At 35.5% G+C, this 144,179-nt stretch overlaps 1 long non-coding RNA gene across 1 annotated transcript; it reads left to right on the top strand.

The window, feature by feature from the left end:
* Nucleotides 1-8,572: 8,572 nt before the first annotated feature.
* Nucleotides 8,573-109,321, top strand: LOC110468235 (uncharacterized). Its single transcript, XR_002465051.3, has 5 exons — nucleotides 8,573-8,637; nucleotides 87,120-87,167; nucleotides 106,125-106,182; nucleotides 107,129-107,289; nucleotides 107,940-109,321. It is a non-coding gene; the product is annotated as an uncharacterized LOC110468235 (long non-coding RNA).
* Nucleotides 109,322-144,179: the final 34,858 nt, after the last annotated feature.

Consider the following 144,179-nt stretch of genomic DNA (forward strand, 5'->3'; position numbering starts at 1 on the left):
TGCTTATTTAGCAGAATAGAATGAATATTTAAAAAGGCCTTTCAGAGTATTGTAGAATAAATGCATATATCTGTAAGTTATTATGGCTTAAGGGCTAGCTATTAAGTGAAGGGATCAATGCATCAAACAGTCAATGCAGAACTTTTTGGGACTAGAGCTATGTGAATCATGATCTCCTAGTCTGCTAATGAAACACACAAAGTCAGGGTTCAAACTTTGCATCAGACTAAGCTGCAGGATTGGAGATCTCTTCCTTCTGCCCCCAAATAAGAATGACCTGCACTGCTGGAAAAGATATGTTTAATTATTAATGGAAGCTAACTCCCTCCTCAGCCAGCCCCTGCAGGAGCAGCTGGCCCTCAGCACACCCTGAAAACCATGATCAGAATGAGGTGTTTTGATCAGGATTCAGGTAGATCATTTAGAGCAGAACTTGGCCAAAAAAAGTCACTTTAGGGCTCTCTCCTGGGTATGCATTTGCTGAAGGATTCTGGTTCCTTCATGGATTGTAGCTCTATTCAGATCAAATGAGATAAAAATCCCATTTTAAGCCCCATGTGTGAGTTGGTGGCCCTGCTGGATCCAATAAAGATGCTTCTCTGTAAGAGTCAAGAAGTAATACTGTTCAAACATATTCTTTAATTACCAGAAACTAATAGTATGCAAAAAATGCACAAATGTTGACCTCATCATTTCCTCACATGTGGATATTTTTCCTGCAGGGCCAGGAAACTTGTTCTGCTTCTTTATGTGAGGAAGGAGTCGCTAGGGTGAGTTTGCAATAACTGACGACATCTCCTTGTAGACTTCCAGGCTATTGCCCCTGCTGACAGGAGGATCCCACCACTGCATTTCCCATTAAAACCCAGAACTGGTCTGCTAAACTGCTGATAGATCATCTCTCTTGCAGTGAGAGCTAATCCCTACCATCTCCACTAAAAAAAAAAAAACATCTGTGGGCTTATAAGGCTTCAAATACAAAAAGGAAGGGAATTGGAGATATCAGAAGTGACATTTACGATGCCTTTCTTAAGATCAACAGCTCCTACCTCTACTGAAAAAAAATATTTTGAATGATCCCCCTGTTCTCTCAGCCATTGTTTTTACAGGTTCTGTGCTGGGACTGCATGTGAGAATTATGAAAGAGGAATGCAATGAATTAAGGAAAGAATTGATTCTAAATTAATGTATTGTCTCCTCGCACTCTTAGGAGTCTCTGGGTGCTAATAGAGTTTCATTATATCTATTAGTTTACTATAGCAGTTTGATTGCTATTACTTTATTAAATATATTTCAGGAGGGAAAAAAGTATTCCCCACCAGTGTCAAATCAAAGAATAATATTAAACCCCAACTCTATAGTTCTCTTGTGTCTCTGATTATTAAGAATCATGTTTCATCTGAACTTTTTTAGTGGAGTTATGGAAGTGAAAATGTTGAACTGCCATCGACAATGAGTACATTTAATTAGAACGTCCCTCTCTCCCTTTTCCTTCCAAAAATGTCTGAAAGACTAGTATCATTTAAGATTTTATTTCAAGATAATATAATAGAGAAAGTAGAGGGCACTGCAAAGGATTTACTGGCTGGAAAAAGGACTTCATATCAGGCAAGATTTCATGACAAATGCACATGGTGTAAGATGATATTTGGCATTTCGGTAGATTATGTGGTACTTTTGTCTTTATTAAATATTTTTGTTAGGAAAGAAGAAAACAATACTGTCTTTACATGAAATATACCATAGTCTTGAATATTCATACTGAATGCATGCCAGCAATATGAAAGGAATTATGTCATATCAACTGTCATATCAACATATATATAATCTATATATCTATATATATGAATCTCAATCTCTCTCTCTCTCTCTCTCTCTCTCTCTCTCTTTATATACATGTTTCTACACATATATTATAATGAAGGATTTTAAAAATAATTGCAACTAGCAAATGACATGCTGGGAAGCTTTGTGATAAGTTCTCAGAGCTTATGGGGTAAACCACTTATAATGTGAACTTTTGATTGACTCCCTGGCATTCTCTCATCTAATCCATCTCTCCTGAGACTTAATTTCATGCTCCAAACACTGAGCAGCTTCAGACAGCTGCCATTTAAAAATAAATGAACATAAATAAGCCATCCATAACAAAGTCCTTCCCCTCTCCTGACCACCACATATAAGCTCACCCCAATGAGAAATGGCTGGTTTTTCCTTCCTAGACAGAATTTCTTCCCAAATGTAAGCAAAATTCAAGCACGTAATATCTTCTGCTCATCTCATGCCTTTGGTCTGTCGCTTAAAATTGTGCAAATTTCTCTGTTGCATACTGAATTTATGTAGGGGATGCATATTGGTGAGATTCACTCCTAGGAAAGGAAGGTACTGATGAAAGGAGCACGAGTGATCCCTGTTCTCTCTCAGATTGCTTAGATCTTCAGAAGGTCTCAATTCATTGTTCAACTCATCAATATTCTGATATTCACCTGCAGCTTCTTTTTACCCATCTTTTTCTCCTATTTTTTTTTTTTAATGTAAACATGTACAGATTGTGAACCATAAAATATTGTCCTACAGAGAAAACCCCTACAGAGAAAAACTAAATCATCAGAGGTTTCTTTCATGAGTGTGACACCATTGTAGAGCTGGTTTATGTTTCACTGCAAACACAGAGAAATGCTGGGTCAAGGATAGCCATGCAAATCATAGTTGCAATGATCTTTTGGAATTTCTGCCAAAATGGCTTGGATGGAAAGAGGGTCATTGCCAGTTATACTGGATTCCCTGTAAAAATCTGAAATATTTGATGGTTAATAAAATGCTACTCGCACATCATGCCCCATGGCAGGTCTGTGTATCCACTCATTTCAGAATGGACTTTTAGAAATATGCAGCAATATAAATGTTTCTATCAGCACTAAATAAAGACAATAAGTATCTTTGATTTTTTTTTTCCTGGAATAAAATTGGAATGTCATAAAACATTCACATTTATACATATAAACATTAGACACCTGAAATCCTGTTCTCTGTACAGGCATGGGGTGCTTCACATCTTTGAAATTCCTGTGATCAAGTGTATAGGCACAACACAGTTCTACTGTACTTATGCTGAAAATTTAAATTATATATGGTTCACATGCTGTATGAAATCTGCTTATATCCAGGAAAAAATCAGCTTCTAATTCCAAGATTATTGTATTCAGCAGAAATTTCTTCTCCATCCTTTTCCCAGGTAAATATGGCATTGTTTTAAAGGATGTTTGGAAATTGCCATCTTCCTTTTCTCACCTATCTTACACAATTAGTCCAATTCAAACTGTCCATTCATGTTCATCAAAAAAACAGATTTGTTTTTGCCTGTACTAAGTATATGTAGTTAGGGTGGCTCATAGGAGATGCAATCCTTAAATTCCTGGCCTTAGCACTAAACCAGATGAAGTAATTTTATCCATTCCTTCTTTGCATTTTTATAGACCAAATAAAAAGTACATAAATTTTGTTTTGCTGATGATATAATCATAGCTATAAAAAAACTATCACTAGACTCAGTAGCATAGTGCAAAGTGCTGGGACTAGAGAAAGCAATAATATGCAAGCAATACTTCTTTACTTTTACTATTTTTTGGTATTGTTGCTTAAGTACTCATGGTAATTTTACTAGAAATAGAGCTATAAGAGTAGCAGAATATAAAAATGAAAGAAAGCAGAAGTTTATACTTGCAGGTATAATCTTGGGCATGTAGTGGCATCAGGTTATGGAAATAATAATAAAAACCATACATCTCAAATGTTTTTTAATTGAGGGTTTAAGTTTACAACTAAGAAATAACATTTTTTAGAAAAACTAATGATATGTACAAACCTTTTCATCTGACTTTTAAAAAAGAAGTTTACCTACTCAGGAGTTGAGCAAGAAATAAAATAATTAGAGCTGAGCTCTAATGAAAGATGTCTTAAGTGGTGCAAATGCAGATGTTGCAGAGAATGCTGACTCCTGGTATTTTGTAAGGAATTTTTTGCTGATGGTTGAAATAATTTTTATAAGAGGCTAATGTGTAATGCCACTAAGTGTTATTGTTTCTGTTAATGATCAATCTCTGAACAATATTTACTGGGTTATTTACTATTATTTATATTACTGCAGTGAGAAAAATATCAGAAAATGAAGAATCCTTTGTTACATGATCTGACTTACAAAAATATTAGAAAGGTTTAGACCTTTCATGTCTATGTGTCATTTTTATGAAAATAAGGTGATTTGGGGGAGTACCAGAAAAGGTATGTGTGTTAAAGCACCAAAATTCCCTGAAAATGGAAATTGCTGTTCTTATTCACCTGATGTTAAGCATGAAATTAAGGGTGAGATGTTATTATGTGCTTGCTGCTGCCCAAGGGCAGACCAAGCAGAGGCTTTGCTGCAAGTTTGGGAACATTCTATTTCAGGGCTAAAAAACTCTGTGTGTACATATTTATGAGTGGTGCCCAAAATCCAGAGATTTCAGCATGTGCTGTAATATTTAAATGATAATAGAGAGATGCTTGTAACACCTTTTTATGCTCTAAGCATTGGTTTAAGCTTTTCATATCCACAAGTAAGAAAATAGACACATTTGCCATTTACATCTAAGCAGTAAATATTTGTTATGATTATTTAAAGTTATTTTGTGTCTGTATTTAGATAATATATTTTTTCCTTCAACTTTTTAATCACTTTGTGCTCCTTCTTCCACCCTTGTTTTAGTACTGCATGTGTAAAATTCACACGTGGATAAAAGAAGAAGAAACATGAAGGAAAATATAAATGACACAAGAGAAAAAATTTCCTTAATCTAAAACATGCATAACAGAAATCCATACAGTTTTTCTGAATGTGTGCCTTCATTTTCATGAATTCTGGCTTATTCTCACATAGCAATCAAAAATGCTTGGTGACAGACAAGCAGAGTGCACAGAGGCCATTACCATGTCTCACTTGAAAGGTGTGTAATTATAGGGCAATAGTTTGTAGCTGAAGGGGGTCTGCTTGAAGAGGAATAAAAATAAGCTTCTCACCATATTTATCAGATAAAGCAACACCTGATGATATTTTACCTTTTCTATACCTTACCAACTACAAATCACTGCAGGTATCGTGGTGGTGAGCTGGTAGAAAGTTTCTGACTAAATGAAATATCCTTTTTAGGAATTATGTTGTAAATTGTAACAATTTAGTTCCAAATTTAGTATGATCGTGATTTGTTCTTCTTTTAAAACAGCTGATTTGTAACAGATTACATCCTCTGAACAGTCACATGGAGATTTAAGTATTTTCGCTGCCTGGATCAGATGCAGGAGAAAAAAAAGGGACAGGGGCACTCATGCATATGCTACTAACTACATGTTCTAACTTATTCTAGAACAAAATCAATAATCTTTGTAGGCACTGGTTTTGTTGGTTGTGGATAAAAAATTGACTGGATCATGGTGGTGGATGCTCCTCTTTAATCTCAGAAATATTGCCATTTAATTTTCTTCAAATCAAGTCTAGTTTCAGTGTCACTTTCTAGTTTCAATAAATCTTCTTTTTTTTTTTTTTTTAACCCCCAAGAATAAACTCTATTATATGTGCTCCAACAATTTTAGAACAAAATCTGACTATCAGAATTATACAACAAGGATAAGGGCAATATTTTCAATTTAAATATCCTTAACTTTGAAAGAGGACAGAAGACATTTCACTTCATAATTAACTATTATTTCTAATAAAATATGACATTTTGAGATTTTAATTGTAGAAGTTTTATATATACACACATGTGTGGACAAAAGATATATTCCTAAAGCAGTTTTTTATCTTTCTTTTTATAATGAGAAAACAGTCTCATCAGTTTTCACTTTTATTCCAGAAGTAATAGCTAAAATTTGTAGCACTATTTTCTCTTCTTAATTACTAAACTGGAAAACTGAACACATCCTTTTGATCCATGTTATATTACTGGTGGAAATGCCTATTGATTATTAGAATCCAATTTAAGACTTTCCACCAACAATTGTTTTTTTTTTTATCCTTGGAGTTGATGGAGGATTTCTTTATTTTGTGCGTTTTATTTTTTCTTCTGTTTTCAATATTTCACAGTCTCCAGAGAGAAACAATAGGCACCATCATAAGTGTGAATACATCCTCTTGTCTAAGGAAAGGTAGAAATAGGATAGGCAAACAGATATAAATAAGACAAGGCAAATATTTCCCTGGTACCATTGCCACCAAATCATTAACAGCATGTAGTGCAGTGTTAAAAAAGATAGTTTTACTTGAACTATTGAGGCTTTTGTGTTAGAAGATGTAAGAGATGGAAATTATATATATGAAAATGTATAGGATTTCCCAGTGAATTCCCCTCTGAATGAAAACAAGCTTTACCCTTGATGAATATCTGAAATTTAATTTTGGAAAAGCCATTCAGAGTTTTGTTTCTGCTCTAAGGATTTAAAATGGAGAAATATGGCTCAATAAAGTTTTAAATTCCGTGACAGCAGATTGATAGTCCTTTATGAATTATCAAATAGATCTGATAGCTCAGTTATGTCTTATTGTTGTTTTTGTACTGCCTAATTATTCTCAGCTCTATGAGTCAGCAGCAATATTTATTGGGGTGTAAGGGAGAGAACTCCACAGTAGTGTCCCAAGGCAAAAGTGGGATGTCTTGATAATGACCACTGTAGCATTCCACATTATGCTTATCGCTGTGCTGACCATTTTTATACATTAAAATTGCCATTGCAGTTGCCATCTTGTCTCAGAACTCAACTGCTTTCTCCTCTCCTCTGCACAGCCAGTTTTGTGTTTTAATGAAGTACTGTGATTTGTATGGAAAAACAGTTTTAGAAATCATTTCGTCTTCCTTGTTTTAATGCATTTAAAGAGTACATCAGGAAAGTTCCGGATTTAACCTTGATAAGTGTGAAGAAGAGGAAATAAAGGTAGCTTGTGCTTCAGAGAAAACTTGTTCCTTTGACTATTTGTCAGTAAAAAGTTGTATTAGTGTCACAGCTTGATGGAGGAAAAGGAGACACACAACAGCTGAAACACTGTTGTGTTTTCTGGACTCGGGCTGCATTTGTGCTAACAAGCCCAGGATCCCCTCCCAGGTATTGGAACTAACGTGGCACGGAGCTCCTGAGCTGCCAAACACAAATGACTTGGTGCAGACTGACATTGGGTGTGCACCTTGCATTTTCAGGCCCTGAAACAGGGCCAGGACGTGTTTGGGAGAATTTTGGTTGACAGGAGCCAATTCTCCACCAGGGGCTTTCTCACAGTTCCAGTGGTACTTGTTTTCCAGTGCTCAACTACAGTCTGTGTCCTAGGAGTGATCACTGGCTAGGATGGCAGCATCTTCATGCAATATCCACCACACATCTGCTCAGGGTGGGATCCTGAAACTATTTCTGCATAAAAATCTTGTGATTGTGCCAGTCAAACTCATGCATCACTCTTATGCTATCCATCTAGTCCTTATTTAACAACAGTCTTTTAGAAAAATATCAACCACTTTTTTCATGCTTGTTCTTATTAGATTTACTCTTTTTTTACGTCTCCTTTTTAGGGTGATAGCCTAAAATACATTATGGTGCCAATGAATAAATTCTAAAAGAGAATGAGTGTAAAAGAAAAAGATTCCATTTGAAGTTAAATTTAGCAGATCGTTGGCTGGGCTGATTATTTTGTTCCATTTAAGTTCATTTGTCCATCATTCCATAAATATTCCATTTCCCTTTCCTGCTCTGTTCTCCCCTTTTCTCCCAGATATACTCTGATCCTCACCCACTGCAGATTTGTCTTACGAATTTCTAACACTTTGGCTTCTAATCTTCTTCTATAGACATAATGATTCCATTTCAGTTCTTGTCCTCTGTTCTCTTCCTTAATACTTCTTTTAGTTAATGCTGTTAATTAAAAGTCAAACTTTCTATTTCTTCCAGAAGAAAATGAATTATTTTCCTTACAAAACTGACTGATGCCTTTAAGAAGAGATTGCTTTTTTGAGGTTGCATTTATTAATATCTCTAAACAGAATTGTCTTATTCAGCTAGTTTTTATTTATAGGGAAAGTGTTCAGGATTTTCATACTATTTCAACATAAACAGAAATATGTTGAAATTATACCACTGCTATTTTTTAAAAAAATTAACAGATATATTAGGGCAAAAATATCCCATCTCTTGCCCAGCAACTGCCAAGCTTCTCCTACTGTTTAACAGTAGTCAGGAAGCATCATGCTGACACCAGTAACATTCTTTGTTCTCTCTGTCAGTCTCAGACTTAATTTTTTTGGTGTTCTTTTGTCAGTGTCAAAGCTGGCAGCCACAGCAGAGTGGTGTGATAACCCTGGAAGTCAGGGTTTAGGAGAGCACTACCTTGAGGTGCCTTCACATTTCATACTGCTGCTTTAAGATATGAGAGAATTTGTTAATTTAAGATTTTCTTGTACTGTAAGCTTGTCTCAACCCTCCAGCAGCAAGTGAAATCCCCTCTAGAAGTTGTAATGTGTAATGAACAATTATGCTTACCTGTCTTTATTAGGCTGTTTCTCCTTTTCCTGCTGTGATGAAAACAGAGAGAGATCTGCCGAATCGGTGCTGAAAATCTCAAAGGTAATTAAAACTTAGATTTTGTAAACAATTTTTACTGCTCATAAAATAACACAGTGAAGTTTTCTTCCCACACTGTTCTGTATTGAATGCTCTTGCCCAGAAAATCTGGATAGACAAAAAGCTCTTTAACATTTACCAGTAACATTTAGATGGCAATTGGAAGTGTATCCATATATCTGGCAGAAAGTGTCAGTACTTTGAATATGTATCACTTGCTATTGTTTTCTTCTTCTGTCAGAAAAGTTCATTTTTAACTCTGAAGGAGCCACAGATGCTTCACTGGTAGCTATGAAATATCCCAACAGTGACCAAAAGCAGAAAGTGTTATATTTACTAGGGATGTGGGCCTGAAAACAACCCAATGAGAAGATGGTAAATAAATAACAGGCATTGCTGGAGAAATGAAATGGGGACTGCAATAACCATGTAATTGTCCCTCCTGGCATTTATATCAAATTACAGTGAAATAAGGGAATATTATTGGAATCCAACAAGTCGCTCTAGTAAGTTTTATTTTGCTTTTGGTGTCCATGTTCTAGTACAAATAAAAAGACATCTCTGCCACAAGAAACACCAAACTCCTACAATTTTTTTATAGCAAAGTGTGTACAAAATATTTAATGAACTTATATAATGCCTGTATAAAGGATGCAGCTGTCCATGTTTCTGCTTTCTTCAGTATATTAAGTTTATTTATATATATATATATATATATGTGTGTGTATGTTTTGGTTTCTCTCTTTTATATTGATTGTCTTCTTCCATTTTAGGTTTTGTTATAGTTCAACACATTTTCTCAAATCAAGGTTATTGATATATAGGGAGACAGTCAATCCTGATAATACCCAACACTGCTACAGCCCTCAAATGAAACCATTTCCATTCAGGATCAGCCTCTGCAAGCCAAGCCTTTACTTCATCAACTGAGGTTATGACCCTGATTCAATTTTTACACATCCATGGGACAAAAGCAAATATGTGGCCTTGTTTTGATTTTTTTTTGTTGTTTGGTTTTCTTAAGATCTTGGGCAATATTTATTATAAATAGAAACTTTTCTTTGCAGCCAGGGAAACTCATTTTCTGTGGCAAATGTACACTTTTCTGCCAGGTTTACCAATAAATACCATGTACTGGTCTGGAGCTACAGAGAAAGCAAAGCAGTAAAAGAGCCAATATTTAGTGATCTAGTGCCATGTAAATATCCTGCTTCCCTGTGGAAACAAATTTTATCATACAGACCTTTTTGGATATGTATAAGCTGTTACTCTAAAATATTTTGTTATTTCCATGGAAGGAAGCAGGGATAAGGAAAAAACCTGATCTGTGCACTTGCAAAGGCATTTTACTATATGCAAAATGCATACTGCTAATTTATCCTAAGTATAAACAAACTCATCCCTTAAGAAACCAGGACCTCTCTGTAGGAAAGTGAAATGGATGTAATCCACATCAACCTGTCAGATATATATATATATATAGATATAGATATAGATATAGATATAGATATAGATATAGATATAGATATAGATATAGATATAGATATAGATATAGATATATATACAAATAATACCCAGCAAGCCACAGGAGAAAATATTTCTATTCAATTATTTTTGAGTTCAGCTGGCATCCAATTAAAATGTCCACTTCTGAGACTTCTGAGAAATACACAGAAAAGTGTGACTTCCCCTAACAATCCATTTCTTTACAAACTCTTTGGATTGACTAAGAACTTTTTACTTCAGGAGGTCTGAGCACCACACTCAAAATTTATTAAGTATATGGTAGCAGTAGTATACTGCATCTTTGGAAGGGGAACAGTCTGAGGAGGATAAGAGAATTCCTTAAGGTCAAGCTTACTAAACTAAAAATCTTCAGTATATTCTTCTCACAGAAATTCCTCCTGCCCCCTCCTGATTTCAAGACAGATTTTAGCCTCTTACCTAATGTTAATTTTAATAACATTTCCTAGAGCACATAAAAAAACCCCTGAAGAGAGAACATTGGCAATAGAAAATATTTGGCATTGTTTGCACATAAGAACAAAGGTTTCCTACCATTTTCCCAGTTAAATTTTACCCAGTTCAGATTTCTACAATTTCTTCTTTACTCTTTATTTCTCCTCACTATTTGTAGACACCCTTCTCAAGAACATTGCCAGTTGGCATTGGATAATTGGGATTATGACAATTTTGCAACAGCTCTGTATCTCATGAAGTGGCCTGTAAGCACTACCTGACCCAGTCACTTGATGTCCAGTTCGTGCATTTGTAGCTGCTTTTCAGTGGCCACAAATCCTTTATTAGATAGTCATTCATATAGAGTTATAAAAATAAATAACAAATAAAATCCCGTAAATGGAAAAATAACACAATCTTGGTTTTATTTCTCTTTAAAAAAAAAACCATAAATATTTATAATAGATTGTTTTATATAACTTTACATTAAATTAGTTTTCATTTTTATATGACATTGCAAAATAAAAAAATATAATTCTTGTATTTTGATTTAGCATTTAGTTTTTACTTTTAGAAAAGTGCTTTTTAAAATCAAGATCTGGCAAATTTTTTTCTCAGCTCCACTATGACCTTATGACTTTTGGTTACTTATTTCTTGTCTTTACATAATTTGTCCTTCTGTGCCTGATTTTCTTATCTAAAAAGCAAAATCATAAAGGAAAAAAAAAAAAAAAAAAAAAAAAAGGAGCTGTAATTCTGCAGTTTGCCCTGATAGACAGCTGAAATTCTTCTCAGAGGTTTGCATTGAGAGCCAATGCCTGGAATAGTTTCTACTTTCTGGATACCAGTATTGTCAGTATATCACCCAAAGGCTCAATTAATAAGAAAAGGCATTGTCTAGGGAGCATATGGTTTTATTAATGCTAATAGTGAAAAAAAAATACTTAGAAAGAGTCTTTATTGTTTGCTTGTGTATTTTTGCATCCAAGTGTTATTTTATGAGAAGAGAAAGTACTGCTGCACTGTGGTCACTTGGGAACCTTTGGTTTCTTTCAGATCCAGTCTTCTGGAGTGGCTTTAAAACATAAAAGTCTAGACTTGTTTCTGAGTTTAGAATAAATGCAGAAACAGCTGATGTGCTTTGGCTATTCTCAGTTTTACTGGTGGCAAACACAGTAGCTGTGATTGTGTTAATGTTTATAGTAGGGGGTTACATTACAATGAAAAAAAAGTATTGATTTGTAATCAATGTTTGTGGCAAAAAGGACTATATCAATAAAAAATATGTATTTATAGAAATAATAAGATTTCTAATATGAGCGTTTTAAAAAAATAAATCCACACATTTTAATATTCTCTGATTTTATATTGCTTATGGCATCTGAAGAAACTGGAATGGGAGTCGTCATGACACGTTATTGTGTTATTCCAAACAGATTTTGACAGTCTTGATAACACTTCTAATAGAGCCTAGCAGGTTTTCTGTTTTTGACAAAACATGCAACATTTTCTATTCCTGGCTTTGACTCCTATTTATTAGGATAGTCCAATTCTTATTTAACACAAAATTAATTTTCAGCCCGTGATTTTCTCATTTCCAGATATTCAAAAATATATTTCTTTTATGTCTGGTACATTTTGAGAAAGTCAGATTTCAATTTCAGCTTCATTCATCCTTATAATGAGTAGGACTCTATGGAGAGAAGTTCTTCCCATCCCTTCTAGTTACAGTGCAGGGAAACTAGAAAAGGGGACCAAAATAATTTGTTCAAACTGAGGAAAATCTGTAGGCACTGTAAGAAGGCAACTGTCATTATCCATCCTTATTACTCCCAATGTCTGGAAATACTGAGGGAAGGACTTTAATTTTCTCAATGAAATACAAGATATCTACTCATCCTTGTGACAGAAATAAATATTCCAAGGAAGATGTGTTATGCATTTTCAGAACTGTGGCTGTAAAGGTTTCTTTACAGGTAAGAGATTCTTTCAAATGCTAATAAGTGAATTCTTTGGAGAGTCAGGATTAAAAAACAGGGTGATGTGTTTCAAACTCCTACAGAAAAGTTTAGTGGAAAATGCCAGAGATGATTTAGACAGAGTTTTCTGAAACCAGGGAGTTTTCTGACAACTCTTTTAACAGGCAGATGCATCTGAATGAAAATCAAATGCCAAGAATGTCAATGAGTTTTCTGTGCCACACCTTTTTGTTTAGATGTTGGATTTTACTATTTAAAAACATAGAAGGAGTTATTTCTCTCTGTAGGACTCTGTGAGATGGGAGAATGATGCAGGTGAGAATTGGGATGATGAAAAAATAACATGCAAACAGTATAATGGGGCCCTTTTAATGCACATAGCATGAAATCTGGCAGTTAATAAAGAATATGGGGTTTTCTCCATAGTAGAAAATAACTCAGACAAACCACAAATTGCTTGGTTGCTTCTTGCTTGGGGTTTTTCTATCAGAAGAGAAAAACACATCTCATTTTTTCTTTTCTTTTTTTTTTTCTAGTCAAGGTTTGTTTTGTTTTTTGGGGCATTTTTGGTACAGATCCTACTCCAAGGATCAGTATATACTGATTACTTTCCAGTGCCATATGTTATATTTGAGTTTTCAGGAGGGAAATAAAAGATTCCTCTCATTCTTTTAGTCTTTTAGAACCACATAGTAGAGGAAATAAATTTAATAATAACAGCAATTTAATGATGATTTTCACTATATTTTCAAAATGTTTTGTAACATGAGGGTACTTGAGGCTTTGTAGCTGAGGTCCGGTGAGATTACCCAGCATCACACAGGGTCAATGCCAAACAAAGAGATGTTTTGGCTCTTATTTAGCTGTTTGATTTCCAGAAAAAGGAATTTCATTGTCTCCTTCGCTATTTTGCCTTTTGTGTCTTAGAATTCCTGCAGAATTCTTGTCCTGTACCGAGTTCCTTTGTTTAATTGCTCATTTGCTTTGTTACAGCTTTAATTTTTATATGGCACCTGTGCTTTTTCAGGTATGATGAGACAGGTGCAATGCCACAGTAGTTGGGAAAATTTAAAAAAAAAAGGAAAAAAAAACTAAGAAGGCAAGGGAGTTTCCAGCTTATCAGAATATACATAATTTATCAGGAAATGAAAGAAATATATAAAACCTTGTTTAGTGCTATCAGTATAAACAGGATGTTCAAGGAAACAAGAATGTATTTACATGTCATTCTCTAAGTCAAAAAAAAAAAAAAAAAAAAAAAATCCCCTCAAAGCACCTGCAGAATTTCAGCCAAGCTGAAGATAAGTATTTATGCTAAATCTATAAGGAATGAACCTTAATCTTGATACTCTGTGGGAAATAAGCAGCAAAGTACCTGGGTTCTGTATCCTGACCTGGAAGAGCTCCAGATTTTGGGGCTTTGTTTGTGCAAAAGTTCCCCAAAGAGCTGCTGGCATTTCATTTCTCACAGGCAATGACTCACCTACTCACAATCACCATTTCTCAGCCCTGAGCTTTGGGTACCCCTCCCAGTCTGTGTCATTGCTCTAAAAACTTATTCAAACCATCTTGCATCAATTTCTTCCATTTTTAAAGGCCACTGGTAAGACTATCAACAGTTTGTAGCAGAGAAAGAAGAGAAAAGAGATATAGCAAGTTGATGAGATATGAAGAAAATTAAGAATAGTTGCTTAGAACTTGAGCTTAATTGCTTAAAGCAATCTCTGTGTAAAATCTCTGATATTCTGTGTAAAATATATTTCAAGTATGCTTTGTTCTGCTTTTCATGATGAGAATCAATTTTATATTTTTTTTAACAGCCATCTATGTGTGTGGAAATATTGCTCTTCTAGGGGTTCAAGAACAAAATGGGAAATTTTTCTTTGCCTGGGATAAAATTATTTCTTTGTGCTTGCACATCATTTGCCTACAAATAATTTTTTATTTCCCAAAACTTATTATGTACCTTATAATAATTTTTTTCCTTTCTTTTTCCTTTTTTTAACTAATTCTCTAATGCAGATGATGCAGCTGTTTCAAATAGTAAAAGCAGACCACGGGATGGTTATCTATCAAAAGATAGACTCATTTATTTTAATAGATAAATGTGTATTTCTAGACCAAATTTTTTTAATAGCCCTTTATTTTTATGTAATTTTCATAGAGTAAGAAGGATATCTCCTCTCTGATTAAACTCTCGGCATCAAATAAATTTAAATACAGATTGTTTTCCCCGTCCTGTTTTAATGAACAGCTTTCCCAAAGGATCTTCAAAATGCCTTATAACTAGTTTTAATCAGTTGCTTGTTAAAATGCTTGTCTATTTTTGAGTAATATTTACACATTTTTATTTTATTTAGATATGGTTTAGGACTGTTTTCTGTGACTCATGTCACCTACCAAAAAGTAGAAAATGTATCTACCAAATAACTGTCCAGCAAAAGGTACTGATGCCTTTATGTCCAATCACAAATATGTAAGTAGTTAAAAAGGAAAAAAAAGTAAAAAAAGAAAGTAAAAAAAAAGAAGTCTGCATTTCTTTCAGAGCACTGTAAAAGAGCACTTGACTATTTAGTATACTATCTCCAGTCTGGGTGAAATTAAAGATGACTCCAATTATTTCTAGGGGGAAAGTCAAAATGTCAAGTTATTTTTTCAAGGCTATTTTTTTCTTTGCTGCATTCTGTGCTCCTATTTCTGCGAGCTAAGCAGCTAGACTCAATCTAATAATAATGTCTGGAAGAATGAAAAGAGCAGAGCACAAAGTATCCTAAATTGGGTGATTTGGAGAGCAGCTCATCGTGCTGTGTTTGGTGGGAATTCTGCAGCTCCTGCCTGTGAGCAGGTGGGTCCAGTAAGGGCTGATTGATTCATAGGGAAAGGAGGAAATCAGCCTTTTTTTCAGTCTGGAATTTGAATTTCACACCTACTGTGTGAAATGCTGTGTCCTAGGACCCCCCCATTCCACAGACTTGGTCCTCTGGGTGATGCGAGCATGAGATCCCACCATAGTGCGATGTCTGACAAAATGGGATTTGAATGAAGTTTCTGTGAAACTTGAAAGCCAGTCACAAATTTCTGATGCAAGTTCTGCTTTAACAAAGCAGAATTTTTCTTTTCTAACAGATAAAAATATTTGCCTTCCCAAGCCTCGCCTTAAGTAACACACACACATCTATCTATACTTAAGTATATATAGATATATGTGTAAGAGAAAGCTATGATTGGAATTATGTAAGTTATGGTTTTAATGGCTCCCTAAGGAATTTGGTGGGGTTTTTTTCTGACTTTAAACAAGTATTTTTCAGGTCAGCTTAAAATAAAATAAATCAGGTATGCCATATGTCTTAAAATATTGACAAGACATTAAATATCCAGAATTCTTCCTTTAATAACTCTCAGTGGATCCTGGAGTTTTTGTTCATAAGTATTAGTGGGAATGACCTATAATATTAAGGTTAATATTATAGAGTTTCTACATATTTTTGGATTTTTTAGGAAATTTGAGACCCTTTATCAATAATAGGGGTGTTTTCATGTATTTGATTTATTATGGGATTTATATGGTTTCAGTTTACAAGTTTCCCAAAAGAAATTCAGATTTTAGTATGTGTACTTCCCTATAACCAGGGTGTGAACTTTCCATTATGGTTACATTGCAAACCTCTTTTCGTGATGCATAATCATATGCCAAATTTAGAAACTCCTTATTGAAAATATCCTGTTATTCTTCTCTTTAATGGAATTTTTTCATCCTTTTCTCGGTAATCTGGTATGAAGAGGGAACAGATTTATCAGAGCAACTCCTCTGCTAAATTAAGCTCTTGGGTATTTAACACTGTGTGAACTAACATCATTTGGCTTTTTGACAGACTTTTGTCTCCTTAAAGTCATATTTCACTTGCAGAGTCTGATCCTGATGCAAAACTTTGCTGTCCCTGCTCAGTGCTGGGATGTTTGCCCTGCTCCATGTTACTTGCTTTTTCATCTAATAAATCTGGGAAAAGGAACTGATACCACCACTTTGAATCCAATCTTATACAATCTACTACCCAATTTCAGCTGCAATTATTAATGACACCACATTTTCAGTGACATCCTCATGCCTGGGGCCTCTGAGCTACAAGAAACCCCCATAAAAGCAGGGCTGCACGCAGGGTTCTGCTTTGTGTATTGTGTTTTGAAACCAGCCTTACTTTTTCTCCTGCTGAATGTAAAAATAGCCAGTGTGTTTCTAGGAAAATTGAAAACACGACACTCCTTCTATCCTGAAAGACTTTATACCACACAGCAACCCACAGCAAGCTAATTGTTCAGAAATACAGTTTTGAAAAACAGGACTAAATTTAACATATCCCTCCTTGGCTATTAAGGCACAGACAAGATGAGAGCTAAAGGTTAGTGATTTTCCTGAAAGGTGGTGGGCAGCAGAGTTAAAAAGCTTCTCTAAATGTGCTGTGTGGGAACTTGATTTTTGAAATAAAACTTATAGGAGCTCTACAAGCTGTTTTCCCCTCGGGAATCTGTGGAGCATTTCATTAGAAATGAAAGGTTATAGGCAAGGCAGTGTTTGCACCATTGACCTTTCACTAGATGCCTTTCTAAAGCAGTGTTGAATGTCTCTAAAGGATGCAAATGTATTTTCTTCAAAACACAGCAACTGTGAGCCTTCCATGAAAGCAGTCTAATTTAGAGAATTACAGGATTGTTGAGCTCAACCCGCTGTATTGAAGAGCTCTGTAAAAAGAAGTTTACCTTTTCTAACTCTGACATGGCTTTTTTCATCCCTCGCTCTGCCCTTTACATCAATAGTGTTCCTCTTTCTTACTTTAACTTCTCAGTGTGGGTTAAGGAGACTGAAGCTCAGAAAGCAAGAGAAGTTTTCATCAAACATCTGCTTTTGGTATCGATTGCTGGTTTGAGTTATAGATGATGCTTTGGTGGGTGAAAGACTCCAGCTGGCCCCCCTGTTCAGGGGGAAAAGAGAATTACAAATAAAAGGCTTCTGCAGAGTTTCTATCTCTCCATGTATTGACACCTCAGGATTTGTTAATGCTTTCAGAGAAAACCACCTTGCTTTTTTAGGTAAGCACTGATAATGTTTAATGAGGAACAGCATCATTTCCTTCACAGGGGCTGAGAGAGTTCGGAGAGGATTTTATGTTTTTCCGTGGATATTAACACTTAGAGATACTGGAAGGGAATGTGAGATAAAATTATAAAAGTTCTAATCTTTCCTGTATCTCTTGTCTGCAATTGTACCATTTCGAGAAATCACAGGTTAAATATTTATTGTGTTACAAAAAGAATAACTGCATAGTTTTGCAGCTCAGAGGAAACAGATATCCAGAGCTCCCAGGTAAATGTGTTCATCACAAAATGAAAAATCATCTGGGTTGGAAAAGAGCTTTGAGATCTTCGAGCCCAACCCAGTTACTGAACGATGGGCCTCCCATATGATCAGAGTTTCAACTTTATTCATATAAAGTTGGATTTTCTGTGTGAACTTGAGTGTCAACATGATGCTTACATCAGGCTTTAGGGAGTCTGAAAACTTAGATCAAATGAAACACAAACTACCAATTAAAATATTTTTGTGTAGTAATCATAAATCTTAATTAGTTTGTTTGGCTTTATGTACTTGTGTAGAGTTTTTAAAAGAATTAAGTACTTTAAAACCACAGATTTACTCTATGTGTAAGTTTAACTTGTCTCCAAAATTGATACAACTATGTATTAGACTTTGGCAATGGTGCCTTCTTGATTTTGCAGCAGAAATACCAACATGATATTTGGAATCACAACTGTCTCTTATGAAGCAAGCCTTTCAAAAAAAAAAAAAAAAGAAAGAAAAAAAAAAGCCATCAAATCAATATTTATTTTTATTTTATAATTGAAGACTATTGAATGTATCACAAAATGTCTATATTCATTTACATTTGTCTTCAACAATGCTTTTTATAAAATTATATTCTGTATTAATTAAGATAAAACATTATCAATTTACTGGACTAAACCAGTCTAAGAGGCAGAACTCTGATTAAATTGAATGTTGGAAGTCTAATGCTTTGCTACTTAGCCTTAGGTAAAATTTTTTGAAAATACTTGGCCTTTGGAAAATTATTTAAAGAAAGAACTTTGGTCTGTGTCACACTAAACTTGTCATCTGACCTTAACACATGTCACTTATTTATTTAAAAATGTCTCTGAAATAAGATTTTTGTTTTCTCATCTTTTACTCACCTTGCTCTTTTTCATTATGGCTTTTTTCTAAGAACAGTTGTGAGGAAAAACGTCCAAAATAGGATATTTTCTTTAGACTTTCTCAGGGTACACCTTTAGTTGGAATTTCATGAATCTGATTTACTATTAATTTTATAATTTTTGAAGGCACTGGATGTCTAAGAATGTTAGCAGTTCTTCTTCAAGTGTGATACCTAACTTGCCAGGTGATTATTCAATGATTAAAAATTGATTTTCCAAGCTCTGGAAGAATTTCTCCGTTTTAAAATAAGATACAAGTAGAGATACAGAGATCTAATGCATGGCAAGCCCTTTCAAAACCTCTAAGCCTTGTGTTTGTTTATGATCTGTTTGCTAGGCTCAGTGACTACTGTATTGGCTCAATTTATTTAATTTAGCAAATTATGTAGCTGTTCAACATGGTTTAGTTTAATATCGATGTGCTCTTTGGATGGTACGTTTCATTCAATCTGTGATGTATTTGATGTAGCAGGTGCAGTGATTTTGATTCAATATATTAAGTATCTGATTAGATAAGTTATGTATCTGATTTGGAATATGGCTTATTTAATAGCCTGTGCATTTTTTTCCTGTGTAAGCTGCAGTAAATTCTAAATGTATTTAGTCCAGTATATGATATATCTACAATATATGTATGTGTAGTTAATGTTTTTATGGGCGTCTGTAATTCATCTGCAATATTTCTGAATTTTGAATAAATTGTATCTCATATCTATCCTCAGAGGCTAGAAGGGGGCTTTAAATCATAATGTGAAGAACACTGAGCGAGCTCATTTGTGGTGAATATCACTGGATGCAATCACACTTTATAAATGTTGCCATTTGCGAAGCATCTTGAATTCCAAATAGCCTTCACTGTGCCACAGCACTGAACCTCAGATTGCACGCTGCCCAGATAAAAACAACCTATTAGAGACACTTGACAGCAATACTGTAACACTCTTGGAAGACACATTTGCAGCACTTCTTTTAGAACCTTAAGAAATTATGGTGAAGAGAAAAAAAACACAATAAAACTCAGAAGATCCAGGCCAAGATCTAAGCATGTTGCTTGCTGTGCATCCTCAATTCTGTTAATTATCTGTCAATTATTAACTGAATTCTGGAATTGTATCTCGTGTCAGTACCTTCATGTGGTTTGTAAGGTAAGCCCTAAATGAATGTTTGACCTCTTCAGTGTGTAGGAAGCTAAAAAAAAGGTATTTCAGATTTCAGATTTCACAGCTCAAATATTAACATCTATTTTTCAGCTGAAAGTACAAAGAAAATATAGAAAGATCAAAACAAAACAAACCATCCAAAAGCCCTGTTTAAGACATTGCACTTGTGAAGAAACATTTATGTTTAAAAAAAAGTCTTTGTCTCTCAGACTTGTTAATCTGTTAATGACAAAATTCTGGGTCAGATATTTAACAGAAGAGCCAGCTATAAAAATAATGGATAATTTCTTTAAGAATTTAACTCTTATTTAGGGTTCAATAGTTATAGAATAAGGAAAGAAAACAGATCATCTGAAACCTAGTGAGACAGTAAGGCAAACCCACAATATTTGGTGCTGAAATTGGATCATCTTTTGGATTCCATCTTATATATATTAATCAGGGGAATTTCTGGAATTCTTTTCTTAAATGCAAGACTGTTTTTAAATATCCAAACGGATTTAGACAATTGTAATATTTCCATAAAGAAGAAATTTGCATATTCTCAATTAGATGTGAAGTTAGAAAATTATATAAATGGCTCCTTTTTTTCAATTAAATTTTTAAAAAATCCTAAGGGAAATGGGTAAAATCATTGCAATGACTCAAAACCAGAATTCCAGTTTCCTTTTATAGTTCTAGAATATTTTATATCTTACCATTTCTTACCGTGTAGGAGGCAAAAAAAGGAAAACCACCCTCAATTTTACTTTTTTTTTGGTCTTTTGGGAGGAAATATTTAATCAGTTACAGATTTGGTCTTTTTCTCCCCTTAAAACATCCAGTCCTCTCTGTCACTTGCTGTGAATCACACTACATGTCTACTTGATGTAACTTCTGAAAGTAAGAAATGCAATTCTAGCTCTTGAAGTGTAAAAGTCCCTACCTACTCCTCCAGTCAGTTGATAGGATACTGAAGTGGTTTTCGTGTGTCAAGTACATAAATTTATCTCCATCTACATTTCATGCCAAATATAAAAACCAGATAGTTAGCAGATAATTAATTCTACTTCTCAACTAATAGATGCATTCTAAACAGAACACTGACAGATGAGTACTACTTTCCATTTGACTTTGCAATCCTAAAATAGTGGTAAAATGCTGACATGTTTGCAATGAAAAAAAATGTGTAAAATTATTTAGATATTGGCTGGCTCGTAGTGAAGAGACTTAATACTTTCTAGTGCTTTAAAACAAAAAGCTAGGTGTGGAGGGAGGCAGGAGGGAAAACAAAATATAATTCCTGGAAACTATTGGTGAAAAAAGTGCAGGAACTTTTCGAAGACTTCATCCAAACCTACACAACTGCTGCAAGAAAATTATTCATTGTACCTTTGTCACCAAAACTGATAAAATTTCTCTTCACTAGAACTACATTTTAAGACTGTCCTGGCCCATATTTTTGTGTCTTGCTCAGAATGGGGTGGGGCAGTCAGATGCAGGTATTGATTCATTATTGATTGATTGATTGATTGATTGGCATTCATTGATTCACATCCGAGTCTCACTGTGCTGCCTTGCATGGCACTGTCACTGCTTTAGCCCCGTCCCGGTGTGTCAAAGACCACCCTAGGTCAGGGTGGCTCCGTGTGGTGGAAAAGTCTCTCCTCCAACCCGAGCTTCCAAGAAAGGCTCATCAGTCTCTGTTGTTGGGTCTCAAGGCAGTTTATTGCAAGTTGTCTAAAAGATTTTCTCCTTGGGCTGCTGTGGTTTGCTCACAGCTCAGGCAGAGGCACACACACACCCTGACATCCTCTCTGACCCCGACTGCTTCTTCTCTCCCACCCAGGGCTGCTGCTCTCTTTTATATGGTACATTACGTGTTACATGTTTACAGTTTTCCCCAATGCCCATTACCTATATTAAATGGTGCTTTTCTATCTTTTATATGGCACATTACGTGTTACATGGTTACAGTTTTTCCCAATGCCTATTACCTATATTAAATGGTGCTTTTCTATCTTTTATATGGGACATTACCTGTTACATGGTTACAGTTTTTCCCAATGCCTATTACCTATATTAAATGGTGCTTTTCTATCTTTTATATGGTACATTACGTGTTACATGTTTACAGTTTTTCCCCAATGCCTATTACCTATATTAAATGGTGTCTTTCTACTCTAAACCAATCTGTGAGTGCCAACATCACCAAGAACATGGAGGTGAGGAAGGAGAAAGAGGGAGGACAGGGCAGGCCCAAATCCCAAATCCATCTTAAAACCTCTGACCCCCATGTACAAAACCAAAACCTCCCTGTACACCACTCAAAAATTCTTCCCTTTACTTTGTGACTACTTCTACTATAATATCTAAACTTTTGTGACTTCTTGTTCTTCCTGCAAGGTTGGTAAATCATTCCATGGTTCAAACCCAAAATCACAGCTGTTTGCAGCTGCCTGCCAGGGTCTCAAATGCTTCTGACCTGGGCCCAGAACATCCAAAAATGTCTGAGGGACATTTTGAGTTCCAACACCAGTGCACGGTGCACTGTTCCTACAAAAGCCTTTCACAGAGAAAAGTTTAAATTGTCCCCCTTCTCCTCCAGGTATTTCTGCAGAGTGGAATGTGAAAGACACAGCAGCTGTACTTTTAACAATGAATACCTCAGGTAATCCCAATTTTGTCAATCAGCCTCGAGGGAGCCGTGACTGCTGATGCAATTTAAGTCAGTGTTAAGGCTAATCTAAAGACGGGTGAAACCTGCCAGCATGGCTCTGTCAGAGGTCTGATGAGTTATCTCTGACCAACGTGGAGCTGCTGGCAGAAGTTAAATTTAGATGTAGTTAAAGAAGACAACTGAAGAACCCAGACTAACTTTCTCTGGTAAGAATTTATATGCCCCAGGAGGACTAGAATAACTATTTATAAAATAATAATTCTGCTGATGGATGTTAGGTGCATAAGAAGGGTGGCAGTTCTCTTGTCTGGTGATTGACATCCAAAAATTGCTGTCAAATTCTGAGATACTTGCTCAAGATTCTCTTAGAGTCAACAGGGAGGAATAGGCACTATCAGGCACTATTCTAGATATTTGGGATTATTAACTAACTGTTAAAACTTTAGCCTTACATGAGAAGAAATAATCTTAGTAACATTTTGCTAACAGAGCATTTCACAATTGAAGTATTGATAATAAATTAAAAGTGTATGTAAGGCCTAACTTCAATTAATTCAAAACACAGCTGACATTTTTATTGTTATACATCATACAAAATAATTCCAATCATCCTCCATTTTGTAGTTTGAGGATTTTACTATGAAGATTGCAACAAGTCTTGTTTTGTATTTTGTTTGGGTAGTTTCTGCCATGGGTACAGTCCTATAATTTTTTTCAAGTTCTAAGAAATACTTCAAGCAACAAGACAGTTTACTATAATATGAGTTTACACAAGATTCTGGAAGAGATTTTTTTTTTTGTTCTGTGTTTTTGAAAATATATATTTTTATTAAATTCTTATTTGCACTGTAAAAGTGCTCTGCCTCCACTGCTCCTTCCTGGAAACTTGAGTAGGATGAGACTTCTTGGCTGGCAGACACTAAATGCAAAGAGATAACTTCTTGTTACTGTTTGTATCATTATTAGATGATGCTTCCTTATCTGATTCAAAATTAACATAATGTAAAATTAATGCTAAATTAAAAACAGATTTCATATAAAGCTTATGTAAATATATCAAGTAAAACTTTGATTTATTTTTTTTTAAATATTACTTTGTGATTTTTCATAAGAGGTGATTTGACAACTAAAAGTTTTGTTAAATTAACAGATATAGCTGAAATTCAGTTAAAATGCATTTGCTCAGCTAAAGTTTACTTGAGGTCATTTCTCCTCAGTCTCTTGGGATCTAACATGAAGCCTATTTAAACTCTTAAAAATACCAAGGGTTGCTCTATTGGTTCACTTATAATTTTCAACAGCTATCCTGAAAGTTCACACAAAAACCCATACTACAATAAATCAAACATTACCTCTTGACAACTTAGCAAAGTCTAAAGTGGATTCTACAGACCTATTCACATAAATGGTAAATTAGTAACTTTCAAAGAATTAGTAGAGCGTGCTTAAGATTATAATCAGATTAATTCAAAATTCTGTCAGCTAGTTTTATTTTAAGAGCCTGGTAAATTAGGCAAGCGTATTTCGTTAGTATTTTTTCAAATTTATGTGGTGCTATATTTCAACAATGGTGCAGATACAGATTTTAGTTATTACCTGCCACCAGTAATGACAGTGTTTAATGTTTATCCTCTCCAGGCTGTGATGCCTTCTGACTTTGTAGAGCCACGGGTATAATGTCATTGAAAATCCAAGTACTTACACAGATGACTGCAATTAATGTTAAAGGGAACTGGAGATTTATATGTGCCACTGCCATTATCACTAATGGAAATTTCACATGTAAATTGCCATGCATGGAAATAATATGCTTCTTAGTAGGCTTTATCTAAAAGTCATCTGTGCAAGCAGTCAATTTAAATCATTAATTCAGTCCTCTTACACCATGGCAAATATTTCTTTTTTAAAAAATCAGGTTACTGATTTTAATGTTAAGAATTGTCTTTATGATATTTAAAATATTGAAAATTAAAGGCTAGTGTATGCATGACTGTGGCATCAGCTTTCATTGATTTCTTGAGATCATTCTCAAACACAGCCTTAAACAACAATGAGAATTCACCACTTCCACAGCTTCTTTGGTGTACCTTCTCCCAGGAAACTAGTTTCCTGAGAGATGGACATCAAGAATGGCTGAGCTTCCAAAGATAATTGCTAGACCATTAGCACCAAAAATGATTCCTTGAAGGAGCACAAAGATAGGGCATCACTGAAAGCCAGTCATGAGGAAAAAGCCAACCCCATCGATCTGAGGGCATGAGGGTAAGATCTTACCTGGGGATGTTATTCTTTATTCTTTCCTCTGGAAATAATGTAGGCAATGAAAGGTAAAGAAGTCAAATTGCAATAAGCAATGCTCTCTGTTGTCTGGGAAAAATGCAAATGTCCTTGCAACTGTGAAGGGCACATAATCCCATGACAAGAGGGATAAAGTTGGATCACAAAACTCTCATCATATAGAAATGCAAGTCAGCTGATTTAGGCTACTCTTTGCCACAGTTGCTTTGACAAGATAAAAAGAGATGTTAATGCAGAGTTCAGAAAGTCATCTGAGATACACATAATGGGGTTTGCATGGCAAGGTAAAAGGAGAGTGAAATATTTGCAGAGATCAGGTCCAAGACTGCCAAACTGCAGGGCAGGAACAACTGGACTGATCAAAAAAACAAAGCAGCCACTTGCATCGGTGAATTTATGGCTGAACTGACCATGATTATCAAATTTACTACAGATTGACATAGCTAATGAGAAGAAAGATCTAGTACAATGAAACTGGGAGCCAGCTGTCTGAAAGGTCTGAAAAGGAAGGTTTCAATATTAATGGAGAGTCCTGGTTTTCAGCCTTTCTCCAAACTTCCTGGTATTCTCTGCAGTTAATCTTTTCCACATTTATGCATTACTTATCCAATTCTGTTATTTACCCACTTGTCTCCCAGGAGCTCCTCTTATTTGTGATTTCCTCTTGCATTTCTCTGTGGTACAGCTTTTGAAAGCGTGAATTAACTTCTTCAGGTGTATTTAAATAGTCTTAGAATTCTGCATATGAAAACAGTACAACCATATATAGTTACTTATGTAATTTTTCTTCATCTCTAAGTGCTGACACATGGATGAGCAGTGCTGACAGAGATGAGCATATTAAAATTCTTGCTCTGCCCAGGATTCTTATGTGACATTTGACTGTTTTAGTGCCTCATTTCCCTTTTGTTCTTGCAGTGGTGAGGTCTGTGACTTGCAACTTTTTATTGTTATTTTATTAGGGATTTCATGGACTGCAGTTTTCTTTGATTGCATTATATAGCACCACATATCACTTTAAAATGTAAACCATTATGAGAGTCTAAACTAAATGTTCATTTAATTTCCCAGGCTAAAATGATGTGATATAAGACTAAGAATCGTGTATTAAAGAACACATTTTCAGTGTTTCAGTGTATAGTGTAAACATAATGATGTATTTTCACATCCTGAAGTGCTACAGGTAAAATTTAATGGAGAGAGTAGTTTGTACTTAATTCACTAAGCATATTTATGAAGCTATTATCTTTGATCTACAGTGGATGTAAGTAGCTCAAACGAGATTTTTTAAAGTTAAATAATTCCATAGATAGGAATAGTTAGAAGTTTCAGACATACCCATACCCTTTTCCTTTCTGCCTTTCAGGAGTTTGTGCTTTTTGATGTCCAGAAACTGCTTAAAATTCTGACATTGCTGTATCAGGATTAGATGATATAGTTAATTGTTGTTCTGTGTACTTGCTCCAGGTCAATATGCTGAGAGGAGTAGTAAAGCAAAATGTTCTGGTCAAGTTATTCTGTTTCTTTAATGATATAAAAATTATGTTTATTTGATTTTGACATAATTATTACAAAAAAATCAATTGCCTTTCTGAATTATATTTTACATAACTCTTTAATTGGCATAGAATTTTTAATGTATCTCACTCATAAAGTAGATAAGGCTTAGAAAAGTGTTCTTAGAAAAGTTCTTTTGGAATCTAAAATGACATTTCTTTTGTCCTAATCAGTTTTCTGTTTAACCAAGATTTATTTCAGCCTAGCGAAACATTTTAATTAGGCAAATGGTATCTTCATATATGGTTATCAGCTGATATGTTCTACTTATCATTTATTCCAAGTGTTTCATGTGCAGTCTTTCCTGGATGCTGTATGATGAAGCTTTGTAATTTTTGGAGACAATGATACTATACTAAGTTACTGCTTAAGAGGTATGAAGATAATGTCATTTATAAATCTTGCCTTTCTTTTAGCCTCCTGTGTCAAAGGTGCAGTGAAAGAACATAAACCTCATGAGATGACGATGATGAAAGCAAGACATAAAAAATAATAAAATGCCATGAATTGCATTCCTAAATCTCTCCTACTGTCAAAATCTAAGAGATTAGGTAGAAAAATACTGTTATTTACTAAATTTCCTTCTCAGGAAAAAGATCTATATCGCATGGTTTGAGTTTGTTTTACACTGTTTTGAATCTTCCTTCATGCCCATTATATCAAAGGTTATGATGAAAATGAAATGTTTGTGTTTTGTTTTTATTTCCCTTGGGATAGAAAAATATATATTTGTGTTTCCTGTGCATTTCCACAGTAACATTAAATTATTTTCACAGCAAACCTTCTCTTTCAAGCGTATAAAGGAACAGATGACTGAACACAACAAAAAACCTTCCAGTAAGAGAAGCCATTTGGAATTTTGAGGGCCCAAAGTGTTTCTTGCCCAATGGACTTATCTTTTATTGAGGACAGTCATAAATAACTTTAAAATATTCCAGTGTGATAGGATGGAGCTGCAGATTAGGTCATCGTGGAATTATAGTTCCCTTGCTTAATGATTTTACAAAATTGCCTGGCAATCCAACAAAGAGAAGGAGCACAACGTGGTGAATGCAGGCTAATTAAACCAATAATTGCTTCTTCTTGTGTTCCCAGATAATTTGCCCCTGATAATTTTAAATGAAGTTCTGAAGCTGACTTCTTGAATGAAACGCTGTGCTAGTTTAAAGCTCCGCTAACTCTCCGCGTGCACAGAAATTGCCCTACTTCTCAAGGAGCCTGGCACTGCTCAGGCAAGGATTGCCACAGCAAACAGAGAGTACAGGAATAGAATATTCATAGGAGAAATTTTAATTTTTGTATATTATATCTATATAATTGTTGCATGACTAAAATGCATTTGTATTAAGATCTTAAAATAATAGCATACCTGTACATCTGATAACAGGCCCCTGAAATCCTGTGTTTTCCCTCTTTGCACTATTGTGACTAGATCATCTGATTTCCCTGAGCAATTCCCAAATTAGAGGCTGCAAATTGAGTCTTTGATGTTTTTAAGACTTAGGAAAAGATGCAAACTTCTGTGTATCTCAGGAATGCTGGTGTAAATCTAGAGTAACTCCATTGAGACGTAGGAGGACTTTTTTTAGTTATATCTGTGTCAAATGCAAGGATGTGACTGTTGACTGGCAGCTATGTTTAGAAATTGGGGAATATTTCACAAAATCCCCAAGACTTTCAAGGTGATCTTCAAAGAGTTATAATGAATGATTTTGAAAGTTTTAATGTTAAACTTAGAGGAAGACTCTTTATCAGTTACCCAGGTAAAAGGACTTCTGCAGATGAATTGTAAGTACAAGCTCTGCTATGATATATATGCTCATTATGCTATCTCACATCCATGTGAGATACTATCTCACATACATGTTGTTAAACAATACGTGTTTTATGTCACTTATAGTCTTACAGAACATCCTTTCTAACATGAGTTACAATTTTACAAAACCATAGAAGTGAAGGATCTATTTCTTTATTCAGCGCTATTTGATTCTAAAAAATCTGGGGTAAATATGTTTCTTTCCTCCATTGGTGCTTAAGGATTTTTACTAAAATATTGAACTAATGTGTTTAATTTTTAAATTTTTTTCCCTGAAATATCTTATTTTTTATTTTTTATTTTTTTTCTTTAAGATTCTAAATATCTAATTATCTAAATTCTAATTTAACCTTTCATTATTTGGGTGGAAAGACATAAAACACTAGACAGAGTTTTAAAACAGTTGCTCAACTATTATCATCTGGACAGTCAAAGTTAGGCAAAGTATCTTACTGTGAATTGATTATATTTCAGTGTAAGAGGATTGTGTGACATATTGGATTAAGCTGAGAAGTACAATGTGTGTTTTTGGATGTATATTACATTTTAATCATTACCCAAAACTATTTCTTTAGGGAACTAAATCAACAAAATAAAAACATATTCATAATTATTTTGTAGCCCTGATAAGAGACTTAAAACCATGGCTTCTGGAACTATGAATAGAGAGAGAATTATCCATCATTACTGGTATCTACCATATCACAGAATGCACATATGATGTGTGCATGTTAAATTTGCTGTAATAGCCTAAAATAAAAGTCAGGGTCTGTTAGATCTCATGAGCTGAAATTTCCATTGGTATTCACAAAATAGCAGAAGTCAAATCTGGCTGCAGATCATGCCAATAGTCACTTTCCCATTAATTCTTACAGTAAATATTCATGACTGAAATCTACACAGTTCACAAGCTCACTCCCAGAATTTTTACTCTTGTAAATTGATAAGTATACACTCAGGAATTGTGAAACTGCATCTTTTTGTTGGCTTTTTAGATAGAAATGGGTCCAATATATCTTAGTTGGCAGCAACTGGGCAATGAAAGCAATATTGGTAGTGAGGGTTTTATTTTTGTTTGCTCTGTGTCTTGTTAAGCTTTACTGATATAAAACCATCTGTTTAAAAAGCTGTAAAAAATAGACTGCCAACATAAAAAAGCTAAACACAACAAAATAGTCTTAATATCCACTGGCTGGTAGCTCAATACAATGTTAAAATTACTGAAGATGGTGGCATGGATGGATAGGGAGACAATAAGTTTTATAAAAGTTGGTTTCCAAATAAAGGACTTCACTATTTATATTGGTGATATTTCTCCTTTTTAGTGACTATTTATTTGCACTCTGATATTGTACTCTTATATTAAATTTTCTGGAAATAGTTTAAATATTACTTGGAAATATGGGGTTTAGTTTGTGGGACTATACAAGACCAAATGTAATGCAAGCAAGAAACAAACTGATAATACAAGCATTGTAAGGAGGTACATATAAGAGCAATAATATCAACCATACCAGGGCAATGAAATATCTCAAGAATTATATGGTGAACCATCATTTGATTGACTCTTAACGCTACCTCAGAAACAAGATGGAAAAATTTTCTCTCATCAATTTCACATTAAAAATATTTTTCAATATCTTTATGCCCAATACATTTTGAAGTAATATTGGCAAAATTCATGAGGTACTCTGAAGATATACTCATAACTTTTTGTGAGTTCTTTATTTAAATCACATTGTAAATTGAAAAATTATTGGTAGTGGCTGGTAAATTTTTTCATATGACATAGATCTGTTTCGAAAAAATCATAGACAAGAAAGTGCTCTACTATTATTTTATGATCTTAATATAAATGCATTTTAGTCATGCAACAGTTATATAGATCTAATATACAAAAATTAAAATTTCTCCTATGAATATTCTAAATATATTAAAGAATTTTTTTCCATGAGAGGATGGTTTACTAATCTACTGAATTTTTTACAGTGATTGCTAAATCGCAAGATAATCCATAAGAAATAAAGTTTCCAAAATTGGCAAAGTACAAATTTAGATTCATCTCTCTTCACTTGGAGCTCACCAACATGTAATAAGTAACTTATTTAAGACTAGGGTAAAATATATATTTGGATTTTTACTAAATACTATGATATATTATTTTGCATAAGATATTATCTGTTAGGAAATATGATGACTGTAATTAAAATACCAAGAATACTTGTGTACAAAGCTGTGTGAGAAAATATAGATACCCTTTATCAATAAAACCACTAATTGATCAATAATGATGGAATTTTAAATATGATCTCCCCAAACATTCCATTGTTGTTATTTAAAAGAGGATGATATACCAATTAAGAGAGGAAACAAGAAAAACATTATAATAAAATAAGGGAAATCATGATACAAATAATTGTCAGAAATTGCAGAGAAATAATTTTCAAATTATGATCTTATGAAGTGGGAAATTGTAATTTTGATAGATTCTGATGATTAAAAGAGTTTAAAATTAAGCTAAGATACCAAATAAAGGACACATTTTCAATGCAGGAAGAAATTAACAGCAAAAATAATGTATAAGTGGTGGTAGGAAATAAAAATATGTCTGAGCACAGCTTTGAGACATAATTATTAGAGTATTGTAACTACTGGTGGCAATACATCATGAACAACAGAGGTTTTCAGATAAAAAGAGCTACATGAATGATTCAATCTGTAAAATATGTTTTGTACTAAAAAGATCAATCTAATTCATTTTGTTCTGAGAGAAAATGAACTGACTTGACAACCTATAACTACCTTTCTCTACTTCTGAGAGTAGCTTTCCCAAAATTCAGATAAAAAAGACAGACCTGGAGTTGAGGTAATTAAGAAGTAACCATTTGTATTATCTTATAGGTAATAGGATTTAGAGGTTTGTATGATTCTTTATGTGTACTAACTTTAATCTTGTGTTTAATTTTAAATTGAAACTCTATTGAATTTAAATACATTTTAAAAAATATTTCATATGAGATTTAATACCATGAAAATAAGGCTGAGTGAAGTTTTATTCATTCCATTTACTTAGTATCTCTTCTTTAAAAATATACACTTAAAATCAGTGAATATACACACACTTGCTTTCCAGCCAGGCTTTAATATTTACTTGTATTCATTTTTAATGGCTGAGTAGCAGATGGTAAGACTTAAAGCATCAATCCCCTGGGGATTTAAAATAGGCAAAGATATGAGAAGAAATCAAAGGGAAAAGAGCAAAACAGATGTTGTGAAGCTGCTGCTGATGGTGAGACATGGGAGGATAAGCAGATGCCTTCCAACTTCACCAATCAGTTCTGCAAAGGTGTTGACCACTTGTGAGAGATTAGAAGATGGCTTTTTTTTTTTTTTTTTTTTGTCTGAACATGGATGAAATATTTTTCTAGGCTTTGAATGTAAATTGAAAGGAAAGTGGCTCACTGGCCCTTTTTCATTCCATCTTGAAACTACATTTGAAAGATTCCCACCTATAGTTCCAAATATATTTTATATCCACAAACCCACCATCTTGCAGGCTTGTTTGGAAATTGTTTCTTTTCAAAACTGATAGTAATTCTTTGGACTTTTAAGAGAATTTTTAACAGACCATGACTGATAATTAGCACATAAGAAATAGTTATGACAGTTTTAGAGTACTAGATGAGGATATTTGATATGCAGCACAGATTAATGCATTGGCTCCTATGAATTCATACTTAGAGTAAGAATGTATTGTTAGTTTTGAGCAGTTGCTTGTTTACATCAATGACATGTTATGTGTGGTGTTGTTTAAGCCAAATCTTGAATTTATTTGAAGAATTTATTGTACTAAATGAAACCAAAACATCAATGGACTTTCCAGTGAGGGCACAATTTCAGTTTTGCAGTTCTAGGAAGGCAAATGACCTCTTCCACCTAATAGGAAGGTGACATCATCATATAAGAGAATGGTCAATTTATCATATTTATGATGAAACTGATAAAAAACCACTTATCATTTAGGCTTTGCAATATTCACAGGTAAATTCCAGGAGTTCCAGGAGGAACTCTTCTGATTCCAGTCTTTTCTATGAGTTCCCTTTCAAACTAATGCTACATGTATATATGTAGATGGTTGGCAGTTTTGGAAAGTCTTCCATGAGAAATATTGAATTTGCAAGGATGGTGATTAGTTTTGCAGTAGTCATCATCATTTCAGTGGGAGTATTTCTCTCAAAATCTTAAATTGTGTTTTGCTCTTCAAAGCATTAAATTTTCATCTTTCCATTGCTTGTTGTAAAATAGACTTTCCGTGTGGTCTGTTGCAGTTCATGTGATTTAAAGGTGAATATATTTTAAAAAAACTAAACCACAGAAAATGCTTTTCAGCCAAGTGCTTTGCACAGTTATTGGTAGAATAATTTCTACTTTCTATTGGTAGAAAGTTAGAAGTATAAGCAGGTTAAGGTGAATGTATTCACCATTGCTTATGACTTGTTAATTTTTTTTATCCATTATGTATTCTGAATAAATTCTGATCAACCTACACTTTTCTTGCAACATCCATTCATAAGTATCTTTCCTAACTGCTGAAGAACTGCAATCTGTTCTGTGTAGCTCACAGATTAGTGAACTTTGCTCAATAATGTATTTTTGCTAGGAAAGCTTTAGGTCAGATCTGAACATGGCCCATTGAGTTATGTCCTTTCTGGACTCTTTACATGTCAAATTTAGGACACATTCTAAGGCAATGTCATTCAGTCATACACTTTGCATACAGAACAAAACTATAATACTTTTTTTACAACTTCTATGAACTGCTATTGAACGTAAATTCTGGCTTCTGGCCTTTACTGCTCCACGTTTCTGCAGTTAAAGCAACTTCTGCAGCAGTATTTGCATTTTTCAAATCCATTAGCTTCAAGGATCTAGTGTCACTTCACTTCGTACTCAACAAAGAGACATTAAAGCTAAACAGTAGATACTTTGAGAAACATTATCACCCTGCTATAATTATTAATTTACAATTATCTCTACCAATGTTACAAAACAAAAGGTACATCAGAGACACTCTTAGGCAGCTCCAGTTTTTTGGAGGAGGAGCAATTATCTTTGCAATTTACCTGCTGGATGATTGTTCAGACTCCTTTGCCCTACATGAGTTCAGTCTAAAATTGTTCTGGTGATAATTATTAAGTCAATAAAAAATCCATAGATGGCAGCTTTGCTTTAAAGCTTTTGAACTTTGAGGTAACATCAAAAGTATTGTCTCTTACAATGCATCTTAATATAAAGAAAAAACAACTGCAAAAAAACACCCTCAAAATCCAGCAGAAAATGGTAAACCAAAAAAACAAACAAAAAAGCAAAGATATACAAATATTTACCATGTACTGTGACAATGGATCGCCATAGTTCTATTGAATAGGGGATGGATGTTAAAGTTAGCAATAGAGTTTCCTCCAAAGTGAGTGTGTATGCATTGCCATGGGACTGGTGGCAGCAAAATAGGACAAAAATTCTACAAAGCACAGTAAATGGAAACAATCATATACTTTAGAGGTTGTTTTTCATGAATATGTGGATGTTTCTATGAAGATGGGGCATTGAATACCTGAACATAGATTCAGAAAAATCCAGAATGGAATTGTAGTATTTGTCCTCCAACAAATAGCAACACAATGGCTGCCAAGAAAAATCGAAACACAGTGGTTGCCATTCCTCTATCAATAGACCTTCTAGTTGATTTTTCTCTTCTTACTTAATTCTTCATCTTCTGAATTGAGAACTTGCAGCATGGGTTTGCTTAGGTCTGACATATATTATCCTGGAGGTGTCTCTTTCATTTTATTGATGGTGGGACTCTTTCAGCAGCAAAAGAACTTTTTTATCAGTTCTTTCATTAAACCTGGAAACATTTACACAAATATTTTCCTTTCTGATGATTTCTGGAAAGCAGTTTTCAATTCTTATCCACTTGATTACAGTGTTAGTGAGCACAATAACTCTGCTTTTTGACATAGAAGTTGTCTGACACCACATACATTTTTTCCCTCCACAGTAAATTTTCAAAATCTCTCAGGCCTCTTCATTCAATATTTTGATGACTTGGATGGTCAAAGCCAACCAAGGCTGACCTGACCTGCAGTTGATCAGAGCACAGGTTAATATTTCCAATCCCTGTTTCTGTATTCAACAAATTATATAAATCTAGCATGGTAATTTCTGTCAGGAATCTTAATAAAGTTGTATATTTTAGAAATAAAAATATTTATTGGTTTTTAGTACATGAAAGCTTTTTAAATTTTATATTCATGAGTCCAAAATTAAATACCATCCATCTGTGAACTTTTGCTACCATAGAATAAAAAAAAAAACAAAACAAAGAAAAAAAACCCAAACAACCAAAACCAAAACAAAACCCAAAAAAATCCCACCAAAACCCCAAAGCAAAGCTTTTTATTTCTGAAAGAAACTGGTCTTCTAAGATTCTGACAGCTAATTTTTTTTTGGCCATTTCTACAAGATTACAATCTTGTGCCAAAATTATTATATTCTCTGCAGAAAGACATGGATATACTTAGCTTTGTATTTATTACATAACAAAAAAAGCTAAGTAGAAAATAGGTCCAGGGTGGTTCTTTCATTATTTTCAGTTTTTATAACTTGTGCCACTGATGCTTATATTTTCAGGAATTTTTTAAAACTTTGTGTGTCATTTTTGGGGAGAATTGAAAGTAATATAGAAAGTAATAAGATGTGGTTACATCTTCCCTAAGCCAAACTCCTCCAGGAAAAAAGCTTCTGAACATTTATGTATCCCCACCTCCCCCACTTCCTTTTTTTTTTCTGGTATCACTATGAAAAGCTGATTCTGTTTTGACTTTATGGGCACAAAAAGTTGGGTGACTCACCATCTAATAATACACATTCATGCTCAGCAAAATGTTACAAGTGTATATTTTTGAAAATTATTCAAATTATTTTCCAACTTTCCGATCCATTTTTCTCCCCAAATGGCTAATTTTAATTTATTTTTATTAATATTGAGCAGTATATGCATCCTTTAGAACTCATCTTCTTCTGGATTGCAGAAGCTGAGGCTGTAAATCTGACACTTGCTCATAGTTGCTGTGTCAACTCTGTTAAAATAAGTTCACGAGTAGATTTAATCAGTTGAATGTAGTGCAAAAAGGGGAAATTCATGTTGATTTATAGTTAGCAGGAAAAGAACATAATCCACACAGAGAATAAGAAAAAAAGAATCCAGATTAAAGAGAACTGTGAGGGATAGCAATTTGCTGATGTCTTGTGCTGTAATTTTGTATATGAGCAGAGAGAAAACAAGAGAACAATAATTATTTTCCCTCATGGTGTTGTGAAAGACATCAACACTGTTTGGCTGAGGCTCTGTTATGAAGTCAAATTTTTATTTCTAGAACAAGAAGGAAAGGTGGGAAAAGCCAAGTAAGACAAATCCTAGAACAGATTCACTTGCCATACATCCTTTCCTATGGAGCCTTATGGAAGATTAAGTAAAGTTCTGGCAGCCTGAGTTGAGATTTCTGAGAACAGAATTACGAGGTAAAACTGAAGCTTTCATGGAGACCATAATTAATCTTCATATTGTCTGAAGAGATTTTATTTTGACAGAATCATTCATTCTAGAAGCATGTTTTTCCCCATAGCTGAGGACAAGGATAGAAGTATACTTGGCTTCTCCCTCTTCTTAATCTCCAAGTTTAGATGTAAACTTTTGTTGACTTTACTTCACTTTTCTCTCCTTTTGTGGGCAAAAATAGAGATGCTTTCAGTGTAAGGTCATTTCTCTAGAGGCCCCCAGCATCACACTGCTTTCTTATTTCCTGCTTTATCCCTTCACAAGGGAGGGCTCCCCCCAAAAAATACCTTTTCTTTCCTAACAATTGTGCTTTTGAAATATCTCAATTTTAACACAGTAGTAATATTTGCATTTTGATGATTTTTAGGATGGTGAATATTGACAATTGGTTGTAGCACATCTTATTAAAAACTTTATTGCAGAAACTTCTCTAGGATATTCTTCACACCTTACACTGAGGCACATAAGTATTTCTCATCTCTAAAAATAATACAGTTTTGCATATATCTAATCTAATATATTACTCCATTAATATTCTCTTGTGATTTTGTTCCCCATTTATATGTATTTCAATCAGTTGAAGTGGGACACTGGGGCATGGTATTGAGGCTGTGGGTCTGACCAGGACCACTCACTGGTAGGATGTGCGTTCACCTTTTCAGTTTCTGCTGTGAGTATTTGTGGAAATCCAGGGCACCCCTCTGGCTGCCCTGGCAGGTCTGGGACCCTGGCAGGGGTCAGGAACCCCCTGGACAGAGCCCCCAGAGACACTGGCTGTGATCTCTGCCCATGGAAAAGAGTTTTCAATCTTACAGCATGAATTACCAGCTCTGAGTGTTTGATAGAATGAATAATTAAGTGTGGCAAGGGTGCAAAAGTAAAATTTTAGGATTCTAGATGAGGGGTCCAAAGGGGACAAGATGGAGGAAATTGGGTGTGCCTACACTTCAAGAAATGACCAACTAGTTTAGCTCTGTCATTCCTTTTCTATTACCTTCAACACAGCTACAAAAGTTGGAATAGTTTCTTAAGATTTATTTAGGAAATAAGTTCATAATTAAAAAAAAAAATGTTATGATTGGCACACACTCTTTGAAAGCTTATTTTGCATTTTTTATTACTCCTTGTACTCTGCAAAAGTCCTAAACTTCTATACAATCTATTATTTGGTATTCAATTCTACATAGTTAAATCAGTAGTATTGTGTAAACAAAATACAGTCTGACACCAATTTTTACAATCTCTTGATCTCCTAAAAATTTCTTTTTAGTCCCACCTAGTTAGGAAACAAAATCATAAATATAAATTCAATTTATTGGCAAATTGATGATTTTTATAGGAGGTGGAGAAACAGAAATCTGATTATTTGTGTAATTATAGAACTAATTCTTATATAATAACTTGCTTCTGTTTTATTAGAGAAATCAGTTTAAGATTATTCACTTCATCAATCATCATTCAGGCCCACTTTTTTAAGAAACTGCAGTGTACTATTTTTCCAGTCCTACTTTGAATGGTCATATTATTGTAAATTGCAAAGAAAAGTTTCATATATATGCCACCAAGTATGGAGACCTTTCTTGCTTTTGTTAAACAATAAAAAGTTGTGGTAGGTTTTATAGGCAAGAATGAGATTTAGTTTCTACAGGAAAAAAAAAAAAAAAGATATTTGCTGATTTATATTATGCATGGTTGTTGCCTATACAAAGGTTAAATAAATATCTCTGTCCTTTTATTTAGTCTTTAAATGTCCAAGCTAAGATTTAATCTACTTAGTTGATAAATAGATAACTGCAATGCCAGTCACAAGTTCTGGGAAAAAAAATTATTTCACAAGATTGTTAGCTTCTTTTTTTCCCCTTCCTCTCATTCCATAGTAACATTAGGGAAAATAAGAAATTCCCATTCTGGAGTTTTTAAGTGTTTGCTTTTCTTCTGCACGGGAATATAAGTGTAAAAAACTTTAGAGGGAGGAAAATTTTAAAAAAAATTTAAATAAAAGGAAAAAGGTCCAGCCTCTCACAATTTAGTAGACTGATGGCACATCTTTTGAAGGAAATTGGGAAATTACTTTCTGGTACTGTATAGAAATGGTATTAGAAAGGCAAAAATAGCCTAAGTTTCTAAGAAAGCCCTTTATTATGCCAGAGACAAACACAACAAAGACTATGGTGGGAAGATGATACAAAAAAAACCCCAAAAAATAAAATAAAATAAAAAAAAAACCCACGAAAAAACCCAAACAAACAAAAAAAAACCAAAACAAACCAACAAAAAAAAAAAAACCAAACCGAAACAAAACAAATCAAAACAAAAAAACCAAACCAAACCAACAAACAAAGGAAGAGGGAAATGCACAAGCAGTCTGCCATTTCATAGGACACTCTTTGCAACTTATATGAAAGAAAGTGATGTCCTGATCAGAGATGGACTTTGGAGATTAAGTGGAAAAACTGCTTGAAAGTAGTTTTGTGTGGGATCTAAGGATTCCTAACACAAAGATGGAAAAATTAAATAGTATTTTGTGAATGTTAATTAAAAATTGAGGGAAATATAACCTCACTTCTCATTTTTATTCAAAAGTACATATAATACTGCAAAAAACTGTTTGAATAAATTATGAGATATTTATGCCAGTACACATGAGCAAGAATTTAAAGGATGTCATCATTCTTTCAGACCTAATAATGTTGTCTAATTGGAGGAAATCCGAAAGAGAACAAAACTGATCAGAACTCCAGTTAACATGACTTACAGAAATCAATTATTTCAGGACTATTTTCTATAAAGAAAATATTGGAAAGAGGGTTAGTAGAGAAGTATGGAGTACTCTTAGAAGTAGATGATATCACTTAGTAAAGGTGGAAAGCTAGACTTTAAAGAGAAGAAAACCCAAAACCAAACCCACAATGTAATTTAAAAAGAAAAACAGAAAAAAAAAACCCTCTCATCTCTCCACTGTCATGGGCAGTGAAATTTAGAGAGTTTGGTGGAGCCTTGACTTTAATGCAGCTGCTGTTATGAATGACACAGACATAGGAGAGTCTCCCTTTGGACAGAAGATGCAATTCTGATAAAGGAGAAAAAGCAGAAATAAGCATAGGCTATTCAGTCTTACCAAGAAAAGGGCTGTGTGTCTGTGAGTCTTTTCCAACCTAATTGATCCTGTATGATTTTGTGAGAAAAAAAACACTACTGAATTATTCCAAAGTAATAATGTTAAAAAATAATAGTTTTCTGGAAATCTTTTGTTTCATCTGACCTTTCAACTCATAGCCTTATAATGCCAATATCACCCTTATCTTCTAAAGAGAAAAAGACTGAGAAGGTAAAAGGTGAAGCTCTGGTTTTAAGGGAGGAGAAATTCAGCCAGTTATCCTTTTCATTAAATTTCTTTCTTACTTCATCCTTTACAATGACAATAAACCAATTTTTTATTCAGTTATACCAAGTAGAGTTTTCCAAATTTAATGATCCTATTAACTCTCAGATGAAATCCACGATGTATTCCTCATTATTAGTTTGCCAAAGTAAATGGAAATAGTACTTTAAAATTTAATGCTGGGTATGTTTAATGATCTGCACCATTCTTACATACTGGTTAATTCTGAAATAGTAGCATGTATAACATATAAAATATTCAGAAGGTAAACCACTAGCATTAACAACAACAAAAATTCAATAAATCAGAATCTTTGATTTAATAAAAACAGCTAGCAGCTTTGTTTAATTACAGTTGGGTTGGGTTTACTGGGCTGGGAATGCAATTATGTGTCTCAGTGAAGCATTAGTAGGTCAGAATAAAAGGCCTCTCTTTTTTGTATCATTTCCTTAAATAATAAATGTTCTTAATTTCTTAAATTTTCTTTAAATAATAAATATTCTTAATTTCTTAAATCATGAGAAAATATTTGACCATGGTCTGTTGCAGTTGGCTTATCCTGGGAAAGAACATTCATTTACCATGTGAATGTTGTGACTGAAAGAAAAATCAAAAGGCCATGGGCACATATTTCTTCACAGAGATTCCTGAATGTGGTCTGGATTGTTTGATGGATTTAGTAATATTTGTCATCTTTAACATACCGTAGAGCATTTTATCAGTTATTCTTTATATAGTATTTCCACTGAATCTTACCAAAGAGGTAACACAGAATCACTCTGCTGATGCTGGACACCACAGAGATGAATCCCTGTTTACTTAATTGTTCAAGGGCTCCATTTAATCTTATTTTTCAAAAGCTATCTGATTGAATTGCATACATTTTTGGTTATTTGCTGAATTTAGGAGTCTTTTAATGCAGATTTAAAGGTTTAAAGTTATTATAACACTTGTATGTTATACTCGTGAAGATTTGCTGATGCCTGGTACAGCCAAGGATTAATAAAGTTGATTATTGGTAATATTCATATGCCAGTGTTTTCATTGGATTGTCAATGTGAGGTGATAATTGCATACTTTAAATACATGTAAATTAAGCTTGCTTTATTTAAACTTTATATACTTTAAACAAAATCAGATAAAAGTAACTGTGAAAGAAGACACTTGATATGTCTTAGCTTTTCTTGAAACTTCTACAATTGCCTTAAAATAGTTGTGGATTCTTTGCTAGGGAGGGAGAATTTATTTAATGAACAATAGTTTAATGGTTTACTAATACTAAAGTACTAGTAAACCATAAAGGGATGGCTGTGAAGGCAAAAAACAAATTACCTTCTTTCATTGTGCATGTTAAAAGCCAATTTAAGGAAGTGTCAAGAAATTGATGTATTGTCTTCTGTGCTGAAAATTTTGCAATTATCTAAGTGAAAACAAATTTTTTTTGGTGTCTTTACGTTTGAGATGGGGTAGCTATTTTGATTTCTAGCCAAATGTGTTGAATTGTAATTATGCTCTGTCTCACTACAGAAAATGTGCTTTGAATATTCTGTATTTAATGTGACATCCAAGTAAGAAAAGGAACTGTGTCATATTTCCCTTTGAAGAAATTTCATAGAAAATATGATGGCTCTCCCACAAATTAAAATATACTCTGCTAGCTGCAACTGTGTATGGCAAATTGATGTAAAAGTGACTGATAGATATTGGTAATGCATATTCTTACACATAACCCTCTTTTCATGTCATGGCAATGTGACCTAAAATATATAGCATTTTGGCTGTTTCCTGATGCCAGCTATGTCTAGTGCCTAAAAGTCTGTATCCTAAAGGGCAATGTTAAAATTGTGAGTGGGTAATGTAGAGGAGGGGAAACAAGTCAGATAGAATCATATGAATAAGAAGAATTGGCAGAAAATTATTTATTATTATTATTATTATTATTATTATTATTATTATTATTATTAATTATTACTATTAGTTGTGGACAATGGGCAATTTTTTAATGTTTAGAATTTTTTAATCTAGAAATTCAATATAATTTGGGCTAGGGTTATAGCTTTATTACCATTAAAATTACCTGCAACATTTAGACACATACCTTCATAATTTTGATATGACTTGAGATAGAATTAATAAAAATAATACTACCAATAAATACTAGCAGTACGTACCAACCTAAAATTGGTAGTTTCTGATTCTAGAAATGTACAAAATAGACAAGTAATTCCTAGCATTAACATCAGTGCTTTGCTAATGCATTATTTCCCTTGTATCTTCTCCACATCTCCATTTGGGGAAAAATATGGCCATTGGTCTAGCGAGGTGTTTCAACCCAAAAATATTTATTGTTTTACAGTATGATCTTCTCATAAAATCAATTTAAGCTTATTAACCATGAAAAGAAAGACCCCAGCATCCCAATGTAAGTAGGCATTTTGCCTTTCTAAAGCTATTTTAATTTTACTTATATTAATTTATTTTGCCTTTCTAAGCTATTTTAATTTTAAACATATTCCATCCTACTTACAGAATCACTGCATCTTTTCAGAAAGCTCTGGTCTATCAGTATGCAGCAGGACAAGAAGGAAAGATGAATACAGCTCAGAAATATTTGATTAAATTATCTTCAGTAGAAAATACTGTCTTGTTAAGTTCCCACAGGAAAACTTTTTTTCAATTAGTTTTGATTAAATTCTGTGATGAGGGTTTTTCAAGTTAGGAGGAATAGTTTGTGAAAACCAAAAAAGAAATTTAATTCAGAAGAAATCAAAGCCTTTGGGTTAAATACCTGTCTAAGCCTCCAGAAATCCAATTTCATGTATCTGAAGTAAACTGGCAAAAAAAAAAAAAAAAACAAACAAAAACTAACACGATGAACAGGTGCATTAATATCTGAGCTGTTGTTTATCCTGATCTCTCAAGGCTTTAGTGCAGAAAGAAATGTAGTCAACCTTTTTGCATTGATGAAGAGGCAAGAGATAGAATATAATATTGTTTAAAAAAAGATCCAGTAATACTTTATATATGAGAAATTGTAGCTTTTATCACAAACACTTGTTCACCATTAAAGGTTTTGTTTGTGCCTGGTAAATTGTATTTTATATGTGATAAAAAAAGAAAAATCTATTTTCAGATTAAAGAGAACACAGAATCACTATTTCTATAAGCTGTTTTTTTATATTACTCCACAATTGTAGTTTATATTGTCTCCATAATGTTTTAAGATACATTTTTCACAAATATAATGATAATGAAATGATACAGTGACCTAGTTGTGCTGAACTCATTATAGCAAATCTAATAAACACTTTTTATAAACAATGCTATGCATATTTTGCATATTTATGCATAATTTGTCAACAGAGTTTGATCAGAATCATAAAGATGCAGTGACATAAAGATGCATGGTAATGCATGAGAAAAAAAATACTCAAAATGTAAAATTATTACTTTGGCACAAGGTTGTTGTTTTAGGAGGTCAACCATACCAATTGAGTTTGCCTCTTTTGTTTGGGAGGACACTTGATTTGCAGGAATGTTTTCCGATTCAGGAATTAAGGATTTTTTTTTTTTTCCATTTGTTTTTTTGTCCATTTGTTTTTCCAGATTTTTGGATCTGTGGTCCTTTGATATGAAGGGCATTCACTTTATTTTTAAATGTAAAAGGAAGTAAATCCCTAAGGTAGGACTTTTCATACTAAATATTAGTATTTTGCATGTTATTAATATTTCAGCTGTGCACATATTATTCCAGATATTGGCCTAAAACAACACAGAGTTCTTTGCCTTCTTCCTAAAAATATGCACCTTAGTGATTTGTTTGTACACACTGTAAGGCCTTTTGAAGTCATTGGAACATGGCACCTGCATAAAGATGTGTTTGGTTGCACAGTTAAAGCCTTAGCCTATAAACATGGACATCATCCAGCCTGTATTCATGCAAAAAAAAATGTCATATTTACAAATAATCAGTAGTGAAAGCAAAAAATTCATCTGGAGAATAAAATTTTATTATAAGCTGAAAAAAGTAAAAAGCTGCAAATAATTTGTTGGAAGGTCAGCTAAAGCAGGTGTATCTGGCAGTGAGAAACAGATTTCCTGCTTTGGACATCATTACCTATATTGCAAAAACTCTTAAAGGATTCATGAGGACTTCATGCTTCATATTTTCATTAATATATCAACAATGTCTAAAGATCTCTATTGCCTTAACACTATTAAACTAGAGAGAGAAAAACAAAATTATTAGATAGTTTTTCTGCCCATTGATTTTTTTCCCTACACCAATGTGTATCACTGTGAAAACATGTAAAGGCTTTTCCCATGGTTAACCTTGTAGAAAAGTATAAGAAACCCTTAACATCCATTTCTTGCAAAAAAGATCGTTTGACCTCGAAATCTGTACACACATCCACAAATTTTGATTTGTGTGTTCAGCCAAGAACAGAGCAAAGGCCTGGGAAAATGAAAGGTTAATCCCTCATCTGAAGCTCAGAAGTGTTTCCTCATGCCTGCAGGTGGGAGATGAATATGCTAATGGAGCAAGCCTGACTCTGCAGTGGTTTGCAGGTGAAAATGTAACTTGTGATAATTAAAGGCTAATTACTTTTAGATAGCAAGTGGAAACCAGGTGCTCTAAAGTGAAAGAGGAAGGTTTTATTTTTTGCTGGTGAGACTTTTGGAGGGGAAAAATAATAAGGGACTAAAATTGCATTTCTTTTTTCTTGCCGTAGTAAAATAGAGTGCGGAAATGACATGATTAGGTGTGACATGCAGAAATGACATGATTAGGTGTAACGTGCAGTTTTCATAGGTTTTGGGGGTTATTTTAATTTTTTTTCCACTGTTTTTCTGTAGAGATGGTCAGAGTTAGGCAGGAAACGTTTTTGCTGTTTAGATGTTAGTAGTATTGCCATCACAGGCAAAGTGTCTTTTTTCAGAGCCTGTTTTAAAAACAGCTCCTTCTGAGATGCTCACTAAAAAGAATCTCTTTTAAAAGTTTCTCTCAAGTATTGCTTTCAAAGGTACCCCCAGGAGTGAGCACTCAGACAGATTAGAGAGTTAGAGCTTCCCACATGTTTCCATCTTGCCTTTATGGTAGGATGTGTTAACTTTCCTAGTTTGTCTTCCCTTTGAGGCCCATGAATTCAAGGAAGTTCAGGCATTTACACCCACCTTCCTTTGCTAATTTTCAAAACAGCCTGATCACTATTGTAAGGAACCTCATTAAGATTTTTTTTTTATCTTAGATGAGGATCCATATCACTTATCTGGGAAGTAAACAACTCAGCATCACAAAGGAGTAAATCTAACTTTTTTGGTGAGTGCTTGGCATATCTACTCTCTCACCATTCATGCACTGTAAATTTTACAGTAGCTTTACAATTTAAAAAGGAATCCATTTTTTGTTTAGATACTTATATGTAATTATTTACTGGTTGAGTCTACATATCATGATAATTCATCACTTTGAATAGTGGATGATGAATCTATAAACTCACTTTCTTAATGAACTTGGTTTTTTGTAACAAGCTGGGGTTGCATCACTCGGACCACCACAGGTGGAATCTACAATAAGCATGTAGGTTTTGCCTTCACTAAATAGATCTGTACTTAGGTTGCAGGTTATTTATAGTACCTACAGCATTTCTTGGGCAGGTTTTAGAGGTACTAAAACCTTAAAGTACTTACCAGGTAAGTAGCTGATTATTTTTATTATATAGACTTTTTATTTGTGGCTTTCTTTGGCTATCTTATCCTTTCTACCTGGCTCTTAAACATGTTCTGCTTATGTCAAATCTAACATAGACAGAGGAAAGACCAGTAGTACTAGTATTTAATTTTTAAGCAATAATTCAGACATTAGTATATTCTTGCGGGCTAGGAAGTGTGAGAATTTCCCCAGGTTAGAAAAATCAGCTTTGAACTGAAACGAGTAAAAAGATATTTGATCTCATTTTCTGTGTTAGCATATTAAAATCTATCAGCAGTTCATTTGTATTTAAAAACCAGTCATCCTCAAATAAGTAATTTCTTTTAACTATTCAGGTTAATATTTCTTTTGAAAGACTTCTGTGTATTTGATTGAGTGGAACTGTAGACTGTCCAGTTACCAGCTGGAGGTCTGAAGGGACCTCCTTCAGAGGTCAATTCAATTTCCAGCAAGTTTGTTGTCTTGTAATAGTGGGGAGACCTTTTTGCAGCAATTGTCTAGGACAAACCTGGTCAGCAAAAGCCTGTGTGGGCACCTAGTCTTCTTGGTTTTTCTTTTAAAATGTCAAGAGAATTGATGTGTCCTTTTCAACTTTTTTGCTCTACTGCACCAGCATCTTTTGAACAAAAAATGTTTCACTAGTGAATTTTTTTATATTTGAATTAGTTGTAATTCTGATTTCCTTTAGGAAGTATTCCTAAGATTGTATGCTCTTATACCTGTACTTTGAGATGAAGGGAATTATAATGAGTCTTTCATTTTTACAGATGAGTATGTAAAACAAGTGGTATAATCCAATATTGTATAATTACATTGATCACTAATTCTGATGTGGTTTTCTTCCTGTAAGTCACTCCTGAAGGATTTTGCAGAAAAGAGGATAAAAAATTATTGGTTAAAAGAAGCAGCATAGATAAGTAACAAGGATAGTTTATACATATTTACTTATTAAAGCATTGAAACAGGTCAAATGGACTAGCAGGCTGACAGGAGGACATAAATTACCTTCATATTGTAAATGCCTTACTCTGTGTCTTGGTTTGAACAGACAGGTGTCTGCTAAGGAAGGCAGGAGCCTCCCTTGAAATGGAAAATGGAAACTCTCTCTGAATTATTATAATTTCAAAATTAAGGGGGCTTTTAGGCAAAGATATAAGAATAGGAATAACAGTTATTTATTAGGAAAAATAAAAAAGCAGTGATACAAAACAACACTGACAGAGTCAGAATATGACCTGACAGCCTGTGGGTCAGGGTGTTGGAAGCAGTCCCATTAAATGGTGGCTGCAGTTCTGGAGTGACAGATGTGGTTCTGTTGGAGCAGGGATCCTGTAGAAAAGTGGAGTTTTCTAAAGGTCCAGTGGTGGTATAGATGGGCCTGGTCTTATTCTGGGAATGCAGTGGGAAAAGGCTGCCTGTGGAGTTCCAAATCCCGGATTATATCCAGGTAGGAATGCTTGGCTCCTCCCCCCTGGGTGCAGCATCTCCCAGTGGGATGATGGAATTTTATCAGCCATGCAGGGACACTCAATGGGCAATAACAGAAGATATTTCCCAGAGGGAGGATTGCACATGGAAGAGATAAAGCAAACTGCCCAATTAACAGAAGGAAACTGCCCCACCTCAACAGCTGGCAATAGAATGCACACCCCCAGCCACATCTTGCATTTGCAACCTAAGACACACTAAAAAGTGAAATTGCTGTAATTACTACAGCAAATTATGAAGAAAGGCATTTTGTGAAAAATTAGTGCCGTTCTTCAGCAGCTCAGGAACTGACATTTAAATTCTATCTTGTTCTAAAGATGTGAGTTATTAGTTTGTTCCATCACCCTCTTTTTGGACCCCTTATCTCTGAAAACACTCATGAGAAAAAAAAAAAAAAAAAAAAAGAATAGGTGTTTATTTCTTACTAGCATTCTGTTTAGTAAATAATTAGTTAATAGTTATCCATCCACAATTTCTCAAAGCTGCTTTATAGAACAAGACATGACTTGCTACAGAATTCCCCAAAGCAAGAACTCTCCCACAATCCCTGAATTTCTACTTAGTGCCTTTGCATCCACTGGACTAGGATAGACAAGGATGTCTACAAATTATTTTAGATTTGTTTATTTTCTTTAGAGCTTTTAAAGATGGGTGAATTTTCATCTTGTTTTGCTTTATCATAGTCTTACTGGGATTTCTGTTTCAGGATGATACCTTCTTGGCTTAGATAATCTTTGGCATTTAATTATATTTTAGCTTTTTTTATTCTACAGTATCTCTCTCCTTCCCACCTCTCATTTCCTTGGAGATTACTCAACTTTGATATATGCATGAAGAACAGGTAATGAAGAGAACTGAAAGAGTTAGAAATAATTTTAAGAAATATTTTTTCCTTCTGTAGTATAGTTAACAAAATTCAAATATATTAGTGTAGCAGAGTGTAGTATTATGAAATATAATTAATGGCAATATAGAAACTAATAAATAAATAGCTTTTTCCATTTTATCAGGTAATATTCAGAAAATCTTATGGACAGGAAGCTTTCCTCTACCTCTGATATGTATGAATGTCCTTGAATTTCACTGGTACTGAAAAACTATTTTATCACACCTCAGTAAGTTCTTTATATCCTTGTTTTCCAACAGTGATAACTTAATTTTCTCAGTGAAGTGGTGGAAAATGCAACATTTCACAAAACAAATTGTAGCAGAGAAATAGAAAGAAATAGAGAGGATCTCTTCGCCTTCTTTACAAAAATGTTTTTGTATTATTGCTGTTTAAAAAAAACAAACCACTCAAATTTGAAGAGGGTTCTTTTGGTTTTGTTTGATATTTTTTATCCTCAGATAAGGATGGAAAGTGAGAAATAAGCTTCAGCAGTATAGTAGGTGTCTTACAGAGCTCTGTTGGACTGATTAAAACAGCAAGATGGGGCTGGAGAATGGGAAGAGCTGTTCTGTAACAACATGATTTTGTTATTCCTTGTTTAAAGTTTGGTAAAACTTTTGAAATAATACCATTAAGCATTCTTGCAGCCTGTGTCTTTTGTGTGGAGCATGTCTGTAAAGCAGCCAGGTTTGAGGGGTTTATCAGACTGAGAGGAAGATGCATCTAGATACTGCAGCTAGATAGAGATGCAATTGTGCTAGCTGCTGTGGGCTGTGCATTTACCATCTCTTGCTCAGAATTTAATGAGGAAAATATGTAGGTGCATGCAGGAGAAAGAGAGAGACCTTGCTCATAAGGAAGGAGGAAAGGGCAGGAGGGACAGGGGAGAAAACCCTCAGCCTTTTTCAGTGGTGGATCTGTTTTGGAGATAGATGCTCTGCTCAACATGGGAGGTCTCCTGGTCCCTTCTTTCAGAGGTCACCCCTACAGTTGTCTCCCTGCAATAAAACCTTGCCAGGTAAATCAGACACCATAGATAATAAGCATGAAAAAAAAAAAAAAAAAGCAACACCAAAATCAAAACAAAACAAATCCAAACAAACAGCTTCTTTGAAAGATTCATTTTGTGTGTTTATGAGGTGTATCAAATAGATGTCAAGTTGCAAAGGACAAGCTTTTCACCATGCAGTGGTGTTATATGGCTGACTTGGCTGGTGTGCTGCAATAGGATACTCATTTACATGGCTGATCAGGTACCTTGAGGAAAAGCTGTCTAGTTTGTGCAGTAGAAAACTGCAGTCACCTCAGGGTGACTTTATTAATAAGAACAGAGAATAAAGACAAATAAAAAGTTGCACATGTGTGTATCCTTACAGTGAATGGAAAATACAGTGTATGTAAAAGACTGTTTGGATAGTGAGGGGTTGCTTCAGACTAGCCCACAAATCCTTGAATGCTCCTTCATTAGAAAGTTTTCTCAGAATAATAAAATTTGCATCAATAAAATTATTTGATTTAGAACGCACAAGTAAAAAAATAGTCTGAATTTGCATTGCTTTTAATATGGAAAACTTTAGCCACAACCAAAGGAACTTTTCTGTATGTCCATGAGTATAAAACAGGGGTGAGTGGTTTTTAATGCATGTTTTAGTAATGCTGTTATCTTTTTGTTTTTCAATATTGTAATGCAATGATTTCTGAGTTGTCTTCTATCTGTCCATGACCACCTATCTGTGGGAGAACATTTTCCTCCTTCCATGGCAAGGCAGCAGCATAAATTAGAGACTCAAACCTAAGCAGAGCTCAACCACTGCACTGTAAACCCACAAAGCTGTGCGCAAGCTGATGGCTGAGAGGAAGAACATAATGTTCCTTGGACAAGGAACGATTTAAGAATGTCAAGTTTCTGAGCTCCTTATGTAAGCAGGACACTTAAATAGCTCCCTAACTCTCTCTGCAGCCTCTTTGCCCTCTGCACCCAAAGATGTGTGAGCAAACTTGTGTTGCAGATGGGACTGGGTCAGAGCCCCACCGAACCTGCTGCCCTTGGGCACGTTTTCTTCACCACAGTAATATTACAAGGTCAGCTTGGTGTGTTTGGAAAAAAAGGCAGCAAATCTGTTGTGTGTGTTCACAAGGCTCAGGGTTGCCCAGTGAATGCTGACATTGATCTCTTTTGTGTTTACCCTCTCTGCTGCTTTAGATAGTGACACTCACAGGCTCCCCTCGTCTTTGTTGCAGAGAGGTCAGAACTCACCAGTAGTGGCAGACAAAGTCTTTTCCACATTCCCATAGCTTATCCCTCTTCCCTGAGGTCTCCATCCCTTGTGTTTGTTGCCAAATGCCAGTGGATATTCCGCTGTCAATAACCAGTTTTGCCTCTAATGGGAAAATGTTCTGCTTAAAAAAATAAATAAATTTAAAAAGCAACTGAAAAACAATTCTAATTGAAAGAAAAAAGACCCAAAACAAAGAAACAAAGACAAACCCACCACGAACAAGCAACTCTCCCAGTATGTTTGCAGAATTTAGGCTATAGAAAATGGGGAGGGAAAAGTGTTTTCATTGGCGTAGCCACACACTTCTAAAATTTTTCACATTTGAAGGTGCAGTCTGTAGCAAGAGAGTGAAAACATTTTGGATTTCTTTGAACTGTATACCAGCTAACCCTCATAAAGCTGTGACCATTAGAAAGTGATGTTAACTTTTTTTATGCCTAAAACTTATTGCTAATTGATTCAAGTGAAATAACATTTACTTCCAAGACATGAGAAATCACTGTCATTTATTTCAGTAACTTCTTGAGAGAAAGGGAACATTTTTAATATTTGACATCAGAATTATGTTCTAATTATGAATCTATTAATTCTGGCAGTCTAAAGCCAATCCATGTTTACAACTGCAGATACAACAAAGCATATCCTTTTAGTCTGATAGCTCTTTTTGTAAATGCCATCAATTGCTTTTTTAAAATTTTTAGAGCACTTCAGTATGTTGTTGTTGTTTACTAAATACTTCAAGTCATTAAGTAATTAACAGAAAGGGTATGATTTTGGTTTGGGTTTTGTTTGGGTTTTTTCTGGTTTTTTTTAATTACCAGTATAATCTATACATTCATTAGAAGTCACTGCTAACATGAGTAAATGGCTCCAACACAAAAGCCTGACTGGATTGCCTTTGGCTACAGCTCCAATGATTAGTGAGTTGAAGATTGCTATATTCCAGTAAAAAGTGTAGTGGGGCCAAAACCAGATCATGCAAGTAGAAATCACTACTATGTGTCTGTCTTTCTGGGCTGGCTGTGCCTCCGTGACTTAATTCATTGCCAGCAGGCATCAGAACTTCCAAAGATACATAGAAATGTAACTTTTATTTAGTGCTGATTATGTTTAATATAGCAGAATACGCAATCTTTGAGTTTTTAATATGGCTTTAGGAAAATCTGTTTCTTTAGAGAAGCAGTGTAAAACATTAAGCAGAGATAAGATGCAGTTCAGCATGGAATAGCAGGCTGCAATTAATTTCTTTCCACAGCTTTAGCGTGAACATGGGTACACTGAGTAAAATCATTATAAACTACCACTTAATTTGGGCTAATTGAATTGTCTTGGCCATCACCCCTCACTCTCTAAATGGCTGCCATTCTTAAAATACTGTTGCTAGTCCACTTTACTCAAACCCTTTCCTTTCAGTAGATGCTTTCTGCAGGATGACTGATATTCCACAAGTTATGTTGCTTGTCTTCTGCTTAGTTTTGCAGGAGTTTTATCTTTACAACCTTCTGACATAACTCACACTGTTCTTCCTGAATATGGTTCTTCAATTATTTACAAAGTTTTACTAATTATACATTTTCCTTGGGAAGAGAATGTGGAGTTAGGATAAAGCTTTCTTTGGTTAAAAAAACCCAAGCAAAAACCCACATCAAAATCCAAAATATATCAGTCTGACTTCTTTATCTGATAATCATTAAAGTTTGTGGGAATTCATAATGTTCAATAAATGCACACAGACTTTGAAGGTAATTCTGTTTATGAATATTTTATTGGAATAATTTCTGCTTTTTTTTGATAGAAAAACAAGCTCCTGAGCTTAAATAACATTTTGAAAAAAAATCTAATACCTTTAATGTATTAATTCTCTGACAGTTGACAGTGCTTAAAAAGGTAGACCAGTATGTTCCTCTCTTGTCCATTCATTAGCAGAGCTTACCTTTCTGCATGAAAGCTGTTTGGAAAAGTCCACTAATTGTCTGGTGCATGATGTAAGTCTTTGGTTTTTTCCTGGACTGAACATGGACTTAGATTATTATCCTTGGAGAGGAGACAATTGTGTTAATGGAAGCCTAATGCTGGCATTCTCACAAACTGTTTTCTGCCAAGGTTTGGGATTTTCACATGCACTTTTTTTTTTTTTTTTTTTTTTTTTGTTTAAAAGATTGGTTAGCTTCAGATGCAGAAAGTGTCTGGTGTGGCCTTTTGAAGACCCACGGAGCTCACAAAGGAGATAAATTATCCAAGGAATTTCATTATTTCATGTTGCTTTCTCAGCTGACAGCAACTTTACCAAGCTGCTTTTCATCGCAATGAAGACTGTGACTAACAAATTGGGATGCAGAAGCTCAGGCTCTCTAGAGCTGCTGGTCTGACCACTGCCTGGTTTTCCTCCTGTCACACCACATAAAACATCAGCAACACCTGCAAAAGGTTCTAAAAGGAGCAACATCAGAACTTCCTCAAGATGGGATAAGTTCATCTGGTGATTAGCAATTATCAGGTGTCAGGCAGTCTTGGAATGTCAACATACTGTGAGCAATTTTATCAGTGATGGTTTAGGTGTTGTTGCACAGATTGAGTGTCATGAACACTAGCTAAGGACTTTTAGTGACTGTGTGGTGCTGTCCTCTGTTTGAGGGACTTATTTATATGAGGTGAAAGTTTTAAGAATGACTTTAATGATATATCTTAAGTAGCCCATAAGATCTGTGAGAAATTCAGAGGAGGAAAAAGGTGTCTCAGAGAAATGAAAGGGTGTATCACCTTTGGAAAGGATCAGGCAACTCAGGAAAGTGTTGAAGGATATTGTTAGGTCATGTAGAAAGAAAATTAAAGAGGTGAAAGCTCAGTTAGAACTTAATCTATCCACTTCTGTAAGGGGTAATAAAAAAAATGTTTTTGTACACTATTATCAAAAGAAAGGGAAAGGAAAACCTCCATTCTTTATTGGGGAGAATGTAGTTACAAAGGTGAGGAAAAGGCAGAGGTACTTAACACCTTCTTTGCCTCAATGTTTAGCAGAAGGACAGGTTGTCCTCAGGACAGCTGCACTCCTGGGCTTGTAGATGGGGTCAGGGAGCAGAATGGTCCCCCTGCTATCCAGGAGGAAGCAGCCAGGGAATTGCTGAGCACTCAGATGCTCACAGCTCTGTGGGACTGGATGGGATCCACCCCAGGGTGCTGAGGAAGCTGGCACAAGAGCTCCCCAAGCTGTTCTCATCATTTACCATCAGTCCTGGCTCACTGGGGAGGTCCCAGAGGACTGGAACCTGCCCAGTCCACCAGAGAGGATGGAAGGAGGATCCAGGAAACTCCAGTCCTGTCAGCCTTGCTCGGTGCCCAGCGAGATCATGGCACAGATCATCCTGAGAGCCATCAAACAGAGTGGCCAAGGGGTCAGGGCAGCCAGCGTGGCTCTAGGAGGGGCAGGGACTGCCTGGCCAGCCTGATCTCCTTCGGTGAGCAGTGACCAGCCTGGTGGGTGCCAGGAGAGCTGTGGATGTCTGCCTGGGCTCCAGCAAAGCCTTGGGAACTGTCCCCCTCAGCACACTGCTGGAAAAGCTGCAGCCATGGCCTGGACAGCAGTGTCTGTGCTGGGTTAGGAACTGGCCGTGCCCAGCCCGGAGTGGTGGTGAGGGGCTGCACCAGCTGGGGACAGGCACCATGGTGTCCCTCAGGGCTCTGCGCTGGGGCCGTAGGGATCAGGGCTGCTTAGAGCCTCCCGTGATTATCTGCACGAGGGGATTGAGTGGAGTGGATTTGCAGATGGCACCGGGCTGGGATCCGTGTCCATCTGTTGTAGGATAAGAGGGCTCTTCAGAAGGTGAGTCCAACAATGTGAAGTTTAACAAGTCCAAGTGCCAACTCCTGCCTTTGGCATCAACAAGCAGGCTGGGGACAGAGTGTCTGGGCAGTGTCCAGAAAGGGCCCTGGGGGTGCTGGTCACTGCTGGCTGGACAGGAGCCAGCCCTGGTGTGCCCTGGAGCCAAGAAGGCCAGTGGCTCCTGGCCTGGGTCAGGAACAGGGTGGCCAGCAGGAGCAGGGAGATCATTCTCCCTGTACTCAGCACTGGTGAGGCCACACCTCGAGGGCTGTGTCCTGTTCTGGGTCTCTCAACTTAGGAAGGAATTGAGACACTTGAGCACATCCAGAGGAGGCTGGTGAAGAGTCTGGAACACAAGTCCTGCAAGGAAGAGCTGAGGGAGCTGTGGGTTTCTAGCCTGGAGAAAAGGAGGCTCAGGGCAGACCTCATCACTCCCCACAGCTCCCCAAAACAAGGGCTGTAGCCTGGTGGGGTCAGTCTCTTCTCACACACAACCACTGACAGGACAAGAGGACACATGCTTAAACTGCACTAGGGGAGGTTTAGACTGGACACAATAAGAAGTTCTTTACAGAAAGGGAGAATGGACCACCCAGGGAGGTGGTAAAAGCACCTGGAGGTGTTTAAAAAAACTACTGGATGTGGCACTCAGTGCCATGGTCTGATTGATAAGGTGGTGCTAGGTCACAGGTTGCATCTGATGTCTCAAAGGTCTTTTCCAACCTAGCTAATCCTGTGATTCTGCAATTGAGCTAATGGTGCATATTTAGTTAATACTATATTCATAGAAGCAGTGTTTTTTCCCCTCTCAATTCTAATAAACTTATGAAGAAGTAGAGTTCTGTATGCAAACCTTGGTGAAGATGCTTTTATTACTTATAAACAGAGCTAATTACTGCAGTCTATATTGAAACAATTATTATCAATGCTATGTGAATATTCAAGGAAACCTGAGCTATGAATTGGTTACACAGCCTGGACTTCTAGATGGGAATAATTTTTGAAAATTAATTTAAAGATAATTAGGTTTTTGTTTGGATATACTGCTGGTTTGGGAGGAATTAGGATGGTGATCAGGGTTTGTTTGCTTTAAAATAAAACCAAACAACTCATTGAAGACTAGTTCTAACGTATGAGGTTTACTCTATTTCTTTTTGTTACCACTGTGTTATTCTGTAATTCCAGCATAACCATTAACCCTCCAAATCTGACTGGCACCAGAAGCTCTGTCACAGTTGGAGTGAAAGGCAGAGAATCTAATTCCATTAAACGCACCTGGATAAGGATCTTGGGGATAAAATATTGAGACACAAAGTAGTTGTTCACCTGCAGAGAGAAGCCAGCTATAACACAGAGTAATCAGAGTTGCAGCTACTCTTGTAGTTTGTCAGCTTGAACTGGCAGAGAAAACTTTAGTCTGGTAGGTCTGAGAAGTACCAGTCTGGCATTAGATATGAGCTCATTATAATCTAAATAAATCACAATACCAATCATAGTATTTATAGTAAAGAATTTCTTCCTACTTAGAAAATTTATTTTGCATGTTTCGTTCTTTATTTGCTCTAAAATTCAAGAAAAAAATTAAGTACAATAGCTCTAGAATTTGTCTAAATATCCTAGTTTTCATCAGGTTTCTTATTTATTTCTTCTTCTTTAGATTCTTTCTGTTCCTTATGTTCTTTCTTCCTTGAGGCAGCTTTCATGCTGCTGATTCATCTGTGTGATTGCTGACTGACCTCACAAAGTGCTTTTTCTTTAGCTCACTAATTTTTGTCAGTTCCAGTAAGGATATCTGAATAGTTTATATATGAATTAACTCTAGTTCTTGGTGTCTAGGGACATTCATTACAGTTTTCAGTATCCATGAACAGTCATAAAAGCATTTAACATTAATGCAAATTTAAATTCAGTTGACTAGGTAATAAATCACACTGTTTCAGTTTCCTCTCATTTTATCTTTTAGATCTCTGTTGCATTCCTTGTTCAGCAGACATACATTTTTTTTGCTGTTACCATTCCTTCTTGATTCAGCTGTAGCAAACTCTTTGTTTTCATATCAATTACATTTGTTTTCATATTAATAACCTCTGATTTGGTGATCAAAATACTTGATTTGAGACGCTTCTTTATTGTTATTGTCATTGATATATGTAGGCGACCATTTTAAAGATTTTTTTTTTTTTTTTCTGGTTGCATATTTTGCATCTTTAAAACAGATTGGTTTGCTTCTTTGTACTCCTACACAAATGTTGCATTTGGGAACACTCCTTTGAAAACTGATGTGCCAGTTCTTGAGGGACACAAGCTAGAGGTAGGTCCTTTCTCCCAGGCAACCAACCTGTGAGAGAACAAGACAACAGCTGTGCCAGGGGAGGTTCAGGCTGTGCACCAAGGATTTCTTCACTGAAATAGTGCTTAACCATTGGAATTGGCTGCCTAGGGAGATGGTGGAGTCACCCCCTCCTTGGAGGGGCTCCAGAAACAACTGGATGTGGCAGTTCATGCGCTGTGTGGCATTTGGTTGACATGGTGGTGTTTTGTCAAAGTTTGGACTCGATGATCTTGGAGATCTTGAGTTCTGAAATAAAGATGTCACTATCTCTCTGGGGAACCATTTTGTTCACTGTACAGAAACAGGGCGAGGCAGACAAATTTCAGTTTGCTCCTTTCCCTCTCCCACAGCCACTGAAAGTGGGAAGTGTTTATGGATCAAGAATGAACCCTTCTCTGAAGGCAATCTGTTAGGAAAACCCAGGCCAATGCAACACAGATGATGACAGTGAGGTCCCATGTGTGCGTCAGAGACTGCATTTAGGAAAATATTTTCCTGGCTGATTGCTGCCCCCCTGCTCTGAGTGATGCCCTTCATGCAGCACTGTGGCTTTTCTTTCAAGGAGTCTTCCAGAAGGTTCTCTAAACTGCTCTGCTGTAGCTGGATTCAAGGTTTCCCATTTCACTTTATACACATCATGGGCTCTTCACAGCAGGAACTCTTCTAAACATTTCTACAGCAGCGGCCACATTTTAACCTGATTTATTTTGATGGACGCTATTTCAGTACGCATGTTAATTAAGTGACTTTGAGCTTCTAATAAACCATGCCTGGCTAGTACTCGTTTACAGAAGAAATGCTGTTTGCCCCATTCTCTTTTATACCACAGGCTGCTGTAGAAGACAGGGGTGATCCCTGACAAGCTCCTCTGCAACTGGTCATTTGAGACAAGTAAATAACATTTCTAGCAGCTTCCATACAGAAGTGTTTCATTATGTTTTCAGGCATGAAAATTGTATTGTCGCTACATACAAATGTTTTTGGAAGAATTGACAGCTTTTTGATTTATGTGTCTAAGATTCTAGCTGATGCTGGTGATGATATGTGACACCCGAGAGGAGAAGAGCTTCTGTGCAGTGAGAATTTAGGAAGGAAAAATACTCTCTTGCTTCTCACAATCCAAATTAAGCTCTGTGTTGGGTGATATGAGACATATCTTAAGACCTCATAGAAAGAAAGCCATTTTACAGAACCATCCAAATATGACACATCCCATTTAAGAGAAATATTCAAGCTATACTTAAAGGCTTGTTTTAGCTTCTTTGAACATTTACATGCTTGTGTTGAAAAGACTGATAAGTTTAGAGTGATTTTAGGATCCAAATTATTTCCAGAAAAAATTCTGCTTTGAGGAAGAAGGAAAGAGAAACAAACCTCTTATTTAAGTGAGTTATTGCAATGTGTTCTGTGACATTTCCAGGTCTAACTAGAAGAACAAGGGGGAAGAATAATGAAATCTAAAGGGAAAACTATTTATGTAAAAGTTCAAGGGGTTTTAAAGTATGAATTTGAATATACACTCAGTATTTGAAGTTATTAATCTCTTTTACCAATCCCTTTTACCTTCTGAGGTTCTAGATTATTTTCTTGCTGGGCTATTTGTTTTGTAACTAAAACCTTTCACATTCATCAGTGTTTTCCTTCATAAATTTGCTTTATGAGATGATTAAAATAAACCAGAAAATTTTCAGTCTTTTGTGTACCTTTCTTTGGTTTCAAATATGTGCAAACTATAAGGGAAAGGAAGTTAGAAATATGTTTTTCTGGTTGCAGGGTAAGACAGATCTCAAACCAAAATGTTATAGCTTTACATTTTTTCTCTGGCACAGTTATAGTTCTTTAAAAATGTAATATGAAATACTGAAACATGTTTCTGGAATTTCTTTGTGAAAACATTTAATCACAGAACATATTATATCACTAATACTTATGAAACAACATACAATCTTGTGAGATAGAAATTCTTTTTGAGATAAAATCTGACTAATGTGGACTGGCAGAAAGAAAAAATAAAAGGTACAACAAACCAAACCAACCTCATTCAATAAGGAGACTGTGTCTGTATTTTGCTGTAAAACTTACAATGTCTTTATGCTAAAAAGGCTGTGAAACAGAAAAGACTTTGAATGGCTTCTGAAGTGAAATGTTTTTCCTTTCCTAATGTAAGATGCATGTAAGTAAACAGTAGATGTTAAAATTGTCAGATGTTTAAGGCATCAAAGTTTTCTTCCAGTAACATGTAGAGGAGATTTAAATAATATCTCCTTTTAAAATCAGCAAGAAGTACCTGGGAAACACATTGCAGAATGAAATTGGAAGCTGGCCTGGTACAATCTAGTCAATATACTATTATATGCCAACAACAGAGGAGTGAGATTGATATCTGAGAGTGTTTCAGCAGCAATATCTGGTCAATGCCTAAATCCAGAGAGTTCTATTTGATTTTCAGGGCTTTTCTTCTTTTTTTTATATTAAATATTAGTTTTGAAATATATATATATACATCTCCTGACTGTAGAATTAAGATTCTAACACCAAGAGTGCCCCTTTCTCCCTAAGATATTACTAGCCTCTTATTCCCCAATTTATCTTGTACCTTCTGCTAGACTGACAATAAAAAAAAAAAATCATTAAAGAGATCGAGTCTTGTTTGAAACAATTTAAGTGGGAGAGTATTTACCTTTTTACTGGTATACTATTCTTTTTTTTGTCTATAAGGTTAATTACCTACACTGTTTAAAGTTTGCAGTGAATCAGAGTACAGCTTATCAGAAGAACACAGTTTTCTGCTGCTTGCATTTTCTTTGTTGTCCCTTACGTGTATTTTTTTCATAAGCTGTACTTAAAGAGGGGACCAGAAAGGCAGGAACAAACATACATTTAGTTCTTCTTAGAACCCTACCATTTGATCTTTTATTTTCTTTTGGTGGTGCATGGAGCCAGTTAAGAGTCTTGTCGTTCAGAAGTTTGTCCCATTGATCTTTGGGAAGAGCGCTGGTTTGACCCTTCAGTTCCCAGCCAGACTTTGGCACCACGCTGATTGCTTCTGTGCTGTGAAATGAATTTGTCACAGCGGTATTTATAAAGAATCCTTTTCTAGAAAAGACAAAGACATCTTCACCCCATGTCCCCCCACCCCAAAAAAAGGGGAGTTAAAGGGAAAAAAAGAACCAAAAGCTAGACTGAAAGAGACACTGCCAAACTCTGTGGGAAGGAGAGAAGTAGGAAATAAAGTGGGAAGAAAATTTGTTAAATCCAGTGCTTACATAACAGCAACAACTTCCCTACATGACAATATAGGGCAAGATAAAAAGCTCCTGGAAATGCATGCAATTTTTCAAATTTAAAAACAATGTAAAGCAAAAGCTGATATTTTCCTAAAAATGCAGTATTACAATGACTATCTTATGGGGATAAATGTATGGTAATAAATTAATGCTGCATTTTTAAGAAGTCACATTGCAATTGCAGAGGAATTTCTGTTTAAATTTTTTTTTTAGTCTAGTTTCTAGCTTTCATGTGAGAATATTTATAACCCAGTTCCTTTACACTGCTACTCTTCTTAGAAGCGCATGGATAATTATAATTGTAAATAAGTATTATATAATTAAAATATAAATCAGCATTAATTTTTTTAAGAATTAGTTTTCCTTTGAATATTTTCATTTCTGCTCTATTATAAATAATGGATTAATTTTCATTCACCATTTCTGAATACCTTGGAGCAAATGCAATGATTTCAGTGCTTAAATCCTAAGTTCCTGCAGAAATGTATTTTTTCTTACTATTTAATTATGGTTACAGTATGAATTATCATATCTTATAGCAAAACTTTATTTTCATAATGTAAAGTCCTTGTAAATGCTTTAGCTTATACTTTTTTTTTCCTGATGTGTTAGAAAAGATCAATAGTAAATAGAGATTAAAGCGTGCTCTAAAATTCTGAAGTTCTCACCTCTCCCTAATGAAAAGTTTAAATTCAGTCAAGTTAACTGCAATGTAGCAAAACCTGGATTTAATCTTGAGAGACTCTATGCACGTAGGACATTTTGTGTCAAATTTTGTTCTTCACAAAGTTATTGTATCAACAATTGGCCCTGCAGAGCACCACAGGTGAGAAAATTTATCTCAGAAATAAAAAAAAAAAAAAAAAAAAAGGGATGCTGCATCCAGAAGAGCAAATGGAATACTGAGTAGGTCTGAATAATATTGTTTGAGCCACAGTCAAGCTGTTTCTACATACATTCCTCTAGGCCTGGACATGCTTTGTGTGTGCTATTAACAGTTCTATTGTTATGATTTGAATAAACATTCCCATCAAGGACTTGAGCCATCAAGGCCACTACATGAATATTTGTACATCCATGTGCAGCCTGCAATCAGTTTTCTGAAGTTTCTCTGACCCAAAATACTTTTAATGCAGCATCCTGCAAAAGATGTGGTTGAGGTTTGCTTCCTTTAGGGGTTTATTTTGGTCCTCTGGAGAGAGATGTTACCAGAGATGACCTTCCCTACAGAATGGACTGATCTTTATTGCCACTACACAGATTTTCAGAGCAGGGAGAAATTCAATATAATAAATATTGACTTAATATCAAGATGCCTTTGAGATTTCTGGTTCAGATAGTTCAATCTGTCTTACTCAGGATGAGCTTTCAAAGGCGCTGCACTCAAAAGTAAGCAGCACATTTAGACTTTTCAGTCACTTCAGTACTTGATAAATTATTTTCTACACTATGGAACATGTCTTACTTTCTAATTACTCCATCTCCCAAACAATCCAAAGTGATAAATGCCATATGCTACTGATGAACACTGCAGGCTTGAGAAGAGAAAGTTCTTGGGAGACCTTATGGCACCTTTTGGTACCTAAAGGTGTTACAGAAGATCTGGAGAAGGACTTTTTACAGGACAAAAGGGAATGCTTTTAAACTGAAAGAGGACAGGTTAAATTACATGTTAGAAGAAATTCTTCCCTGTGAGGGTGGTGCAGCATTCTGCCCCACTCCTTTCACTAGAGAATAGGGAAAGTAAAAGTTAGAAAACTCTTGGGTTGAGGTAAAGACAGTAAAGCAGAAGCTGCACACTCAAGCAAAGCAAAGCAAGGTGTTATTTCACCACTTCCCACAAGTAGGCAGGTGTTCTGCTATTCCCAGGAAAGCAGGGCTCCAACTTGCATAACAGTGACCCAGGAAAAGAAACACCTTTGCTGCAAAGCACCCCCTGCTTCCTTCTTCCACCAGCTTTACCTGCTCAGATTGGAATATCCCTTAGGTCAGCTGGGGTCTGCTCTCCTGGCTCTGTCCCTACTCAACCACTCACTGGTAAGGCACTAACTCCAATATCCCTGTATCCACAGTGCTGTTTCCAGCATGAATAAAAACCATGGCCCTATCCTATCTACTATGAAGAAAATAAATCCTACACCAGCCAGAACCAACATAGGCAGAAATTGAAACACCCTCCAGGAAGGAAACCAACACAAAGAGCATCCTGTATTCTCCCCCTGCAAAGCAGAATGCAATAACGTATTGAAGGGGAGTGAACAGAGGCAAGGTGAACCCACTCCCTGCCCACCTTGCCTTCCCAGGTCCTTCTGTACAGCAGCTGTGAGGCTCTGGATGTCAAAGGTGAGCTAATTGGTGGTGTGGGAAACAATCCATATGCATCAGATGTGTTCCCAAGGTCAGAAAGGCCTATGCCCCATATCACAACCTCCTCCACAAGGAACAGAAGGTCGATATGCCAGACAGACACTCAGGGTAAGAGACTTGCTGCAGCAGATGGAAACCTGGGCCTGCTGGTCACCAACACAACTCAGCTAATTGGGAACATCAAGCTTCCAGGCAGTTTGGGCTGCAGTGATCATGAAATAGTGGAATTGACAATCCTGAAGAATATGGGAAAAGCAAGAACTGTGAATTCTATGATGTGGGAACCCAGGGCTTCCCTCTGGCTGCCCTGGCAGGTCTGGGACCCTGGCAGGGGTCAGGAACCCCCCTGGACAGAGCCCCCAGAGACACTGTCTGTGATCTCTGTCCATGGAAATGTTTTCAGTCTTACAGGATGAATTACCAGCTCTGAGTGGTTGATATCAGTAATAATTAAGTGTGACACGGGTGCAAAAGTAAAATTTTAGGATTCTAGATGAGGGGTCCAAAGGAGACAAGCTGGAGGAAATTGGGTGTGCCTTGTCCTTTTTCTCCTTCTTCATGCCCTCCATGTCTCACTGTGGTGTTGGCATTTTTCTGTTGGTTCAGGCTGGGGACACACTGTCCAACGTAGGTGACAGATATTGGCACGTTCTTGTAAATCCAGCCCAGGGAGTTTCTGGTATTTAATGTTTGTCACATCCCACTGAGGGCAGAGCCCCACACGCTGCCCTGCAGGACAGAGCTGGGCAGGGCAGCAGAACATGTGAGAGATAAACAGAATAAACAACCTGGAAACAGCACAGACCAATTATGGCTTCTGCTTTGGCAGCGGGGCTGACAGACAGAGACCTTCTACAATCTTGGAATCATCAAGACCTCAGATTCCGACACTATGAGAGCAAAATTCCATCTGTTCAAGGAGGCAGTCAACAGGATGGCACCAGACAGAGTGATATGGCTGGCATGCCAGAGGGATGGGATACCATGCAGTGGGACCTGGAAAAGCTTTAGAAATACGTCCATGTGGATCTCATGAGGTTTATTTAACAAGACCAAGTGCAAGATGCTGCACTGCAGCAAATCCCCAGTGTCAATCCAGGCTGGGGATGAGCAGCCCTGCCCAGAAGCACTTGGGGATGCTGGTGGAGGAGAGGCTGGACATGATCCAGCCATGGCACTCACAACCCAAAGAGCCAAACGTGTCCTGGGCTGCATCCAGAGCCCCGTGGGCAGCAGAGGAGGGAGGGAGAGGATGCTGTCCCTTTGCTCTGATGAGAGCCCACCTACAGTGCTGCATCCAACTCTGGGCACAGGAAGGACATGGAGCTGTTGGAATGGCTCCAATGTAGAGTCACAAAAATTATTAGAACAAACCAACATAAACAATTTTTTTTCCTCTAAATGAGACTGCTGCTTGTACATAAACTGATACAACCTCTGCCATTGATAGGGCTAAGTGTGCTATAGTATCACATGGAAATGAAATGCTGTAACAGTGAAAAGAAATTGTATGAATTTCATTATCATTAATATAGCAGAACAGCAGCACTTAACTTCACAATCATATTTTCTGATAGGAAGATGAACATTTCATCTCATTTTAGCTCAGTTTTTTGTTTTTTTTTTTCCATCTGATTAGAAAAAATGAGTTTACATGCTCTTTTCCCCAAAGGAAAAACATTAGAAAATATTCTATTCAAAGCTGGCATACTGCTATGGCTGCCTTTCAGATCATGTGCTATGGTTTTCCATCTTCACATGAAGTCAGGGTAAAACTATTATAGGCTTACATATTATTATTTACATTGCAATATGTATAAGAATATATTTAAAAGTTTTTATTTCAATATTTTAGGAAGTCATCCTCTATCTACTTCTATTGCACTGAAAGTTGGAGCTTCCATGGGAAATGTAGGTAGATTTTGATTTTATTATTTTGATTAAATGAGCTGGGAGTTAGTTCCTGATAAGCTGAGTAACAAAATCCCCTGTTACAGATTTATTTCTTTGTTTGTTTGTTTGTTTGTTTGTTTGTCTATTTGTCCATGATGTCTGAAAGTATGAGCACGTAGCCACACCTTGAAAGCAGGGCAGGACACTGAGGCCTGCATGATGGGAACCAGCAGGAGACTGGAAGCAGCAGCTGATTTAGCACGGCCAAAAATCTTAGCCTGCCCCAGATGGTTTTATATACAGAGGCTTACCAAAATCCCCACCTGATGCCTACTACCTTCAGGGAGAATAAACACTGACACCAGCTTTCTGAAAAAAAAAAGGATAAATTACCTCAGTAGGCATGAGCATAGCCTAAAAACTTATGTGCAGACAGGGTAGCCAAGGAATTTTGTATCCTGCTGGTTTTCACATGGTGTGGGTGACTCCAAGGGATGTGCAACAGCTGTTAAACCTCATCCTTCTGTATCTCCTACCAGCCAGCATCAAATTGCATCCAAAAACTGACAGGAATTCTGGAAGGGATAAGGAATTACAAGTGCATCTCCAAGGCTGAGGTTTTCAGTATGGGGAAACAACCTAAAACTCAGAATACAGTGAGTATTAAGAAGAAAAGTAATTGATGAGCTTACCTGTGGAGACACTTGGAAGATCTAAAGGAGGATTAGGATGGAAGGAGCAAGGGAGAAATAGTTTGGACTGCTAGAAAGGAGGAGGGATGAGCAGTAGGGAAGAGAGGAGTGAGACAAAGTTGCTGAAAAGTACAAGCAGTGGAAGAAGTTAGAGATAGATTGCATAATCCGAGTCCCATCTTTTCCAATTTTTTCCCTGGAATATGTGTAATCACTTCCTGTGGCCTCTCTAGACCTCCCTTGCTGACCTTTGGCATGAGCTCTAGATATGGGAGATAATGGTATTTTTCAAGTGGAGAATCTTTTCCCAGGCCCCTGTGTGGAGTTACTGATGAGGCTTATCATGGAGACAAGGACTGGAAGGCAAGAAGGAAAGCAGAATGCTTTGAGTCATGTAGGAAAATATGAAAGAACATTTTTAGCCTTTTTTTTTTTTTTTTTTTTTTTTTTGGCTCTAGTCATTACTTGGCTATAGCATCTGACAAATCTTTCTACAACTTATTTTCAACCCTAACTTGCTAGTTTTAGTTTACAGCTTCTGGATTTCTTGAATCAAAACTGTTACCTACATAAAATCTGCATCAGAGCAGATTTCACTTCTTCAGAGATGGAGGTGTCTGTCCCTTTCTTTCAAAATAAACTTTTGTGTTAGGGAGCTTGAAATGTAGCAGAAGGCTTATTCAGTGTTCCTGTGTGTAGTGCAGTGCTAGGGAAGAAAAAAGGCTTAAAACTACTCCTTCTGTGGCTGATTCTTAATGGCACCAGTTGAAATGAAATAATCAATAAATATACATACTAATTTGGAAATTTAATGGATTCTCATGCTCAGTTTTCAACATGTGGTACAATAAAGGAGAAAAGCCTAAAGCTGTACATAATATGACCTATTGGTGATGACAACAGTGAAATTAAAATCTTCAGTGGGTTTATTATATACTTTGAATGTTAATAATTAGTACTCATTCTGTAAAGTAGGTGAGAAAGATTTTTCTCTCTTTTTTTTTCTTGACTGCTAGTTTATAGAGCCCTTTCTCTGCACCCATTTATGGGGTCCTTTCTCTGCATCCACTCTGAACACATTTAGACACATAATACCTGGCATTTTCCATATTGTCATTTATATGTAGGCATATAAAATGGAGTACCATAGCATGGGTAATTTATTCCCACAAGTAAATATGGGTCCCAGAGTTGCATTTGCAAGTTCATAATCTGTTTTCCTTTCAAAATAAGGTTGGCTTTCATGAAATACACTTTTAATTGTGCCCTCAAGCATTCATAGCTTGTTGTTCTGATCTGGAAACTCCAAGAAGAAAATCACAAATCCTTTCTATTGACAAAGCTTGTGAAGTTATGTTAGAATGAAGCCCTACTGAGACCTAATATTTTCAGGCTCATTTTGGAACCACAGCTTATTTGCAGATAAGTAGATCATACTGTGAGTTTCTAAGGTTCTGAAAATAGACGAGTCCTTACCTTTGAAATTTATATAAGTGGAATGTACAGAGGCAGGGGTTTGTTCTGGTGGAGAATGTGGCAGATGCTATTAGCAATTGCAGTTGGTCCTTTTTATTGTTGCAGTTACATTGTTTATGAAAGAGTAATGCCTAAGTAATGCCCTAACTTCTCTTCTTTGAGATCTTATCCTCTAATGAAATGTACTTATCCAAAAACATTTTCTAATGACTAATTTTTTTTTTTCTTATCTAATTCTTTTGCAACTGCTGCAATGATTTCTTGCCCATACTGTTTCAGTAAGGCTGTGTAGGAGAAGACAAAAGGGACTAAACCTTTGACATGCTACGGGTCACATTTGTATTAGAAAAGAAGAAAATAAGCATCAGTAGATGAATCTCCTCTTTTCCCAGTACTATTGATCAGTGGCAGGAAAAATTACTCTTTAGAAATAATTAGCTTGAGAAAAATATCTTGAGTTATCTAAAGTGCTTTACCTTTTTTTTCTTTATTTTTTTTAAAATCACTGAATTTTATTAAGTCAAATAGTAGGAAACTGACCTTTTCAGAGGTCTTGTCACACTGTGAATCTATATAATCCACCAGATTTATTCCTAGTCTTCTTGTAAGACTTACCTAATTTTCTCAAAGTAATTTGTATGTGTGAGGAAATACAGGGAAAAGGTTTTTGCCTCTGTGTTACACACCACTTGATTTATCATCTGTAACCAGGATTTCTCAGTTGACAGCTTTATTTGTCAGGCTTACTAGCACTTCCCATGTGTCACCCATAAGAACCATAGCCCCATTTATTAACAAATTCTGTGCAATTTTTGTATTCCTGGTTTTATAATTGTTATATTTCTTTATATCTGGCTAGAAATATTTTATGTATGAGCTGATATAAATATGTTATGGCATTTCAGAATGTAAGTCCATCAGTAATTTAAATTTCACGATGAGGAGAAAAATAAGAAAGCACTGAGTAACTTTTGGTAAAAAATATTTCTTGTTCTGTAATGTTATCCATCCTCTACATTGATTGAAATGGGATTCATAATAAATTTAGAACTGAACTTAGCTGATTGATGAAAACCTGATTTGCAAAAGAAAGAGCATACAGTGAAACAATAACATCAACCTTAAACTGGCCTTTTCTATCTTTTAAGTGCTTTAAGCCTTAATGTCTGTAATATAGATTATCTATTTCTCTTACATGTAAAATGTCTAGAATTATATGGGATGGTGATTTCACCACTTCCCTGGGCAGCCTACTCCAATGCCTGGTCACCCTTTCAGTGAAGAAATGTTCCCTAATATCCAATCTAAATCTTCCTGGAACAACTTGAGTCTGTTTTCTCTTGTGCTGTCACTCGTTGCCTGAGAGAAGAGGCTGACTCCCACCTCACTCCAACCTCTTTTCATCTAGATGCAGCTCTTTGATCTAATTTTACCTTGGCTTTTACAGTCCTGTTTAAGTTGCAAGCATTTGAGTTAGTGTAGGTGGCACCTGCTTTCCTACAATACTTTCTGGGCTGGTTAGAATGGAGCTCTAATTGCTGCATTTCCTTGGACTGGTTAACCAGGAGTGATCCTTTAAGTCTGATTTCAACAATAATGCATTTATCCTGGGATAACTGCCTGAAGCTCTGTGCCTACCCAATTGTAAAATGGTGATGGGTCTTTAATGACTTCTCTCCTGGAGGCCTAAATAGTTATGTTTTATATGGTTTAAACTATAGTTAAGTGCTTTGACAATTGGAAACTGTTTGTAAGTATCAGTGGAAGGCTCTGCTTCTGACTGTAAGAGCAGTGTCTGACTGCACAAGGAATGAACTAACCCACCTTGCCCTCTGTTCACTATTAAATTGAATAGGAATGTATTTTGGACCACACAGAGAGATATTATGTCCCTGAATACATATAACTATGTACATGTGTGTCACTACGTAAATATATACATTTTTAAAAATTGTTTTCTAGGATGGCATGTAGTATGTCCTGTCCATTAATATTCCAAATTTAGAAATAAGAAATATATAAAAAATATTCTGCTATGCATCTGCTCAAGTTGCTCTTGTGGCTTATGGAAAGCTGATAATGGTTGGGAAGCCTGTTCCATAGAATCTCACTGAGTTTCAAATGAAGGTTCTGCAAATTTCCATGTGAAATGAGTCTACATGAACCAACAGAAAAAATCCAAAAGCAAGCATGTGTTTATGAAAGAGAATGCCCATCAAGAAGCTATTTTTGAAAGCAAACAACAGCAATGTAGAAATTCCTCAGTATTACTTATCAAATAGCTTATACCACACTAGGAAAGGATCAGAACAACAGTTAAGGTAAAAACTGCTTCCTAAGAAAGAGGTGACACTGGCCATGAACTGCCTGGCATGGCATGAAGTATCTTTCATTGCTATTTAATTATTGCTTTCATTTGAATGAAGGATGACTGCAATGGTCATCTTGATTCTCAAATACAAGCTCTTCTATTGTTTACAATATTTTGTAAAGATTATGTTTTCCAGAAGGACAAGTATGAATAACTGTTCACTCAGTTAAATGTTAATGAATATCTGTTCACATAGTTAAATGTATGTGGCCTCCTGTATAAGACAAGTACTGGAAACTGGTACTGGGAAAGGGCACATTTGGAAAACTCCTGGGTACATGTCAGAAACTGGAAATTCAAATCTAAAATACCCCACCCAAAGATGACAGAGGTATTTAAGCAATGAACCACATTAAAATCTTATTGGGCTGAATATAAATGTTTATCTTCTTCCCAACCAAAGCTGGGAACCTGCTATAGTTGCAATGATAGCATACATATAAAATAATACACTGACAAATTTCACAAGGGGTATTGGATTACTTTCTCTTCATTCTCTGAGCTGACAATGTAATACGAGTAAAATTTTCTTTTTAAAATAAGCACCGTTTAGTAAAAAGCCAGCAACAGTATTTCTTGAAACATTTATTTCTTTCAGTTGCTAACCTAGAAAGATAATGGAACTACTTTAATGCAATATTTTGAGAACAAAATAAATCCAGAACAATAAATTGTAAGCTGAGAGTCATACTAGTATGGTTTAAAATAGCTGAATTATAAACCATGCAAAAAACACAGACTGATGATGGCAATGGGCTCAGAATTTGAAGCACGATGGTGCTGCCAGATTGGTACCGAATTGCTACAGTTGTGACAGAAAATATACTCAAGCTTTCATTCAGCAGAATATTATTGGCCTGAAATCTGCAAGACATTTTGTGATACCCACAGACTTGTCAGCCACAAAAGCCTTGAATTACTGTTATTATTAAAGCTGTTGACCTTGGCAAGCAAGGGGCCGAGTTTGGCAATCGCGTGTTCGCAGACCCACCTGCAGCACCTCAATTCAGTAGCACTCACAGCTTTTGCAAGGAGCTTGCTTAGGCATGATCAAAGTCCTCCCAAAATACGTGTGTTTTACATGGGTCAAATTGTAGCTCTTGTTTTGGATCTGCAAAGTTACAAGTGTGATTTTAGCCTCTAAATAACCACAGGAGGTTTCTGCCATTGATTCGAGTGGTCTTCAGATAAGACTCTGTGTGCATCAACACATTCCACGCAGCATGTAAAATTCATTTTAGATTAAAGTTTATGCATAATTCACACTGAGAAACACCCTGGTAGCTAACATGTTATTTATTTTTATCTTCTGTTCCACTCACCCTCATCTGTGGTCTGTGCTTCTGTTTTTCACTTTTTTTTTCTCCAGGAATTTTTGGTTTTCTCTCATGTGTAATTGTCTTGTTTCTTTGTTGTTGTTGCTGCTGCTGGTTTTAACACCCATCTTAACCCGCTCATCCACCACCCTCCATTTTCTCTTAAATGACTTTTCTCTTTACTACCAAACTATTTTTTCTGTATTTTCTAATAAACAGTTCTTCCCTGCTTCCTTCTCATGCCCAACTTAGCACGACACTTCTCCTTTATTTTTCCATCTCATATATCATGTTGCACCAGTTTTCCATGTAGCTGAACCTCTAGAGCCCTATCATCTTCTTACAGAAATCTTATTATTTGCCTCTCTTCAGTATCTACATTCAGGTTTCTTTCATGTTTCCAAAATTATCCTAATTTTTAATTCAATAATTTTGGATAAAATTAAAAATTCCTATACTTGTAAAAAGCTCAAAGTCTTTAACATATCAAAAATATTAATTTAGTCCCTTCTAAATTTTGCCCCACCAATTCTTCCCCCTCCTTTTGAACACACTTGACTCTATTTTCTATTACTTCAGTATACTGTTTAACTCTTTGTTTAAAGACAATTTCCATTGGAATGTTAATCCCTAATGTTGAAGTTTAAATGGTAGAAAAGTGAGTTTTAACAGAATATATATTATCTAATATTTAATTCCCTACTTGAATTCATGCTAACTTTATGAAGCACTTAATAAGAATGTGGAAGCTACTCTAAGGAATCTCCAATGGTTCGAGATCTTTCATTGAAACACAAAGACTCTGTATAGAATGAAAGCTCTGAAGGGCCATTCAGAAGAAAATATTTAGTTATTTAAAGCATTATTTTTTTAAAAAAAATCTTAATTTAGCACTTAGTGTAATCTCTCTGGAAAGATCCACCTTCAGGAACATGATGAGCCCAAGGTTGTGAGAGTCCTGTAGCCTTGAAGAATGAAGCCCAATAGTTTACAATTCTCATGTCAGAAAGAACAATCTACAATGAAAAAAAAATAAATGAAATAACTAGCTGATCTCATTGGAGCAGGAAGGAATGACAGTCTGAGACAAACAATGCAGATGTCTATATATAGGTTTGTCTAGAAGGATATTAAAAAACATATGCAGTACTTTTTATTGTTTACATACTAGATAAACATCCACAGCCATATAATACTTAAAAGATGAGAGTTGGTGGTAATCACAGAAAATGCTTTGCCAATTACCAAACTGTGTTTTCTTAAACAAAATTAGATATGTGCTATTACAAAGAATACCCAGAAACACACAGTGATAATGCAGAGCTCCAGAATATCAGCACTTTCAAAACAATTCAGTTAGCATATTTAAGCAGACTTGATTAGGGACTGGGGCCCACTTCCTCAAAGGTGATTAAGTACATAACTCCCACTGAAATCAATTTACTTATATATGAATTTAAAATGGCTACAGAGATGTATTTTGATATGAAATTAATTTTAAATGTTTGCTCACCAACGTGGGAAGTATAGCAAGGTTAAACTCTGTTACCATAAAAAATTTAAAGGTTTTCTTAAATATCTTATATCAGCATTAAAAAAAAAAATGCTCAAACCTACTTAAGGATGCCTGTCATTTTTATGATATCAAATTTATACCACATTTCTAATATTTTATTAAATGATCTTGCAAATTTAACTTCTATGGTATCAAGATATTAACATAGCAATAATTATAGTCACTTGACAATTTCTAACCTTGTCATTATTTTCTCAAGCAGCAGTCCTGGTTGGAACTGTGGAATAATTTAGCTGAGAAATCATAAAATCAGTACAAAAACTTTAATACACAATTATTTTTATAATTATTCCTGACTTCCTAAGTCATTCTGTTTACCTGATGTTTCTGAAATAGAATTGTTAAAAAAGACTTTCAATATTTACTGATTAATGTCAACAGAAATAGTCTCTTCTGTATCCTTGGGTTGCAGTTTCCTTTACTCTCTGCTGTGACAATTAACACCATATATATTGAGCAGCTGCTATGAAAGAAAAAATTGAAAGTGAAGAGACTGTATGAGAACTGTAGCACACAGAGAATTAATTTTGCTATTTTTTTATTATTTCAGCCACAGAACCAGAATCAAGAGTAATTGTTCAGTGCTCCATCCTGCTTTAACATTTTGTACAAAGGAAGTAAGAGGGAGACCTCCCTCCACTTGCAAGAGTTAAATATTTATATCTACTTACTTTTCTGCCTTTTAGGGCTGTGTTTATTAATGCAAGGGTATTTTCTGTGATACCACAGTCTGTTTACTTCAGTCAAATTCTTTGGTGAAGGATTCCCTGAAATTTTGTGGAATGTTCTATCCATGAGGTGATGCCACGTGCCAGCAGTAAAGCGTTGCAGGTTTTCATGAGAGAATGGAACCTGGAAAAAACAAAAGGCTGAGGAAATGAACATCTCTATAAGAATTAGATAAAGCACATGGGAAAAATAAAGGTAATTTCAAGTGCAAAAAAGAAATTTTGAGGCCTGCATAATCACTCAGGAGCAGTCTCAAGACCAAGGATGTGATGCATGTGACATCACAGTTTGACAGGTTTTTATCTGAGAATTTTTGAGGTAACTGATTTTAACTTCCTCTTTCAAAGAAGCACCTAAAACTGCATTTAATTATCTTGAATATATAAAAACAGGTTTTTTACCTTTTTTGTATTGTCTGAAAACTCTCAGCTTTTCACTCTGCCATATCTGTGCTATAAGTAGTCGAGGCTGATGATTTTTATGTGGAAAACAGCAGTGATCATTCAAAAAGATTAAAATTAAACCCCTAATAACCAACCCAATCAAACTAATAAGTAGATTCAGAAAAAAAAAAATCCTGAAAGCACTCCCCTAATTCTTCTTTTGTAATAGTTAACTTGTTTAGTAAACTGAAAGAAAATTACAGGAAAAAGATACTTGAATCAGGACCACTTAATGTTCTGGATGATTAGTATCATGCAACTTCTTGATAGCTGTTATAAAATATTCAAAACTTTGATTACATATTTAAAAGCTGAAAGGCTGCATAGTCTTTTTTTAAGTTTAGCAGTCTGTAGTAAAAGATCTTCTCTTTGCTGATTGCTTGGGAATGGATATCAACAGAGAAATTGGACCCTGTCTGTTTGAAGAAGGAATAAGGTCCTGCTGATGGTGAGAATTTACCCTCCAAACTATAGCAGTGGGCATTTCACATATATTTAACAGCAGGGAGCTGACTTACAGGGGTACAGACCCCACACAGGCTTTCCAGAGCACAAACTTAATTTCTTAGCTCTGCCCATCTCCACCACATCCCCAAACACTGGACAGGGAGGCTGAGGGGAGCAGAGGTGAGAAATAAATATTAAAATCATGTAGCTTAGCATTAAGCAAGGCTTAATGAGGACTTGGAGTCATACTGCTGGAAGCACTTTCAAAGAGAGTGATTCAGCTCCCCAAATCCTGACATTCAAAAGCTTAATCGTCCAGCTTAAGCTAATCACCTTATGTTTCTGTTACCTGGCTCATTGATTAATTTGCGTGAATGTCTCCCGGCTTTCCAAATGAATTCAAAAACTGAGAAATTATGTAGGAAGGGAATCACTGATAAGTGTGATAGATAAGACTGTTTTAAGCTTTATTTCTCTTTGAAGCTCTTTTCCAGTAGTCTGTATGGCAGAATGCCCCACTTTGCTATTATCCTGAGAATCTTGGTACTAGATATCACCCATGCAAAACTGCACTATCTCCACAGCTGTGCTAATCTGAATCCAGTCTCTCAGATTTCATTCTTTCTTCTTTTTGGTGATGTAGGAAGAAAAGCTGATTTAAACCAGAGGAAAATTGAAAATAAATTAAATTTTTAAAAATATATGCCACTTCTCCTCAAGTACAACACAGATATAAAATATGTGAAATGACATTGCATTATTATCCATTCCTAAGGTCTATTCCATCTTGTCAAGCCAAGGTAAAAGGTTTTTTCATATTATGAAGAAAAATTTGAGAGGTTTTTTTTCCCGCTATTTCTTAATATATCTCTGTGTTTACTTTGACCTCCAAGACATGGACATTCAGCCATAGTATTCAGAATTTAAGAGGAAGAACACCAAGGAAAATGCTGTTTATGAGAGTTAGTAATTTTCTCAGCATAAAGATGACTGCTACTAGTAGAATAACCTACTTTGAAAATAAACAGTGGCTGAAATATTTACATTAATAATTAGTTTTAATATATGATTTTTTGCACAGAAAATTGGGCACTGCCATCAATTCAAAACAAAGTGTATCAATAAGCAGAGAAAAGATGAACACAATGTTTTTCTTAATCTAGGGAGGTGTATAGTGGGAAGAAAAAAATATTATTCATCCTTACTCCATATTTTCATGTCTTCTAGATAATAATGTATCCCAAACTCAAGAGAAAATTTATTATCAGTAAATTCTTATGCATATCTCAAAATGGACAAGATAAATTAAAACAAGTTTCTCTCACATTATGGAGAACTTAATAAGAATGAGGAACCTACTCTAAAGAATCTCCAATGGTTCATTATGGTTATACTGAATTTTTTTTGAGATTTTTTGGAGAACCAAGTATGTCTAAGTACTTATTTGAGAAGCACATGTAAAAATTCCATCTTATTTCCTATGATTGGAAATAAAGTTTTCTTTCAACAAAACATTTTTTAGTGTCTAGTGAAAGCTTTAATTTTCTTTAGGTATGTATTAGAAATGAAAGGATTATGATGCTCACTTGCTGTTTTTGCTGAAATCTAGATTATAAAAAAAAATCATAACATAGAATAATTGTCTTTCATACTCCTAGATCTTGAATTTCAAAGAGTACAACAGAGATAAGTAGTTAATTTAATTTTTGCAACTGATTGCTATGATTGTTACTTAAGCTGCAAAGTAGCATCGGTTTTGGGGTTGTTGGGGAATAGCTAAAAGATTATGAAACACTGATTAGTTATGAATTTATTCTGGTGGATCTCCTTCACACATACTTTTAAATCCATTTTGAAACAAGATGTATAGATATAATACATGGGGAAATCCTCTAAGTAAATCTCAAAAAGTAACTCTATAGTCTTGCTATTTTCTGCTGTTTTTTCCTTAATTTCCTACTCCTCTCATTGCCTTTGCCATTTCTTAGACATGGTTACTGTTACATCTTCATCTGAGGGAACTATGACAGCATCTCAGTTTTAGGGTAAAAGGGAAATAAACTGTTTTAAAATTTCACAGAAATAAAAAATAAGATATTTTCAATTTCTATGTCTCGACTAGAAATTAAAACCATGTACCTTGATCAAAAATTTAGACATTATTTTTAACTACAGGGAGATTTAGTCATAAAACATGACTAAAATTAAATTTATGAAACAATAATAAAACTTTCTGATTATAAAAGGCTATAAAAGTTGGGAAAATCTTCCCTAAAATCTTCTTTCTACTAGCTTCTCCTTTCATTCATTTTCTCAGTCTAGATGCATGATGATGCATGCTTAATTTTGCCTGTTTTCCAAAATATAAGCATGTTTCTATAGGAGCATAAGTAACTAAAGTCAACAGATTTCCCTGATGCTTCAGCCTTTTTTTAACTTAAGGCACATATTTATGAGCTTTGCTAAATTTAGATGTTATTTTTTTATATGATTATGCTCCTTAAATTGGGTAAGGAAGATAGGATATGTTATATCACTCACATGTAATTACAAGTGCACAGTAAAAGGGAAATTCTTTGATCAATAAGGCTCTTTATCATTATACAGCCTCTTATGGACACATGCTCATTAGGAAAATCATGAATTCAAGTATTTTATGAGAGCTGCATTGGTACAAAGTATAAATTTCAAGAACTGATATCTCTAGTTATCATCCTGATGCAGTCCAGCAGTGCTGGAAATTACTGCCAATCATAAGATTTCCTCTGAACTTCCAGAAAAGCAGAGTATACTGCTGCCTTCTGGACTTCAGACTAATTTAGGGACCCTTATTGCATACTATACAGTGCAAGTCTTTGGCTCTAGCATGGATAAAGGCAGGAAGTTTGAAAATCAATTTAACGCGGAATACTTTAAATACAGAATGAGGAAATCCTTTTCATTTCTTATCTAAAGCACCTGGAACACACGGTGTTTAACTGTAATTTAAAAGATATGCAAATCTTGTTAAAGATGCCCAAATGGAAATATATTTCCTATTCCCACTTTTGTATAGTCACTGTTAGCTGCCTGCCTTTCTCAGCTTGTTGTCTATAGCCAGAACACTTCAGGTTTCAGATTTGGGTTGGGCTTGGCTCTTGGGCTGTTTGCAAGTTGAACAGGGCAAGTTAAGAACTAAGTTACTCACATGGTGCCACAGTAAAAAAAAATCAAAATCAAAGCAAATCAAGTTAAAAAATCTCTTTTAAACACATTTCTGGTCTTTACCTGCAGAAACCCAGAAGAAACCAGGGGAAAGTAGAAGCCATTTTCCCTTTGGATGCAGCAGCGCCTTCATCTGCCACCACCTTCTAGTGAAGGATGTATTTACAGTACTTAATCCATAGCAATGAGTTGAGGATATATCCTTTTTTCAGCCTGTTTCTGGGTGTTTTGGTGAGGAGACGGGGCAGAACATAGAGCAAACACCAATTTTTAATGCCTTCAGGCTCTAGAAGTGCCTTTTACAGCACAGAGAGAAATACAGTAAGCAGTGAATCAAAAATTTGTGCAGATTGAAGTTGGTCAGTGAAAACCAAGTTCTTTCTTTTGTCTGTCTTAGCTTGGAAGGTGTGGCTGGGGGTGTGTTATTCTATTACCATCTGTACCAACACCCTGACCCACAGGCTGTCAGGTTGTATTCTGACCCTGTCAGTGTTGTTTTGTATTACTGCATTGTTTATTTTATTTTTATTTTCTTCCCGAATAAAGAACTGTTATCCCTACTCCCATACTTTTGCCTGCAAGCCCCTTAATTTCAAAACTATAATAATTCAGAAGGTGGGGGTTTACATTCTCCATTTTAAGGGGGGCTCCTGCCTTCTTTAGTAGACACCTGTCTTTTCAAACCAAGACATTGGCCCAGTTCTTCCAGGGCTTGTTCAGTCAAGACTAAGATCACTCACATTTTTTGGCTGCCTCTTCAGCAGTATGTGTCCATAAGAAAAAGTTACTGGCACTGAAAATTCTGTAAAGATGCAAGGGAAACCAGAGACATCAGAGCCAAAACCTAAAGTGGAGTTTTCCCCAAAATTCTATTTTCTAGTGTCTGTGGCTGGCCCTCATCTTCAAAGTGGAAACCATGAGAAATGTCCTGTCAGGTTGGGGAAACCTTGCTGGCTGTCCATGTTAAAAAGATGTTTCAAGAAGAGTTGTGCAAAATAAGGAAATTTTTATAGTATAATCTTCCACTGGTCAAGTATAGCCTCAGGGAAATTAATTATTATTAAAATAACTGCCCTTATACCTGCTATGGAATGGGTGATAGGATTTCCTCTTAAAAGTCTTGGTTTGTGCTTTGTTAAGTTTTTCATTTATGTAAAGAGACTACAAATTGTTTTTCTAGCTGGATAATCTAATCTCCATTTCTCTGCAAATCAAAGTTTAACCAATTTTATATTCTACAAATATTCACATTTTATTGCTTGGAGTATATGTGAGCTATTAGAGAAAATTTTAGTACTGATAGTAAAGACTGAAACAGAAAGATGCACATTTTTATGTGCTTAATTCAAATATGTCACTTGTTCAATAATTTAGAATAAGAGTCTTTATAGGGAAAAGTAAATATTATTTATTCTTCTGTGAGAGTCTTTTACAGCCATCACCCTTATGGTGGCTGAGCTCCAGAAATCAATATTTATTTCCAGCATATTTAAGCTTCTTATATAACTAGAACATTAAGTTTATAATGCTATGTAAAATATCTGATTTTAAGACTCTGACAAGTGTTTAATGTGATACAAATATATTTGCGGAGTAAATGCTATCCCCTGGAGAATAAATTGCATGAAAACAGTTGTGAGAGGTGAATACAACACTTTCTAGAAAAACACACCCTTTTCTCTGGTTCTGCTATAGAAAATATCAGAGAATTAAGTCCATCACAAAGCTTCAGCTATTTCTGCAGAGGTTCATTGAAGTCTCAGGTTTAATACTTAACATTTGAACCACAATAATTTTTTTTTCACTCTTTGATATTATACAGCTGGAAGGAGACCAAAATAATAAAAGCTAATCTGACTGCTTATAGGTTTGTCTACTTGGACCAGCCATTTCCAAATTGTACCTGGTCTTCTTAAATTGTGTTCATACTTGTCTCTAAGGGATGAGTAAATTCAATGAAATTTATGGATTTTACATTGGCTGAAAACTGAGATTCCAAATTAACAGCTTTTATAGCTCTGGGGTGCAGTGTTCTTTAAGACCTGAAGTGGTGATGTAGTTTCATGTGTTGAAGTTTTATCATCTGAATCACACCTAACTTTAGATAAGTGTAATTCCTCAGAAAGTAGTGCTTGATAGTTAAGCTCTCATTATTTTTTTTCCTCTCACTGATATTCTTTTACGTAGTTTTGTTCAGAATTGACCTTTCTCTTTTAGTTCTCACTAGTTTAGAATGAAATGTGTGTTTTACACGTGGGCTTGGGCATATAGGACAAGCCTGGCACTCAAATCTGATTCTGTCTTCTTCAGTGCAATTCTTTTGTTCTTGTGTTTCCTGTCTAGATCAAAGCTACATCACATTTTATAAACGTGCTGAAGTGTTGATCTGGCTCTTGACTCTCATTTCTTTTTCCCTAAAGCTCACAATTTCTTTCATTCATTACTGCCTAATCTCTGGCTTTTCCCTTTCTTTTCCCCCTATTAAAAAAAATAAAAATAAGGGAAACCAGGAATAAGGAAGAAGTGAAATATATATTTTGCATATTCTATATAAAGATACGTATTTATTGATACATTGAATTTGATCTAAATTCTACCTAAGCAAGCTTTCTAGATAATTTTTCCCTAACTTTGTGATATTTTTTGATGTTTCCTGTTACTGCACTCTTTATATGACCTGATTATATACATTTCAACTATGCAGCTAACCCTCATAAAAAGCTAGTTTGTAATGGACTATTTTGGTGAATATCCCTTCTTATTCTTAAAACAAAGTATTTTGTCCTTTGTGTTGAATGGCTGTAAAGTTAGAGTTTTCTTTAGAATTGTTTAGAAATTTGAAGATCTTCTGTTCATAGTTTAAGTTGACATGTATTATTAAATGAATATATTTCTGTGTAATTTGCATTCTATAAACAACTATTATTATTATTATTATTATTATTATTATTATTATTAAATTCTTGTTGTGGACAAGAGATACATCAAGGTTATGTAATCAAGGGATATCTTTCAGGTTTTATACTCTCATTTGCATTGATATTAATTTAATTATCACCGCAATTAAGGATAACATTACTATCATGGGAGTAAAATATGTTATGGATAAGGATAACTAAAAATTTAATCACAGAAGCAAGACAAAACTAAGGCAAATGAGAACGAAAAATTGATAGGTGAATAGAAACAAATAAAATTGTTTTTATATCCTACTAAGAAATCTGTAACCATAAAGATCAACCTAGGCAGCTTAACTACCTTGAAATATTAATAATTATAACATCAAGGGACATAACAGGACTAGGTGGGTGGAAACCATACACAACAGAGAAGGTGCCTGCTACTTTTCAAAGTATTTTTAGCTTGGTGCATGCACTAAAAAATGCAGAGCTTGAGATATTGCAGGCTTTTGGGACTAAATACATGTCATATTATATGATTTTTTAAAATTCCTATTAGGAATGAAGGGACATAAAGGGCAGCTGGTGAGGGATATAGAGAGTAAGTCCTATGAGGAGAAGCTGAGGGATCTGGAGGTGTTTATCCTTGAGAAAAGGAGGCTTAGGGGAGATATTATTAATCTCTATAAATCCCTCAGAAGTGTTTGTAGCCTGGGGGGATCAGTCTCAACTCCCAGGTAACAAGTGATGGGGCAAGAAGAAAGGTGCTCAAGCTGCACCAGGGGAGGTTCAGATTGTACATCAGGAAGAATTTCTTCCCTGAAATGGTGTTTAACCACTGGAATGGGCTGCCCAGGGAAGTGGTGAATTTGTCATCCCTTCAAGTCCTCGAGAAATTACTGGATGTGGCACTTCTTGATATGGTTTTGTTGACGTGGTAGTGCTTGGTCAAAGGTTGGACTCAATGACTTTGGATATCTCTTCCAGACTTAATGATTCTTTTTCTATTCCTCTGTGACTCTATGATTCTAAGATGATTCTGTGAACAGAAAGAAGCAGCCAACAACTTCCCTACAACAATTTGGACCAAATTTCTCTGAAAAGATGTGGGAAAGTTGCTGTGGGAGGTACGCAAAGAGCCATATCCAGTAGAGATGATGTGGCCATGGCAGTGTCACTGCACAAGAGTAATTATCAGACAGTTGGGACTCTCACAAACTCTTCCTTCAGCCTTCAGCCCCTTCAACAAACACTACTGAGAGAAAATTAGAGCTTTTTCAGTTGTGAAGAGAAAGTCTTGATAGCAGAAATGGCAGCAATTCAGCTGTTGGTCAACAGCTTTGAGTGCCTTGAACAAAAGGGATGTAATATTTCCATTTGTTTCTAGCCTGAGGTGGTGTTTGGCATAAATTAATTCAAATTATTTATATGTTTTTTGCTTTTTGTGCTTTAATATCATTCAAGCATTTTCTCTTGCCTCTCCCATTCCTCTTTGTAGAAAAAGGGACAGGGAGGTTGAAGAACCAGCTCCTTACTTCACTCCCTTATCAACTCTTGCTGGTTCTCTTGCCAATAAAGATCAGTGCCCCAGAGCACCCTTTTGGTTTCACTTATGTGTTTCAAAGTCTCTTTTGGAGGAATAGTGAAGAGTTAACCTAATTAAATCTGCTGCCTCTAACACATAGATGCAGATGATAATTTGATTTTTGCAGTCAGATTTTGTTTTTTAAAACTTACACTTCTGATGTATGATGTGAGTGATATTTTTCAGAAACCTGGGGGGTATAATTCCATTTTCATTGAATTCCTTGGACTTCTGTAGGAATTGATACAATTCTGGTTTTGTATCTGTAAATTAAGCACTTCATATCAGTGAAGGGCTGCCTGAAAATCCTTTATGACATCTTTATAGCCCTCTTTTAAGAAGAACAGCATTTTAAGATTTTACTGCAACAGTGTTGTTGTACAGAACAAAGTAATTTTCTGATTAAAATGTGTGATTGCACTTCTTTACATTATGCTCCATTGTACTAGCTTGTGGTTTTAAAATGCAAGTATTTCAAATAAATTACTATTTTTTAGACAAATTTCACTCTTCTAGATCATTACATAAACTTGCATTGCTTTGAAAAGATTATTTTTATGTATGTCCACTTATCAGGACAAGCTTCTGAAATTACTCAATAGTCCTAATTTATTTACACAGTTCTCATATTATCTCTTCAATTTCATAGACAGGCATGTCAGCTCATTAGAGCAATAAATAATTTGGTAAAAAAAAAAGAGATAATTTTTTTTTTAGCACATTTGCATAGAGAATAGGAAGGATAACCTGTGAACACCTTTGAAGAAAGCAACTTTCTGATTTAGGTCAATCAGTTTAGATAGACTTAAAAAAGTGAATACTACTAAGTTAAATGCAGTTTTCTGATTCAGATATATGGTATAAGGATACATAAAGAATATAGAGTGACTATATTGAAAGAATGGTGATCTACACTAGTCAGTTACTTATTTTATATATATTTAATCCCAATTTATCAATTGCAATTAAGAATTAATAGGTAGTATTCTAAAATATAAATGATGTAGTCTCAATTGCTAGCATTTCACTTTACATACGGTTCTTCAGTTGCACAGAAATGTTACATCCCATTAGTTTTGCTTTTTTACTTGTGATTATTTTATCTGTTCAAGCAGAAGAAATTCAGTCAGCAATGTCCTTATTTGAGGGTGAAAATGAAAATGCCAATGAAAGAAAGCTCACTACAAGCAGAAATTTTAATAGAAAGATTGAATTTTAATTCATTGATAATTACTATTCAAAACACTAGATAATGTCACTCAGCCTATCAGAACACATTCCTTTGTGTAGAGGAACTAGGCAGTGTCTTTCTATTTTTGTCACACAAGTTTTGAATTTCCTTTCATGTACTGTTAATTCCACATGAAAAAGAATTCAGAAATTCTCTTTCCTCCTTTTTTGCTTGTTGATCTAGTATGTTTTAGCATAATAATTCATTTATTTCAATGTAAGTCTGCAACTATTTTGCAATTTGTCTTTCTCCTTTAATCCACTCTCTTCAACTTAAAAGCAATACATATTTTAGGTTTTTGTTTTAAATCTTAAATATTTCTCAAATATGCTTCTATCCCAGATTTAATAAAAAATCTGGATCTGCAAGGAACTGTGCAAGGTCACATAACTGAATGACTACAAGCATGAGATTTGTAGTACATGGAAGTGACTAGAAAGTCTTAAAAATGTTATATGGTTTTAATTATTTATTTAATTAATACAAAGATTATTCATTTTTTTCCTGAATGTTTCTTGTACTTTTCTCCCTATTCCCAAGCAACCATTATTCCATAACTTCTCATTTTATTTGGATTTTTTGTTTATAATTTTTTTTGGGGAAAAAATTCATTGCAATTAGATAAGGTCTCTTAGGGCATAAAGCAAGGCCCTGCAAATACAGAACTGTTACATAGAATTTAGTCCCCTGTGTTTTAACCGTTTCATTTTAATTGTTTTGAGGAAGATCTAGCACACTGTAGATTATTCTCAAGAGACAAAAGTGAAAATATCCTTTCTCACTTACAGTCAGTCGTTCTTCAAATTCAGATTACGTCGTCCTTTTCTCAATTTGATCTCATTATTTCTAGCTATATCCCATTTGTATTTTTAAATAATTACTCTTGCCCCTTGGTGTTTACTTTCTCATTGCTTTTGACAGATATATCTTCTCCCTCTCCCCCCACTTAATTGTTGGTTAGTCAAGCTGTACATATTTAATCTTTCCAAGTTTTTCTTATGCATCATCCCTTTCAACCCATTAAGCCTCTCTTTGCTCTGAGCTCCTTTCAGGGTATCAAAGTACAAAAGTTGGAGCTGATTGCACTTTTCAATTGTTCTCCAGTTCAAATTTGAAAGAATCTTTGTTGTCTTGCAAAGAAATGACAGCTCAGTTCTTTGTTTATGCTAAGGTCCAGTTTCTACACTGTGACAATACAAAATATCTTCCTAGAGATGCTGCCGATTTCCTTGCTGCTACTGAAAAATAGCCTAAGAGCACCAAGGCACTGGTTGATTTTATCAACTTAATTTACACATAATCCAAACTTAAAAATTCAAATTTTCATGAGTCTTTTTTGTTGTGCTATAGATATATCTGTGTATGGAGGGGTTAATCATTAAAGGGCCAGAGGCAATGGAAATATGTTCCTGCTGTTGCTTGAGAACTGGCCACATTTGAAAGGACATGGTGAGACTAAATGATGTGAGATTATGAGGATAAAGTGTCATGACTTGGCCTGGAAATCAGTGTTAATCTCCAGTCATGAGCTGAAAAAAGGATTCTAACACAGAGATTACAACAGAAAACACAGACTATACCCGTACAGCTTGTGATGGGAGAGATTTTTGAAAATATCAAAATTATCGGATGGGCAACATTTGCCACCACCACAAGGTCTGTAAATTTTTTCTGGTGCTGTTTTTACAAATAAATGGCCTTCACATGAAAAATCTGAATTAAATTGGTAGGGTATATCTGAATTGCTGTCTGCTGGTAAGGTTTATCTGAAACCACAGCTTTATTGGCAGGTGATATTTCAGATCAGAAACAGATGAGCAGCTCTTGCTGTTTCTCTGACGCCACTGGCTTCTTATGCAATCTAAATAAATTACTGAGAATGGCTCTGTAAATCAGGGATTTGTATTGACCAGCCTCGGAAAAAATAACGTGTGAAAGACCCAAGCTGGGAAGAAGATGGGAGATGAATTTTCTTGCTAAATCAAACAAATGAAACAAATAAAAAAAAATCTCAACAAGGTAAATGTGTTTGTAACTAACCACGGAGAGTATGTATTTTATCCATTTTCCTGTGCTTGTAGGCATATTTCAATTTCTAAAGACATCTCTCATGTTTACTAGAGTAGCTTGATTTCAAAGAGGGAAAAGGATCCCAAATCCTGAAACTATACATATGGGTAGAAATGTAATGTGCTTAAATCTGTATATAGATTGATAAAAATTTACATTAATATAAACAAAAATATTTATAGCAGCATATTTCCTTCTGTTGTTACATGAACATCTTGATGAAGGCTTTAGCCAAATGTCTGTTTGCAGACTCTGATACACTACCATCATTACTGTTTAATGTTTAAAAAAAGTCATTAATATTACTGTATTCAGATTCAAACCAGGTCTAAACATTCAATTTTAGTCCAAAATATTTAGGTGGCCTCTAAATGCATAAATAGAAATGAGAAGGGAAAACATGAGGAACACTATCCAATGCATTCATAAAATCTCTTTTAAATAAGTTGCTTCTCTGAAAATAAGAATATAAATTATATTTCCTGGATGTACCTTATCAAATATACTCACTTGCCTGTGGATCTTAGTTTTTTGAGATGGCTTAATTCTGAATCTTTTCTCAATTTCTTTTTAAAATATTTCTAGAACTCTGGTTTAATTTCCACTTGGCTCTCTTGGCTCACTAACTCCTTAAGCTTTCTACTTCTGACAGATTACAAAGGTATCATTAAGTAATGCAAGTTCATGTCCTATTAGTAGACAATCCTGTTGACCTTCATTTCCCCATCTTGCATCCCATTTTAATGCTGGCAGTCTCATTTTTACTTTATCTAGGCTTTTAGCTCTGCACTTCTAAAACAAGCACAGGGAACCATGAGGCTTTGGTGCCCTGGTCTCACCTTAGATCTGTGGCTTTTCTACGCAAGCTAAAGGGTAATGACTGTAAATGGTTTTAGTCTCCTATTATTTATATTTACATGGTAAAGTTTTAGTGGAAATTACTCCTTCCTTTCTGAAAAGGCTGTAACGTGTAAAGGCATAGGGAGTTTGTGCTCTCATTTTCACTAACTGCTGAGTCAAGACATGAGAATTATCTTTTAAGTCTCACCATTCTTTAGTCTTATCACCTGGTCCATTCCCTGGCTTTGATATTCAGGTTCCAGTGTGGAATTAATACGGTCACACATACATTAACCTGTGATGGTAATACCTGATGGCAGTGGTGAGCTGAACTTTCTCTGTGCTGTTTCTTCTTCTGGTCATAGCTCACTTTGACATGATTTGACTAACCCCTGGCCAGTAATGAGTAAAGCTCTGAAAAAAAAAAAGGTCTGGCAATGGTACTAATCACCCTCTAAATCTCTGTAAAACAAGCTGGTATGAAAAGGACATAGGGAATTTAATGCCAGTGGTTTTGTTTTCTAGGCAGAAGGGTATTAAGCAAGCTTTTGCAAAGTACCTATTGCACTGCCCTTTCATTTTGAGTCAGAGAAGGAAGCAAAGGCATCATCTGTCATGGGGCTGAAAGGCTGCCAGGTATCTCAAAACCTCATCTTTCATCTTCAGCGAGGAAAGCTGAAATTAACACTGCTGATATGAAGGCAGGTATAAAATCATATGAGTTCAAGATGTGGATCTAGATATAGGCATTCACCTTAAAATACAAAAAAAAGGAGGAAAGTAGAACTCTTCAGCTGGGTAAATTTTAGTATTCTATATTTATGAAAAGCAGCATCATAGCTGTAAAGGTCAAGGAAAAAAAAACCCTCCTTGTACTATATTAAAATCTCTCTTTTTAATGTCAAATTCATTTGCATTAAGATAGTTTTAATGGAGATACCTATTTTGCATATTTTGAAACTTTATTCAGCTACACAATATAAACAAGATGAAGCATTTGAATTTTGATTTAAAGAAAATTGCCTGTAGTATGTCTTAAAGGTTGTAAATAGCCATGAATCATTACCAATTGTTTAGTCAATACCCACACACAAATTTTCCCCTTTTATTATGTACAGCATATCTATTCAAAATGCTTAAATACAAAGTACAGCATTCCACAATAATCTTATTTTGTTTTCTAAACACCATCTCTAAGATACCTTTTAATAACATGTTAGCTTTGCATACCTGGACATTTGTGAAACTCATCTTTCTACTCAGCCTAATTGTATTCCTCTGAATTAAAGTTTTCCATCAAGTGTTTCCCATCTGTTCTATTTGCCTGGAAATATCCATCCTGGAATATGGAGCAGCTTAGTGGGTGCAGGATTTTTACATTCTGTGTGTACCATTCCTGAGCTCCTGAAAACCACTTGAGGACTGAGGCCCAGAAAAAGCAAAACTTTGGTCCCAACCAAGTCTGTGTCGTTTCCTTGGTGGCAGAAAAGATATAGCAAGTTTGTTCTTTGCTGTGATTTATATTTGAATAGTCACTTCTATATGACTATATGGAAGTGGGTTTTTCTCATGATACTAAAACTGATCAACTGTGTAACAAGAATTGTGTTATGATCTGGAACAGGTTTTACAAAAGGTGAAGAAAAGAATGTTGCTGTGAGGACTGATCTGAGGTATTTTTAATACCTCCTTCAAATGGGACCTTTTTTTCTGTTACCTCTAGCAATTGCTGCATTAACGAAATCCATTTTGAGGCAGACAAATTCATCATAAGTACATTTCTATGAGGTCTGAACTTCTGTTAAAAAAATGGCCATTGATAGCCTTGGAACACCCGATGTGACAGAACAGTTGTGGAATTATGTGATATAGGCTTTAATTTCCGTGTTTACTAGACATAGCAATGAATAAATATGGGGTTTATTCAATTTCTAAAAATATATTCCTTAAAATACCCCAAAAAAGCCAACAGGTAATCTAGGTAATATCAAGTAATCCAAATTAAGATCTTCTATGTCTTTACCCTAGAGAAATCTGTAGATTTATATCTTTCAAAGATCTCTCACGATTATCTGAACAATTTATCCTTAATATGCTTTTATAAAACATAAACAATATTAAATGAACTGCTTATTTTTTTTTTCCTTAATTGTGAAATATGGTGTGGAAATTAACTCATAATAATTGAACAATAAATAGCATTTTTCTTCAGTGATTTAATTTTAGCAGAAAAAATATTTTCTCTAACATAAAATTATTTTCTCTCTAAGATACTGACTTAGAATTGTGTTTGACTTTGTCAAACACAAATGGCAAAATAATAAATTTATACCAGGTATAAAAAACTAATTTTTGTTGCACCAATGAATATCTGCACATTTAGGTATTGAAGATGTGGCTCCAGCCTCTCTAGGTAAGGGTGTATTTGGAGAGAGGCTCTGAAAAAAAATGCTGCAGAAAGGCAATTAAGATCTTCCAGCTTTTTCAGATAATGTGCATCTGCAGCAGGCAGGCTCCAAAGATGTGTCTCTGGACATACAGGAAGAAAGACAGGTTTAATTAGTAACAGAAATGATGAAGTCCTTTGAAAATTTTTGGTGATTAGCTTGTATGGATAAAGTTGTCATTTTTCTTTTGCCTATGGGACACTGGTCTGCAACTGCATCCCTGTGCAGCTTTGCAGAAAGTAAAAAGGCAGCAAAGAGAGAACACTTCTTTTTGCCAACCCACTGTGAATAGAAATAAAAACCCTAGTCAAAGTAAGGTTATTAAGAATGTTATTAAAAATAAATGTAAAAAAAAAAAAGAAAATAAATCAATATGTGTTTTTTGTTATTTCTAGGGATGAGAACGTGGTAACTTATGTCCCAAAGAAGATGGAAGCATCACAGTAAGTGAGATTATTTTATACTTGTTTGATGGTAAAGGACTGACCAGAGAAGAGATATGGAGAAAGCAGTATCATCAGAAGATCCCAGTGTGTATTTTCATAGAGAAATGTGATGTTGACTGTAATTCACTTTAATTATTTGTGACAGCAAGGAAAACTAAAAAGAGGGATATCAGGATCCTATGAAAGAGCGATGTTGATATTACTATATTGTCTTTGGTAGGTACCATAGGGTGGAATTCAGACAACCGCTTCTAAATATCAGGATAATTAGCAAAAGGGCAATTGTGACTATTGTTTTGTATTGTATTGCCCTGTAATTTTTCAGAAGGTTTGAACAAGTTGACCTAGAAATCCCCTCAGAGACTAAAAATATGTTTCTGAACTGCTGGATAAGATGAAGTCAAAATCAACAGCGCTTCTGTTCTGCTTCATTTCAAGAAGCTCAGATGTTGAATGTTGCTCTTTGAATGATTTTTTTTTCTCATTGTGGCAAGGAAAAAATCAAACAAAATAATTAAAATTTGATCCAGCCCTTATCTATTTTCTCCTAACTGAGCATAGCTGCCTTTTAACCAGTAAATAATTCTTCCTATTCTTGTACCTCTTGCAATTTGCTTTAAATTGATCATTTTACTTGATTGACAAACTAACACACATCTTTTTTTTAGAACTAGCACTGTCCTTCACATATGAAATATAATTATGTGATCGTGTTGGAAACTCCAGGAAAAATGTTAGCCCAAGAGTTAAGCCTGACTGTTAAACAAAACCCAGACTTTCAATATTATAACCTCTGAGCAAAAATTAGCATGCCAGTTCCCCAGGCAATCAAAGCACACACAAAGCACAAAGGATCAGGATTTCATCCCTAGCAGATGTGTTATTGAGAAAAAATGGCCACTTTTGGCTTTGTGATTATTTGCTCAGATGTTTAATCTTCACATGCTAACAGAACTTGAAGAAACTCGCTGCAAAGCTGTTTACACTTGTCTGAAGCCAAGAGCAGGACGTGCACGTCCAGAGCTGGATGGAGCCAGCTGAACACAGAGCCCTGGCAATGGGGCAGCAGCCAGAGGTCAGGCTCAGCACATGGATCTCCTCATGCCAAATGAGCCAGACCTAGCCACAGAGCCTCAGGGCATGTTTGCAGCATGGCACAGGAGATTGGCACTAACCAGCTCCAGCCCTGAGCCATGCTCTTCCAGCTCCACTGCTTCTGGTCCACGCATTGGATTAGCCACAACTCCATCAGTGAGGTGGTGTGGGATGGAAGAGCTCCCTGCAAAACCTGGGCTTCAGAGCAGAAACTCTTCCCTTGAGGTGTGACACTTCTGCAGCCAAATCTGCCTTCAGCTCCCCTTTGGAAACCAGATGTTGGAAGGAATAATTTTCAAGCATATCACATTTCCAAGATAACAACCCTGGTTAATAATACTGTGGTAGCATTTATTAAGTGTCCCATGCTGAGAATCTGCAAGTGATGAAAGGACTGGGTTTGGCACTGGTGGGCATCTGCCAGGTTGGAGAGCTTAGGCCAATGCCAGTAGAAAGAACAAGAATACTTGTATGATTTTTTTTTTTTTTTCTTAATAAACCATTTAGACTTACCAGTTCTGGTCATTTCTAGGCTGGGAATTAATTTTCATCTTCCTTGATATATAGTCATGCCCTTAGAGATACGTGCTTCCTTCTCACCTGCCTTTCACTCTGATATAGTCCCAGGTTAGGAGGGTTGGAATGGTTCCTTTATTTAAAAGTTCTTTTATTTTTTTACACATTGGAATGCTTGTGATGTAAACACCAGGAAGGGTTTGTCAGCAGAAGGAGGTTGTTGTAGCCCCACCTCTCAATACAGACACAGTGTGTAGTAGCTTTAGCAAGGAAATCAAAGACAAATCTTGCACAAAAATGCAATCTTGCCTTCTGCACAACAACGACTAATCTGAAACTTTTTAATTATATGAGTTGGTCTCCAGTAACTGTACACTTAAAAATACTGTGGAATAAAAGATGCATCTCAGAGAGCTATGCATTACCTCCACAAATCCTAAAGGTCTGCCTTCAGATTAGGAGACAAGCAGCACAAATCACAGAAATGAGATATGCTTGCAAACATGTAAAGCAATGTAGGTAATAAATACATCCAGCATTTATATATAATTTACTGTTAGGTGATTAAATATCAGTGCAAACGTTTCTCAAAGTAACTCCTACATATTTTAGCTTCAATTTATGTTTGATACATGCCAATGTACCTAGCTCTGCATAAAATGTTTGGCTTATTTCTTTATCACACATTGGTCTGCTCACATTTATTTTATTACCTTTATTTCTGATTTACTCCAAAATTACTGAGAGGGGTGGTTCAGGTCCTTCATATCTGGAAGCAGTAGTACATCTTAAAGGCAATTCAGAAATACCAAAATGAATGGCTTCCAGAAGCAGATATAATAACTCAAAGGAAATAGTTAACTATCTGTGCTACCATTGTTTGGTACATTTTCAGCTGTTTCATAAAATTCATAGAAAATTTCTTAGTAACAAATTTTCACATGTAGTCTGCACATTAAAATTTGGACTCAGAATTTGTTGCAATCTTTTCCAAATTGCAGAAAAGATATTCCTGCAAATTGTCTGGACGCCTCAGAGACAGGGGTTATCTTTCCTGGTGATTTTGGTGCATGAATGTGAGTGGTAGAAAGGGCAAGAGAGTATGGACAGAAAAGATCAATGTATAACTCTGGCAAGGGCAAACACCGTGAACTTTAAGAAAGGCAACTTTGTGCAGAAATATCTGTCAAAACCATCTTAAATTTATACAGAAAATGATGTTTGGATCTTAGATCATTACAAATCCAACTGCTGATTGCGGGACATTACATCATGACAACTCAGCTGTTTGATGGAGAATGGGCATCCTTGTGCCTGAGGGTTTATGCCAACAAACTGGGAGTCCAGCCAAGATGACAGACCAGAAAAATGAGGTACCAGCTCTGCAGCATCCATAAGACATCAAGGCAGAATGCCATAGTTTCAAAATATTCCAAATTGTAGATCGAATATTCCAATATTCCAATATGTAGATCAAATTAAGTTTGATCTACGTAAGTGATTTCATGGGATGTCATTTTTTTCCCAGTTAGTGGAAATTTAAAAGAATGATCTCTTCGTTTAAAAGAACAATCTCTTCACGGACATATAATTCCTTTTTATGAAAATTCAAGCTGGAACACTTTGAGCAAGTCCTAGGTATATTTTTTACCTAACAGGACTCCCATAAAATTATTTTTAATCCAATAATCTGCTAATGTAATTTCAAATTCATTTTAAAAGTGTAATAGAATCCATCACATTTTAAGAAGAAAGGAAAATTCCTTTTGCTATCCAAAGGCGGAATTTAGATAACTTATCATGAAATTTGTTGATAAAAACATCAAAGGGTAAATTCCTCTTCTCTGTCTGCTGCATTCTTTTCTCATCTCCATCAAAAGAGGGAACAGATTTAGGGTTTTCTTTAGCTCAATGAGAATTCTAATTAATGATGGCAAATATAGCAATTACTATGCAAACAAATATAGTACAAGCATGTGTAATTGTTATTTTGTTTTGGCAATCATTTATCTTTCCCCAAATTTAAAGCCTTGCACAGTTAATGAATGGCTTTAATTTAAATTCTGTAATTCCCCATTCTATATATTGTTCATTAATTTCAGTGAACACTAGATGAGAGAATATTACTATCTGCATCTCAAAAAAACCCCAAAAATTCCCTCTATGAGAAAAGTAGTTCCTTATGGAAACTACATATTGCAATATCAGTGTTTTTTTTTAGTTTGGTGAAATAATAAATAGTATGAAATAACATGAGTCTGGGAAAAGTCTTGAGAGCATCCATTATTTTCAAAATTAAAACATGAATACACTTCTTAGGTCACACATTGTAATGAAGGAAAGTTTATTTAAAATTTTTAGGGGTGATATAATAATAGAATGTTCCTAAATTATTTTCTTGCTATTTCATTCTAGTAAAAGGACATTGAGAATTACTTTCACCTTTAATAGTTTTCCTGTAAATATGCCTTTTTTTACATTTTTTTTTCTTATGCACACACACACAGAGGTTTTCATAGATATATATATATATAGGAAAACAAGCAAAGTATGTATATGCTTGTAAATATATGTAAATAATACAAAACCACATGTATGCTTGCAGTTTTTTTGCATATATTTTCAGGATCTTGTGGGTTCTGCCCAGCTGTCTGTCTGAAATGCACCTTCTGCTCTCTACCAAGAGAGAGTGCAGCATTTGTCAGACTTGGGGGGCCTGTGTCTCTGACCTGTCTTATTCCTGCGCACAAAGAAAAGGCAAGAAAAATCAATTTTCTGCAACTGGCTCCTCTTGCAAGTAATTAATATTATGTGATTACATTCTGCTGCACAGAAACAACTGTGTCGCAGATATGATGTGATAGAGCACATTTATAATCAAAGGCTACAGGCAGTATGAACCTAAACCAACAAGATTGTGAACCACTGCTCTGTTTTGACTACCTTCATAAAAAAAAAACCCAAAAAAACCCAAACAAACAAAAACCACAAAACAAAACAAAACAAAAACCAACCAAATGAAAAAAACCCACAAAACTAAACAAAAAAACAAACCAGGGGGAAAAAATTAATCCCTTCTTTATTTTTTTTCCATCTAGCTGCTTTACTGATTTATTTTAAATATTAAGATTACATTTTTAAAGAAGATACCTTGTTTATTATTTAATTTGTTTTTTTTATGTATGCTCTGCTCCAGATATGTATTGGTTCATAGGACACCCCCAAACACCCTGGAAGTTTGGAGAAGAGCAAGGAAATGTCTCCATTTCAATCTAAACAGTTTTTAAGTAGTAAGTCAGAGATAAACCTCATAATTTCCTGCATATTTCCACCTTATCTGCACCAATGCATTTAAATAAACATTTATTACAGTACTCTGGTCATGACCTGCTACTGTTTGTGTTGTACAACAGCTTTTTTTCCTAGTTCTTTGGTCTTGGAATCATCAGGCTGAAACTTCTTTTTGTTCTCTCTTTGGGGCTGAACTTCAATGGCAAGTTTGGGCAAAAACATTTGTGCCATTTGTCAATGAGGGGACAGGGAATAAGCAAACAACTATTTTAATTGCAACAGTATTGCTTCTGAGCAGTTCCATTTTTTGTTTGTTTGGGTTTTTTTTTTGTTTAATTTGAAGCACAACATTTCAGAAGTAATTTTCTTTTCCAGTTGCTAATGGGTAGACACTGAGTTGTATTCCTGAGGATTACTGCAGTTTTCTGTATTTCACACTCCTTTTACTCTGCAAATTCCTATACATTTAGCTGTGAGGAAAAGAACTGGGAGGGGAAGCTCTTGTCAGAAAAGCAATGAAGCAAAACTTAGGATACATGGGTTTAGTTTCTAGCACAGCTCTGCATGTCTTGGTTGGTCAAGCTGCTTAGGGACAGATCTTTCAAAATCTTTCAATTTCTATTTCTGCTCCTTGTTTTCCCATGTGGAATGGTGAATTGTTTACCTGGGGTGATGCTTGGTTGGATTCTGGTAAGGATTGTTTGAGCCTGGTGGCCAATCCAATCCAATCCAATCCAATCCAATCCAATCCAATCCAATCCAACCCACCTGTGGCTGGATTCTGGAGAGGGTCACGAGTTGTGTTATAGTCAGAGAAAGTAGTATGTAGTTTTATTATCCTCCTTTTATATAGTGTATTGATGTATTTTAGCATAGTTATAATAAATAAATAATTCAGCCTTCTGAATTGGGTCAGACATGGTCATTTCTTCCCATTGGGTTCACCTGCACTTACAGTACATAAGACTTTCCAAGTGCAACTCGCTTGCATTTTGGAAAACAAAAGTCATGGTTTTCTTCCCACAGCACGCTTTCAAGGTCTATTGGATAACTCCCAAGGATGTAATAGATTTTTATATATTCCATCAAAATTATTTTGTTAAAAAAAGAGAAACTAATGCTTCTTTTATTTCTTCTAACGAGTTACTTTGTGAAAAAAGCTGTGTTTTATTGTGTTTGCTTAGTACAATGAAGCTGGAAGCTGAATGGCAGTGTGCTGAATAGTGATGGTGATACTATGAACAAATATATATTTCCTGTGCTGCCCATTTCACAGGCTGAAGGAACAGGAGCACAAATGGTAAATTGCTCAAGGGCACCAAATGTCACAGGAGGAATAGATAGCTGAGTACTTCTGCAGATGGCTGAAACTCAGCCAATTAAATAAATAGAAGGGACTGCATTAATTATGGACTTGATTTGAATCATGAGCTTAAAGTTCCAATTAGGAAAACATTTGAAAACATGCTTAAGTCCCATCATAGGCCATAACTGCATTTCAGCTTTTCACTAGAAATTAATCTGGCATTAAAAATTAAATATGAATTAAAGGATAATTTTTTTATAGAATTCTTTATCTCTCAGAGTCAATCTTTCAGTAACTTGTGGATATCTGAAAGCAGTTTCATGTTTGTGAAATAGTGTACAATTGTAACTCCAGCAGCCATTGCCAGATTCCTTTCTGCATGTATACTCATGTGAAAAAATATTTTAATATTCATATTGCTGAGAAAATACAGTATTATAAAGGCAAAATAAAACCCATATGAGATTGTCCTGTTATTTACATATTGTATACTGCAGAGTATGAGTGTAGAAAATTACATTTCTGGTAATAAAAGATAACATAAATTATTAATTATTGATTTATTTTTTATCTTTGTACCAGGAATTTAAAATGAATTCTGATTAATCCTGATTTTGCCTGGTAATTAATGGAAATTATACTGTAGGTCCACAAGTGTTCGATCTTGCTGTTCCATACTTTTTTCTGGTGAAATCAGTTTGTGGTGTTGCATATGCATTATTAAATTCTTTATTCAGGGATTTCCAGACACTTTCAAGCATATGGGGCAACAGTTTCTAAGTGTTAACTGAGTGGCATCTGGCTTTGAGATATATCAGTGATCGAAATTCCTCTGGCACCTCTGGATCAATTGTCAGTGAATTCAGACAATAGTTTGGGGGGGGTAGGGAATGCAATGCTAAGAGATAGTTATGAAAATTCAAAATAGCATATAAAAAAATCCCTATATTTACCTCAAAAATTATACTCGAAACAGTTAATAATATTAAGAGGATTAAAATAACTCTTCATATATATGTGTGCAAGCAACAAAATTTTCTCATCCAATTAACAAAACCAGGAGTGATGTTTCTTATGGTGTTATTTTCTATTTTGCTTAAGGTAAGAACCTCAGTCTTTTATGTTTAAAAAACCCACTGATTTAATATGTAGAATTCTCTTATTTAAAATGTATCACATGCTTTTTCTTCTGCATCAAGCAGCTGGGTTCAGGGGAAGAAAGTGCTCCTGACACAGTATTGTGTGCTGTGGGTACTGGAAAAAGGCACCCCAGGAGGCACTGCCAGTGCTGCATTTCTCCAGACATCCAGTGGACATGTAAAGAGACTCAAAGGCATCTTTTATCCTTCAGGAGACAGATCTGGGGAGAGGGGACTGGGGTCCAGCTCCTGGTCACTCTGAAGCTTGGGTCCTGGGCAGGGATGTGTGAAAACTGTCACATCACAGGGCACCAGGCCATTGAAATTGGCTTTTTATAACTTTTCCAGGCATATCTTACACTGGTTTCTAGACTGACTTGTTTGGTCTTGTAATAAATCACATCTGGTTCAGGAGGACCACTGTGAGACCTCTTTAAGCACAGGTCAGAAAAATCTGATTTTTTGGCAGGTGTGTGATGGGAGCAGGAGCCCTCCTAGTGGGTTTAGTTGATAGGACAAGGATGGCTATGTTTGTCCCAGGTCAGTTCACAGGGAAAATTATAATCCTTGTGAAGTGGCTTCCTTGAAACCATCACTTGTATTTCCCACCCTCAGTGAATTCCCTATTTGTCTCTCTCAGTATTGCCTTTCCCCGAAAAAGCTGCTTACTTACAGATAAATTTTCATACTCTCTTCACTCTTCCAAATGACTCATATCTCTCCAAGTCTCTCCTCCTGAACGGAATAATAGGATCCTTCTTGCTGTCATTTATCTCTGTGAACACCCTGAATTATAATAGCCAAGCAAATAAGATTCAAACAAATGTTTTAAATTATGGGGTTTTTGCTCTATTACATTTGCATATGATGAAATTATACGACCTTTACGACAGTCCCAAATGAAGTGTACAAAGTGGAATTGGTATAAAAGAGGAACTTTTCAAAGATTATTTCCATCACTGCATATAACCAGACCTATTATTTTTCTCTTGCAAATGGCTCCCAAGTTGGCCAAAATTACAAATATATCCTTTAAGGAATATAATTGGAGAGTGCTTTCAGATTTGGTTGTTTCTGAGGAAGGTTTGCACCTTTAATTCATTCTTTATAATAATGGGGTAGTTCCTCACTGTGTCATTATAAATTATGATAGAGATCCAGCTGAGTCCTTGGAATTGAGTGTAAATTTAGTATTAACGTTTCTTGGGACTGTAGAACTTAATGAATAGGAAATTTATAAACGATTGTATTCTACAGAAGCAATCTGCTTGTAAGCTCTTTGTTCTGAATCCCATCCCTTGTGCACAGCCTCAAAAAATCCTTTGGGAGTGATGAGTAATGCACCAGAGTGAGCAGAGGCTGGATTTGGAGAGAAGTCAAGATGTTTCTGATCACTTTGGAAAGAGACAATGTCATTATACTAAGTGAACACCAAAGTGAGCTATGGGGTGGAAATTGCAAGATAAAGCCAAGGGGGTTATTTTTTAGTCCATCATCCACCTGTTTTAGACCCTTTAGGAGGACTATGCTAGTTTTACAGAATGTTGCATTTATTTTAAATTGTTTGAGATATTAAAAATCACTGTGGCTTTAAGTAATGTTTTTAGTGTTCAGATCTATTTGACACATCTGTCTGGAGCCATGGGAAAATTGCAAATTAAAAAGATCTACAAGATAAGCACACACCAGTGTCTGAGGGAGACTAGTCATTTGGGTAGACCATTTTTTTTTGCGTACTCTGACCCAAATAGCTTATTTTTCCCCTTTGATTTAGAACACAGAAGTTATTTTCTATTTGCAGATCAGGTTATTTGGGTCAAAGCACTGGAGTAGGCCTAAAGTATCTGAACAGTTGGGGGTTTTCTTTTTTTTATTTTTTTTTTATTTATTTTTATTTTTGTTTGGGGGTTTTTTGTGTATTTTTTTTTTTTTTTGCATCAGCTTTGTTCTACTTCACTGCTGCTCCACATTTTGGCATAAGCAACCAGTGCCAGCTCCCTGATCCCAGAGCAGCAATGCTCCATCTGGGTCGAGGTGCAGGTGGGATAAATACGCCTTGCAGGTGTGTGTGGTGAGGACACATCTTTTCAAACAGAATTAAACATTAGTTTGCAAACTATATGAGCTGTATGCAATACACATGCTCTTTAATAAGCCACTTGGTGCAGCATTTCTGAACTGAAAATATAATTCAAAAAGTTACCTTGACTGAGAACTCTGCCATTAGGCAGTAACAGGGAGAAGGTATTGATCAAAAATATTGTAGCCAGGAGAGAGATGCAGAAATAACCTCTTAGTCCAGTTGTCCTTAACATCTGTGGAAGAGCAGGGGCAGCATATTACTATTTTGGAGTGGATAACTAGCTGGGAAATGAAAATATCCATACAGATTATAAAAAAAAAAAAAAAGAAAGAGGACTGGAGTGTATTTTGAAAGAAAAGATAAAAACTGCTGCTTTGAAAATTATCTGAAACAAGGACAATGTGGGGAAAAGTGATAATGATGCAGACTTCAGAAGTGCAAGAGAAGAGATTATTAGATGTCATAGTAACAGACAAAAAATCAGTTTGGGTTTATATATACAGAATTAATGAACTGTGGAAGAAAGAAATGATAGTGAGAGAGAACACAGTATGCATACACCCTCCAAGTATACTTGGTGAGTCTCATAAATTTCCTTGTAACTCGGCAGGGAGTCACAGGGAGGACATCCCTCAGATGGAGAGAAGGCCTTTGTTTTAGATGTGGTCCTCAGAAGTAGGTGTCTGAAATTTAAATCTGAAAAAAACATTGTGGTTTATGCCCCAGCAAGGAGTCTCTTTTCTGTCATGAATGTTTTCCTTTCCTTTACTGTCTTCAGTTTTGCCTTACCTGAATATGAGTTAGATTTACTGCTCATCCTTCACTATTCGTTGGAGGAGCTGCATCCAGAAATGCTTGGCAAATGTTATTTTCTGTGGTATTTAAATCTATGAAGAATAGATGTGAAGTTCTGCTTCTCTGAATCTCTACTAGGTTTTGGGTTTCTGGATTTAATCTGAAGTCAGTACTCTTGTCGACCCATTTCTTAATGAGATTATAAGTATAAAAAAATTGAGTGTGAATTAGTGCATGAAAGATAGAGAAAAACTTTTTACAAGGTCATGTAACGATAGGAAAAGGGGGAATGACATAAGGAAGATTTAGATTAGAGATTAGAAAGAAATTTTTCTCTGTGAGAGTGGTGAGGACTGGCACAGGTTGCCCAGTGGATGCTCCTACTCTGGAAATGTCCAAGGCCAGGTTGGATGGGGCTCTGAACAACCTGATCTGGTGGAAGGTGTCCCTGCCCATATCAGGGGGCTTGGAACTCCATTTTTAAGATTCCTTCTGACCCAAACCATTCTGTGATTCTGTGATTTTTTTTTTTTTTACAGATCTCCATAGCAGCTGCATCCTGCAGGATAGAAAGGCTGGTTAAGCTTTGCATTTGAAAGGTGGGAAATAGGAAGGGGAAAGAAAAATTAGTCTCTGTAATAAGCTGCAACATTTCCTCATAGTAAGGGAAAGCCTTTTATCATCTCATCTCATCTCATCTTGTGTACTCCAGTTCCTTACCAGTCCAGCTTGTTCCTATGGCACATGTGAATATTCCCCTCCAGAATTCACTGTGTTGGGATAGTAGCAGCAGCATGAACAACTCTTTAGCCAGCCTTTGCCCAAGGGAACTAAAAATATTTTTGTGGTTTTGTTCCACCTCATTTTTTTTAAAAAATCTTTAAGCACCTGGAATAGAGCTATGGTTCCTTGTTGCCTTGCCTGCAGAGTGACCTGTTTAATGAGGAAAATATCATTTTCAGCTGCAGTGTTTTGGTGTCAGGCATGGAACAATAGTACAATGTTCTCAGAGAACACATCCAAAGATTTCTTATGTGCACTTAGGCTGTGGGGGGCAATTGCTGAAGGGTTTGCAGACTTCTGCTTAACAGTCAAAAATGTCATATTTAGACAAAAGATAATGAAGAAAACTCAACCTTATTGCTATCAACAGATTTAAAAAGTGTTGAAGAAAAATTAAAGGTTTTCCTCACAGACCCTCGGATTGTTGCATGAACATCCTAAATGAATTTGTGCTATACATTATTGTTGCATGATTCAGGGAATGATGAAATTACCTTCAATGGTACTCTTTTAGTGGTAGCTCTTTCACATACATTTCCATTAGAAAGAACAAAGTGCTCAGTATTAAGATGAGAGTTCTCTTTAGTGGCCTCAATAGTTGGCTCATTCAACAGTTCCAACTGTCAATATGCCAGATATTTCTGTGTAGTGTTCCCATTTAATGTTTTAATCAAGAAAAAAAACTACTGTAATAGCACCAAATTGGGCATATAATTAAAACAGAAAAAATTCATATTTTCCCTTTCATGTAACTGTACTAATTCTCTAATAAATTTCATAAAGTTGACTCATATTTCTGCTTTGGCATTCTGACAAAAGAACAGAGTTCTTTGCAAGTGTTTGCTTAATTTCCATTTTTCAAAACTAATTTCAATTTTTATTGCTTCACTTTAAATTTATTGATTAAAGTAATATTAAGTCTTGCGAAGCTTTGCCAAAGAAAATGAAAGAATTAAATTATGTATATTTAATTAGCTACAGCTTTTTCAGCTTTTTTTTAGGAACAACCTATTCTCTCTCTTTTAAGGGTGATTTCTTATCAAGTAAACTAATTCACTCATAACATCCTGTGAAAAAGATGAGGGGTAAGGGGGCTGAAAATGTCCTTTTATATTTAAAACCTTTCAAGAAAATTCAGAAAGTTATTTTAAAAAATAAAAGGCTACTGTCTTTCTCAAATCTCCACAAGATTTATATCCTGATTTTGTACTACTCCAGTGTTGGCCACTTCCAGGTAACAGATTCTTGGAGAAAGAAAGAATGAAACATGGTAACATACAAAGGAAAAAAAAAAAAAATAGTAGGGTTGAACTCCTGAAATTCCTGTATGTTCATTTCAGATTAAGATTTATGTTTTAGGTATAGATTCCATAAAAAATGAGGCAGTATTGCTGGTTTTTAGTTGGCTTTGAAGAGATTTTAAAATGCTAGCTACATAGGTAGTTTACTTTGTTATTAACAGAAGTTTTGTTTTCATGGTCAAATGTTTTTTGTTAAATTGGGAATATGCTCAGCACCTTCACAAAGAAGTCCTAAATGATCAAGGCAGATTAAACAATGACATGTGTCACATTATAGCAATAACAGTGAACAATAAATCAGTTAATCAAACGTGTGACAAAAGTAATTTTGGTGTGAAAATTAAAATTGATTTCTATTAGAAAGGAAAAAAATAGAACTTACAATTCAGCATCATACTTATGCAGAACTATAAATTTAATATACCCTTGTTTATAGAAAATAATATTGAAGATGACAGTCTCTGAAAATTGAAATATTAAGGTTCCTTTTACTTCTGTAGAGGAGAATGCAAAAATTTAAAATGCTCTCTTTCCCCCAGACCAGGGAAACATGTTCCATTGGAGGACTCAATAAAAGAGCTATCCCATTCACAAGCAACCCTTATAAAAGAAAAAAAGACAGGGATTAAGCAAAACACATTTGTAAAAACAATTGGCAAACTGAATAATCTACCAAAGCAGAGAATGAGAACAATTTGAAACCACTTCTGCTACAATGGTAGAGTAGCTGATGATGTAGCTGGTCTTTCCCTTCTTCTCCTAGATAAGCTCTTGTAATTTTTTGTCCAAACTCCACAAAAAATACATTTGTTGGGTAGTCAGTCACTAAATTCCAGCTACACAAACACTAATGTATTTTCTGTTAGATTAATCAAAAAAAAATCATAAATAAGATCAACCTCTTGTCTACAAAATTATGTTTTATTTCTTCTTGTCCCAGGCCCTTTCACATTTTTCATCATTTAATATAAAATCTAACTCTTAAGTAAAGGGTTCTCTTTTCTTTCCCTCTGTTCTTCCCTTTCTTCTCTCTCCTCTTCCTCATGGCTCCTTCATTTGGGGGGCTTGCAGTCAAGATAACACACATGTAAATATCAATTTGGGCATAATTTTTAACTAGTCCAATCTGAAGAGTAGTGGCATATTCATCCTAATATCAGACTCTAATGTTGTAACATTTCTGTTTTAGCATTGTAGAGGTCTCCAGAGAACTGGTCTGTAATACACAAGAAGGTTAGGCATGATCCATGCTGACAGTTTCTTTGTACCAAAACATGCCAGCAAAAATGTATTTCTTTATTAGGAAGTCCATTTGGACCCAGGGAATTATGATTTACTTTTATGACTTTTCTGGGTGTCAAAAAAAAAAAAAAAATCCTATCTTCTAAGATTTGACCACAGACTTAACAGCAATAAATGTCCTGTACTATACACATAGTTCTGTACAGCTACCCTGGTCATCCATCATTTGTTAAGCTGTTTTAATTTAAAATATATAATAGTAACCACAGGGGCAAGGAAAAATAGCTTCTGAGTACATATGGCTAGAATGCTTTAAATTTCTGTGGTTTTCCCATTCAATAAGATTTGATGTAGCACTGATGGAACAGCCTGTTCTCTGTGTTCTGCTGGTGGGAGTGATCTTGTGGTACAAAGATATTGTCAGAATATCTTTGTACAAAACACATATTGCCAGATTGGTTTTCTTTAGTACATGGTTAACAAGGCTGTCCCAATCCACTAATTAGAACAAGTAACCCAGAGGTCCATTACAAATTGCTAAAAGGACACATATGATAACCCTAGGAAAGAAATGTTATTGCCTTTATTTATTATTAATCACTACTATAGTTAACCAATTAACAAATAATTTTATTATTTCAGGCTTTTAAGGAAAGGCATATTTCTATGTTAATTATCACCACTCAATTATGAATACTATAGAATAAAAGAATTAAACATTTTTAATGTTACTTTGCTCTAAGCAAACAATAACCCTTAAGATTTGCAAACTCCAACCCCGTCAGTAATTTATTTAAATAGCAAAACAATTAATTTTCTGAATTATAAAACCATTTTTACTCCGCAAGCCCATTCTTCTATGTGAATGGCTAAATATGCTCTTCCCACATGTTTTTCCAGCTCAGAGTACATTGATAGGAAGCTCATGGTGGCACTGCTCTGTGGTTGTTTTATTGATTTGGAGTTGATTTGTCGGAGTCCCACTGTCAGTTTTTAGTTTTATGTGAAGAGGCTCAACGAAACATTTCATGTGCATCTCTAAAATAAATACTCTCGTGTCTAAGGGAAGAGGATGTGTCCTATTTCCTTCGCTTTGTGTAGAGCAGTTCACTCTCTTGAGAGCAGCTATTGCAGCTCTTGTTTCCTTGATTACCATGTCAAGGTTTTCAGTGGAGCAAGAACTGGATTTGTGCCTCTTCATCTTAAGGGAGGTACCCATAGCCCTTGGCTAAGGAATTGCTCTCAACTTTAGTGGTTCTTTTGGTGCACTGAATATTTAATTAGTTATTGCAAAGTGGAACAGCTTTCAGGCTGAAATAGGAGGGGGAAAATATTTTCTTCCCTCATGAATATCTTATGGGATATTCTCCTGGAAGGTAAGAATTCAGATCTTCTCAAGCAGAGAAGAGAGTGAACCCCAGGTCTCTCACACTCAGGCTTGGGGCACAGGCTTGGAATTAAATTAACTAGAAAGCTGTCTAGTTGTAAATGGGTCAGCCTGTGTGAGAGTAAAAATAGTCCAGGTAAGTTAAGTCACCTTGCTTCTGCTCCTGTGAATCCTAACTAGGGAGAGGGGCCTGCCTCTGACACGATGCATATTTGAAGCACATTTTTGCACTCCTTAAGCATATGCACTGAAATTCTGTGAATCCTGCTATAATCCCACTGATAGAAAAAAATGTATTTAGAAATATATTTTTATTGTTTTTTATTATTTGTTATTTGTTAGAAATTCAATTGTTCTCCTGCGATGTGTATGAAACCTCCAAGCCAAAGCAAGGATAGACATTTGATTTGGTAGGTACACAACAGAAAATCATTGTTTTGTCTAAGGTTTAAGCACGTGTGAACCTTTACTGGAGCCAAAACCTACATACACCATGGTCTCTCTTACATGCCAGGATAGCAGTATTCTCCCCTGATAGATACACTGCAAGAGAAATTCAGTAAATTATTGAATTCTGCTAGCAAAGTCTGCTTGACTGGACATAAACACCCTGAGGAATTAAAAATTAGATTTGGTATAAGGTTTAACTTCAACATGAGTCTATTATTTTCTTTTTTTTTCTTTTTTCAGGGGTGAATTATCTTTATTTGAAATTGTTTAGCAGCTAAGATTAAAAAAAAAACAAAGGTTAATTAGAAAAAGGTCTAAAATGCTTTCACAGCCAAGATTCATAGAAAATAGAAATCACAATAACTGTTTCTCAATAACTTTGCCCCATGTTCTAACCTAGATATTACTTTTTGCTTTTGAAAAATCATCATACTTTTATAGATAGCTTGGGTATTCTAGCTCTTTGCTTTTTTAAATATTTAAACACTCAGCTGGTTTCTTCTTTTTGGTTCATATACCAAGTGAAAGATAAAATAGAAATAATGGCAAGCATTTTGCTAAATAAAAATTATTTCACTTTGAGGTAAATTCTCACATTGTGATTGTGTTGCTACTAAATACTTTTATCACTCAGTCAGCAAATAGATTTTGGGGTCCCATTTATAGTCAGATCTCTGAAAAGAAGATTTATCAGAGAAAACATTCTGGCAGCTCCCAATAATAGCATTATTAATGATGTGAAAAAATATTTTTGAAGATTGATGCTTAATGACTTCTTTGAGATAACTGAAAATTCCTTCCCTCCCACTAAAACTGTTTTTCCTAGTAAATAAATACCCCATACAATTTGTAGGTTTTCTTGCTTTCCAATCTAAATTTAAGCCATGGTACAAAGCTTTTCTTTTGTCAAAGCTTTTTGCATTTTAAAGGGCACCTACAGAATATTTCTACTACAAAGGCATATGTGGGTGAGAAAGAAGAATGGAGGAGATTAAGTTGATTTCACTTTGCCTCTTTCACTTATAGTTGCTTGATGAAACCTGCCAAATTTGATTTTGGAGTGTGCATATACAGCATATACTAAAGGAGCTAGTAAATTTTCAGAAAGAGAAATCAATAGAATAATTCAATGTGAAAAGCTCATTCTTAACTGATGGATTAGTTGAGGTTTCATCGCTCACTGTACATTTTAAGAGCAACATTCTAGGCTGTTACTGATCATGGGAAAGAGTTAATCTTAAAAGGAAATATGTATGTTGAGGAATGTTGACTTCATAATACACTTTCTCTCCAGAAGGCCACAAATACCTGATGTCACTGCTAGAATAAAAGCCACATCCTAAATTTTAAATCCTAAAGTCCTTAAAATTTACATTAAATATGTGTTATTATTCTCTTCCTTTTGTTCAGACAGTTTCAGAAAGATGAACTGATTCAACTGAGGTCAACACTGCAAGCCCACATTAAAAAAAAAAAAAACAAAAAAAAACCTGGGGTGAGTGATCCATTTCAAGCCTAGCAAAAGACTTTTTTTAAATTCCCCTCTTTTTTTCAGTCACATAAAATTCTACAGCTTAAAGATAAGCTATCTTTCTACACCCTTCATGTAATCAATCTGTGTTGTTAATAGCTCACCAGTGAGATGATATGTCCATGTCATCAACCCTTTTGATGGACAGCTTTTTATCAGTAAGTTGCAGAAGCTACATAGCAACAAATTCCAAACTTTCTCTTTTGTAGAACAAAAATGTATTTATACTGCCACAGGCAGAGTTGTACACTAAAAAATTGAGAGGTATACACATTTCCTTGGAAGCCAACTTGAACTCATACATTTTCAAAATGTGATTATTTTTATTCCTATTGGTTTGAATGAGTTAATATTTTACCTCTTATTAAGTTCTCCCTCTCCCTCTGTCTTTCTCCTTCTCTGTCTCTCTCCATGAGTATCTCTTCAGTACCTCTAGAAATCTGGATCAAAACATAAAGGGTCACTGAATGCAGCAGACTCTGTCAGCACTGCAATTAATCAAGAGATTCACTAAGTATCATAAACACAAAAGAATCTGGATATAATTAAAAAAAAAACAACAAAAAAAAACCCAAAGAAACTAAACCAAAACAAAACAAACAAACAAAAAAAACCCCACAAACAAACAAAAAAAACCCAAACAAAACAAAAAAAAACAAGACAAAAATCTCAAATTTCCTTTCTGTTTCATATATGTTTACAGAAAGTCCCCTCAACAATCCTGAACAAACCAACATTAATGTCAGTGCCTGTAGTGGGGGGTACAATTACGAGAGTGTCTCACTTCAGCAGTGAGCCTTATTCTTCAGCTGGGTACAAAAACAGTGCCTTATTAAGCTAAAATTTCCAATGGAAAAAAAATTAATTGTGAGGATTGATCAGAAATCTTTTCCATGGCAGAATTAGTTTTGAGGATCCTCGTTCTATTAAAATCTGGTAGATGAAGTAGTAGTTTATGCATCAATTCACCCACAGAAAATATTTAAGTACTTTTGTGAAAAAATTTGCAAATTTTGATGGCAAGTGAGGGAAATAAACCATTTTACTGATTCTTTCTGTCTGGAAAAGAATTGTAAAAAAACTAATACTTGCTATGTGCCTGCAGAGAGGAGAAAAAACACCTAGCAGGTAAGAAATCTATTCAGATTTGCTGAAGTTCATAAAAAAAAAAAAGAAGCTAACAGATTTTTTCCGAGCTTACTGCACCAAAAAATAGTTCATTTGGGGCTTGCATAAACTACATTTTGTGTTTTAAATCACTAACTTTTATTTTTAGCTCAATTTCCCATGCTTCTGGTGATTTCCTTCAAACAGCTTGCAAAAATATACATCAACCTCCTATCTGTTGTGTGCACTGTGCACAATGTTCATGAATTAGATGATCTCTAAGTGGTCTGTTATGGTAAAAATGTTTTTAAAATTCTTAGCATAGATTGTGTTTATATCAAAAAGATTAAAATATGCTTCCAAAAAACCAAACCTGCCAGCCTGAATGTTCCCTGCAGTTCAGATTTTTAAGGACTGAGTGTTGATTTGCCATTTAATTCTTCTCTTTTGCTGAAGTTTGAAGATGTGGGGAAGTTTTCTCATTTCTAGTTATTAGCTGTGTGTTGAAAGAGATCTCTTCATGTTCCATATGGTTTTCTGTAGCATTTTTAGGTACTTCAAACATTTGAATTTATCTATTGACTGCAATGTAAATGCAAAATTAATTTTGCAGCATCTCTTATGACAGTTATTTGACAGCAATGAGTTTGTAGTTTCAAAGTAGTTTCGAAAAAGATCATAAAGAGCTAGAAAAACACTAATTCTTGACTGTTCACTATTTAATTGAATTATAAAATGGGGAGAAATAATAATGAAGTCATAAGAAGGGTTGTGAAATTGAATTGTGATGTAAGATGAAAAGCAGCAGTAATAATTGCTAAATTATTTTTCTTAGTCAAAAAACAGACAAGTTTTAAATGAATGGCAGAAAGCCAGTTCTTTCAAGGCAAAAATAGGAATAGGAAAATACTTTTATTTTTGCCTTTAGGGACTATACATGCTGAAGGAAAAGACAAAATGTATCAAACAGAGAGTGACTCACAGGGGTAAGTACTTAAATTTAGTAAATCTTTATTTAATATGATTAGCTTTCTCCTTAACACAAAAGAAAAAAAAAAAGAAAAATAGAGAAACAGTTTTACCTTAAATACTGAGAATTATACAACCAACCAAAGGTTTCCAGATTTCTGTAAATTCAGCTTCTTTAGTGTCAATATCACAATAAATAAGCCTTAGGGGATTACAGAAATTTTGTTATATAGTTTTATATACTCTGTTATATGATGTATCTGAAATATCTCATTCTGAATGTAAGTTTTATTTGCCATTTCCAAAATACATTTTTTTGCTTTTTTTTCGGTTCATCATGTTTAATAATAAATAAAAGTTTTGACTGAGTTTGCTGCAGTTTATTTTCAGAATGACTTTGAAGCACACTGTTTATCTGCACGTTGAACTGAAAATGAAAGCAGTATTAGCGAAAAGCATATTTTGCTTTTTTCAGATTTCAAACATTTTTAAGGTCATGTGGGTATTGCTGGCCAAGCATCAGTAGTTTATTTATTGCTTGATTACAAGTGGAATAGTAAATGGGATGAAATAAACTGGATATGGAGGATTACCAACTGCTGTTGGCGTACAACCACACGTTTAAAGATGTCTTCATTCATTAACAGACTCTTTTAGCTTGCCAAGGCTGGAAATGAAATGCAAGTCACAGCTTGTGCATTTATCACTGTAAGGAAAGCCTCCTGCCAGTACTGGTTAGGCAAAGTGTACTTGCAGTTATTAGTAGTCCAGTCTGATTACTGGGCTCAATCTGTTACCAATGGCAACCAGTGCCACTGCCAATGCAGTGACAGCATTGTTTCCATCTGTGCCTACAGCAAAAATTTCAAATCTTAGAGTTTAACATTCTGAAACAACCTTACAGACATAATTAATTAATTAATTAATTAATTTTCTTAGTGTTTCTTTTTTTTTTTTTTCCAGCTGGCACACCTGCAGCAATCAAACTGACCCTTACCTTCTGTAAAAGCCAAATAGCAATCGGCCAGTAGCACTTCAATTATAACTCATTCTGTGAATTGACACTAAACTACCTGCAGTTCTCCCTCCCAGCCTGTGCAGCTTCTCCTTCCAAGAGAGAGCTGGTGAGTGCTTGTCAATAAAGCTAAAAGGAAGAATTGCTTGCAGGAGTTAATACAGGAGAAAAGCAAGACGGGGGTATGTGGTGGAAGGGGAGGTGTTAGGGAAAAAAAGCAGAATGTAGGGGTTAGTGGTGGAAGATTTCTGGTTGGTCCTGGGAAAAAATGTTGGACAGTATATATGAAAATAAAGCATTTGCATATAGCCCTAAGTTTATTTTTGCTGCTGTGTTACTTCTTGTACAACAAATTTTGATCACATAAATGTCATGCTGAGAATTATACCAGCTTTGCTAACTCAAACTCTTTATAAAATTTCTCTCTGTAGTACATAGAAATGCTTCTCCTTTGCTGAATAACTGCTTTAAGTCTGAAAATCTACATCAGAAACTGGGTGTATCTAAGTATTTTCTTGTGTTTTAAATGTGTCTGACACAGTAGAATTTTTTAATCTGAGCAGCTTTTTTGTAGTTTACCTTGGAGGTCAGGAATAACAGGTAAACAAGCCATCAATTATTTCAAGTATAGGCATAATAATGAAAGAAGTTAAGGAGAAGGTGCCAGATCTGTTTCAGTTCTTACCAAACTAAAACATGCCTACTTTTAGAAAATATGTATTTTTAAAAAGCTCCGTTTTTCTTCTTTGTTTTGCATAGGCCATGGAAAATTTACAACTGGAATTCATCCTAATCAAAGTTTTATTACACGACAGAAGAAACAGCCAGGCCAGTCTAAGAAATGACTGACTCTCATCTGCCTCCACTGTAATTTATTGATCTTTCAGCACAACTGGAGAAACAAATTCACAGCTGATATAGTGCCAGTTTCTTAAGAGAAAACCTGCTGGCAGCAGCACGTGTCACATTAAACTGGCCGGGCTGAGTGGGAGATGAAACAGAGCAGCTGGGATGGATGGGCTCCTTGGAAAACTCCAGAAGAAGCAAAATTCCAAGCTGGTCCTCAACTGGCACTTCTGCCCTAAGAATCCCACAGGAAACTGGGCACAGGGAGATCTAGTTCATGTCTCTGTCTCAGGAGCAAGGCCAGTTTAACAACCCTTTTCCATCCTCCAAAAGGATAATAAGGAAATTTTTATTTTTTCCCAGGGAATATGTGAGGATGGACACAAGTGTTAGAGCATCCCTGTGACTGGATGTTGACCATTTCATGACTGGTCAGTATTAAAAGAGTGTCAGCACCTCTGTGCAAATTAATATGAGAGCTTGCACTGAGAGGCTAAAAGCATATCTTAGTATAGGAAAAAGAGTGCTTTCCACAAGGGCATAGGAGGAATGAAGCTGATTTAAAGAAAATGCAAACAAGAAGATAGAGGGCAAGGCAAGGCATTCAGGAGAGTAAAACTGAAAAAAAAAACCCAACCAAAATCAAGAATATCTATTGTGAGGAACGATATATTTTCATAGCTCTGACTATAACAAGATGATAAAGTAATTCTAGGAAAATAGGAAGGAGTGCATGCACGTATTTTTTGTTCCTGAACATCTTTCTCAATCTCTGAGCAATATCTGATAAAATGTGCTGTCTGTTAAAAAGAAAAAGAGAAACAAACCCCCCCGCAAAACTCAACAATTGAATCACAAGGACTTCTATAAAACAGTTTTAACCTCAACCTGTTTTAAAGTCTGACCATATGCCTTTATGCAAATTTCCTAAATAGCTAATAAACTGAAGCATAGGCCAAAAGCCTTTGACATACTGGTTTTAAATATCTGAGAACTGTTTTCATTAAAAGGAAAACCACTGAGCCAAAGCTTGAATGCCTTTTTCATCCAAATCCATCCATGATTTGTCAGTTTCTGCTGTGCACATTCTGTTTCTGAGATAGTAATTTAGCACAAGTCCCTTCTCCAAAAACGAAATTCAGCGTCCTTGACTGGTACTGAGAGAAAAATGGGCAGAAAAAAGTGATCATTATCTATCCAGGGAGAATAGCAGGAGAAACTCACATAAAACAAGGGCTCATTCTCTGGAGGTGAGGGCACAATTAATATATTTCAAGATATTAAAGGCCAGAGGGATGTTGTGAACAAATAAGCATAATTTAATTCTTAATGAATTATTAAAAAAAAAAAAAAAAAAAAAAAAGAAAAGAAGCCTCCCAAATGACTAGAAGCAAAATTGAGTTACTAAAATCTAATTTTAGCTTAATTTTGTTGCAAGCTTTCCCAATATCTAAAAAATGAAATGAAGTTGTGTGATAATTGTCTGATTTTTAACAATGTACTAATTAAGCTGCAATAAACAGGAAAACAGGTGAAAGTGCTCAGGTATATTACAATAGACCAAGGTTTAGAATATCTACAATTAATGACATGTGGGGAATAACTGAGCAGTCACTTTCATTTCTGTGGAGATCTGCTCAGACTGAGACAGCAGCAATGTTTAGAGAAGTTAGAAGACAATGGGGAAAACTCTGAATCATGAGGTGGTTATAGAGCAACAGATTAGACAAAATGCATTTCCCAAGGTAAAGCAAACCTTGAAATAAGGACACTTTACAGATCCTTTCTTGTTCTGTCCCAGAGTAAGCTCCATGTGCTGTGGTTTTAATGAAAGTACATTGGAGAGAAAGAACACAGAGCAAGTTTCTGATTTGATTATAGCTGCAGCTTAAAACAAGGAGGTGAAATCATCCAAGTTAGGAGGAAAAACACACAGAAAAAAATGTGATGAGAAACACAAATGGAGGAGAGGAGAGGTGAGGGGAGGGTGAGAGCCGGTAGGTTCCCAGGAAGGTGGCTGCTGGCCTACAGGGAGCAGAATAATATATCACAGAACCATAGAATGGCTTGGCTTGGAAGGGATCTTAAACATAATCTCATTCCAACCCTCCCTGCCATTTTATTTGGTTTATGATCTGCTGAATCTTACCTCAAATATGCACTTTTTAAAAATTATTTCATATACTCATATGTGAAATGATACAGACCTGTTGGAATGCAGCCAGACCCATCACAGGAATGCTGCTGCTCTCTGTCTGTTTTGCCTGCTGATAGGAAAATGTTTCAAGAAGGTAATACTTTTGAAATATATGGTATATATTCAGAAATAAGTATATAACACTACTACTAAAGATGCTGTTAGAAAGATTGGAAAGAAGTTGTCAGCTCTCCATGGCAGTCGCACTAGGAGTTCATTCCCTCAGCAATGCTCCATATCACACTCTTGTCTGAAAGATGCAATGACTATAACTCAGTTAAACAATGCTCAAAATTCAATCAGCAGGAAAAATATTTCATATTCCTTTGAAACCTCTTTTGTTTTATCTTTTCTCCTTTAACATTATCTTTTCTTTTAATATTTTCCTTATTATTATAACAACCCAGATTAAAAAAACACAAAACAACAGCGTTCTATATTAGCATAATACTAACTTTGACACATTTATTGATTGGTGCAGAAATCAAACAATTAAAAAGCTAATAGGGAAAAAAAATCCAACCCCCCATGCCCATATCTCTGTCAAATCACAAATACACTCAAAATATAAAGTGGGTTAAAGTAGAAGCATAAGCTGGGCTATATTAAAATTAATTTGAAAGAATGGAATAATCACTGTTGAAAATTACGCTATTAAAAAAAATCAATTAAGATTCATGACTCTCTTCAGTTTTGATTTTATCCCTTCTGCTCTAGAAAGTTACAAACTGCATATCAAGTGTCTGGTGGGGTTCGGGAGGCAATGGCAAACATTCATTTCAAGACATTTCTTTTGGATTCAGGCAGTACTGACTGAGTGAAAAAGGGATAAAGATACCTCACTGAATTTCCTGCATATTGCAACAGCATTGCATCTGGCCTGGTTTTCTTCATTAGAGAATGTTTTTGGTTTGGTTTACAATTATTTGAGAAGGAAATGCTATAGATTTTTTTTTCAGGAATTGTGGAATTCAGGAATATTGTGGGATTTTATACGTATGATGCATTTTTAGTAAAATCTTTATTTTGAAAACAGCAGCAGCATGCTTCAAATTTTCTCATTTTACTGCATCTTCTTAGCATTAGCTGCAGCAGAAAATCCAGAACTGTTGAAGCTCTGCACTGACATTGGCACAAACTGTCCAGCAGTGGAGAAGTGAAACATGCTGCTATATCCATCCCTCTCATTTTAGCACTTCTAGTATTTCTGTTGCTTTTATGGCACAGTCTCTCATGATCAGCTGAGCTCATGAGAAACCTTCCATCATGGCACCTTAACCCAGAACTGAACTGATTTATGCCAGCATTATGCCAGTGTCTCTGCCCCACATCCCCAAATATTGAAGGAAAATAAGTTTTCTGTATGGGGCTTGTATTTTTATAGATGAGTATCTGCATCTGCATATAGAAGAGGAAGAAAGGAAGCAAAACAAAGAATGATATAAAAGAAAAAGAAAAATCAGTACTGAAGGCAACCTTAGTATCTCGAATAAAACTCTCTGGCAGGTGTGAGAAAACCCTGAGACAATCATATCAAATGCTAGATGACCTTCTCCTATATATACTCAAGTTACCTTGGAGTTAGCCAAGATGATGACATAACCCAGACAAATTATTTAGGCTCCATTACAGATGACAGAGGAAGATTTGTACTTAGGGACGACATTTCATCTTGCCCATATTAGAGCACAGAAAAATGTGGCCACAGCAGCAGTGAAGCAGAGGAGGAGGAGGATACACTCTTAACAGGAAACTGAGACAACCAGCCACAGGAAGAATGCACAGAAAATTGTTGCATTATGATAATGGTATTTTATTGATTTTACAGCATCCTGCAAAGAAATCGTAGCAAGATTTTTAGGAGAAAGCTATAATATGTGCTGGCCCTCCAACATAAATTTTATCATTATTGTTGAAAGGTAACCTTACATGAGGTAGTAAACACTGTCTTTGCATAATTCTGAGCATAATAGAATACAAAATGTGGTGCAAAATTAATTTAGATGTAATGAAATCATTGAAGAAACTCTCTCTTGTGGTACATCAGGACAACTCCAGAGGTGCCAGTTGGCTTGTAGAGGCAATTTAGCCTGACTGCTTCAGTTTATCAGAATTACTGTACAAAAAGCACTGCTTATGGTGGGGATTAGTTGCTGTCTCATATCACCTCATGTTCTGAATAATAAATGTTTATGCATGTTGCTTTCAATATGATTTGTCATATAAATACTATATAATTTAGTTATTAAGATAAGATACTGTGTGACAATGTTTATATAACAGAATCCTCCCAATCATTCAACTGCTTCTAAATGCTAAGGGCCAATTAGATGATTTTTGCTTCTGAGATCTGGTTATCGTTTGTTGACAGATATTAAATGATTCATATAAACACATTCAACTATTTTCTCCCATGAAATAAATACCATTTTCCTTTTCTTTTTTATCTTTTTTTTTTTCTTTTTAATGATTGCAGTGGTTAATTAAAGCTCAGTAAGTTTAAAGCACTGAACATTTGAATTGCACTACACATCACTTCAAAACTATAAGCACTTAATTTATAGTACACTTTTTAAATTAACTGAAGTCCTACGACCAACATCATGTTATTCTCCATAAGGAGTTTTTCACTGTCTGGCTGCTTTGTTCAAGCCAACTCATCAGAGGAAACACATTGCAACCCAGTTTCTATGGCAAATGTTTACAACATCTAGAGCTACATAGTGCAGCCCTTCCATAAAAGCTCCCTAAATTTGCTCCTTTCCTCAGGGCCAGCAACACAGCATTCCCAAAGCAGGAGTAGGGCTTTTAGCTGAACACCAGCTCTCAGCACTGCTCATGAACTCCATGATCTGTTCCAAAGGTTTTCCTCCCACATCTACCTATTGTTTTTTGGTCCGAAAAATGGAACCGAAGTTGGTGAGTTCCCATTTCATTTATATAAAAGTAATTTTAACAAAACCTCAACTGATTGCAAGCTTATGAATTGCATCCGGCATAATCCAAATCAGGGATTCGACCTTGAAGTATCATACCCAGTTAGGTTTGAGGCAGAGTTGGAAATAAATTGGCAGAGAATGTGCATAAATCTGCTACAGTAGTTGCTTTGAAGTGTGTATTTACTACAAGCTCATGGGCTAATTACATTATCATAGTTTTGCATTGGTTTATATGATATATAAGCCAGTACAGTAATTTATAACTTTTCTGCCAAACCAGCGCAGAGGCTTCTTGTCAGATGCCAGGCTAGCTGGGTACACCAGAGAGGCCATTTTTTGTGTTCATTTTCAAGATCAGTACAGCAACATCACAAAATTGCTATCAGAACAAAGCAGCGTGTCCAGTGCCAGATGCTCATGAGCTGAGTTTGGGGCTGCTGTTACCTTCAGTGAAGAGCAGATGTGGTCTGAGTGCCAGCCAGCCCTGGAGTCTGCCCGAGGTCTGGCCAGAACTGCCAGCAGCTCCTCAGCTCAGCTTGTGACATATGCTGCCTTTCCACTGGCAATCACAAGGTAACTCCTCGCTCTGGGGTGAAAAAGCCACGGGCCACTGGACTTCTGTGATTTATTAAAAAAATATGGATATTGATCTAGTATCGATACCCAGCTGTGAGGCACAAACACTCTCTAACAGTTTAAAGTTAGAAAGTGTGTGTTTATTGTGTGTGGGATCACTCCCAAATCCACACTGCAGCTTCCAGGTGATTACAGAGCCCTTTTATCCACACAAGTATTGAATACCCAAAATACAAATACAAATTCAGCATTTTGGTACATCCCATTCCCCGTTTTGTATGCTAATCACTCCAAAAGCCATTCAGCATGAAATTTGTCCCTTGAAATGGCTCAGTGTCACTTTCATGGGGAGGGGTCCCAAAATGAGGAAGTCAATGAAGTCTTCCTCGTTCTGACCTTTCTACCTTTTCAATGCAAATATGACAAATGAACTCTTGGTAGAGCTCCCATTCCTTGTCTTCAGTTGGTTTCAGAACAGAGGAGGCCCACAATTGTCTGATGTTCCTAAAAGCTATTTGCCAGTTTCTATATTCTTCATTATAAACCCAGCTAATTAAGCCTTGTGCTGACGAGCAATCAGTTATTAGTTAACTGCTAACTCTTAACTTCATCAAGGCCTACTCATTTATTTTAATTAACTCTAGTAAGGCTTATCTCTAACTAAAATCTTAGCTCCTCTAAAATCTCTAAATTCCTTAAAATTTACATTTCATCTGCAGCTCTTTGGATATGTCAGGTCATGAAGTGCATGTGGTGCCTGATGGTTCATTAAGGCTAGAAAGCACAACAAAGCATTTTTTATGAGTCAGGGCAAAGACCCCCTTCCCTTTCAAAATGATGCATTTTTGAGAGTTTTCTCCTTTTCATACAATCAGAAGGAATTAAAATACATTACCAAGGCATTATGGCATCATAAAAGAGAATTATGTGGTGGATGTGAACAAGGCTATTCTTGTTGTTTTAAGATTTTGGTGTGGTTTGTTTGGGTTTTTTTAACTAGTGCTGCTTCAAGCATCAACAATGGAGCACAAGTTAAACATACAAGAAATTCTATCAGGTATAAGATTTTTTTATTGTTGATACCCATTTTTATAAGGTAGATATTTTTCAATCAGTAAATTCATATCCATACATACAAATATGAATAAAGTACATGTAATATGTATGTGTATGACTATTGTCCCAATTTAAATAATTTTCTATTTGCTATATGTTGCTTTTCTCTTCCTCACAGAAGGGACTTAGTAAACAAAATGCAATACATAGTATTCTTGTCTTGCTTAATTTACATAGGCTTTCTTTTAATATTATACATTCTCTTTTCAAACTTAGACATGTTTATTCTATTTGGGTATTTCTATTATGTATAAGAATCTTTCTTTCAGTGTCATCATATGGCTTTCTGCCTCTTAATGATGTAGAGTTAACTGCAGGGAAACTTTCCCTCACTTAAAAACAAAGGAAAGAAGAAGAAAAAAAAAAAACAAACCCAGGTTTTTCTTGCAAATATAAACATATCACATTTTATTTTTAATTTGCATCAAAACCCACATCAAAACTAGAGGTGAATTTAGGCCCTCATCAGCTTTTTGCACATTTTGCTGGCACATTTAACTTCCTCTGTTTAGCCTCAGCTATTTGCAATGCCTCCCACACTCCTTGGAGCAGGCATCCTGTTAACTAACTTCTTGTTTAAATGAAGGGCTATGCTGACAATTAAATGTAGGATTGTGCATGCTTCAGTGCCGTGCCTTATTATAATCAACGTGAGTAGAAGCAGAGTGCTGAAATTATGGGTTTTAGTCTGCATCTGCATGGCATTATTATGCTTATCAAGGTGAAAATGTCAACGCTGAAGAATGTAATTGTGTACCTTGAGCTGCAGCAATAGTTAAACTGAACTCCTGCCCCGACCATTAATGCATCAGAGTGCTACACTTAAGAGGCACTATAACTCTTTATGTGGGCAGAGCTTTCAAATCATGAACTTATTTCCTTCCTTTCTGTTTTTTTTTAAGACGTTCAGACATGAGGATTTTTTTCTGGTTGGTTACTACTTCGATATAGATTTTCTGGCGTGGTTTTTCCTTTTTGCCAAAGTTCAGGAGCAGAAAGCATAGCGTAGGTTTGTGCACAGCCCTGCTGCCCTCCGGGAGGTCAAGTGTGAAATGAGTTGAGAGACACATTGACAGTCCATGCGTGAGACCAAGCTGCTCAAGCTACTTATCAGTAATTCAGATCTGTGGGTCTAGTCTGGGCTCTTATTATATCCAATTAAACCAAATAATCAAATAATTCAGTGGATTATATATATTTACTAGATTAGAATTTTGATCCAAACATTGTCTCTTACCAGTTATGCATGTTTTATTTGTTGCTTTTGATGTTTAGTCATCTTGAATATTATGACTTGTTATCAATTTATACTGAAAACCAAATGCAATTTTCTTAATACAATATAGTACTTTCTTGGGTTTCATATACTTGCACTGCTTATAAGTCAGTCACTTGCAAGTTATCTTCAGGTAGGGGAATATCACTTCTCTTTACACAAAGACAGAGGGAATGTTTTCACCTCCAGTCACAGTGAATTTTTTGAGCTGCTTAGACTGGCTGAGCCATAGAATTGGCTCAAAACATATGCCAAAATACATCCCCATGCCTGCATATTAGTTAGAATTTTTGAAATTATAGTACTGAAAATTCTGTTAATTTTCCCTTCCTTCCTTCCTTCCTTCCTTCCTTCCTTCCTTCCTTTCTTCCTTCTTTCTTCCTTCCTTCCTTCCTTCCTTCCTTCCTTCCTTCCTTCCTTCCTTCCTTCCTTCCTTTCCTTCCTTCCTCCCTCCCTCCCTCCCTGTACAACCAATTTAGCAGGATGACAAAGTAGATATGCAAAATTTTTTTTTAATAACTTCAATCTGTTTCAATTTCTAAGAAAAAAAAGTAATTGCACAGGTTTCAGTATTTTACAAGTCATTATTTTAAACTGATTTATCTATTCAAAAATGCTATTTTTCTGCTCTTGATCTGATTTTTGCCATGAGGAGAAATGCAACAGGCACTCAAGGATCTGAGGATTACATACATGATGTATTACATACATGATTGAAGTTTGCTTTTCTAGTCTTCTGTAAAAGGAAGAAAATAGCCAGAAATTGTAGTTGGGAATTAAGGTAATTTCCTTAAAGATAAAATTAACCTTTTATCATTATTATTATTATTTAAAGCAACATAGAGAGATTTTACTTCTTTTGTTGAAACACTTGGTAGCCTAACAGAAAGAGGGAGAGGCAGAGGAAGAGACTGAGAAGATTAATTTTTCTAGACTTACTCCTATATAATTTGTGGAAGTGAAGAAGTTACTCATACCACTCAAAATAAGTAAGAAAAATTATTTTGCCTTTGGAGCACTGACCCTTGGCATGCTTTCCAGCTGCCAAGCCCCAGATTTCTGCTCATCCTTATATGTGGACTACTGGGATCTGGAATTACAGAAATTACAAGTGATGGCATGATTATGCTGCAGGGAGATGACAAAATATAAGGCTAAGAGGTTCAGATTTCTATTAAATACTAAATAGCATTAAAAGTTAAAAAAAAATATATATTCACTGCAATTTACCAGAAAAGGTGTATTTTCTGCTGCTGGACTGGGAATAGAAAAGAACTGAGTTACTCGGAACAGTAGTGGATCAGTCTGAGAATCAGAGATTTACTAATAAATACAAAAGTTGCAGATGTTGAGTTAGTTTCTAATCTTGCTTGCATCAATATAAATCTAGAAAAACGCCTTGAAACCAGTGAAGTAAAACTAATACAAATCAGTATTTGAAAATGAGACAGTCAGCCACTTTTTACACATTACTGTCAGAGCTGTATATCTCCAGCGATTTTATTAGAGACGTATATCAAGATCAGACTTTTAAATCATTCTACAATCAAACCTCCTGTCGCAATGACAGGTAAGCCTTTTCTATTGCATATATTGAAATAGATGTGAGAGGCCATTATCAATTCTGCAGCTGGAAAGCAGAGTCTGTGTTTCTGATATTTTCTTTCTTACTCCCCATATGGAACTCTCTATGCAAGCCCATATTCCTGTAGAGGTGAAACTTTTGCCTGGTCTCCAGGAGCAGCAAGCCCTTTGAGAGAGAATCTCAGGCTAGAAGGGTGTCCTGGCTTGTAAGATCAGCATGTATTCTATTTACCACCTGTTGGAGGTTGGGCAGTTTTCTTATCTCTACCAAGAACAATGTCTCCCTCCGGGGAGAGATCTTCTGTTAATGGACCATTAATGACTCACTGCATGACTGGTAAAGTTCCATCATCCCATGGTGAGATGCTCCACCCAGAGGGAGGAGCCAAGCACCCCTACCTGCAGAAAATCAGCATTTTTGGGACACCAGGGCAGCCCTTTGCTGGATTCCCCGAGGAGCAGCTTCTTCTCTGCTGGATCCCCAGAGGAAGACCAGATCCAACACCTCCATCCCCAGACCTTCAGAGAAAACTCCACCCTTCTCCAGATCCCCACTCCAGCATCTTTTCATCTGCCACTCCAGAGGAGCAGCCACCATTTCACTGGACTATTCCCAACACCCTGACTCCTCAGGGTGTCAGGTTTCTGACTCTATCACTAATTTTGTTTATACTAATTACATTTTAAAAATTATTTTTATTTAATTTTTCTTCTAATAAATAACTGTTATTCCCATTCCCATATCTTTGCCTGAGAGCCTTTTAATTTTGAAATTGTGGTAATTCAGAGGAAGAGGGTTTATCTTTTCCATTTCACAGGAGGCTCCTGCCTTCCTTCACAGACTCCTGTCTTTTCAAACCAAGGCAAAGGGACATATGGACACCACCTAGCCCACTCCTCTCCCCACTGACACATGGTCACCACATCCAAGTGGCTTTGGAACATCTCCAAGGACAGGGACTCTGCCTCCCCTCCCTGCTGGCCCAGCAGAAGTAAAGAAGGGCAATGCCATGTGGCTGGAGAGAGAGTTTGTGCTGCTTGTGCCATCAAGTCGAGTGGGAGGGAGGGGAGGCAGGGGAATAGGCTGTGACATGACTTTGCTTTGAAGCTCCTATCAAATGCAAATAAGGCTCACACTAAGTAAGTCCCTGCTAGGGAGTTGTATATTTTTTATTTGTAGTGTATAGCTTGCAACCAAAAATCTGTTTTGGTTCAATTCTTTCAGCATTCAGAAAAGCATTGAAATGACAATTTACTTCTGGTTCAAGCAAAACAATGGTTTGCATGATTATCAGTTCAGCTTCATGGTTTGATTACAGGAAGCTTTGATTTTAAAACATTGAGTTTAACTCTGTCAAAGGATCAAACCTCATAATTTTTTATCCAAACCTGACATTTTCCTCATGCATATAACCCCTTTCTGCCCTTCCTCTTTCTCTCTTGCTAATAAACTGCTGACAAGCCATGTTTGATTGTCTTCTGAAGGCAAGAAGATCAAATACATGCCGAATATTAACAAAAAAGAAAGGGTATCCTTAGGGGGAAAAAAAAAAAAGTTACAGAATGTATTCATTTTTTCTGCTGGAAAGAGTTGTCAGGCACAGTGAAAAACCAGATCAGAGGTGTCCTGCCACAGTGAGGGAGCAGGACTCCGGGTATCACACAGGGGGATTTGGGATTTCAGGAGTACTCTGCTCATCCCTGTCAGTCCTGGGCTGGGCTGAGGGAGGCAGGAAGAAAACGAGGGGTGCTGCCCCCAGCCACTGACCTCACAGCTATTTTATCTTTCTCACAAATGGAGGGTAAAAATTCCTGCCCAGGACTGAAGAACAAGGCCCTTCTTCCCCAGTAGCACTGTGTCTGTTTGGTGCTTGTTTATTATTTCTCCCTGTTTTTTTTTCCTTTTTTTTTTTTTTTTGAGTTGTTTTTTTTTTTGTTTGTTTGGGGTTTTGTTTTGTTTTGTTTTTGGGTTTTTTTTTGTTTGATTGTAACATTTCCCCCCCCCCCCCCCCAATTAGTTCTACTCTGTGGAGAATGAAATAACCCAAGTTTTATCTTTAGCCCTCTGGAATTAGGGCCACATGAGTGATTTCTGGAAAAGCAGTAGTATGGGACTTAGCTTACAAATTTAGCACAACCAGTGATTCCCACAGGTTATAGAATCATAAAATCTGAGTAGTGAGGGACACACGAGGCTCATCGAGTCCAGCTCCTGACATCCCCAGAGCCACAACGCCTGAGGACATCGTCCCAACATTTCTTCAACTCACTCTTGGTGCTCTTTCACCTTTCCTGGGGAACCTATTCTGGTGCTCAACCAACCTCTGGATGTAGAACCTTTTCCTAATATCCAGCCTAAACCTCTCCTGACACAACTTCTTGCAGTTTTCTTGAGTCCTGCCCCTGATCACTGCAGAGAGCACCCGTGTGGCCACCTGATGCTGCCAGTGCTGTGCTGTTGAAATGTCACATGAAAGCTCACACTGCAGTTTAAGAACCCAATTTAGTAGCTGCACACTCGCCTTGAAGTTATGCTTAAATATTACTTTGTACAGATTCTATAAACATGTTTGCGTTTGCATTTTCTATGCAACTACATATAGGGAAAAAAAAAATTGTCTATACCCGATCCTTGATCTGTGTTTGTGGGTCTGATATTTCTCCTTAGTCTTGTCCATGTCAGTTTAGCTAAATAAAAATGTTAATTTACTGCTAGCCTCAGAGTAAGTCCTCTCTTGTCTTCATAATCCAACCAGAGCACAGGGGTAGCACTGGACAGAAGAAAAACCAGAGGAAATATTAAATAAAAGAACTAGAAAGGGATAGGAAAAAAAATTAAACTTTTCTTGAGCAAAAGAACAAGCAAAAGAGGTCAACACCTTGAATTATTTACAGAGGGCCAGTAACTCAGTTCTTTCTGCCCTGTTTATTCTGATAAAGCAACAGCTTTTTATGTATATCACAAAACATATTCAGAAAGTTCACAAAGAAAACTCTATAGTCTCAAAGACAAATGTTTATCTGGAATATAGAGGAAAAGAAACTCTAGAAGTTAATGTTTGAACCTCTCTATTTGCACCAGCACCTCTTGAATAAAAACATTCTTATTTTCATAATGAGTTGATAAACACATATTAAAAAAAAACATGTATGCATACATGCACACACACAAACACATATTGAATTTTGTAGTTTCAAGCTGAATAATAAAGCAATTTTTTTAATATGAATGAAACTGTACTCATACTTGACTTGAGATTAATTTACAAAATAAACTTCCAGTACTGTGAAATTACTGTGGCTTCCTAGTTATTGTCTTGACCTACTTGACAGGTACAGCTTTGTTCCTCCAAGGTTATCCATTCCAGGGATAGGTTTTCTGTTTGGTATGCAAGGCTTGCAAAACCACCCTTTGAAGATGTGGAGTTGTCTTGCTCTCTCTAGATGTTCAGCTTCCTTTAAACTGTGATGAAGTTTAGGGAAAAGAGTTTTAATCACCAAAGAAATCCTTTAAAGCATTAATGTTTTCAGCTGTTAGATCACCTTGTAAAAGCAGCAGTGGAGAATTAAAACTCGTGTCCAGTTTTGTGTGAAACCTTGGCTCTGCCCAGAGGCCTCAATGTGACAATAACAGGAAGCAAACATTGCATTGCAGCTGCTCTTTTGTCAGTCTCTGTAAAAAAAAAAAAAAAAAAAAAAATCTAGTGCTCATTTACTTAGTGTTACAACCTAATCCATTACTGATGGAGCAATGCAAAGTTAGAAAACAAATTTATTATGAGCAAGTTTCTTATTAGAATAGAATAATCCGGCCAGAAACACCCTGAATAGTAAATATTTGCAAGTTTGGATAATATGCTTGTCTTCATAATTGGCAGAATTGATCTTGCCGAGTGTTCACTTCACAGTTCAGAATTATCCCTCATTGTCTTATATATTCAGACCCCTCTCCTTTTCAGATTTGTACAGGTGACTAGCTGGTATAAAATAAAAATTCACTGCAGGTTAATTTAAAATTTATTAGAAAAGAAAGTGAGGTTTTAGGTGGGGGAAAAAAACCCAAATTAATTCTCAATCCTCTTTTCTGGAACTATGCCTATTTGTCACATAGACTCAATAAATATGATAATAGCATTATATTGTTAGCATCTTAACAGACATTCTATTTTTTAAGCAACCCTCAAGCATTACAACCTCGAGTAGAGCAGTGGCCCTGCAGGTTTCTGTGGGCACTGTGATCCACACAGACACAGGACAGATGTTTTAGTCTGGTCAAATGCCTTATGAGCTATGGTGCTTGTCCATCAACACACCTGTCAGGTAATGGCAGAGGAGTGTGAGTGATGATGGAAAAGACCTTTCAGGTCTGTTGCACATACCAAGGGCTGCTTCAGATGTACTCCAGCTTCTTGCATTATGAGACATCAGTTGAATAAATCAAGATTACGCTCTGTGCAACAGTAAAGGAAAAACTTAGGAATCAACAATTACTTCCACTTAGATTATAGTACTGCTGACACATCAGCATTTTTGATCTCTATTCCTCTGGGAAATTATTTTGCTTTGCTTTGGCTTACCTCCCCATAGAGCTGGTTGTGTTGCAGTGCAGTGCAAAGTCTTCTAGCAAGCTTCCTTTGGTGATGCATGTTTCTACTCAACACATACCATTATTCTGTTTCCAGAGCCAGGAAACTTTGGAGCAGAAAATCTATTTTACTGATGGAGTGCAAAGTCACATAGTAACCACAAAAGTCAAATAAAGCATCTAGTCCAGATGATTTATAATGGAAGAAGTTGTCCTGGGGTGACTTTACGATACTTATGTCCCCAATTATCTGTTCTGTTTATGCTGGATATTTAACCAAATAACCAAATGACAAGCACTTACTCTACTTGAGTGAAGATCTTGCAAATATTTTTAAAATACTACATGGTATGGTGAAATAATACTTTTCACTTTTTGGAGGAACTTCTAAACAATATATTTTACTGAGCTTGGTCCTAAAAACTGTTAAAAGTCCAAACTTTAAGAAGCCAGGTGCAAGCAGCAGCTTGCTTACACATCAGCATCAACTTCAAATAATCCATTTGACCACTCAATGAATTAAAACAGGAGTAATTCCTAAATCAACCACAACCAATGGCAGGTTGTCATTCCAAACACTGAGGTTCAATGCTCATTTTAAACTGAAATAAAGGTGGGTATCTGCTTAGAAGGGTATCTAGCTTCTTCTCTCCCCTGTCCTCAGCTACACTGGTCCATTCCTAATATTTTCCAAAACCAACAGCCAAGTTACTTCATCTTAGAGTTGATCAGGAGCATGCTCAGACTGATTTCTTTTTTCCATGCAGACATGAAAACCAGGCCCACGATCCACCTCCCCAAATAATTCCACTAGCACAACTCTGATTACAGAGAAGCATGAAAAAGTCAGTGTAAGGGATAAAACCAGCCCTATTTTGCATCAGTCAGAGCTTCTATATCATCCCACTGTAGCCCAGACACCAAATGTGGAGCTACTGCCACTTCTATCTCTAAAATTATCTTCTTTACGTTGGCGAAAAATATAACTTTTAGAGTGCAAAAAGCTTAGAATTTCATTTCAAAGCATAATTAACAAAAAAAAATCACAACAACTGTGTAGTTGTTCTGTACTCACCACTCAGTAACTGCCACTTAAAAAAATAAAAAGGTTTTTAATGTGAACTCCTGGCAGCAAAAGGAGAACTAACATACAAAGTTGTCCTTGGCCTTATTGATTTCCCTGGCAAAATATATGGAGTGGGCTTAAGTGATCATGAAGGAGAGCTGCAAAGAAGTTTGCACATAAAAGAGAACAAGCACAATATGGAAAACTACTGGAAAGAGCTTCCAGCATTGCACCATGGCCAAGACTCACCACAGGAGAGCTACTCTGCAGGTGTAAAATACTCATATGCTAAAGAAAATAGAGAAAACTTCACTGAGAGAAGGATAAACAAAAGGAGGAAGGTGTGGGAAGAGGAAGTCAACAATAAAGAATAAAGGAAGTTCAGGAAGTTGAAGAAATGAAATGGCAAAATGAGAAGCAAAGGAAAAAAAAGGCATGGGTTGCAACACTGTAGTATCTTGAAATGGAATAAAGATGGGAAGAAAAAGGCATTTTTAAAGCCTGCAATTAAAACTAATGCATAAACTTCCTTTCTATTTCAGATTAAAATGATTGCTTAGGCCTAGTTTTCTATTAGATGTTGCTGTTAAACCAAATTTCCTTTGTACTTATTTTTACATATTTTTTTTACTTTTTAAGAAAATATTTGGGATTTTAAAATTACTATTTAAATATTATTTAAATGCTTATCATGTATATCTAAAGCGACCAATAGAGATAATAACTAAAAGCTTCTTAAATTTTCTGAAATTTAACAGTGCACATAATACAGAGGCTTTATGGAATGCTGATAAATTTCCTTGACCTACTGTTGAAATTTGAATAAACATATCATTATGGACTTTAAAATGGGGCTTTTATGTATAGTGGCACATTAGGACCTGATGTGGTAGGCTTTCAGTAGCCTATTAGAAAATCTTTCAGCTTGCAGACAATTCCAGCTATTGTGGGGTCACTGAGGGTTAGTGATTTATTCCTGAAATGAATGGGAGTTTTGTCATTGATTTGACAGAATTGATAAAGACATTTTTCTTTTTCACTTTTTAATAGTTGTTCTGGAAAGCACACTGTATGAACAGAAGTCTCAATCCTATTGGAAACCAAGCTCTGGGACAGTGAATCCAACATTTACATGGATTTCTGCCCCCCAGAAGCACTGGGAATGCAGTGTGAGAAATCCTAATTTTGTCCACATCTTTTGCCTCAGACAAACACATGGGTGAGTTCAGTGAAAGAAAAAAAAATCAGAAAACATCAATTTATCAAATTCCTCTAGGAACAGGTACTAGCACAAAGCATTTCCACTTCCAAGCAAGGAATCAAAGCACCTCAGTCCCTTCAAGCAGCCAAAATGTGATGGCATCCACTTACAGGACATCCAAGGGTAGGTACACGCAAGCAACACCCACTAAATAACTTAGTAGATAGGGATCTGATATTTTAGGAATCATAAAAAGAAATTGGTTAGTTTTGGTAAATTAGTTCATTATCATTATCATTTATAACTCTATACTAGTGACAAGCATAATTTTATTAGATCTTGCTTCTCTGACATCTTACAGACCCCTGAAACTGCAAAAAAAGAAAGAGTGGGCAAGAATGTGCTGGCACTAAAGCAGTGAAATTATAGTCCACTTTGTAGTTTAACAGCTATCTTGTTGTTAACTTTTAAATTTGCATGATTCTGATAGACTTGATGTATAATAGCATAACATAGATTATAATTAATGTACAATAAAATACAAAATTATTGCATATTATAGCATAAATGCTATTATTGAATAATTTATTCTAAATCTGAAGTAATTATTAGATGTTCTTTGCAGACCCATGGTAAAGGAATGTCTCTTTACTAGAGAATATGAGAGGAAATCTGCAGGGTTAGCTGGCAGTGTGGCAGAACAGGGACACAGCAGCAATCTTTACTGGGAAAGGGCTACTACATAAAAAGTCATGAATGTCATTGATATGGAATAACAAACACGTTCACTTTCTCATTTACTTCATTGTAATTTCAGAAAAAAATCAGATAAATGCAGCCAAATTTCCTACAGAAGTCACAAAAGTGTGCATTAAAAAGTGAAGAAACAGGGGAGAGTAGGAATGGATTGGAACAAGAGTGGCCAAGTGTTTTACAGAAACAGGAGATTGGACAGCCAAGACAGATAAAAACTGACTGAATTGTGACTTTAAGCTCACTGACACCCTCAGGGAGGATTTTACTTGACCCATGTGTAAGATAAATAGGGACTGTCCCTATAGCCTCATCTTCCAAAGTGAAGCATTCATCTACATGGACTTGTTCACAGTCAGACTTTTTGTACCCAGAATTAAAGGGTGCCAAATTCTGGCATGTGCTTTTTTCTCTCTCCAATTCATATATTAATGATACTTTTTTATATCAATTATAATATAGAGTTAATATAAAATACAATATAATATACAATATAATATATAATTAATGTAATTAATATACTATGACATGATACAATATATGATATTATAATATTTTTATGCGTTTTTGCAATACCTATATTTGAGATTGCAATCTGCCTTGTTAAGCCCACAATTCTCCACATCATCCCTTAGCTGTGGTTAAAACAAATGATTAATTTGACATTTTCTGGGAAAAGAATCTAATTTGTCAGAAAAAGGGAGTCAGAATGCATAAAGTAAACAAATCCAGGAAATATACCAAGAAATCCATAATTGCATGGATTTTGAATGTTGATTTGCACAATGCACTTTTGCTTTTAAAAATAATGTTATATTTACTCATTTTTATCTTTTAATTTAAGAGATTGGAAGAGAAAGTTGACCCTGTCTTCTGGACATTGTAACAACTGATAGCATTCAACTCCTAGACAATAATTTACTTGATCATAAATAATAACTCGACCATAGTTTTTTACATGATGAGAAAATATGTGTTAATAAACCATCAGAAGCCACATATATTTAGTTAAAGACCTTTGTTTGAACTGTGAACAAATTTGCGAAGCACTCTGTGTGTACCAGAAGTATTTTATTCAAGGAGGTCATCATAAGCTCTTGTTGAAAGACACCCCTGTCTTAAAGACACTCTATATAATAAAAGGTAAAGACTGAAACAGTAATCAGCTTCAGAAATTTGCTTCAGAAATTTTACCTCATCCTTGAACTGAAATTCTGTAAAATTTATGAAATTTCTGATATTTATATATGAGAAATATAAAATCGATGCATGCTGTTGCAGTTATCTAACAAAAGGGAGTTATTGCACACTAGTACTTCATCATTGTTAAAGAGAAATTGTAAAACCTTTTAAACAAGTGGTTCTTGAATGGTTTATATAATTTGCTATTGGATACCTGTAATTTCACTGTGCAGCTTATTTAATGAATGGGGAATCTTGCAAAAGAAATTAAGTATTTTCCCAGTCTGAAGAAGCTGATGGTAGGTGTTTATATGGCAGGATTAATCACAGATGATTTGCTCAGAATACAAAATTAAATAGTTTTCCTTAGACTACTTTTCATACTGCTTACCTTTGCTTTATATTTGAAACATGAAAGTTTTCCAACAAAAAAAAACCCTGTTTTTCAATAGCCTTTTGGGATGCTTTTAATATTATTGTATGATTTAGAATAGGAAACTTCACCCTTTTATTCAGCATCTATGGAACATTTTTAAAAGTCAGTACAGTATCTGCTTGTCTGTGCATGCAAACAGAAATAACTATCTGGGGAACATAATCATAGCAAAAGGTCATGTTTGCCCTTTATTTGAAATACTTTTAGACTATCAAGTGGTTTAGAAGTCACTCAATCAATACCAGAAGTCAAGGAAAGCAGTTTGTTTTATCAACATGAAGATATTTTGAGATTTCTAAGACTGAATGGTGTTTCCTTCTGCATTTTAATTGAGATTTCATAAAATCACTGCTTTAGTGTAACTGGCAAGGGTGTTTAAGCTGCACTACACCATAACATCCACCTGAGACACAAATGTTTTAAAAATCTGAAAGACCCACATGAGGTCCCTTCTCTTCCTCTTTCCTGTTTCAAAAGGCAAATCATCATGAAAGCTTGGACTATAAACATCTCCATATATAAAAACAGTAAGGTGGTGCTGAGATATATAAATTATTTATTTTATAAATTTCATTTTCATGCTGTCTGTTCTATTCATGCCAGAGGAACTTTTAAGGTTGGATGTGGATACACTTTGCAGGCACATTTCCTATAAACCAATGGTTTTGTATAAAAACAGAGGTAATTGAAAGAAAGAAGTCTGTCTGAGGTTCAGAGGCTTTGGAATACATATTTAAAAATTATTTTAATATGCAGTCCGAGTTATTTTTATTTAAAAGATTTAAACGATTTGTTGATATCTCCAGCCTATTGCCTAGTAAAAATACCCATAAAGCATTTTTTAAAATGTAAGTAATTATAGTGGAAACTCCCCTATAAATCAGATCCCCAAATCTGCCTGCACCTTTGAATTAAAAAAAAAAAAAAAAAAAGGCAACAATAACATATTTTTGAAGACTGATGAAAATCATACCATGCAAGATTGTATGAACATGGACAAGTTGATAAAGTGTTAAAAATGGCATTGCTTTTGGTAAATTCAACACATCTGTTTTCAATCTAACAACTGAAAATTGTCAATTAAATAATGAAATGGAAAATTAATATGTCTTGAAACTGTAGAAGGAGCATGAATCCAGAGGGACCAGTGTTAATACAAGCTACCAGAGTTTGTGAACCAAGAATGATTAGCTGAGTGAATTATGAGTGCAGACTGCAAAATTATAGTTAATATGGGGAGATGGCCTACAAGAATACAGAGAATTGGGTACACGTCTATGGTGCTGTACTTTATTTGAAATCAGATTTCTGGAAAAACCATGCTACACATTGAATTTTGAAGCGCCCTAAAAATCAATGGCTTTAATTACTCAAGGAACCCTAATAAGTATTAAACCCCAGTTCTTCCATTATACCTTTTCCTTTTTTTTTTAGGAAAAAAAAAAAAAGAAATAAAATATCTGAAATGTTATGCTAAGAAATATGTGCATTTAAATGAAAAATAACTCTGATAGAAAAAAATGTAAATGTTCAGCCTGGGTGAGCATTTTCTTAAACGGCCATTATCTCAAAGTTAGTATAAAGACTGAAAAACTAAAATAGCTTATTAATGGACTGAGACTGCTTAAACTTTTCATTATGTGAGGCAGGTGTATAGAATCTTTTGAAAAACCTCACTAAGTAACTATCTGCGTCTTTAGGCACTTAAATGTGTGTCCCTACTGTACTCTTGTTAATTGATTTCAATTAGGGCGGGAGGATTTAGGAATATTGTGATTTCTTCACAGACGTAAGAAGAGTCTCAGGCACAAGCTCTGTCGACCTGTACCTGGGTGGATACTGCAAGGGATGCTGCACACAGAGGATTCTGCTGGACAGGGTTCTGGACTCTGCTTTTGACAAGAAAGTTGGGACCACATGGACTTGGAGAGCTCCTTCCAACCTGGTATTGCATGGTTCCATGATTCTATGAAGTGATTGTTTCAAATGCACTTGAAGATGCACAGGAATTTAGTTGGTAAAATCTAACTTTTAGAGAGAGAAGCTACTCCAGGTTGCAAGGTTTGTGACTCACTTCTAGGCAGCTTTTTAATTCAGGGGGGCCCAATTTTACAAAATGGAAAGCTGAGAATATCCCTACCATTGCTGTTGTTTTGAAAGTATAAAGAGATATGAAGCAAAGGGCAAAGCTGAATGGACTACAGGTGATAGGAGCTACTGCATTAGCTAGGAACAAAGCACTGAAAAGATGGGAAGCAAATCATGGTTCTTGCCCTTATAGTTGGGTAGCACCATCTATGTGTCATGAAGGTACATGGTGCCATTATTCAGGCTCACTACAGATTTTTGGGCTCAGTGGATTCCAATACCTTTATTGGAATACCATTACTGGCAAGAATAGGCTCTTTTTCTTCACTTCATGAGGAAAATTCACTTTTTTGGAAGTGAAAAAGTGAAAAAAAAATTCCATTTTTTTTATTTTCCTATTTATCCTGGGGAAAAAAAATCCCAATTTTTAACTCCTATCCAAACTCATCCTTAAGGATTTCATACTTGTAAACAAAACGACTAAAAGCTGACAGTTGGAAATGTCATGTCTGCTGTCAACCATTCATGAATAATTGACACCCAGATTACCCAGGGAAAGCTGCAATTATCCTGACTCATTAACATATGAACTAAGCCTGGTTTTGTTCTGTAGTTGTAGGATTTTCCTTCAAGTCCTTGATGCAGAAGGTAAAAAAACCCCAGCGGGAGCTTGCTACACAAAGAATAAGTCTGAATGAATAAACAAAACCTCAGAACTATGAAGACATATTAGAATTTCAAGTAGTGTTTTGTTTAATCTTGCATGTACCATTTTGGTACTCTGCTATTTTACAGGGGATATCACTGTGACAGATTTGTGTGCTTGCCTATGGCTTGGAGAGCAGCTTTTTGCAAATAGAGGTGTCAACGGGAAGATCTTTTTCCTGTGTTCATATTTTCGTACCCATCCAGCTGAAGGGGTCTAATCAGAAAGCTGAAATGGTTGGTGTTCAATCAGAATTTAAGCAAGCCAAGTTGTCTGGATGATAACAGCATTAACAGAATGAAAATTATTTTTTTAATGGAATTTCTTTTTTTAAAAAACACAAAAAAAGTCAAAAAAGTTTTTGATTTTAAGACTAAGTTTAGCAAATCAGAATTAAACCCTGAAACAAGCAGGCAAAGAAAAGAGTCAGGAATTTCACAAGCCAGAAAAAAACATGTAAAAAATAAGATCCCAATATTTACAAAGATAATGAAAATTCCTAATGGCTGCTCCCATGAATGTTAAATACTTTCTCACAACTGGTACAGTAGGACAGACATAAATTTTTTGTAGGTAGGGTAGCCCTGAGGTCGAGGATAGGATCTGAATTAAAAGTTCTTTTATTTAAAAAAAGCCCTTTGAACTGCAAGCTGAAACCATTCCCACAAGTAATTTCCCTTTTGGTTGCCCCTCACTGCTGGTCCTATTGCCTTTAGAAGCACAGCATATATTGGAGGCCATCATATCAATCTATGGAGATGAATTATAACTTCTTTGATATAATGAGCTCTCTTTAACAGTCACACACAGTCAAAGTCACTGTTCAGAAAGGATAACCAAGCCATTGCCTGTCAAGTGTAATACACTTCTTTAAAATGCAAGTCATTTCTTAAAATGCGCATTCACTGAACTCCAACCCTTCACAAATCTTGTAAAATTTCATTTCTTGTTCACAGCTCTGAAATCTTTAAATGTGGGGCTCTGGTAACTTCCTGCATAGCCTTAAAACACATATAAATTTCCGACTTTAGTATTTTTCTTCTTTTTTTGTACAAAAATTATGACAGAAAATGACAAACAGTTTGGAATATCTTGCTTATATGATCATTGCAGCACATCTGTCAAAACCAATTATTAGACACTGGGTCTTGTCATATTGTTGAAGACTTTTTGACATCCTTCAATTCCATATCTTTGTTTGGGGGATAATCACTGGGAAAAAATTATATTTTTTTCTAGTTTTATAGGTAATTTCTTTTATGTGGTCTTTGTATGATATTCATTTCCCCTTAGTAAATGCAACACTTTCTATCTCAATGCAAACAGAGAAAATAAACAAAAGTTCCCTATGTGTATGAAGGAAAATAGGGGAATTATGAAGAAACAGAGGCCAGTTCCTGGAGTTTCCTCTCTGTTTTTAGAAACAGAGGTTTTGAAAACTCTAAGTTTTTGAAACTTATTGCCAAAAAAATACCAATGACCATGACAGATATGTCCAGGGCCAGACTCGCTGGGGCTCTGGGCAACCTGGTCTGGTGGAAAGTCCCTACTAACAGCAGGGAAGCTGGAATGAACAAGATGGACTTTAATGTCCCTTCCAACCCAAACCATTCTATGATTTTGTGATATCAACATCATCTTCTCCAATAATTTGATATTTTTATCCAAATACTTTTTAATTTTTGAGTATTTATGTGGTATTTTTACTTCTTGTTCTGCATGCAGTTCCTCTGGTATCACATACAATAACCTATTCACTGTCTTTTCCAAAATACAATGTGAATCTGATAACATGACTGCTGCTCAGATTTTCTTCTTTGAGAGGGCTCAGCATTAAACAATAAAATACATATTACTGTAATGTTAAAATTGTGCAATACAGTATTGCATTCAGAACCCACAATTCTCAAGAAGCAGGGCAAGCCTATTTAAAAAAATTAAAACTTAAATTTATACCCACTGACACATAATCCTGCAGTGACCTCTAGAATCTGCCAAATAATAATCACTTTATATAGACGAATACAACCATGCATCATTTTTGCCATAAATGACAGAATAAAACCAACTGCTTATAAACATATGCAAAAATCACCTCTGTAAATTGTAAAAAATATAAAATGTCTTCAAGCAGTTTACATGTGTAATCCATTTGATCTCTCAGCATTTTTCTTGTTCTCAATCAGAACAAAAAAACCCTCAGCAGATACTTCTCAGAAATGTCTAAATTTGCCTTTTATTGTGATTGATTATTGCGTGTGTACAGGAATGCGTACACCCACAAACCCCACCTCAGCGTGCAGGTTTCAGCACAGAAGCAACCCAAGGGTGGCTTCCCAACCTCAGGAATTTAAATGCCTCTCTCTGTGGAGACTCAGAACAAGATGAGAACTCCAACTGGAGATTAAAGTGGAGCACGAGCCTGACACACAGAGACATCACTTATTCATGGCACTTATGTACGTGATGCTCTAAGTTGGCAGAGCGAGTGCGTTTTCCTGCAGCAGCCCTACGTCCCTCTCATTTCTTGAGAGCTAGACACTGAATTCCATTTGTTAAAGTGGTAATTTGCATATAGTCTAATTGTCCTCCTGAAGTAGTAAACAAAAGCCAGGGACCTCATAAAACGGGAAAACTGGACAGAACGCACATCCAACCAATGTGGCTAATGCAACATTCTCCGTTTATTCGAGAGAAGATGGCAATTTATATTCACTTCTGTATAGTTTACAGTTTACAAAGGCACTCTGATTGGCAAGCTAACGTTGTTTATCTTGATCTTAAGGTGGCCTAAACCTCACACTATAAACCTGTGCTACTTCACACCCAGACAGCCCAGTGCTTCCCATCACACCTTAATAGAATTTCTAACTGCGCCACAAACTCTTAATTTCTAACTGTGCCAAAAACTCTTAATTTCTGTGCCACAAACTCTTAATTTCTGTGCCACAAACTCTTAATTTCTAACTGCGTCAGAGGCTGGAAGGCCTCACAAGACCCAGATCTGAGGCCCAAACTGGAGTAGATCAAATCTCATTCCAAATATAAATCATGCCCCCTCTCTCTCAGAAATGCTGCAACAATAAACCTTTAATGGGGTAAAATGGACTAACATTGCCCATTTTAAGGGACTGTTTTTCCAACGTGGAGGCAGCAATTTACACAAATAGCAGCCACTGGCTTTTATTTAACACAAGAGCATATGAAGAGAAAAGCAACAGAAAGCAGCGTGTAAAGTCCTACTTGGAGGTTGTGGCAAAGCTGACAATACAGTAGGAAAGACTAATCAGTACATAAGAGATTCAAGGTTGCCAGCAATTAATTCTAACAGGAACTGAGCATATTAAGGTGTCTCGGTCAAATCCTAGGAGTTTTGAAAAAAATTTAACTTAATCTTTGCCTTCCACTGAGAGTTGGCCAGGGTCCAGACCATCATTGTACGGGGAGATTATAAAATCCCCTTGCACTATTTTCTGTAACTTATTAAGCATATGCTAGACTCCTATGGGAAAAAAATAAAAAGGGAAAAAAAAACTACTGAACACATTTTGTTGATCACGGAAGGAGTACCTGTTCTTGTCACCCCAGTTTTTCAGCTGGTTTAGGGCCCCCCTTATCTTAGTCATTTTCTTAGGTACTGGCAAACTCAAGATGTCAAACATCACTTTAATTTTGTCATGCTAGCATATTTGCAGCTATGTTCCTGTCAATTTTAAATTCCAGCTTTCAATCAGAAACACTTCTGATTACTTCCCAGCAGCATAATTTTACAGGCTCAGTAAAAAACCTAATTCCAAATCAAAATGATAGTACACAGCATTTCTAAGAGAATTACTATTTTTACTGGCTTCAGTGGCAAATGTAGATATTCAAATATCTTGTGTTCAAGAAGATTATGTTATGAAGGCAAATTAATTCGAGTAATGGCCGACAATATTTCAGTTTTTACTTGTGAGCAGAATTTGAGCAACTTCATCAGTGCCCTTCTTTTAGGACACTGAAATGAGCAGAGCTACAGTCCTTCACTGGCCACAGGACAGCTAAAAATGATTGCTGATATTTACAGAATCACAGAATATTTGAGTAAGAAGGGACCTTAAAGAACATTCAATTCCAGCCCCACACACTCCACTAGACCAGCTTGAACAAAGCCCCAAACAACCTGGCCTTGAACACTTCCAGGGATGAGACATTCCTTAGTTTAAATATTATAAAAATGTCTTCACCTTAATGTCTTTAGCTTAAAGGATATAAAAATGTCTTAACAGTTTTAAGATTTTGTGATCACCTGATATGAGAGAAAGGAAAGCAATGATCTCCAGTGTATCCAGACATACTGCTTCCCATTTTTTGCTCCTTTCTTTGTTCTTTTCCATTTGTTCTCTGAACTCACTGGCTTTTTTTCCTCACAGGCTGGCTGTGGAACTATCTGTCAGGAGCTTTTATGGCCATTCAAACTCTGCTATTAGAATCACTTTGCTTTCCTTGACAAGAACTTCATGCTTTGCTCTTCAGAACCCAAACAGACCTTTAACATAAAATACTGGCTCTCACTAAAAGGAATGAAAAGGAGTTGAATGGATAAACAAGACACCCTACATTTTATTCCAAGCACTATTACTTCTTCCTAATTCCTTCTAGAACACACATGGAATAATCATTATATGAGAAAGGGGTTTTGTTTTTGTTGGGGTTTTTGGCTGTGTTGCTTTTTGGGGTTTTCTTTTCATTAAATACCTTTCTGAAATGAAGAAGAGGATGAGTTCTCCTATTTTCTTTCTATATAAAGCATCAATTATTTACAAATTTTAGTGTCTCCATACTATTAGAAGCAGCAGGTGCTGAGTGCCCTTTTTCCTAGACCTAACATCCTGAACTAAAAACCAGGTAATCAACTTCCCTTGGCATTGCTTTCTGATAATTTTCTCAACTTCTTTCAATTTCTTCTAATAGCAATAGAGGGTGCTTGCTGTTAATCCTGGTATCTTTTGGGATCTGCAGTTTCTGTATGACTTTATTTTTCTTATTTAAATGGAGGTTACAGATTCTATATTTTTCTATGTGCTCGTTCAGTAAATGTAAGCTAAAAAACCAAAATGCACTTATCTTTTCTATATATTCTCTCTTTTCCAGATCTGCAGTTATCTGCAGAACTGTGGATGAAAAGATTTATCAAGTAAGCATACAGCAAAAAGTCTAAGAGGAATGTTTGATATATCAAAAAAATAAAAATCAGTTTTCTCCTTCTTGCTCTTGCTCCGACTGCAAAATGGAATACACATTAATGTGTTACAATCTAATTTATTTTCTTTTTAAATTATAATCAGGTTCCAGGGTTAGTTTTTCATAGTATAGATTTGAAACAGAAAATAATTCACGACTCCAATTTCCCTTTATCTTATTATATTGATAGTAGAGAGATGGGGCTGCTCAAGCATTACAAAGTAATTTTATGTTATTTTGCTGAGGTTATTGTTATTTTGTTATTAAATTATTTCTTCTACCGAGTTTTTTTAAATATGATGATTCATATCCTTAATACATTAAAGGATCACTGTATGGAAATATCTGACCAGAGCCATAGCACTGAATTATGTGTGAATAGATGAAGACACAGCTTAAGTACACAGAACAGACTCAATCCACAGCATAAATATAAAGAAAATTTTAAAAAAGAATAGTCTTAAGGACATTAGAAACCTCAGGTCTTGTTTTCCCAAGCTATAGTGGTTCTAGGTCATACTAAAATTGCAAAATAGTAATACAGAATGCCTTGTTAGACAGAAATATCAATATTTTAGAAACATCTAAAATGTAAAATATATAGGGTTTAGCAATATTGGCAAAAAACAAGACCAAAATATAATTGAGGCCTCTTTACAGGTTGCAAAAAAAAAAATATCTGTCCTAATAGTTTTCTATTTCTGTCCTTTTTTTTCAGTTAAAAGACCTCTTTTTTTCTTGAAACCAGCAGGCAAGCCACTTCTCATCAGAAAGAAATGCATTTGAAGATTGTGGTTTTAGCCATGCAATACCAACAGCATCAAGCATTAAATATGGAGATCTTTATTAGTGTTGTTATTATTAAAGAGATTGGATGGAGATGGTGAAGAGGACATAACCAGCAATTGTGGGAAATAAAAGTATTATTGCCTCCTACAGAAATGCAAATGGGGCTGGGTTGCTGAGAGAAGGAATGATTGAAAGTTCCACCAGACTGAGCCATCAGGCTCAACCCTTGCAGTTCATAGATTCATAGAACCACAGAAGGGTTTGGGTTGGAAGGGACCTTAAAGACCACTTAGTTACAGATTCCCTATTATAAATGCAGGCGAACCCAATGGGAAGAAATGACCATGTCTGACTCAATCCAGAAGGCTGAATTATTTCTTTATAACTATGCTAAATTATATTAATATATTATATAAAAGAGGATACTAAAACTACATACTACTTTCTCTGACTCTAACACAACTCGTGACCCTCTCTGAGAGTCCAGCCCCAGGTGGGTTGGACTGGATTGGATTGGATTGGATTGGATTGGATTGGATTGGATTGGATTGGGTTGGCCACCAGGCTCAAACAATCCTCACCAGAATCCAACCAAGCATCACCCCAAGTAAACAATTCTCCAAACACATTCCACATAGGACAAACAAGGAGCAGAAATAGAAATTGTTTTCTCTTTCATTTCTCTCTGTGCACCTCTATGAAAATCCTGAGAGGGAGAGAACTGTGCTTGCCACAATCCCCTGCCATGCACAGGGAGACCTTCCACCAGGACAGTTTGCTCAGAGCTCCATCCAACCTGACTTTAAACACTTTTAAGGATGGGGCACTGCATCTTCTATGGGAAAGTGGCTTACAATTCCTGCAGTACAGGTCAATGTTTCCCTGTTTCCAGTCGCCCTTGACTTCACTGCCATGGCTTTTCAAATATCATGGAGCGTGGCTTCGTAGCTACTACGTTTGCTGATCCCCTCAGGACCCTGGAATGCATCCCACCACGTCCCATAGATCTATGCTCTTCCCTTTTACAGTATTGAACACACAAACCAAGAGGATGGAAGAAGAAAATGATAGGCACCAGTGTTCTGTGCAAATAATTTTTAAAGCATACGTGAACATCCTGGATTCTTTACTAAAGCGTACTGCAATATTAAGTAGGAAATTAGCTATTTGAGGGTAAGTCTTCTCATCATAACTCCTTTTTATGTTAATATTTTTCAGCATTTTTAATGCAAATTTGTATATAGTAAGTTTTAAGCGGCATAGTGAGTGGTCAGACAAGAAATACAGAATTATTTCATTTCCTATGAGACAAATTTGTTTGTTAAGGGCCCTTTTCCAATACATAAGTTTGTGTGATTGTAGCAAAAAAAACTACAAATATAAGAACCAGCATTATGAAACTTGCAGCAGAGGACTTGTGGTTTATCATTTCTGAAAGCATGGAGTTGATAATAAAAGGGTAAATAAATGATGTGTATAGAAAACCATGTAAAAAAGTCTGATACTGCAAATGTCTAACCACATGGTTTCAGCAGGAGGTCAGGAATATAAATAGGAGTTAAGAACCCCTGCTGAACCTGGAACATGGTTAACTTTATATACTTGAGTAATATTTAAATCAATGGGAATTCTATATGCTATTAAGTAATCTTGTATTTAAAGGAATAAAGCTGAGAATATTCTTCTCAGTTATGTGCAGTTACTTACACATCATTCAATATCTTTTTATTTTCATATATTTTAAATTCACATTTCAGTTTTCCTTATGGTTTGATGAACTGCATAAATGTTTGGTTTTATTGATATTTTGTGAATAATGAGCTCCACTGGTACATTCTTGTAACTGATAAAATACCCACAAGTTCTGCATTTAGTCAGCACATATATCTTTTGGGTTCTGAGTTGCTAAATGTAAGAAATTTGATCATAGTGATATTTAAAAATAATGAGATCACTTAGTATTATAAATTAATTGTAATAAGTAGAAATATTTGTTTGACGTGTCACACTATTATTTTTTTAGTGGTATAAATCCATCTTATTTTACCAATTCACTTATAATGATATGGTCATAATATATATAAATAGTTCCATATCAAAATGCATAATTTTATTAATCTATTTTTATTGCTCATTTTAAAACTAATAAAACATTCTTGCTGGTTTTGACTATTTTATATTCACAACTATTAATATTGTATTATATTTACATATTTACTAATTACAGTCATATATAAACAAATGCAAAAACACCTAACCCGTTATAAGAAAGGACAAAAAGCTTCACTGTTTTCATCCTAGTCAGACTAAGTAAGAGTGCCCATGGTTCTCAATCCTGAGCAAGAAATAAAGGCTTCAGGTAAACTCTGATTGCAAAACCTGAAGCCAGCTACCTCTAGACCAGTATAATCTCTGGGTGATATTTTTGGTGATGAATCTCTGGTAATTAAGAAATATCTACCAAGCAGATTTTATATATGAAAAGCAAAAAGCATTGTGAGAGCTACTTTAATTTTAGATTTAATTTGAGAAGGTTGGATAGAAGAAAAATTCTTCCAGCTTTAAGGCTGCCACAGACCTCGAGTTTGAAGAGTCCATCAGACTGAATCATTGATCTTGAGAGCATCTTCAAACCACCAAACTGGAAAAAAAAGAAAGGTCTGATCTGTTTGCTATTGCTAAGTCTTGTTTGTTGTGTGTGTGTTCTAATTTTTAATACATAACTTTGACACATAACAAGCCAGGCTGTTTCCCAAACACTGCATCTGTGTACAAAGGAAAGAATAAAGGAAATTATATGGCACAGTTGTAGTATGGCATATTAAAGTCTCTTTTAACTTACAGCTTTCAATTTTACACTTGTAAAAAAGTTAATTTCATTTTACACTTGTAAAATATTCTCATACAGAAAGATGGAATGAATACACAGATTGTGACTATCACATTTCAGATGTGAGGTTCCTTGTAGGAGAATATGTTTCTTTAGCAGTCTATAAAACTTTTAAAAGATTTAGTTTGGTCAGACACACTTGTCTAATGTTACCCTTTTTTATCCAAATCATCCTCTTAGTCAATCAAAAAATAACTATGTTTTCTGTCACTTTGAAATTTCCAGTCTTATACTGAATCTTATGGTACAGAAACATACCAAGGCAGGTGACACACTGCTTTTCCAAGGAAGAAATTTTAAATTTATTGTTGATTTCTCTTAGGGTTCTGAAGGTCAGGATGACCCCAAGAGATTGAAAAGAGTCTTTGCTTCCCTTAGTCCTAATACAGCCAAAGAAGGAACCTGGAATGCTCCTGGAATGAATGTGCCTTCAAGGTTGTTTTTTAATTCTTGTCGACATTCTTTCTCTGACTTGCCAAGCTCTGGCCAGCAAGGAGGCCATAACAATTCTGCCCTTAGCCCTGGGCAGCTCCCACATTATATACTCAAAACTACGTGTCTATGTTGACAATTTCTTCACCAATTCCTCTCATCTATGTTAGACAGGGTGTCCCTATCCTAAACCAGTAGAAAAGTGTCACCATCACACTAAGGCATGGAGGACAAGACTAAGGAAGAAAAGGCTAGGACACGCCCAAATTCCTCCGTCTTGTACCCCCTTGAACCCCATTCTAAAAATCCCAAAATTCTACTTTTCCACCCTGTGTTAGTTCAGATATCACACTACTCAAACCCTTGTGGCTTGTAATTCCTAATCCAAAGTTGGAAGATTTCCATGGGCTAAAATCAAAGCCACAGCTTTTTCTGGCTTAATGCCAAGGCCTCCAAGACCCCTGCCAAGGTATTGAGACAGCCAGAGCAGCCAGAGGGCTGTCCAGGACTCCAACAATTTATAATTTTAGGTTCTAACTACTTCTGCCTCTAAAATGGAAAGTGAGAAATGTCTATTCTAAATAATTCAGGATTTAAGGCAGTAGAAGGCTACTACTGATGTTTGATCTTAAGTATAAAGCAATCTGTAACAGCTGTGACATTATAATAATAAATATATTTTCATTTTCACTGGAACATAAAGCATGTAATAACTTCTCTAGTAGTTAACTAAGACAGTATCATTATGACCCACTAACCTTTGGTATATTTGATAGCATTAAAACTATAATGTTATCGAGGCTGCATCAGAGACTCCTTTTTGTGGCCTTTAGATTGAAAATAATAGCAGATTGGTGTGGTTTTACTATTGATTTTAAACCTAACATATCAAAGTGGTGCTACCCATATGAGGTCCACAGTGTTATCAGTCTCAGAATGGTTAAAGCAATGATATGATTTTCATTTAGTGCAACAATACAGATTCTTTGTGTGTCTTAGGCAGTGCCATTCTTTCATTTGCAACACAGCATTAATTCTGATCTGACAATTTTAATCTTTCATACAAGATGTTCAGCACTATATCATCCATGTGTAACTGCAAATGTCACAACCATTTAAGGGCCAAAAAGGTATTGTCATCCCTATTGATTTTATTTTGATTTTTTTTGAGAAATTTGGAACAGGCTAAGAAAAAAGCTATTAATTCTAATCCATAATTGTTCTCTGGTATTGACAAAACTACTTAACTGTAGTAAAGAGGTTCAAATATATTAAAAATGCTCTTAGCCATCAGAACTAAAAAAGTAATAGATGGGAAAGAACTGATTTAATAGAAGTCAGCCCAGAAGTCCAATAATAATTCCTGGTCCAAATTTGTCTATAAACACTAAAACCAGTATAATGCCACTGTAAAAACTATAACACAGAAGATGAGCAAGAAGAATATCAACAGAAAGTTCACAAAATGGGAATAATTTTTAAAAAATTGTTTCTTAGTTTAGTTTTCAATATTATCACTTTCAGTGGTGAGTCATAACATAAAATACAGCAGCTATGACAGAAAAATTAATATCATTTCAGGCCAATTGAATATATCAACTTAGTTATCCAACAACAAACTACAAATTACACTTTCAAAATCATCAACTTTCTTAACTTTGAGTCAGATTGCCAGAGCACTACTTTTCACCTGATCTCATTTTTCTCTTCCAATTATTGTTAATCTTAGAGAGATTTTTTCTCTTCATTTTTTGGTTCAGGATATTGTATTTTTGAAGCAAGGTAGAGCTACATGATATGGAATCTTGCCAGCTTCCGATTAACAATAAAAATGTTAAGAGTATTGGACTGTAATATAATGATAAGATTAAACTGTGAAACAGGTTTGATTATAAAAGACCTCATCTGAAAAAAAGGTAATCCTGATGTGAAATGTTATATATTATGGTTGAGAAGAAATAATAAACCAACTTATACATATACTAAAAGTTAAAATATTCAATTATATTTTAGAAGACATTCTTATCAGTGGAACACACTTGTTCTACCAAAATAAAAGTTGCATAATTGGAAATTAAAAAGTTATAGCGGCGTCCTTCAACTTTTTCCAAGGTGCTTATTAATTCTTTCTCTGGAAGAACATTTATCTTATTTTGGGGTTGAGAGAGGAAGGGGAAGAAACTGACTTAACCAACTTTTATTTCTTTCAGTTATTTTCCTCTTAGCTACACTATTCCTGCAAAAATCTCCTGTGCAGATCGTATTTTAGGTATTAAACCAGTAACCCATGGACCTACCTGAACATTTGCTTATTCATTTTGGATATGGAAACAATACAGAACACAGATTTTCTTTACTTTTCATTTTGATTAATCATCCTGTTCTGAAGGTCTGAGCTTTAAACTTTTGGTAAAATGTGGTTTCAGGTATCATGGTTAGTTTATTCGGGATTTTATAGAGACATTGCTACCTCCTAATTCAGTTTCCAATACAAACACAACATATTAGCTTCTTCAGAATGATCAAATACAGTGGCTGTTTGAATTAGATAAAATCAAAACATTAAATTTGCTGAACGGTACACATATTTGACTGACAATTCATTTACTCATCTCAGATTCAGAAAGGTTTTTGTAAAACCCCTCTCAAACCTAGAACAAACTTTAGGACTTTATCCCATTAATCCTCCAAAGCTGAAAAACATAAAAAATATAAAATTTGCTTTCCAGTGTGTCCTGTTGGTCATTCAGGTCAGCAGATTCAGGCTGCAGAAAACAAAGTGGTAGGTTAACGGGTCAAACTGAAAGTTGAAATGTGTTTTATTGTGTCCCAGGATCTAACCAGGTAATTCTTCTTCAAGGGATTGGAAAGAACTGAGGACCACAGAGACTCAGAGGTGTCACAGGTTGACTGCATTGGTAACCCCACACTGACACCCCCTCCCTCCTAGGACTGTGCCTGGTATCAAATTAACAAACCCCTCTCATCAGTACTTCTTAATTCTGTTACATTAAAGAAGTCTTCTGCTCTTCTGCTCAAGGCAGAAGTTGTTATTCTTTAAGAACATTGCAATGGACACAGGTTTAATTCACCACCACTAGGTTTTCTGACCCAGGTGAGCATAAACAGATTTATGCAATAAAAAGGTCCTGGAAGGAAATGTGAAGTTAGGAGCTGGGACACAAATGTTCACTGTGTAGTCCTGTGATTCTCTGCATCATGAGAACAAACCACTTGCTGCTGTGAACTTACAGCCATTATTACTGCCATCAAAAGTAAGCAGATTACACCCTAAAAGATGAATGGTAGGAGATACCAATATAAAAGCCACAATCTTAATGAAAATATCTAATTTTATGGTCTGCTGCTACCATAATTTTCAGGATTTCAGAAAAATATTTTTGTTTGTCCTCTAATTCTATTTAAGATATTGTGTTGGAGGCTTTCATTTAGAAAATGTGCATACCCTCATATTTGAATTTAAAATATTCACAGATTTTCTAGATCACTAGGGAAAACAATTATATTACATGCTGATATGCTGTTGATCCTTTATAGATGTTTAAGCAGCACTCAGCATTTATTTTCCATTTTGCTTTCTCTATCTAATGAGGAATTCTTTAGTGCACTTCACTGTGAAGTTCAGCAGAACACAGAGAATACTGAAAACAGAGAAATGTGGAGATTATAATTCATGTTGTCTCGAGTTTATTCTTCTAGACATGCTATTTTACATGAAATAACCCAAATATGACTGCAGCTTTCTTTCTCCTTGGACAATTGGCACTGTTCTAGTTCAAAAACTGTCGTTATTTATGAAATACTATATTGGTTTCTGTTAAGAAAGCAGATGTAAAATAAGCTTTAATGTTCCTTTGAAGAGGCAGGACATGCGTGACACTCCATTTTGCCCACATGTATAAATGAACATGGACATGTACTCTTTGTCAAAAAAAAAAAAAAAAGAGAAAAGACAGCTAAAGGTTCAGAAGATCTTGATTTTGGAAGAATGCTCTTCATAAACACTTTGGTGCATAACGTCATGGTTAACTGAAAATATGCTAGTACAGCATCTTTACAGGTTATTGTTACATGGCTTGCAAAAGTCTAAAACTATTCCAAATGTCAACATAAATGCTAAGAATACCTTCCAGCTAGGAAAAAGCCCACTGAGTCTGGGCTCATTGCATTACATTTCACTTCATTTCATTTCATTTCATTTCATTTCATTTCATTTCATTTCATTTAGTCAGACTTCACTCAAAGCAACTAAAAATACAAATTTAACTTTCACATGTTAAAAAAAAAATATTTTCATTTTATCAAATGTCAGCTGAATTTTGTATTATTTTCCTTACTTGCCAATCTGTGTAGCACTATGGTCTTGGGGAAGAGCTACTGGAAAGCTGCCCAGTGGAAAAGGATCTGGGGCTGCTGAACATGAGCCAGCATGCGTCCAGGTGGCCAAAAAGGTCAGTGGTACTCTGGGTCTGTGTTAGGAAAATTGTGGCCAGCAGGACCAGGGCAGTGACCATCCTTCTCTGCTTATCACTGAGGAAGCCACACCAGTTTTGGGCTTCTCACTACAGAAAGAACATTGAGGTGCAGGAACATGTTCACAGAAGGACAATAGAGCTGGTGAATCTGGAACCCAAGTCTGATGAGAAGGATGTGAAGTTTATATCAGATGTTAAGAAATGTTTATTCACCAAAAGAGTTGTCAGGTGTTGGAATAGGCTGGCCTGGGAAGTGGTAAAGTCACCACCCCTGGAGGTATTTAAAAGGAGTGTAGATGTGGCACTCGGACGTGGTGACTCGGCAGTGCTGGGTTAATGGTAGGACTCCATGATCTCAGAGATCTTATCCAACCTAAATGATTCTACTCTAGGAAGTCCCCTCCTTTAAAACAAAAAAATATTTGCAATCAGTTATTGCATTTCAACAAAACAAGTCAGCTAAGCATCACCTTTACAGCCAAAATGCTGTAGTAGGCATATTTTATACCAAAATTAAATTTATCTTTCCCTCTGTATTGAACTTCAATATTTTTGTTGCAGCCATTTTGTAATTGTACTAATGTGCTTCTTAAAAGCATATTACGGTAACAGCTTTGA

The sequence above is a fragment of the Lonchura striata genome, chromosome 4 (genome assembly GCF_046129695.1).
Source record: "Lonchura striata isolate bLonStr1 chromosome 4, bLonStr1.mat, whole genome shotgun sequence".
In the NCBI taxonomy this organism is placed as follows: domain Eukaryota; kingdom Metazoa; phylum Chordata; class Aves; order Passeriformes; family Estrildidae; genus Lonchura; species Lonchura striata.